Consider the following 144179-nt stretch of genomic DNA (forward strand, 5'->3'; position numbering starts at 1 on the left):
CAGTTTAGTGCAAATGGGAGTCAGGACTGGCCTTGAGGCCTTGCTGCACCACAATTTATTGAAAGTCTTTTTGCTCATAATGGACTGGCTCACACCCGTGTCCAGCTCCATTGACACCGAGAGTCCATACTTTGTGGTAAATGTGTGCACCCCATATACCTCTGCCTCCTTGGTCTGAGGCTCTGGTTCACCATGATGTGCCGTGGATCTGCCCTCCTCTGCAACATGGTGGTTTGCAGGATTAGCAGGGTTTGCAGCTCGCCTGCACATACGTTAGAGGTGTCCCATTGTTCCACAGCCCTTGCAAATGTATCCTTTGAAGTGGCATGAATGGAAACGATGATCACCCCCGCAGCGCCAACAAGGTGTTAATGGCCTAGCATTCATCACCCTTGATGGTGGAGTCTGAGACATCTGCGGACGTGCAGCTGCAGGTATGTGAGGCCTGCGCTGTACATTGCGATTCAAAAACAGCATTACTTTGTTCAAAGTACTTGTAGCAGCTGAGAGATTTGCTTAGTATTGTCACTGGTGGCAATGAACACCTGGGCTATCGCTATGGCTTTACTCAAGGCTGGGGTCTCTACAGTCAGAAGTTTGTGAAGTATCACTTCATGGCCAATGCTAATTACAAAGAAGTCCCTGAGCATGTGCTCCAAATGTCCTTCAAATTCGCAATATCCTGTAAGTATCTTAGCTCAGCGACATAGCTCACCACTTCCTGGCCTTCAGATCTTTTGTACATGTAGAACCAGTACCTTGCCATCAGAATGCTTTCCTTTGGGTTAAGATGCTCCTGGACCAGTGTGCACAAATCATCATACGATTTCTCTGTGGGTTTCGCTGGAGCGAGCAGATTTTTCATGAGGCCATACGTTGGTGCCCCGCACCAGTGAGGAGAATCGCCCTTCATTTGGCAGAGTTCGCTTCTCCTTCCAGCTCATTGGCCACGAAGTATTGATCGAGTCATTCCACGAAGGTTTCCCAATCATCTCCCTCCGAAAATTTCTCCAGGATGCCCACTGTTCTCTGCATCGTTGCGGTGGAGTTCGTCATCTGTATCTCGTCGCCAGTTGTTATGTATGAATAAAGAGTCTGATCAGATACTGTGAGCGCAAAGTAAAGTGTGACCGTAGTCTTTTATTACAGGTCTCCAGAATGCATCTCCAGCCTGTGAGGCCTCCTTAAGTACAGGTGCTCCCAAGGGATTGTGGGATCACTTGGGATTCCAGGGGTTGAGCCCTCTGGTGGTTAAACAAGGTATTTACAGGTTTACATATATAACAGTTTTGGTCTCCTAATCTGAGGAAGGACATTCTTGCTATTGAGGGAGTGCAGCGAAGTTTCACCAGACTGACTCCCGGGATGGCGGGACTGACATATGAAGAAAGATTGGATCGACTAAGCTTATACTCACTGGAATTTAGAAGAATGAGAGGGGATCTCATAGAAACATATAAAATTCTGATGGGATTGGACAGGTTAGATGCAGGAAGAATGTTTGCGATGTTGGGGAAGTCCAGAACCAGGGGTCACAGTCTAAGGATAAGTGGTAAGCCATTTAGGACTGAGATGAGAAGAAACTTTCTCACTCAGAGAATTGTGAACCTGTGGAATTCTCTACCGCAGAAAGTTGTTGAGGCCAGTTCGTTAGATATATTCAAAAAGGAGTTAGATGTGGCCCTTACGGCTAAAGGGATCAAGGGGTTTGGAGAGAAAGCAGGAATGGGGTACTGAAGTTGCATGATCAGCCATGATATTGAATGGTGGTGCAGGCTCGAAGGGCCGAATGGCCTACTCCTGCACCTTTTTTTAATGTTTCTATGTTTCTATAAGAAGACAAATTGAATCTGGGAAATAGCAAGTTTCTGCTAGAGGTGAGTAATTCTGAGTTTTTGTAGGAGATTATTTCTGTAGTACATGGCTGATTTACAGCAACTCCCAGAAAATAAAAAGTCACTTATAATGGTATGGATGAACAAAGAAACCTCGGGTTTCAAATCATTATAATTTCCTAAGTGTAGGTACTGACTCACCTCCTGACTCCTCGAAGCCTCTCCACCACTTACAGGGCACAAGTCAGGAGTGTGATGGGATACCCACCACTTGCCTGGATGAATGCAGCTCCAATAACACTCAAAAAGCTCAACACCATCAAACCTGCTTGATCAGCACTCCATCCACCAACTTAAACATTCACTCCCTCAACCATCGGCATACTATGGCAGGAGTGTGTACTATCTACAAGTTGCAATGCAGTAATTCACCAAAGCTTCTTTGACAACACCTCCCAAACCCGCAACCTCTACCACCTAGAAGGACAAGTGTTGGAGGTGCATGGGAGTTCCGCACCCTCCCCACATCCCCCACCTCCCAAGATCCCTTCCAAGTCACACACCGTCGTGACTTGAAAATATCCCTTCATCGTCGCTGGGTCAAAATCCTGGAACTCTCTACCTAACAGCACTGTGGAACTCTCTACCTAACAGCACTATGGGAATACCTTCACCACACGGACTGCAGCGGTTCAAGAAGGCGACTAACACACCATCTTTTCAAGGGCAATCCAGGATTGGCAATAAATCCTGGCCTTGCCAACAACACCAACATCCTGTGAAAGAGTAAAACATATTTTAAAAGGTAGATAAAGCCATAAGGCCAACAGCCTTTTGGGTTTTATAAATAGGGACATAGAATAAAGAGTAAATAAGTATTGATAGATTTGTACAAGGCACTAGTTAGGCTGCAGTTAGAGGACTGCATGCAGTTTTTTGCACCCCATTATAGAACGGACATTAAAGCCATAGAGAATGCACAGCACAGATTCATTAGGATGATGCTAGGGATTAACCTATAGTCATAAGGAGAGGTTTGAGATGCTAGGACTAATTCCATTGGAGCAGAGAAGATCTAATTGAGATGTTTCCATTTATGAAGAGTTTTGATAGAGGAAATAAAGAAACATTACTTCTTCTGGTTGAGGAGTCAGTGACGAGCGGTCATCAATTTAAAAATGTCACTAAGAGAGTGAGGAGCCAAGGATTGTTGAAGCATAGAATGATTCACCACAGGGAATGATTGAGGCAGAGACCATTGCAATTTTGGGGAAAATTGGATAAATATTTGAAATGGAGGAACATACAGAGCTATGAGGAGAGAGGGGGGCAGTTGTATTTGTTTTAGGAATGCACTAACGAACAGCCAGCACAGGCGTACTGGACCATATGTGCTGTACACCTCTATCGTTGTATGACTGGTTACTGCCCATCTGCAACACATTCTGTTTCATCTATAATTTTGTCATCACTCATGATAACCTTCAGAAGTCTATAAATATGTGCAGCAAAGGCGACATAAAGAAAATGAATCTGCAAAGTTACAGGACGATATAAAGAAAGAGCATAAAAAGGCATTGTTTTAACCAGCATACCATTAGAAGAATTTAAAATTAACAATGCCTTATCACAATGACAGATCTTTGCTCAAGACAAATTCTATTATGCACTTGTGTTAATTAGGAATTTGCCCTTAGTTTAAATGTATATTTCAACAGAACCTTCTTAAGTGCAACTTACTGTGCCCCAGTCCTTGCCCTAGGCATGTGTCAATGTAGCTCTTAAAGCAGTTTCATGGGGATGCACAAGAACAACATATTTCTATTCTTACACAAAGATTACAATCCTATAGAATTCATAGTGAAAATTCTATGTGAGTGGAAAAACTGTATGAATCAAAGGCATGTAAATAAAATTGAGGTACAGATCAGCCACAATCAGTGAAATCAGTTGAACTGACGAAAGCTTAAGCTCTTCTGATCTAATTATGCTGTTAAACACCCCATTTTGGAGTAGATGCAACTGGGGCTTTAACGGCGTATTGAATGTTGAACAACCATTCTGGCCCTGAAAAACAAAAATCATATTTCTGGAATGTCGAAAGATAAAAAATGACTAGATTTTTAAATTAACAAAAACATTTTTTAAAGTTTATTTATGATATTTCAGCTTCTACATTAACCCGTGTGTGTGTCCCAATCTTTATTTTGTTCTCTGTAAAAAAAAAATTTAAGTGAATTGAATCAGTGCTTTTTATTTCCTGGTTTGCTGACTGTGAGAATTCTTCAATGTGATTGCCTGCTTAGACAGTTTGATGGCATCACTGTTGCTCAGTGCTGGGGATCCCCTTTTGACAGCATTGCAATCAATTTAACATAGAGAAACCAAAATTTTTCTCCATAGAGATCTTTGTGGGCACTTTTCCTCGAGGTCAGCGCTGATCGCCGTCACTTCACCATTGACGGCAAATTCTGGGCCATTGTGATTAAGGGATGATCCAATTAAGATGTTTAAAATAGTAAAGGCAATTGAGAGGGTAGATGAGGAACACTCCTTCCATCTGGTTGAGGAATCTAGAACAAGCACAAAAATATAAGGGAAAAAAATCACACAAGGTCATGAGAATGTGAACTACACTGCCCTGAAATGTCACAGATGCAGAATATTGAAATGGAGCTAGATAGTTACTTGGGAAGGAAGAATATTGAGGGTATAAAGATAGGGCAGAAGATTGGTTAAATTTCAGGCGAAGGCAGGCAGATGAAATGACTGTTTGATCCCACCTGAGGTCCCTGGGTTTAGATATGGAGAAAGAGTGTGCACTGCTTATCAGGAAAAATCAATTATAGAATGTGAATCTCTCAACAGTTTGGTCTGCAGACTCTTAAGCATGGTAATGGGTTCCAATGGATGTCAGACATGAGGCAAACCAAAAGAAAAGTGATTTGATGGTTGAAGGAAGAAAATAGAGTCAGAGAAACATAGAAAATAGGTGCAGGAGTAAGCCATTCGGCACTTTGAGCCTGCACCACCATTCAATAAACACCGTTACTCTTTTATTAGTAATGGCTGTGAAGGTTACTGCTTCACAGGGGAAAGAAAATAAGACAAATGTATGGCCCATCAAGCCCAGTCCTTCCGCAAACTTTGTGTAATCTACATTAGCGGGAACTCTATCGCTAGCATAAAGGCTAAATCAGATTGAAACCCCAAAGAAGCTGGACCTCTTTGACCTATTTTAGGCAATTCAAATTCAAGAGAGCCTGGTCCTTCTAAAAAAAAACACTGAAAAGTGCTGAATCAGCATAGTGGCTTTGACACATTCTATTGCCAAGCAGTAAAAGGCAAGTTTGTGCCAGCCATTATCTGTGTTGTGAATCTATGATCTCAGGTATGCCATCAGTCACAATGGGTCACTCTTGCACAACTTCCAGCATTTGATTATAGAGAGTGCTTGGCCAAAGTTGCAAGCAGATCTCTTCAAAATCATGAGGGATCTGGACCGAGTACATAGAGAGAGAAACTGTTCCCATTGATGCAAGGGTCGAGAACCAAAGGACACAGGTTTAAGGTGATTGGCAAAAGAACCAAAGGTGACATAAGAAAAAACTGTTTTATGCAGCGAGTGGTTAGGATCTGGAATGTACTGCCTGAAAGGATGGTGGAGACAGATTCAATTGTGGCTTTCAAAAGAGAATTGGTTAAGTACCGTAAGGAAAAACATTTGCAAGGCTACTGGGAAAGGACGGGGGAGTGGGACTAGCTGAAGTGGTCTTGCAGAGAGCCGGCACGGGCTCAACGGGTCAAATGGCCTTCTTTCGTGCTGTAACCATCTATGATTCTATGACAAAAGCAAAATACTGCGAATGCTGGAATCTGAAATTAAAAACAGAAAATGCTGGAAATACTCAGCCGGTCAGGCAGCATCTGTGGAGAGAGAAACAGAGTTAATGTTTCAGGCCGATAACCCATATGAATCTATGACCTCTGTTCACTAGGCCTCGGCCCCTCAATGGAAACAGGGATAATTTTCCACCCTCTTTACAGCGACTGGAGGCCCTCACGTTCAGGTCCCAGGCCTCAGGCCTCACCCACCCTCTGACTGATCTTCAATGTACTTAAAGGTGATCCAACTGAAAAGGGTTGGAAAACAGCAATGGGTTGTCCAGCACCGTTCACTTGGTACCCTCACCGTGGCTCCTGCGGGGGAAATTGGTGTGGTTTTTTTTCCCCTCAGATCCACCCGCGCCAATTTAAAACAGGGACCGAGACCCCGGGCTGGCCTGGCAAAGTGTGACGGTCCCCAAGTCTTTTGTTTTCCCACAGTAGATCCGGCCCTCAGGCGGCACACGCCGCTACTGCCACCGAAGGCCCGCGGGATCCCAAGCCCGGCCGGTGACCTCCCCTCAGGGCGCCACCTGCAGGCGGCAGCAGTGAGGCAATTCCACCCAAAGTCATGTGCTAAAACTGGTTGACCTCTGGTGGAGTAGCCCCCTTTCAACCTTCTCGCAAATCCCAAGGGGGTCGTTGATCCCCAGTTGAGAACCCGTGTTCTAGCACCGCTGTTTGAGGTGTGTGAAATCATAGCAGAATAGCAAGTCATAGAATTTATAAATAACTCTGCCAGCTTTCCACAACATTTACATAGAACCACTAACGTAGAAACAGTGGTGTGTGATAAACAGACATTGAGCCAAAGAAACAGAGATTAGATGGGGTGATTAAAAGCTTGGTCAAAGAGGTAGATTTTAAAGGAGGGTCTTATAGGAGTAAAGGTTGTTGGAGACAATGGGGGGGGGGGGGGTTTGGGAGGAAGTTCGAGAGAGTGGGACCAAGACAACTGAAGGAATAGCTACCAGTGGTAAAGCGAAGGGAGGAGGGGCCTGAGTCAGAGAAATAGAGTACATGGTGATTTGTACGCCTGGAGGAGGTATTAGAGAGAAGGAGAGGTGAAACCATGGAAGGAGTTAAAAGTCAAGAACAAGGGGGAGAAATTGGGTTCCTTTGCACCTCCCGTAAGCACCTCCGGGAGGCGATAACGGAACGTTACCGGCTCTGCGACTGGCAAGAGTACCAACACCCGCGAACATGCCTTGCAGGTCAATGGTGGCGGTAAACCCTAATGCCACAATCTCCTGCGCCTCGAACATCGTGACATCATCCGGTGCGCAGCACCCCAGTACCACCCCGGATGCGAACTTCGGTTCCACCCCCTGCAACACCGCCGGGCGTTAACACCGGCAGCTGCAGGAAGCGTTGTAAGGTAGGCTGGCCGCTTGAGGAGTGGTAGTTAAAGGGATTGCCGGTGAGGTAGATGAAAAATCTTTTATGAACCCTCTGAACATTTATTTTACCTTTCCTTCCGTTTCGATTGATCAGCCCTGCACTCTGTTAGAGAGCTTGGGGCTGATCGTAGCGGATCGCGCCTGCCATCAGCGATCATGGGAGCCTGCAGCAACGGCCCTTCCCTTTGAGGGAGGGAAGGAGCCTCCGATCCCGGCAGTGCTGCACTGGACATGGTGCAGCGCTCTGCCGCTACCGTCCCTCCTGCCTGGTTTAGCGCTCCAAGAGAAGTGGTAGCACTTGATATAGCATTCCATTTCCCTCCTGGAGCTCTTAACCGGAAGTTTCCAACTGCTAGAATTGAGTAGCGCCCGGCAATACTTTTGCGCTCCCGCAAAACTTATTGTCCCAAATTTTAAACTTGAGGCATTGGGGGACTGGGAGCCAATGTAGGTTAGTGAAGGGAGAAAGGGTGATGGGCGAACAGGAATTGGTGCAGGATAGGATACAAGCAGCAGAGTTTTAGAAGAGCTGGAAGTTATGATGGATGTTGGATAGTAGCCTGGCAAGGAAAACATTGGGACCGTTGTCTGGGTTTCAGCAGTGGGTGGTCTCAGGTAGTGGAGGTGGGCAATGTTACACAGGTGGTCTTTGTGGTGGAGAGGATATGCTGTCAGAAACTCAGCTCAGGATTGAATAGCACACCAAGGTTATGAACCGTCTGGTTCAGGCTAGAGAGGAGGGTGGAAATTGGGGCAAGGGACCAGAGCTTGTGGTAAAAGAAAGAAAGACTTGGATTTATATAGCACCTTTCATGACAACCGGACGTCTCAAAGCACTTTACAGCCAATGAAGTACTTTTTGGAGTGTGGTCACTGTTGTAATGTAGGAAACGCGTACGTTAATTTGCACACAAGCAAGTTCCCACAAACAGCAATGTGATAGTGACCAGATAACCTGTTCTTTGTGATGTTGATTGAGGCATAAATATTGGCCAGGACATTGGGGATAACTCCCCTGCTCTTCTTCGAAATAGTGACGTGGGATCTTTTGCATCCACCTGAGAGAACAGGTTTAACATCTCATCCAAAAGACTGCATTTAAGTGTCAGCGTAGATTTTAGCAGCTCAGAGGCGAGAGTGCTACCCACTGAGCCACAGCTGACACTGGTACAGGCCAAAGACAATGGCTTCAGAGTTCCTAGTCTTTAGCTGGAGGAAATTGTGGATCATCGGTGAGCTCACGTGGGAATATGATGTGGTGGCTCAAAAAAAAGGGGAGGAGCGTATTGTGTCTGTAAGCACTCTAGTAATGACTCCACGAGGTAAGGTATTGTACTTGAACTGTGGTGACCTTAGTCCATTTATTGCAGCTCCTGAGTGAGGGTACAGCATGGTGAGCTCCCTTTTATACCTGGTTATCTATCATGTACAGGTGACCCCTAGGTCTCCACCAGTTGCACCCTCTGGTGGTACAGGCATAGTGTATATAGTATGAAGATACAACCAGTAACTGTACATTGAATGTACAGAGTATATACTTATGTTACATATACACAACATCACCCCCCCCCTAAGTCTTGTGCCACTGGCCTTTGCACTGTGCTCTAGCCCTAGATTTGAGTGCCCAAAGCCCTTGCAACTTGTCTATGCTTTGGCTTGGCTCTCTCCCTGTAGACCCCCAAGCCCTTATTGCCACAACATTGGGAAATGGTCAGCAGTGGACGGTTGGAGGTTGAAGTGGGGGTTGAATGGGTGTTCTGGGTGTGATCCATGCGTGTCCATGGCTACATACATCCATTTCTCCGCCCCCCCATACATAGACCATGTGTGTGGCTCAACACCTGCATGTGCATACATGTACAGAAGGAAAGAACAAAAAAAAACCATAGGATTAATTACATCACTGCTTGGGTTCTGCAGTGGTGGAACAAGTGCATTTTACAGGTAAGGTACATCCGTGGTATCACAGTCTTGCCCCTGGGGTGTAGGTGCAGGTGCATGAGGACGCTAGTTTCAGAGCATCCGGACTATGTCCAGGTTGTCTGATGGCGGCGATGCGCCCCCTGCCAGCTGGGTGGGCTCGGATCGCTCACCTGGCTGAGCCTCAGGGCCTTTGCCGTTGCCTAGTGGTGGGCAGAGTCACAGGAATGTGTGGCCTCCCTGTCCTCCTTTGAGGGCTGCAATGTTTCCCTGCTGCCCTTCAGCAGTAGTGGGTGCCTGGTCATCCCAGGTCCTGTTGGGAGGGCTGGAAGGTGCTAGCCTCTTGCTCCCAGTACTGGCCCTGGTGGCCAGAGAGGTAGAGCCGATCTGGGGCAGGGTGCCAGTAGTGGTGCCTTTGCCGTCCGCTGATCGCTGGCCCTGCAGTTGGTATGCGCCCTCTGTGTGTGGCCACACTCCCTGATGCATCACATTGGTCCCGGAGGTGCAGGCTACATGATCGGGTAGCCCGCTGGACCTGGGTGCTTCTGACAGGAGGTTACCCTTGGTTTTGTCAGCATACATGTAGAACCCAGCATCGCACATCATTACTTCATTTATTGTTATAATACATTGGCTCCGACCGCTATCGCCCATCTCAACACTGTTAGTTGCCTTTACATACTCGCATGTCAATTACATAATTTATATGTGTATTACGACATCGTTGTACAAAGAGTGGAACGGTCCCTTTAATTGTTCTGGGTTGCCTGTCTCCTTTAAGCGGGCCTTGCAATCTTTACTCCAATCCGGTTCATTGCTCGGCATCGTGTGTTGCTCCCTCACACTGCCCCTCGTGATCTGGCCGCCGCCATCTTTACTTCAGGCGCTTCACCTCGTGGTGCGGGCGCCATCTCCTTTCTCTCCACGAGGTAGGCTGCGGTGATCCTTTTCTCCCCAGGTTCTGCCACGGAACAGGGGAGTTACCTTCTGCACCAATTTTCTTCCTCGGAATCCTGCTACTGGAGCCCGGAAGGTGAGGTCGGATCGTTTGGGCTGGATCATCTCACTGTTGGGTTGAGCGGTCTGTGTCATCTCCACACAGTCGAGTTGGACGATTAGATTTTCAGGTGTTGTGCTGGATCCAAATTTGGGGCCGCGTAGGACGTCGAGGCCTGGAGGTTTTCCCAGCTCCAACAGATTTGGATTTGTTTCATCCATCTTCTTCCTAGCAGCGTTGGACCATCACCAGCAACAATCCACAAAGGTAACTTGTGCATCGCGCCGCCATGGGACACCTGGACATCCACGCTGCCAACGACTGGGATGGTGTCGTTTGTGTAGGTGAGCAGCTTCACTTGGATCGGGATCATTTTAGGTCGTTCGATTGGATTGTCCCAGAGTTTCTCAAAGGCCACCTGATTCATCAGCGATCAGCTCGCCCCTGTGTCCACCTCCATCGTGACTGGAACACCGTGATTTCAACTTCAATTTTCAATGGAGAACTCTCGGCGGAGCAGGTAAACACTCCATCCACTTCTTCGTGGGGCTGAGCTGCCTCATGGACTCTCTCTTCCTCTTCATCAGTGCTGGAGTCCGGATCATCAGCCAACTCTTCAACGACTCAGTGAGTAAAATTTCTCTTGTACATTCGCTGGAGATGGCCCTTCGTGTTACAGCCTTTGCAAGTATAGTCTTTGTAGCGGCTCTGGTGGGCCCTGTGATTTCCTCCACAGCGTCAGCATGGAGCTGGCCGGTTGGCTCCATGTGGCGGATTCAGGGTTGTGGGACTCGGGGATCTGTTCTCTCTACCCTGAGAGAGAGCACTTGCAGCAGCCTTGCCTCTAAAAGGCGACAGTCGGTTCACAGTACTTGTCGGGTTAGAGTCCTGGGAGTGAGTCATCATCCACTTGAAATCGCAGACTGAGGCCATGAACGCCTAGCTGACATTAATTGCCTTCTGCAGGGTGACCGTGGTGTCCGCTGAAAGCAGCCTGTGGAGAAGGCCCTCGTGGCCAATTGCGAAGATGTCCCTCAGTGCTTCGGTGAGGTGGTCGCCAAAATCACACGGTGCAGCCAATCGTCTGAGGTCTGCGGCATATTTTGCCATTTCTTGGCCTTCGGGCCGCCAGTGTGTGTAGAACCCGTGTCTGGTTGTGAGGATACTCTCTTTAGGTTTGAGCTGTTCCTGTATCATTGTTATGAGCTCCGCATAGGTTTTGTTTGTTGCCTTCTCTGGGGCTAGTAAGTCCCTGACGAGGCCATAGACGGTGGGTCCACAACTGCTGAGCAGGATATTTCCGCGCTCATCAGCGAGGTCGGTGTGTCTCCCGCCAGGTCATTCGTAATGAAAAAGTGTTTGAGCCCTTCCAAAAAGGCCTCCCAATCTTCCCCATTGGCGAATTGTTGAAAGTTGCCAAGGTTAGCCATTTTTCGCGTGGAAATTCATAATCTCATCGCCAGTTATTGTGTCTGTAAGCACTCTAGTAATGACTTCACGAGGTACTGTTGTCTTAGTCCATTTATTGCAGCTCTTGAGTGAGGGTACAGCATGGTGAGCTCCCTTTTATACCTGGATACCTGTAGTGTTCAGGTGACCCCCTAGGTCTCCGCCAGTTGTACCCTCTGGTGGTACAGGCATAGTGTTTACAGTGTGAAGATACATCCAGTAGTCTTATGTACATTGAGTGTACAGAGTATATACTTATGTTATTCATACACAACAGAGTGAATGCTTAATATTCCTGGATTCAAGGTATTGAGAAAAGTTAGGGAAGGAAAAAAAGGAGGTATGGTAGCAGTTTTGTTTAAGGAAAATTTTACAGTGCTAGAAAGAGAGAATGTCCTCGAGGGATCAGAGACAGAGTCTATTTGGTTAGAGTTAAGAAACAATAGGGAAGCCATTATGCTACTTGATGTGTTTTATAGCGGGAGGAGATAGAGGAGTAGATTTGCAAGGATATTTCTGAGAGGTGATGAACTATAGAGTAGTGATAATGGGAGAGTTTAACTACCCCAATATTGTATAGGGCAGTGATTGTTTTAAGGGCAGAGAAGGGGAGGAATTTCTCATGTGTTTTCAGGAGAACTTTCATGATCAGTATGTTTCCTGCCCAATGAGGAAGAAGGCATTGTTGGATCTGGTCCTGGAAAATGAAGTGGATCAAGTGGATAATATCATAGTGGGGGAGCATCTTGGGAATAGTGATCATAGTACCATAAGGTTTAGATTAGTTATAGGCAAGGAGCAATCTAGAATAAAAATACTTAACCGGAGGGAGGCTAATTTCAGGAAATCGAGGAGGGGTCTGGCCTGGGTAAATTGGAGTCAAAGACTGGCAGGCAGAAATGTACTGGAGCAATGGGCGGCCTTTAAAGAGATGGTTGTGGTACAGTCTAGGTACATTCCCACAAGAGGGAAAGGGAGGACAACCAAAGCCAGAGCTCCCTGGATGACAAAGGAGTTAGAGAGTAAGATGGAGCAGAAAAATGGAGTGCATGACAGATGTCAGCTTGATGATACAAGGGAGAATCAGGCTGAATATAAAAAGCACAGAGGATACATGAAAAAGTTAATAAGAGGGGCAAATGGACAGTGCTAGAATAGTTTGGACTTAGACTTGGGGGTAAATGGCACAATTTCAAAATTTGCAGATGACACAAGACTTGGAAGTGTATTAAAACAGTGAGGCAGTTAGTAATAAACTGCAAGAAGATATAGACAGGTTGGTGGAATGGGTGGACACATGGCAGATGAAATTCAATGCAGAAATGTGTGATGTGATACATTTTGGTAGGAAGAATGAGGAAAGAAAATTCAAGCTAAATAGTACAATTTTTATAGGAGGAACAGAGAGACCTGGGGGTATTTGTGCAGAAATATTCCAAAGTGGCAGGACAGGTTAACACGGCAGTTAATAAAGCATAAATAGAAGCAGAGAGTACAAAATGCAGGAAGTTATGCTAAATCTATATAAAACATTAGTTTGGCCCCAACTGGAGTATTGTGTCCAATTCTGGGCACTGCACTTTAGAACATAAGAACATAAGAAATAGGAGCAGGAGTAGGCCATTTGGCCCCTTGAGTCTGCTCCGCCATTCAATAAGATCATGGCTGATCTGACGACTTTGGGGAGGGCACAGAAGTCATTTACTCGAATGGTTTCAGGGATGAGGGAATACAGTTACGTGGATAGATTGGAGAAGCTGGGGTTGTTCTCCTTAGAGCAGAGAAGGCTAAGGGGCGATTTGATAGAGGAGTTTAAAATCATGAAGGTTTTCGACAGAGTAAATAAAGAGAAGTGTTTCCAAAGGCTGAAGGGTCGATAACCAGAGGGCACAGATTGAAGGTGATTGGCAAAAGAACCAGAGGCGACATGAGGAAAAACCTTTTTACCCAACGAGTGGTTAGGGTTTGGAATGCACTACCTGATGGGGTGGTGAATACGGATTGAATAGTAGCTTTCAAAAGGGAATTGGATAAATACTTGTAGGAGAAAGAATTGCAGGGATATGGGGAAAAAGCGGGAGGGTGTGACTACCTGGATTGCTCTTTGAAAGAGCCGATGCAGACTTGATGGGTCGAATGGCCTCCTTCTGCGCTATTCTATTCTATGATTTTATGATCCAAAACTAGATGTTGGATAAGCAGCATGACAGCAAGGAGATAGTGGTGGGATAGAGCCTGCATCATTGACCCTGCATCTGCAGGTCATAGCACCAAAGAATAGCATGAGGAGGAGAAGAGGGCCAAGGCTGAAACCTTGCAGGACTCCAGAGGCGATGGTGTGAGGATCAGAAGAGAAGCCATTGCTTTGGCTATAATTGAATAGCTAATACAGAACCAAATGAGGACAGTCCTATAGAGCTGGACTGCAGAGGAGGTGTGTTGGAGGTGAGGAGGATGGTGTGCTTGACCATGTCAAAGGTTGCAGGGAGGTTTAGGAGGATGAGGCTGGAAAATGCACCATGGTCACAGTTACAGAGAATGTCATTCATGATTTTGTTCAGAGTCATTTTAATGCTGTTGCAGGGGAAATAGCTGGAATTGAGGGATTCAAACAGGGCGTCGCACCAACAACAACAACTTTTATTTACATGGCGCCTTTAACGTAGTAAAACATCCCAAGGTGCTTCACAGCAGTGTTGTAAGTGTTGCAGGATAGCTGTACACAGGACTAAGAGACTATGACACGTTTAAGGACACAGTAACATATCTTGGGATTTCGAGGCTAGGAGACATTATCATTCACAGGCACAGTTCACGAGATCTTGTTCAGATTCCCTTGCCAAATAAATTGGAAAGCAGATCATCCTGGTTAGTCGACCATTGAAAGAACCATTTGGAATTTGAAACAAAGACACCGATACATCAACTGTTGTGACATTTTGCAGCTTTCAGACTATCTGCCAGATCTTTGTAGTACATCACACTCTGCATAGTGCTCAACTTCTCGGAGGATTTTTACTCCAACATCTGAGGCCTAAAATGAGGCAATCTCAAAGCCAAAAGGTAATCCCAACAATACAAACATTTGACGAAGGATCATCGACCTGAAACGTTAACTCTGTTTCTCTCTCCACAGATGCTGCCTGACCTGCTGAGTATTTCCAGCATTTTCTGTTTTTATTTCAGATTCCAGCATCCACAGTATTTTGCTTTTGTAACACAAATCATTTTATGAATATCCTGCACATATTGTTGGGAGAAGTCACAAGTGTAAATAAAACTGATGGCAGACATCGTTAGCAACTTAACTTTTACCTATAGTCCCGTTACATAAAGGTTTTACAGCTGGTGCATTTGTCACACCAAAAAGTGTCATGTCCAAAAGTGTAGCCCCAAGTCTGCATCTTAATTGCACTTGATTGTCTCCAATATCATCTCATAACGGAAACAAGTTACAGTGGATAATGTTAGAAAAACTTCCAGTCGTGTCTGCTGATCCTTTTCCTTCCAAGGGGGAGGATGCTGGGTATTATGAGCAACTGCTAAACTGGAGACAAGCTTCCCTCAGCAACAGCAATTAGCTGCCACTTGACCTCAGAATGTGCCCATTTGGATTCATTTGTGACTTGAAAAGGACGGTCTAGAGTAAACGCAGAAGCACATTAACAGCACACAGCTGTCCTCAAAGCAGGCTATTTATCAAGGCATATCCCTCCCCCACCCTACCCTCCGTGATATGATAAGATGTTGTGCACAAGAACAAGAGCAGCAGGTATATGGGAACACCAGCAATAGCAACAACTTGTATTTATATAGCACCTTTAACGTAGTGAGATGTCCCAAGGCGTTTCACAGGAGTATTATGAGACAAAACATTTTACACTGAGCCCCAGAAGGAGAAATTAGACAGGTGACCAAAAACTTCGTCAAAGAGGCAGGTTTTAAGGAATATCGTGAAGGAGGAAAGAGAGGTAGAGAGGCAGAGGGTTTTAGCCAGGGAGTTCCAGAGCTTGGGGGTCAAGGCAACAGAAGGCACGGCCAACAATGGTTGATCCACCAGGGGTGCTCAAGAGGGCAGAATTAGAGGAGCACAGACATCTCGGGGGATTGTAGGGCTTGAGGAGATTACAGAGATAGGGAGAGGCGAGGCCATGGAGGATTGGAAAACAAGGATGATAATTTTGAATTCGAGGCACCTCCAAGTTCCCCTCCATCCTGTTTTGGAAATATATTACCGTTTCTTCATCGTCGCGGAGTCAAAATCCTGGAACTTCCTAACAGCACTTTAGGAGTACATTCACCACATGGATTGCAGCGGTTCAAGGCGGCGGCTCACCAACACCTTCTCAATGGCACACAGGGATAGGCAATAAAGGCTGGCCTTGCCAGCGATGCCACACCCAGTGAATGAATAAATGAAAAAAATCACAGAAAATTGAGTTAAATACAATGAATTGTATGGAATGAATATCTGATTATAAAACATGTAGAATTGATTGACTGTCAACATTAAGAATGTATAATGAGCTATCAAACAAACTTTCCTATAGAAAACAAAAAAAGCGTATACATGCATGTTAGATAGGTTTGTTGTAAGTAGAGTCTTTCAGAATGTAATAACTTATAGCACAGGGTTATTTCATTACATATTAACACAGATTTATAATTAAAAACACATTCTCCAAAGCAGATTTCTCAGAGTGGAATGGTTTGTAAGATCACGTTAATTATTAACATGGAGATTTAACATTAACCACAATGTGCATAGTTGGGATAATTTTGTTTTTGTCTGAATGAAAAGATGGTGTCCGGTAATTTTGGTGGAAGGGTGAAAACAGGCACAGTGTATGCTGTGCTAATAACGCCTGTTTGAAAGTTTGGTTATAGCACGCTGGTTTTGGAGCTAATTGCTGATTACCATGATTTGAACCTGCCTGGAGGTATAGCACTCAAGTGCTAATTAGAACCAATTTGCGTGAAGCAGTATATGTGGCTTCTGAGTACCCACTTCCACTGAAGGTGTGACGTGTGCTGGTTGACACAAAACGGCACATTTCAGGATGGCTCAGGGACTGAGGGAGAGAGCACAGGTTTGTCGGGCAGATTCTGGTAGAGGAGGCCCAGAGGAGGAGGCCCTGCATCTGCAATTGGGGGGGATGAGGGGGGGGGTAAGGAGTCTACCTTGCACTCCTGTCCCTCTCTCCTGCAGCATCTGGTGCTATGCCATCTTCCCTTTCCTCTTCCAGATCAATTGGCATCCCTAGCACTCCCTTTCTCCTGATGACTCCCATTGGGCTCAATTTTCCTCTTTGCCGATTTTTGGCACCCAGGAGGATTAATGGCCGATTTGTTTTTGTGCCCGATTGTGCCGAAAAAAACGTTGGAACTTTCGCCAAAGTAAAATTTCATTTTGGTGCTGCGGAACCCGAAGTTAAATCTGGGGGGTGGAGCTTCAAGTCTGCAGCAAAAGCCGAGGTTGCCAGAGTAACGAGACACACACTGAGGGAGGTTGCCAGTGTAACAAGAGACACACTGAGGGCTGATGCTCCGCCTATCTGCGAGTTGAAGTTCCACACCAGGGCTTGCAGCGACGGGGGGGAGGGAGGATTTCCCGAGATTGAAACGGGGGGGGCCAATCAGCCCGGGATTGAAGTGGGACCGGGAGGGGGGGGCCCAATCGGCCCGGGATTGAAGGAGTACCGGAAGCGGGGTCCTTTCGGCGCGGGATTGCAGCGGGACCGGGAGCGGGGCCAAACGCCAGAACAAGTAATCTTTAATGTAAAGGGACGCAAGGAACTTAAACATGATCATTAGAAACGATCTTTATGAACTAAACTGCAAAGAAACAGCTCCGATACAGACCTGAGCACCGATTTCTTTAACTTAACATATGGTTTTTCTGATCAGTACTCTGTGCCATCCTTAAAAAAAAAATCGGTGTTGGGGAAAATCGCATAAATGGCCAAAAACGGTGCGGAAACCAGTTTTCACCCAGACTTGCGGCAAAAAAATCTGGCGTACTAAAAATCCAGCGCTGACATTTGCCTCCGGCGTACCAACTTTGAGGAAAGTTGCAAAATCGAAATTGCTCAAAAAAAAAATCAGTAGATGCCAAAAAAACGGCGCCCACTGGAGGCGAAAATTGAACCTATACTGTCTCCAATAAGATAGAAGAGCACAGCGCTCACTCTCTTTATATGAAGTGCACAGAGAATTTCTGGAATAAATATTGGTAGAGTGTTGGAAAAGACGTGACAAACTATCCCTGAAAGTCTCAAAAGTCCTCTTCAAACCTCAAGGAGCAAGTGAACAGTGAGAGCTGAGCATGCCTTTAAGTAGCGCTTGAAGTCCTCACCAACAACTTGTTTGCTCCTATTCAACTGGTCGTTGTTAGGAGTGGGCGTTAGTTAAATCGCTAGTCACTAAATTGCCATGCAGCCTTTTTAATGAGCACTAGCAGGCAATTTAATTGCCAATTAGACCCTTAATGATCCTTCACGTGGCTGTTCCTAGCGTGTGCTTCAATTCCTTTAGCAAGAAGGTGACTTGCGCTAATTGCGGGTTAAACCTACGTTGCAGCTCAAGACCCATCTTGGCCGACACAAAGGCTCTTTAACGCCTAATGTCTCTGGTGAAAATCGTCCACAGTATGATTATGTCAGCAACAATATGAAACTGAAACATCCTAATGTGGATATCATAGATTGGCGTATTTAGGAGAAAGCAAGTAAAACTTAATTATTCATTGCTGAGGAGTGACTATAAAATTAGTGGCTGCTGATGATATATTATTATTTATCTTCTGGAAGACCTCCTCCTAACACTCTGGGGCAGAATTTCCTGGAAACTTGTGCCTAAATCACAGCACAGGAACGGCGCAAAGGCCACTTTGAGGGTAAATGATCGAGTAAATTCAGGCAGATGTGATTTACACACATTTGAACGCTTTTCCAGAGTGTTATTGTACAAAATTCAGATTAATGTCCCTGATTTGGAAGTCTGCACACTGCACAAACATAAATATTCTTTTGTTTGTTACAGGGGGAGTGGAACTAAAGTGAGAAATTTCAGACTCTTCACAGGGTGTAGGAGATTTAACAAAATGCAGAAAACGTGGCGAAGTATTTTGGTCACAAGACACTCAGGTGTTAAAAGAATTCGACTGGGGCACGGCTCCCAACATTAAAGAGCTTGCACGGTGATTAACTCTAGGCCTCTATTGCCTATTGTATTTATCTGCCAAATGGCTCCAGTACAGGTTTTGCACTCAGCAGAGAAGCTGACATTGCAGTTTAAACATCTGGTGAGATAGGTACCGTGAATTGTGACCACAGAAAGTTGTTGAGGCCAGTTCGTTAGATATATTCAAAAGGGAGTTAGATGTGGCCCTTACGGCTAAAGGGATCAAGGGGTATGGAGAGAAAGCAGGAATGGGGTACTGAAATTGCATGATCAGCCATGATCATATTGAATGGTGGTGCAGGCTCGAAAGGCCGAATGGCACATTTTTCCTATGTTTCTTTGATACTTCGGACAGTTTGATCAGTGGGTAGTTGAGTCACATAAATGAGAAAAGTGTCAGCTGTGGCTCAGTGGGTAGCACTCTCGCCTCTGAGTCTGAAGGTTGTGGGTTCAAGTCCCTCTCCAGGCTGACACTCCAGTGCAGTGCTGAGGGAGTGCTGCACTGTTGGAGGTGCTGTATTTTGGATGAGACATTAAATCGAGGCCCCAACTGCTCTCTCAGGTGTATGTGAAAGATCCCGTAGTGCTATTTTAAAGAAGAGCAGGAGAGTTATCCCTAGTCAATATTTATCTCTCAATCAACAGCACAACAAAAAATTATCTAGTCATTATCACATTGCTGTTTGTGGGACTTTGCTGTGCATAAGTTGACTGCCGCATTTCCCACATTACACCAGTGACTACACGGCAAAAGTACTTCATTGGCTGTAAAGTGCTTTGAGATGTTCGGTGGTCATGAAAGGCGCTATAGAAATGCAAGTCTTTCTTTCATTATAATTCCTGATTACTGCTATGTTAACTGAGCCCAGCTCGGGTGTAGTGAACTGCTACAATTTTCCTCAGTTGCCCTGGGGTGGAGAGGAAAGAACTGTCTCCTGATTGCCGTTTAGTGACCCCTTGTTGCATGTCTGGCCATCAGGCTTAGCTAATAGCTTGTTTACACACAAATACAAACCATTTAGGCCAGGTCCAGAGGATGACTGGCACCCTTAGAACCAACAAGGATTCAACAGCTTCAGGAGAGATGAGGAAGAAATGGAATCAAATGACCAAGATTTTTTAAAATCATCCACTGGAGCATGTATGGACATTAATTTTCTTCTGTAGCGTAGTGACATAAGGTTGTCCTGTTTGATAAAAATGTTGCAGGCCATTGTAAAAAGTGGGGAAATTGGCCTTATCAGTAGTAATCTATGCAATTGACCCATACACCATCAGGAGGTGGATTAATCTTCAAGTCACTCCAATCTTCAGCAGTGGTGTATTCATTGCCTGGGAGGGCCAGGAAAGTCCCACTCAACTTCTCACAAACTCACTTTCCTTGCCTTCTCTTATTCCAAGTATTTTTTTTAATTGGTTTCTGGGATATGTTGGTTTTAAATGAAATGAAATCATTAAAAGTGTCAGCTGTGGCTCAGTGGGTAGCACTCTCGGCTTTGAGTCAGAAAGTTATGGGTTCAAGTCCCACTCCAGAGACTTGAGCATCAAATCTAGATTGAGACTTCAATGCAATACTGAGGGAGTGCTGTACTGTCGGAAGTGCCGTCTTTCAGATGAAATGTTAAAATGAGGCCCCATCGGTCCTCTCCGGTGGATGTAAAAGATCCCATGGCACTATTTCAAAGAAGAGCAGGGGAGAGCTCCCCAGTATCCTGGCCAATATTTATCCCACAACCAACATCACTAAAAACAGATTATCTGATCATTATCGCATTGCTGCTCGTGGGAACTTGCTGTGCACAAAAAATTGTCTGCCGCATTTCCGACGTGACGACAGTTCAAAAATGCTTCATTGGCCGTAGAGCTTTGGGATGTCGTAAAAAGCGCGATATAAATGCAATTTCTTTCTTGTATTTAACTTTTTTTTTTAATTCCAAAAGTAGAAGTTGGTGTATGTGTATTAAAAAAAATGAAAGCTCGACAGAAGTCTTGTTATAAAAGGTAAATTTATTTGTGTTTTGTTGACTAGCGTACAGGCCTGCAGGTACAGAGCACTTTCCACTTCTGAGCTGAAGTGTACAATAGCCGGTGCAAAAAAATGCTTTCATGTTTAAAAAAAAGTAACAATATTCATCTTTACTCAACGTTCTTGATCCAACCACCCTCCCCCCCGCTTTACCCTCCTCAATCCTGCCGAATTTATACATTATTGTGCATATTCACCCAATGACTGCTACAACAGTGAAAGAGACCCCAGGAGGTTAGTCAAAAACTTTATTAACAGTGGTAACCTCGCCCGCCATGAAGACAATGATATAATTCGCTACATTTACATTCGTACTAGTACAAAAACATTTTTTAAGGCACGTAAAATAATGCTGCAAAAATGATACAAAGCATTACACCAACTCAAAAAAAAAACACATACCCAGATTAAGAGAATACAAATACGACAACAAAGCTGGAAATTAGCCTGAAACTTCACTGCATTCAATTATTTCGATACAAAGGTCACACCCCAAAACTACGACAAAGCAGTATTCCAAAATGCAGTGTTAATGACAATACATGCTCACGGTTAAACTGAAAAGAAAAGAAATGAAGCAAATCCTGCAGGTTTCCTACAGACAATTTACCACAGAACTGCAGGTAATTTATTGCTATGTGGGGATTTGAAGCCTTACCTTCTTTCAATAGATCTCCATTTATCAAATCGCACGGGGTAGCCTGGAGGAGGAATGCATACGGGATTGCATAGAATGCATACGGGATTGTTTCTTAGAACAGTATGTTACAGAACCTACAAGGGAGCAAGCTATCTTAGATCTGGTCCTGTGTAATGAGACAGGTATAATAAACGATCTCCTAGTAAAAGATCCTCTCGGAATGAGTGATCACAGTATGGTTGAATTTGTAATACAGATTGAGGGTGAGGAAGTAGTGTCTCAAACGAGCATACTATGCTTAAACAAAGGGGACTACAGTGGGATGAGGGCAGAGTTGGCTAAAGCAGACTAGAAACACAGACTAAACGGTGGCACAATTGAGGAACAGTGGAGGACTTTTAAGGAGCTCTTTCATACTGCTCAACAAAAATATATTCCAGTGAAAAAGGAGAGCAGTAAGAGAAGGGATAACCAGCCATGGATAACCAAGGAAATAAAGGAAAGTATCAAATTAAAAACCAATGCGTATAAGGTGGCCAAAGTTAATGGGAAACTAGAAGATTGGGAAAATTTTAAACAACAGCAAAGAATGACGAAGAAAGCAATAAAGAAAGGAAAGATAGATTACGAAGGTAAACTTGCGCAAAACATAAAAACAGATAGTAAAAGCTTTTACAGATATATAAAACGGAAAAGAGTGACTAAAGTAAATGTTGGTCCCTTAGAAGATGAGAAGGGGGATTTAATAATGGGAAATGTGGAAATGGCTGAGACCTTAAACAATTATTTTGCTTCGGTCTTCACAGTGGAAGACACAAAAACCATGCCAAAAATTGCTGGTCAGAGGAATGTGGGGAGGACCTTGAGATAATCACTATCACTAGGGAGGTGGTGCTGGACAGGCTAATGGGACTGAAGGTAGATAAGTCCCCTGGTCCTGATGAAATGCATCCCAGGGTATTAAAAGAGATGACGGAAGTTATAGCAGATGCATTCGTTATAATCTACCAAAATTCTCTGGACTCTGGGGAGGTACCAGCGGATTGGAAAGCAGCTAATGTAAGCCTCTGTTTAAAAAAGGGGGCAGACAAATGGCAGGTAACTATAGGCCGGTTAGTTTAACATCTGTAGTGGGGAAAATGCTTGAAGCTATCATTAAGAAATAGCGGGACATCTAGATAGGAATAGTGCAATCAAGCAGACGCAACATGGATTCATGAAGGGGAAATCATGTTTAACTAATTTACTGGAATTCTTTGAGGCTATAACGAGCATGGTGGATAGAGGTGTACCGATGGATGTGGTGTATTTAGATTTCCAAAAGGCATTCGATAAGGTGCCACACAAAAGGTTACTGCAGAAGATAAAGGTACGCAGAGTCAAAGGAAATGTATTACCATGGATAGAGAATTGGCTGGTGAACAGAAAGCAGAGAGTCGGGATAAATGGGTCCTTTTCGGGTTGGAAATCGGTGGTTAGTGGTGTGCCACAGGGATCGGTGCTGGGACCACAATTGTTTACAATATACATAGATGACCTGGAAGAGGGGACAGAGTGTGGTGTAACAAAATTTGCAGATGACACAAAGATTAGTGGGAAAGCGGGTTGTGTAGAGGACACAGAGAGGCTGCAAAGAGATTTAGATAGGTTAAGCGAATGGGCTAAGGTTTGGCAGATGGAATACAATGTCGCAAAGTGTGAGGTCATCCACCTTGGGAAAAAAAACAGTAAAAGGGAATATTATTTGAATGGGGAGAAATTACAACATGCTGCGGTGCAGAGGGACCTGGGGGTCTTTGTGCATGAATCCCAAAAAGTTAGTTTGCAGGTGCAGCAGGTAATCAGGAAGGCAAATGGAATGTTGGCCTTCATTGCAAGAGGGATGGAGTACAAAAGCAGGGAGGTCCTGCTGCAACTGTATAGGGTATTGGTGAGGCTACACCTGGAGTACTGCGTGCAGTTTTGGTCACCTTACTTAAGGATATATTAGCTTTGGAGGGGGTACAGATACGATTCACTAGGCTGATTCCGGAGATGAGGGGGGTTTCCTTATGATGATAGATTGATTAGACTAGGTCTTTACTCGTTGGAGTTCAGAAAGATGAGGGGTGATCTTATAGAAACATTTAAAATAATGAAAGGGATAGACAAGATAGAGGCAGAGAGGTTGTTTCCACTGGTCTGGGAGACTAGAACTAGGGGGCACAGCCTTAAAATACGGGGGAGCCAATTTAAAACCGAGTTGAGAAGGAATTTCTTCTCCCAGAGGGTTGCGAATCTGTGGAATTCTCTGCCCAAGGAAGCAGTTGAGGCTAGCTCATTGAATGTATTCAAATCACAGATAGATAGATTTTTAACCAATAAGGGAATTAAGGGTTATGGGGAGCGGGCGGGTAAGTGGAGCTGAGTCCACAGCCAGATCAGCCATGATCTTGTTGAATGGTGGAGCAGGCTCGGGGGGCTAGATGGCCTACTCCTGTTCCTAATTCTTATGTTCTTATGTTCTTATTTTGGCTTTTCGGAATGATAATTTATAATATTTAAATTCTCATTTGTCAAACCTTCCATGCATGGGTAGACATTAGAATTTCCTCATCACCGCAGTCAGAGGTCAGTAGTCGCAGCTCCATCTTAATGGGTAAATACATTTTAAAAAGTAATCTACCATACCTGAGGCACGTTCAGTTGCTTAGACTACAGATTGTTTCTGTTCATCTTCAAACACAACCATCCACTTAATATCTGCCTAACCTAAGCCCTTTGATCAGCAAGCTTGAGTATTATACATTTTACAGCAATCTGTGATAACGGTGCTATGTAGTCACCGGGGATTAAGGGCGGTGAAGCTAAAATCTGATGAAACATCCTCTCCGGCCTTTAACTTCAGGGCTTTTGCTGCTTTTCATTGTCTTTTGAATAACATTCAGAACAACAGGGAAATTCAGATGATTTGAAGCCTAATTTATGGCCTCACTGAGCTTAACTGGTAGGCCAGACTGATCAGAAACTCCAGAAATTTAACCACCTATGCAGATGCTAGTAACAGCACTAATACAGGGAGGGCAAGGGTCAGGTAGTTTAAATAACCTCACTCAGGCTCAATTCGTCAGTTTTATTCCTATAGCAATGTGCCTTGGTATGGTAGGACAAAGTCTTATTCTTCCCTGCTCCATTTTCCTTAGCCTCCACTCTCAATTTTCCACACCTCAAGTCCCTTGTTTCAGCCATGATGTTAGGGCTTTTCCTGGCTTCTGGTAGGTGTTCTATGTGCAAATCACCCGAGTGCTTTCGCACCTTAGGAATGATGCACGGGAGCAAGAGGGAGAGATGATAGAAGCACGTTTAAAATGGAGGGTCAGAGCAAGGGTGATCCCTCTGTATGTTTTAATTTTTTTAAATAACTGTTTCTGCTGATTGCAATGCAGCAGAATTTCCAAAAAAGATAAAGGGCTCAATATGACGCAAGCTTATCAGAACTATTTGTTTGAATAAAAAAAATGCAAAAACAACTTGTCCCCTGGGTGACTTACAAATTGAACAGCATTCTGTGTAAACATTAACATTTTGGAGACAAACATGTTATAATAAGCGGTTATTAAAGTACACTTGATTTGTAGGACTTCATGAAAAAGTCACCCTCCCATTGAGCGAGAAAGTCTATGACATCTAACAAGCTCTATGTAGTCATTAATGCCCTTTTGCAGCCAATAGGCTGTTTGAATAATGAATAGCTTCACACATCAGTTTCTCTGTGCAATAAAATGGAACTGGCCTCAAACACAGCAGAAGATAGGTCTGCATTTTATGCACACATTAATCAGGTTAACCTACTCATATTTCTTCAGCATTTGCAATATCATCCCCTCCACCCCCAATCCTAAAATTAATAGTCTATGTGCAGTTTTACTCCTTTTCTTAGTGATTGCTTTTATCCAGTAGAAGACAAATTCTAGCAGTTCTCTTGAACATACATTCAGCAGATTCAGTAAGGAAAAATATATATTCTTCATCCATTCCGACAATTAATGTTGACAGAAGTTAATTACCTAGGTGTCTCTCCTACTCCGCCCCCCCCCCCACCCCCCCACCCACTGCAGCACCAAGTTAATAGAAACTGCATTGTAAATATTTAAACAGCGACCATTTGTTTCACGTTGGAAAATACTCGTGAAGACAGCAACTGGGCGCAGCGAATTCAGCGGCGCCCGCGAACTTCAGTGCCGGTTTAGCGTTAGTGCTAACTCATAGCACCTGGGTCTCTAGTGCCTCGCCGATCGCGATGTCATGAAGTGCGCAGCACCCCGTTCTCGCCCCAGAAGTAAAACTGACTCTCGCCCCTGCTGTATCACCTCGCGCCGACAACGCCAGCAAGAGGAGGCTGGCCGCTTGGGGAGCAGTAATTAAAGGGAATGGTTTTCAGCTAGCGCAACCTTTATTATTTGCACCAGTCTGGTGCTTGCGCAAAGTTTTCCATGTTTCACTGGTGCAAGATGTCAAAGCCTTCCACTTTGTGAGAGTGTGTTTGGGGCTGTAATGGCAGTCGCGCAGGTCGCCTTGCAAAACAGAACTGACGACAATTAGCTTGTGCAGCATTATTGGCCCTTTCCTTTAGGCGAGGGAAGCAGCCTCTCATGCCGTTACCAATGTGTGCTGCCGCTACCGCCCCGCTATCGGACTTTAAGCACCCTGAGAGAAGTGGTTAGCACTTGATTTAACACTCCCCATCCCTCTTGGAGCGCTAAAGCTGAATATTGCAGGAGCAGAGAATGGTTAGCACCTGGTGCTACTTTCTCAACTTTTCAAAATGAAACGCCTAAACCAGGGTGCGAGTGAATTTCTAGCCCCAGGGATCAGAGCTTTGTTACAAATCTCTTGATGAAAAGACTTAAAACATACAGATGTTGCCCAGCGTAAGAAAACAAAGGATAGCTAAAGCCTTTGCTCGACTCTCTAAACCAAGACAAAGTCTGGGTATTGTAGACTACAACACTTCAGGGTTAGATAGTGGCCATTAGTATCACAAGATACACAACTTCTTTACAATCACAATCCTTTTCAAATAGTCAGAGCTACAAATGCAAACAAGCATCTCATTATCAGGGCCACCGAATAAGTCAAATTCCATTTTGATTACATGGGATGCAGGAATGTTAGCAATTCATTTTGGGAATTACTTCTGTCAATTTTTATTTTGCTTGAAAACTGCAAACCTTGTTCATTATGACTGGGAATAATGGCAAGTAAAAGGAGGAAATGGTGATTTTTAAACATTTCCCACTCCCACTCAACGTTTAAAAAAAAGGCAAAAATCTAAAAATTTGTGTATTATATTTTGTGCAAGATAAAGCAAAACAGTTTGTCATGTTTGCCTTGTAGGGAGCACAGCATATCTTACTGGGGAACCGGACTAAAACATGGTTAAGGCTTAAGTATTCTACCACCCAACCCCCTCTCCCCCCCCGTCACCACCCACCCCCCCAAAAAAAAAACATTCACATTGATCAAGAAAAAGGTTTTGTTCTCTTGAGGACCTTAGGTAAAGTCAATTTTAACAGTGCGACCAATTAATTATTCGCCTGGTTTTCAGGTGATTGTCCATGTTTAATGTGAGGATGTCCAAACAAAACGTGAACACTCAATCTTCCTCCTGGTGGTCAAGGAATCATGTCCAACTTTGTTCATTTTAAGATGAGGTGGTACCCATCATTTCTCTCAGCTGTGAAGAACATACAATGATTTTAAGTTCCGTTAGCATTAAAGCAGGAGACCCTAGAATGTGGGGAAGAAACACATTCAGCAATTCATCAATATCAGAGTGCATCTTATGACATCAATTCCTCAAGGAAATGTACAATATGCACCGCTTTCTCAATCATTGCTGCGAACATATCCTCTTTTCCCACACTCTCCAATAAGAACCCTATTCTAATACATAACATCACCAACTTTATTTATATACAAGAACATAGGAACAAGAGTAGACCATTAAGCCTCTCAAGCCTGTTCCGCCATTCAATGAGGTCATGGCTGATCTGCAACCATATCTCTTAATATCTTTAGTCAACAAAAAGCTATCAATCTCCAATTTAAAATTAACAATTGACCTAGCATCATTTGTGTTTGCGGAAGAGAGTTTCAAACTTCTACCACTCTTTGTATATCAAAATGTTTCCTAATTTCACTCCTGAAGATCTGGCTCTAAATCTAAGACTATGCCCCCTAGTTCTAGACTCCCCAACCATCGGAAATAGTTTCTCTCCATCTACTAATATAGTGTCTTTAATGTAGTAAAACATCTCAAGGCGCTTCACAGGAGCATTATCCAACAAAATTTGACACCTAGCCACATGAGATATTACGGCAGATGACAAAAAGCTTGGTCAAGGAATATCTTAAAGGAGGAAAGAGAGGTAGAGAGGTTTAGGGAGGGAATTCCATAGCGTAGGGCCCAGGTAGCTAAAGGCATGTCCGGCAATGGCGGAGCGATTAAAGAGGCCAGAATACAGATCAAAAAGTGCCCAATTTGATTCCTAAGCTATTAGAGAGGTAGCAATTAAGACATCATGATTAGTCTCACAACTGTGGGCTGGCAAGAGAAAATCCGGGGTTCCCACTCCTGACCACTCTCCAGTAAACCTGTACAAGCATCAGGTGAAGATAGAATCAGACTTGGTTATGATGCTTTCCATGACCAACACTTCCTGCCTGTATGAGATACATGAAATGGGGGTGGATGGAGGAGGAAGATGAGGGGGTAAAACTGGTGGTAATCTCTCCATTGCCTCACCCCTCCCTATCTCTGTAATCTCTTTCAGCCTCACAACCCCACGAGATGTCTGCGCTCCTCAAAGTCTGCCCTCCTGGGCATCCCTAATTATAACTGCTCAACCATCAATGGTCATGCCTTCAGCTGCTTGAGCCCCAAGCTCTGGAACTCCTTCCCGCCTCTCTACCTCTCTTTCTTCCTTTAAGAAGCTCCTTAAAACCTACCTCTTTAACCAAGCCATTATGGCCATCTGCTGTAATTTCTTATGTGGCTCAGTGTCAAATTTATCTGTTCTGTTGTGAAGCGCCTTGGGATGTTTTACTACGTTAAAGGCGCTATATAAATAAAAGTTGTTGTTATTTGAAAATTTTTTGAATATAAATCTACAATAGGATGGGACAAAGGTTTGATTTTCACTGGAACACTGTGACTCCAATCACTTTTTGTTTAAAGTGACAACTCGGGTTATATTTCATGAAGACTTAGGTGGAAAGACTTCCTCTATGCACTAATTGCAGCAAAACCAAATACATACTTTATAACATGTTTACAATTTTACGTCACTGGCACACAGAGGAAATCTTCCCCCTTCATTTGTTTTTATAAAAAGAGAACAGAAAGTTAGAAAGGTACATCGTCAAGCCAAGAGAACACATCAGGATTTGATCGCATCCCTCAGCACAGGAAAGTCAGTCTGCAGAGTTGTCGGATACATTTGTTACAGGTGCATTGCTCCAAGTTAGCAAATAGAAAATAATGAACCGGTTATAACCAGTGGAGAAATGGGAAGTTATCCACTTTGGTCGGAAAAATGGAAAAGCAGAGTATTTTTTAAAGTGGTGAGAGATTGGGAAATGTTGGTGTCCAGAGGGACCTGGGTGTCCTTGTACACAAATCACTGAAAGTTAACATGCAGGTACAGCAAGCAATTAAGAAAGAAAATGGAATGGTGGCCTTTATTACAAGAGGATTTGAGTATGAGTAAAGGGGGTAGAAATTGCTCCCCGTCCGAAAAGGGATGAAGCCGTTTCAATGGTTTTTACCATAGCTGTGGTTGAGGTCGCCTCAAGCGAAATTCCGCACTTTGTTGTTTTATTTTAATTTGGATCCGGAAGGCGCTCTTAATGGGGGCGGCGACTACACGTAAGGGGCGGATACGCAGCGGTGGCAGCACCTAAGGGGCGCAGGTTGAGGGCAGTGCAGAGTGACCACCGTTCACTTAAAGGGGAGAGCCTTCGCGATTTTAAAACTTCGGCCCACTGGGTCACCAGGGAGGTTTTCGGCTAATACAGACCCAGGGGCATAATTGTCGGGCCGACATGGCAGTCGGCAGACAAAAAAAAAAAACATGGCAGCAGCGGCAGTGCATCCTCCCCTTTAAGGGAAGCCGCACCGCCATTGCAGAAGGTCACAGCCTCACTGGACCACCGGGAAAAAACAGGTTTTGGCACGGCGGGCGGGCCAAAGATTTTCAGAGGGGAAAGTCACCGTCACGGGGGATAGATCGGTGGTGCGTATGGTGATAACTCATTTAACACGGATCTGCAGCAACGGAGCAGTCGTGGGGGTTTGGGGCACCGCTGGGAAACCTCGGAAGGCCAATTGGCCTATCAGGGCCATTCCACGAAAAGTTGGCAGCCACTCCATTCCGTAGTGTGGCTGCCAATTTGCGGTGGTAACAGGCCTTAAGGAGAATGGCCCCAAGATGTCATACTGCAATTATATAGGGCCCTGCTGAGACTGCACCTGGAGTATTGTGTACCGTTTTGGTCTCCATACCTAAGGATATACTTGCCACAGATGGAGTGCAATGAAGGTTTACCAGACTGATTCCTGGGATGGGGGGATTGTCTTATGAGGAGAGATTGAGTAGACTAGGCCTGTATTCTCTAGAGTTTAGAAGAATAAGAGGTGATCTCATTGAAACATACAAGATTCTTACAGGACTTGACAGGCTAGATGCAGGGAGGATGTTTCCCTGGCTGGGGAGTCCAGAACCAGGGGTCACAGTCTCAGAATAAGGGGTTGGCCATTTAGGAACGAGCCGAGGAGAAATGTCTTCATTCAGAGGGTGGTGAATCTTTGGAATTCCCCGAGGGCTGTAGAGGCTCAGTCGTTAATTATATTAAATAGACTTTTGGATATTAAGGGAATCAAGGGATATGGGGACAGTGGAGTTGAGGTAGATGATCAGCCATGATCTTATTGAATGGCGGAGCTGGCTCGAAGGGCCGAATGGCCTACTCCTATTTCTTATGTTCTTATGGCAATCTAAACACTCCTTGCTGACCACAGACCGAGAGCTTTGTGCAGAGCTCGTGTTTAACAGATGGAAAACATCAGAAAAACCAATGTGACAGCAAGAGAAACTTGCCACAGGGTTCAATGTGGTGGTCCAAAAGCCAAGCTTTCCAAGCAACATGCTGAAGTACTCGTTAAAGGGGCAATAATGTTCAATGCAAGGATCAATTATAGATACACAAAGCTGTGAGGAAGTAAATTGTACCTTTTAAGGTGCAGATGAGAAAGCAAACCTCATCACAGAAATTCTTAACCATCTAGAAATAAAAATAAGTACATTAGTCTGTGCTATAAAGGGCAACTCTTCCATCAGCCCTACAATGGTGCACTAATAGCTATTGACATTACGATGTTGGCCAACAGTTGCCATTGTAGTGGTTCTTGTTCAAGCTGCACTCCCGAGCCTGACCTGACAGTGGGCTTGGTCTACATCCAGTAACAGTGGCAAAACTACAGCTTGGATTTGACACAACCATTCTTGGCCTGAATGTGCAGGTTAGAACTTGCCAGATCTTGATGCACTTCCTGTCATATTAAGGTGTTCCAGAATAGGGTGCCAGATAAAATATCAAATATCCTTCTGTGATGTATTTGTTTCATGGGTTCTTGATTTAAGAATTCATAGCAACACATCGCTATTAAGAACTAGTTGGTTTATTATCAATGCTTTAACAATCACACTACACATTACCAGTTCATCCACCAGGCTCACAACCAGCTGCCTCATCAGGGATCCCCTAAACCCAACTGGCTGGGGTTTTATTGAGTCTTGCGAACATCACGTGACTGGCTAAGCCACTCACAACTATTTTAGTTGTGCACTTTAATCAAGTGCCCCCTGGTTAAAGTGGGGGGGGGGGTGGCACACTCCAAATACTTTCAAACAAGTGTCCCCTTGTTCAAATGCTCTACAAACCTATGAGCATACTTATAGGTGCATACATTAAACCATTAGTACAAGTTATGCTGTCCAGTCACAAATGACATGCTTGAAAATTGAAAGCATTTCTTGGAGGTGGAAATGTAAAATAGGATTTTTGGGGAGCAATAATAAGCTAGCCCCATGATAATTATACGAGAGTTGTATGTAGCAGCAGATCCCCAATGGCCGAGTGAGTAAAGGCCTGGCACAGTGTTGAGCTATACAGACCAGAAGTTCCAGAGTCAAGCCGTATCTTATGCAGAGTTAGCTGATCTTAGCTTGGCAGCAATAGGGTCCTGGTGCTCTTTGGCCTTGAGAGGGAGGAAGAGAAGAGAGAGAAAAAAAGAACATCATGCAGCATTCCCACCTCTGATCATTAACTCCCAAGTCCTTCTGGAATGTAGGTTTACGGGTATCACAAAAGTAAAGAATCACCAAATGGATTGTATTCAGATTCAAATGCACCAGCCCTGCCGATTCAAAATACTATTTCCCCGCCAGTAACTTCCCAAGAGTTAAAGTTATAAAATCCTGGCTGATGAGCAGCAACTTCTCTTTTATGATTTGCTTTTATTCCTAGAATCACCATAGAAATTTACAGCACAGAAGGAGGCCATTTCAACCCATCATGTCCACACCAGCCAACAAAGAGCTATCCAGCCTAAACCCACTTTCCAGCTCTTGGTCCGTAGCCCTGTAGGTTACGGCACTTCAAGTGCACATCCAAGTACTTTTTAAATGTGGTGAGGGTTTTTGCCTCTATCATCCTTTCAGGTAACGTGTTCCTGATGCTCTAAGGCATTTCAACATTGATGACGAGGTTCGACATCGCCTCTAGTGCGCTAGTGCAGCCTTCAGTCGCCTGAGGATGAGTGTTTGAAGATCAGGCCGTCATATCTGGCACCACCTTATGGTTAACAGGGCTGTAGTGATACCCGCCCTCTTGTATGGCTCAGAGACATGGACCATATATAATAGACACCTCAAATCGCTGGAGAAATACCACCAACGATGTCTCCGCAAGATCCTGCAAATCCCCTGGGAGGACAGACGCACCAACATCGGTGTTCTCGATCAGGCCAACACCCCCAGCATCGAAGCACTGACCACACTCGACCAGCTCCGTTGGGCAGGCCATATTGTTCGCATGCCCGACACAAGACTCCAAAAGCAAGCACTCTACTCGGCACTCCTACACGGCAAGCAAGACCCAGGTGGGCAAAGGAAATGTTTCAAGGATACCCTCAAAGCCTCCTTGATAAAATGCAACATCCCCACCGACACCTGGGAGTCCCTTGCCAAAGACTGCTCTAAGTGGAGGAAGAGCATCCGGGAGGGCACTGAGCACCTCGAGTCTCGTCGCCGAGAGCATGCAGAAACCGAGCGCAAGCAGTGGAAGGAGCGTGCGGCAAACCAGTCCCATTCACCCTTTCCTTCAACGACTGTCTGTCCCACCTGCGAGAGAGACTATAATTCCCATACTGGACTGTTCACTCACCTGAGAACTCACTTTTGGAGTGGAAGCAAGTCTTCATCTATCATAGGAAGTCCCTCGAAATCGAGGATGAAGACATTTCAACAAGGTACGTGACTATTTAATTTTATAATTTTTCTCCTTTATATAAAAAAAAACAGTTGAAGCTAAGAATGAGAAACTCACAGTCGGAAATTTATATGGATTAATACAAATAATGCATGCAATTGCAAATTTAAATCGTTAGGCCTAAAAATATCGGGCCCAAAATTCCACATGGACTTTTTTTGGCGCAGTTGTAGAGGTACATCTGATTTTTTTAGTGGCCAACTGCGCCAAAAAAAAAAGTTCTGAGTTTCGCGGGCATAACTTTTCATTTTGGAGTGGCGCAGATTATCCTTAAGCTCTTTGGGTGGAACTTAAGGTCTGCACCAAAATACTGAGGTTGCCAGGGTAACGAGGGACTGTGCCTTGACTGTATCAGAACATAACATTTGTTATTGCCTATTTGACAGATATATGCTCCCAGGGCGTACACATTTTTCGGAGATTTCTTACTCAGATGGTTCTTAAGTCAGTCATTGAGATTCTGTGATATCTTCCTGCTCCAAGCTAATTCGGGATTCACTGTACTATCTTTAAAAAAAAAACCTTTCTGGATACATTTCAAAATGCTGATGAATAAAATCTACTTCTAAAGTTGAGTTCTATGCTGTACCCTTTTGTGTTGTTTTAAATAGTTTCTGGGATTCAACGAATCCCAATTATCCCGGGTGCCGTTTCTGTCCTGGGCCGAAAGGCCCCACGCCCCCAGTGCCGTGTCTTCAGCTCGGCTAAAACAATGGTGTCTTATCTGCACCAACTTTCTCTTCTCGACACCAATTTTCTCAAGTGTAGGTAGGGTTTTTCAGAATGGTGCATTATGCCGTTTTTGAAAAAATCCTACTTGGTCAAACTCACTTAAATGGCCCAAAAAAGGCGCAGCCAGCAGCCGTCACCCCCAGTGACGGCAAAAAATTGGGAACTAAAAAAATCAGCCATAAGTAGTTTAAAACGGCGCAGAAACTTTGGCGAAACTTGCAGCTTTTAGTCTGCTCCAAAACAAACAGCGTAGGCCAAAAAAACAGCGCAGAATGGTGGCGATAATTCAGCCCACGGACCACAAAAATGGGTTGTACCCCAATCCACTGTTGCAACAACAGGACTTCCGGCCAAGCTCGAACATTGACTCGGTCTGAATTCCCAGGATCAGCTCACTGCAATACTGGTGGGTGAGCTAGTGAAACTCCCACTACTGACTTGTAAGTTGCACTCGGGAGGTCAGGGTGGGTGGGGTGCGGGGGGGGGGGGGGGCCCCGGTGAGACGTGGGGAGAAGCAAAGTGTCTGTCTTCTACTGCAGGGATTTAAATGCTTATAGCAGCTTAATGGGACAGCAACATTGTGGGCCAGAAGCAGTTAATTTTGAGGGGTTGAAGGTAAGATTCTGGAATGTCCACTGTGGGAAAGATGATGATGATTGCATGCTGAGTGCATACATTTCCGAAGGCCAAAAGCAGCAGCAGCCCTTCGTGGCAAAGTGCAAGGCAGGTTACACGTTAAATCGCCATCCTTCGGACCCACAGCATGGGCAGCAAGTGGACTGGCATCAACTCCTCTGCCCTCAGCCATTCAGTCAATTGTTCTGATGGAGACGTGGAGGTGCTTATGAAACACGAGGGAAAAGAGGAACAGAACATTCAGGATTTTGCAGCAAGGCGTTGAACAAGACGGTAACTCGAGCTGCATTGAGAGACGTTGGCAGTAAGTGCCACCTTTCTGACTTCAGGCAGGGCAGTGCAATTCTAGGAGAAATTTAATGCATTACATCACCGTGTTTACAATCTCAGTCTCCCAATTTTCACCTGCTCATGGGTCTCTCCTCACAAACTTTAACTTCTCCTCACATTGCCATTGACAGTAAGGATGCACAATGTCCTGAGGAGCACAGCCCTTTCATACTGTCAGCCTTTTTCTTGCAGAGGGTGGCTTAAGGCCACCAGTGAGGGACCTACTCATCTTATGACACCTGATTCCCTGGGATGAGCAGGAGCTGGATTTAGTGGGACAGCACAGCACAGTAACTAGCACAGAGGAGAAGTCATGGGCTTGTGCGAGCTGTAGGTGTTGCTTCTCTACGTTTTGCTGTTGCAGCTCCTGCTACTGGAGCACAGGTTAATTTCAAGCAAAGTCTTCTTGTTATTTCTTCTGTAACTCGTTTTTTTCTCCAAGTGTCCAAAACCCATTCTAACTTCCCTCTAGTTTAAGGCATGGGTCTGCTGCACCACATATGTCATCATTCACCATCATCCCAAAGGTTTTCGTTCGAGGATGATGATATTGCACTGGAGTGACAGAGGGCAGGGTGCTCGAGGAATAGGCAGTGGAAGAGGAGCCTGTCAATCCTGAGCAAAAAGCTCATGAAAGGTCAGCCCTTGAACTCCGATCTCCAACGACATGCAACAGATGCTGGGTATAAATGAAGACCAACTCCATCCTCTGAGCCAACATTACAGCGGACCCTTTGTTCCAGCACTCTGTAGAGCATGTGGTTACATTAAGCACATCTGCAGCCATCACCACCAGCACAAGGAGCAGTCAGTGCTTTCTCAATGGATGCACAGACTGCAGGCATGAAGCTTTTGAGGGATAGACTAGAGCCTGCTGCCTTCTGGTCTCCAAATCCTTCTGGGCCAAGTATGGACAAAAAAGCTGCCATGTTGTACCGCTGCAGCTAAAGGCATCATGGCAGCTGGCATTACACCAAACATTCACATGCCAGACTCCATACCAGGTGGACATTCAGTGAAAGGAATCCATTCCCATTAGGGGTTTATAGACAGAGCCCAAATGGCGATTACAGCTAGCATCTGCAACCCTCTGTATCTTGGGGAAATGAGCCACTTTGCTGCTGCGAATACTGCTGAAATTAACGTTCGGTACAATTGAAGCAGAATGATTGGAATTTTGATGCATCACATCTTCACCACGTCATTTCACTACTTCCTATACCCGCCGGTACATCTGGCAGAAACTCTGACAGATGTAAATGAGGGCTTCCCGCACCCACCTGTCAGTGCCACAGAAGTGCTAAAAGTGGCACATGGAATTTACAGCATTGGTTAACTACAGAATTCTCAATAAACCTGCTTTAATGAACAGATCCTCCGTGTCCTACCAGATGTAGGAATGGATTGCACCCTGGCTAATACTGCAAAGGTCCCCAGTGACACCTTGGAAGCAGCCAACGGCAAAGATAGTCCGAGCTGTCGTTGCAAGGCAAGTATCACTCTCGGCTCCAAGTCAGAATATCATGGGTTAAAGCCCTACCCCAGAGACATTGACACAGAATCTAGGCTGACATTCAGTGCAGTACAGAGAAAGTGTTGCACTGTCAGAGGGTCGTCTTTTGAATGAGGCAGTAAGTCAAGGCATCTTCTGCCTTCTTAGGCAGACGCAAAAGATCCCATTGCACTATTTAAAGAAGAGCAGGTGAGTTTCCCAGTGTCCTGGCCAACATTTATCCCTCAACCAACATCACTAATAACAGATTTGGTCATTTATCTAGTTGTGGAAGCTTGCTGTGCGCAAATTTACTGCTGTGTTTGTCAACATTACAACAGTCACTACACACCAAAAGTACTTCATTGGCTGTGAAGCACTTTGAAATGTCCTGAGATCATGAAAGATGTGGAATCAATGCACATTCGATTTATGATTGTCATTTGCAGAGGTGGTGACTAGAATGGTTCCAGGGATGATGGAATAACGCTGCCAGTTTGCTATTATCCCAACTGCAAATTCTGGGCCAGCAGGTCATCACCACATATTTGGTCTACTTCCTGCGCCCACCCCCACATCTGGCAGAAGCTCCGATAGACACAGATCGCTGCAGAACCGGTTCCTGCCCGAAATACACAGCCAGCTGCCAGAGCCACAGAGGTCCTGAAAAAGGCACATGGATTCATCATTGGTTAACTCCAGAGTTCTCAATAAGTCTGCAGCAAGGACATCACAACCAGTATATCGGCTGTCTGAATGCCAACATACTCAAGGGCATGAATCACACTACAAGCCACCACCACAACCTTGGCACAAAATAAATCCAGAATCAAATTTTAACTTCTGGTAATCAATACCATGTAATAACCTCAAAGCTACAATCTCTGCATTGCAGATTTTAGTACAACTAAGGGTGTAGAATTTTGTTTCAGGGGTTTGGGTAAGTTTTTAAACTAGGTTTGTTTTAAAATTGAAAATACAGGCATTTAAGGTTAAAGAAAACTTCAAAATGTAAACATTTTGGGTTCTGCTTTTAAATTGTCAACCTTTCCTAACAACGTTGTTCACAAGAATTCTGCAAGTTATTCAATCAACTTGACAACCTAACACAATGTACTTCAAATTTATTATAATACGTCATCGCATACATTTTAAGAGTTTTGCTCCACATTATGAAGGGATTGTGTAGCAACTGTTTTATCCGTTTTAAATAGGTGCAATTGGTTAGTATTCATGCAGTCTCCCTGAAAGTTAAACATAAAAAGCCATTTAGTTGTATAAGTAGCTCAGGGCTGAGGAGGGGGTGGGGGCGGGGGGTCCTAGTTTAAAATGGTTAAAACTGTGTCCTGCAAGTGAAGCTGACTCCCGGCTCTTACTCAGCGGGTTGGAATCAGACAACGGGGAGCGGCTAAGGTTGGCAGCCAGGAAGATTAACCAGGTCTTCCCGGGCTAGTAAATCCCAGCAAGTTTACAACCATGTGTTGGGAGCTGGCATCAAAATGCAGTTCTTTCACCTCCGTACAATTCCTTTGCCTCTTTCCGGAATGGTAGCATAGTGGTAATATTATTAGACTAGTAATCCAGAGGCCTGGATTAATGATCTGGAGTCAAAAGTTCCATGGCAGCTGGGGAGTTAACTAAATCTGGAATAAAAAGCTAGTATCAGTAATAATGACCATGAAACTATCGGATTGTCGTAAAAATGTCCTTTAGGGAAGGAAATCTGCCGTCCTTACCCGGTCTGGCCTATATGTGACTCCAGACCCACAGCAATGTGGTTGAATCTTAACTGCCCTCTGAAATGGCTTAGCAAGTCACTCAGTTGTCAAAGTCACCACCACCTTCTCAAGGGTATGGGCAATAAATGCTGGCCTTGCCAGTGACGCCTACATCATGTGAATGAATTTAAATAAGATTGCATCTTTGGCTAATGATGAATGAGCTGGACTAAATGGCGAAAAATATAAACTTAATCCAATCAGTGTGAATATGATCCATTTTCCATATACAGCGCACAATTCCTGCCCAAAAGCTCATATTTTTCTATTTTGTACCATGCCAAATGAGGCATGAAATACATTAATTCTCCAACACCCATTTTTGTATACCCCACAACGCTTTCTATTGCTGCACCAGAGGCGGTGTAAGCTAGGAGCCAAGAACAGAGCAGTAAATTGTTAATATGTAACTGTCGTATTTAATTTAGCAGCAGTCTAAAAGCCCACTTTAGAGAATTCTTTGCAAATACAAATCTACTCAACGGAATTTGCTATGAGGAACACTGGAGAGGGTTTTTAATCCAAACTGAAAGAGCAAGAGCCAATGGCCATTAAGATAAGCATTCAATGCTTGGTTCAATAAATGTACTGCTTTCTGTCCCATGTAGTTTACCACCACAATGCAGTTTTAGAACACTATAATAAATGTCTACATATCAGGAATAGATAGCTATTGTATAATAATGAGGTCCAGAAGAGCCAAGGGCCCAAGGGCAGCACGGGCCAGCCCACACTGCGATATGTGTGCACACTAGGTCCGTGCAGCAGAGCGGGTCTCCAGTCATCCTGGTTAACCCTCGCTCCGTCAAGTCCACGTGGTGGCTGATGTACAATGGTCACCACACGTTAAAAAAATCCACGCACAGGCATCTTCCACCCCTTCAATTATAGTTCAGGACTGGAATATCGGGTCATTCATTGAATCATCTGTGAACTCATGTGGAAGCAAGTCATCCTCGTTCGAGGGACCGCCTATGATGATGATGATAATGTTATAACTTGGTTTTCCTTCCCCAATGTGTTCAAGTGCCAAACAATGTATTGACCTCAAAATCATGCCATTCGCTGAAGCATATTTTAGTCAATGTCTCGATCATGCGACTTATAAGATATTGCGAAAAGCAATGTTTATATTGAGATTTTGGTAACTCCAGTATGATAATCTTCTAATAAACCTCTGTTTAAACTCCACTATTAGGCAAGATTGCTGGGTAGGAGGAGATTTTTTTTTAATTTGAGAAATGTATGTGGAAGCTCAAGTCACCTTGTACAGGACATCACCGTGATTACAAAAGGAGAGTAGACACGATTAATGAAGTAATGATTTGGTGATGCGAAGTTTGATTTTTAAAAACCTGCCAAGTGGAGAAGGAAAGAAAGAATTAGGAAGGCAATAGTAATTCCACAGGGTTTGGCCCATGAGTGGGAGGAGAAGGGAAAGCAGGAGGGGAGGAAAGGAAGTAGGAAGGCAGGTGGGGAGGGAGAGAGGGAGGGAGGGAGGGAGGGAGGGAGGGAGGGAGGTGGGGAGGGAAGGAGGGAGGTGGGAAGGTGGGGTGGGAGGGAGGGAAGGAAGGAAAAAGAGAAAGGAAGTAAAAGAAAAGCTTTCCCAGTTTCCTGTTCAGAAGTGCAAGCTAGAAGAAACAGCCAGGTAATGGAGCAGCTAAAGCATGGAATTCCCAATCTAGGTCCAAATTGATGCCATTCAGGAGTATTCAAACCTCAACAGAAGATTCCAGAGAAAGAAAAACATTTTAAGGTCAAAAGGTCGAGTGTCATCTCAGCTACCATTCTGTTCATGGACCTCTCTTGGATCTCACCTCATCACTGACAAGCACGTGGATCCCACTGGGTCCCTGTCTGTAGATCTGGTTAATCTGCTGCGGAGAAATGCTGTACAGATTTGCTATTTTCTCAGTTAATTCTATCGCTGTCAGCTCTTCCAAAAAGATTGCATGGTATACTGGAGGAAACCGGGAAAAAGAATTTCATCACATAAAAAACAGTTCAAATAAGAAATACAATAAATACTTGGATTTTTTTTCTTCCACTTTGGTTCCCATTTCTCCCGATGGTGCTGACTCATGCTGATGCATGATACTGTGGGAGCTGATAGACCTCCAGTACCTCAACGTGTTGATTCTCCATGGTTCCTTTAGCGAATGAACCATCCTGCTCCATACACTATTATCTGCACCTCTCAGAATCATGTAGCACAGACGGAGGCCATTCAGCCCATCGTGCCTGTACTAGCTCATTGAAAGATCTATCCAATTAGTACGATTCCTCTGCTGTTTTTCCACAGCGTTGCAATTTTTTACTTTTCAAGTATATATCCAATTCCCTTTTGAAAGTTATTATTGAATCTGCTTCCACTACCCAGTGGATTCCAGATCATAACAACTCGTTGCATGAAAAAATGTCTCCTCAGTTCCCCCCTGGAAATAGTTTCGCCTATCTGCTCTATCAAAACTCCTCATAATTTTGAGCACCTCTATTAAATTTCCCTTAACCTTCTCTGTCTAAGGAGAACAACCCTAGCTTCTGTAGTCTCGCCACATAACTGAAGTCACTCATTCCTGGTATCATTGCAGTAAATCTCCTCTCCAGACATTGACATTCTTCCTAAAGTGTGGTACCCAGAATTGGACACAATACTCCAGCTAAGGCCGAACCACTGATTTATAAAGGCTCAGCATAACTTCCTTGCTTTTGTACTCTATGCCGCTGTTTATAAAGCCCAGATCCTCTAATGCTTTTTTAACAGCTTTATCAACTTAGCCTGCCACCTTCAAATAAGTGTGTATGTGAACCCCCTGATCTCTCTGTTCCTCCGTCCAGCTTAAAATTGTACTCCCTTTAAAATTTATACCATTTATGCCTCGCCTTATTCTTCTTTCCAAAATGCATCACTTCACATTTCTCTGCATTAAATTGTATCTGCCACGTGTCTGTCCATTTCACCTTTCCTGCTATGATACTCCACACTGTTCACTACATTTCATAGTTTTCTGCCATCTGCAAATTTTTAAGTTGTGTCCCTTATACTCAGGTCATTAATATACATCAGATAGAACAGTGGTCCCTGGGAGACACCACTGTATACTTCCCTCTCGTCTGAAAAACAACCATTAACTACTCTCAGCTTTCTGTCTCCCAGCCAATTTTGTATCCATGCTGCCACTGTCTCTTTAATCCTATGAGCTTCAATTTTGCCAACAAGTCCATTATGTGGCACTTTATCTAACGCCTTCTGAAAGTCCATATATACAACATAAACCACACTACCCTCATCAACCCTCTCCGTTACTTCATCAAAGTACTCAATCAAGTTTGTCAGACACAATTTGCTTTAAAAAATCCGTGCTGACATTCATTTATTAACCCATGCTTTTCTAAGTGACAATTAATTTTGTCCCGGTTTATGGACTCTTCATTTCCCCACCATTGACGTTTTCGGGGGTTTATCATTCTCCCCCATTTTTGGACATGTGCAACCCTCCAGTTCTCTGGCACTATTCCCATATCCAAGGAGGATTGAAAGATTGGTGTCAGACCTTTCCTTCCCTCAACATCTGAGGATACACCCATCCAGAACAAGTGACTTTTCTACTTTGAGCCCTGCTAACCTTTTAAGTACCGTCTCTTCATCTATTTTTATCTTATCTAATTTCTCTACCCCTCTTTACTGTGATATTGGCAGCATCCTCTGCGTTTTTGAAGACAGATGCAAGGTATTTATTTAGTACCTCAGCCATGCCCTCTGCCTCCACAAGAAGATCTCCTTTTTGGTCCCTAATTGGCCCCACCCATCCTTTGACTATCCTTTTACTCTCATACGTTTATAAAATACTCACTAGTCTTTTCTCAAACACGCTCTTTGCCCTCTTATTTCCTATTTCAGTTCTCTGCACTTTCTGTATTCTGCTTGATTCTCTACTGTACTACGAACCTGACATTTATCATAAGCCCCCCTTTATTGTTTCATTTTAACCTCAATATCTTGAGTCATCCAAGGAGCTCCCGCTTTGGATGCCCTTCCTTTCCCCACATAGGAATGTATTTAGTCTGTACCCAAACTATCTCCTCTAGTCTAGGGTCTAGTAAGAAGGAGGAACTGAGGGAAATCCTTATTATTCAGGAAATTGTGTTGGGGAAATTGATGGGATTGAAGGCCGATAAATCCCCAGGGCCTGATGGACTGCATCCCAGAGTACTTAAGGAGGTGGCCTTGGAAATAGCGGATGCATTGCCAGTCATTTTCCAACATTCCATAGACTCTGGATCAGTTCCTATGGAGTGGAGGGTAGCCAATGTAACCCCACTTTTTAAAAAAGGAGGGAAAGAGAAAACAGGGAATTATAGACCGGTCAGCCTGACATCGGTAGTGGGTAAAAGATGGAATCAATTATTAAGGATGTCATAGCAGCGCATTTGGAAAGAGGAACCATGATAGGTCCAAGTCAGCATGGATTTGTGAAAGGGAAATCATGCTTGACAAATCTTCTGGAATTTTTTGAGGATGTTTCCAGTAGAGTGGACAAGGGAGAACCAGTTGATGTGGTATATTTGGACTTTCAGAAGGCTTTCGACAAGGTTCCACACAAGAGATTAATGTGCAAAGTTAAAGCACATGGGATTGGGGGTATTGTGTTGACGTGGATTGAGAACTGGTTGGCAGACAGGAAGCAAAGAGTAGGAGTAAATGGGTACTTTTCAGAATGACAGGCAGTGACTAGTGGAGTACCGCAAGGTTCTGTGCTGGGGCCCCAGCTGTTTACATTGTACATTAATGATTTAGATTAAATGTAGTATCTCCAAATTTGCAGATGACACTAAGTTGGGTGGCAGTGTGAGCTGCGAGGAGGATGCTATGAGGCTGCAGAGTGACTTGGATAGGTTAGACGAGTGGGCAAATGCATGGCAGATGAAGTATAATGTGGATAAATGTGAGGTTATCCACTTTAGTGGCAAAAACAGAGAGACAGACTATTATCTGAATGGTGACAGATTAGGAAAAGGGGAGGTGCAACGAGACCTGGGTGTCATGGTACATCAGTCATTGAAGATTGGCTTGCAGGTACAGCAGTCGGTTAAGAAAGCAAATGGCATGTTGGCCTTCATAGCGAGGGGATTTGAGTACAGGGGCAGGGAGATGTTACTACAGTTGTACAGGGCCTTGGTGAGGCCACACCTGGAGTATTGTGTACAGTTTTGGTCTCCTAACTTGAGGAAGGACATTCTTGCTATTGAAGGAGTGCAGCGAAGGTTCACCAGACTGAATCCCGGGATGGCGGGACTGACATATCAAGAAAGATTGGATCAACTGGGCTTGTATTCACTGGAGTTCAGAAGAATGAGAGAGGATCTCATAGAAATGTTTAAAATTCTGATGGGTTTAGACAGGTTAGATGCAGGAAGAATGTGCCCAATGTTGGGGAAGTCCAGAACCAGGGGTCACAGTCTAAGGATAAGGGGTAAGCCATTTAGGACCGAGCTGAGGAGAAACTTCTACACCCAGAGAATGGTGAACCTGTGGAATTCTCTACCATAGAAAGTTGTTGAGGTAAATTCACTAAATATCTTCAAAAAGGAGTTAGATGTAGTCCTTACTACTAGGGGGATCAAGGGGTATGGCGAGAAAGCTGGAATGGGGTACTGAAGTTGCATGTTCAGCCATGAACTCATTGAATGGCCTACTCCTGCACCTATTTTCTATGTTTCTATGTTTCCTCCTTGAAGCTTCAATTGCTCATTTACATATTAATCTTTGTTTCCAATCCACCTCGGCCAGATCCCTTTTCAACTCCTCTTCCAGTTGAGTATCTTCGCCTTTGATTGTTCCTTGTCCCATTGCATAACGACTCTAAGCCTCATGAGATTTTGATCACCGTTTCTCAAATGCTTTCCCACTGAAACATGCTCCACTTGCCCCAAAACTAGTTCCAGCACTGCTTCCTTCTTCATTGGGCTGGAAACATAATGATCAAGAAATTTCTCCTGTGCATGTTTCAGGAATTCCTCCCCCTCCTTTGCTTTACACTGATTTCTTCCCAATCTATAATAGGATAATTGGAGGGAGATTTAAACATCAGCATCTCACCCCAACCCCCGCTTCCTTCCTTATTCCTCCTGAATAGATTGTAATCAGAAAAAATTCCCATCCAGCATGATTGAGCCAGGTTTTCATTATTGCTATTATAGCGTAACTCCATGGCAACTTGTGCCTGCAGTTCACCAACCTTATTTGTCACGTTCCAGGCATTTACACACATGCACTCCAACCCCGCCTTGGTCTGCATTTCATTTCTCCTCTGGCTGATCCCTCCTCTTTCTGGACAACTCTAATCTGAATGCTGCTTGTCTCTCCCAGTCCTCTATGCGTCTTGCTTCTTCTCATACCTCATACTGGTTCCCCTCCCACTGCCAAATTAGTTTAAACCCTCCCCCATAGCACTAGTTAACCTCCCCCTGAGGACATTGGTCCCAGCTCTCGTCAGACACAACCCTTGTACAGGTCCTCCTGTCCCACAATTGCTCCCAATGCCGCGGGAATCTGAAGTCCTGCCTCCTGCACCATTTCTCCATTAATCTTGCTGTTCCTGTACCCACTACCGCTTTGTACTGTGAGTAATCCAGAGATCAACACCTTTGAGGTCCTGCTCTTTAGTCACCTCCCTTGCTCCTGAAACTCGGTCTATAGGATCTCAAACCTTTTCTTTCCTATGTCATTGGTCCCAACATGTATCACGACTTCTGGCTGCCCCCACCCCCATAATCCCGTACAATGGTCTGCAGCTATTCCGTGACGTCCTGTTCTTAACCTTATAACTGCTGGTTCCTTTTATAAAATGGATATTTACCCAGTTCTTACTTAAAAGCAGATTATTAATTCAGCACTAATTACTTCTGCTGGAAGTCCATTCGACAAATTGAGAGAGGAAAACAAAATTCTTCTAAATCTCTCTTCTTGTTTAAGGATTGTTAATCTGGTACTTGTCCTCAAACTGCAGTTAAAGCCAAGTTAAATATTCTGCTCACATCCACATTGTCCACCCTCAAAACCTAGATCATGTCCCCTTTAAATTATTTCCCTTTACAGTTGTTTTTAAAAAGATTCTTTAAGCCTCTCTTCACAACTCAGAAGCCAAGCCCCAGAATCATCTCACTCTTTTCGGACTTGCCAACCCAAAGTTGTTGTTGGAACATTAGTGCCCGAAATAAAAACTTTGGAAATATTCTATGACCTTACTAAGGTGTTGTACAGCGTGTAAATAATTCATTTCAACTTACAACTAAATGTCCTTGAGACACATTTCAGTTAAACATGTTGTTAACTGCTTCTTGTTGACGGGATATCTTCGGTATGCTTAGTAATCACATCCAAATCCTGCGTGTTGATTGGATATGGTCAATAAACACACCCTTTCACCTTTGCTAAAAGGTCGCCCATTCATTCTGCATGTATGACTCCCATTGTTGTGAATTATCTTCAGTTCACCTATCTATGCTAAAATTCTTCTGCCATTCCTTAGCTGGTAAAGATCTCTCTGAATGTCTTATATGCTATCAATGTCCTTTTTAGTGGTAATACAGCTTTGTGTTATGAGCAGATTTATGAATCTTGCAATCCCAGTGAAGGGATCCATTGCTAGAGTGGGAAGGGTGTCCCTCTATGTCCAGCAATACGGTCCTTCCACACTACTGAGCCTCTTAGCATGTGACATACAGCAGTCACTAGGCCACTGCCTTAGTAGAAATAAACTAACCTCTGCAAAGATGCACTTCTGGGAACATTCTCTTCGTCTTCTAGTTCACCTGCTTTGGCATATTTTGGAAACTGAGCCAAATCCACAAATCCGAGATGCCGTTCGGGGCAGGGAATAGAGTTTATTTTTCTGTCAAATATCTAAACTTCTGCAGGATTTGTCAGGCTCCCACAAAGGCTAAAACATACCAGTAACAGAACTCACCACAAGAAGTGCCAACTCCTCCCGTCCTCTCTCGTTTCTGTTGATGATTCTCCCGGTTCTGCTCAAGCTCCTGACACACATAGATGGTCAGTTTTGGACGGACATTTCTGTAGATATGAGTACCAGAAGTATAGTAATTAATTTCACTACTCTTTTTAAAAAAAAAAGTTCATTTCACATCGCAGTATTAAGGATGGATAATAATAATGGACATATCTGGACAACACAAGAACATAAGAATTAGGAGCACGAGTGGGCCATTTGGCCCCTCAAGCTGCTCCGCCATTCATTGGCTGAACTTCAAGCTCGACTCTACTTTCCCACCTTATCTCCATATTGTTTGACTTCCCTAGAGTCCAAAAATCTAGCTATCTCAACCTTGAATATACTCAACAATTCAGTATCCACAGCCCTTTGAGGTAGAGAATTTCGAAGATTCACAACCCTCTGAGTGGAGAAATTCCTCCTCAACTCTGTCTTAAAAGGCTGACCCCTTATCCTGAGACGATGCCCCCTAGTTCTAGATTCTCCAGCCAGGGGAAATAACCTCTCAGCATCTATCCTGTCAATCCCCCTCAGAATCTTGTATGTTTTAATGAGATCGCCTCTCATTCTTCTAAACTCCAAAGAGTATAGGCCCAATCTACCCAATCTCTCCTCATAGGGCAATCCTCTCATCCCAGGAATCAATGTAGTGAACTTCTGTTGTACCGCCTCTAAGGCAAATATGTCCTTCCTCAGATAAGGAGACCAAAACTGTGCACAGTACTCCAGGTCTCACCAAAGCCCATAACAATTGTAGTAAAACTTCCTTACTCTTGTACTCCAACCCCCTTGCAATAAAGGCCAATATGCCATTTGCGTTTCTAATTCCTTGCTGTACCTGCATGCGAACTCTCTGTGTTTCTTCTACGAGGACACCCAAATCTTTCTAAACATATTTCAATAAGGGAAGCACGTTTCACATTTTATTTCCTACAAAGATATCAATTGCAAAGTATTTTTTGTTAAAGCAGCACTGTACTTAGTTTTCTAAGTAATGTGATCGATCTCAGCCTTGCTTCAACTACACAGGGACAAAAAAAACGATTATATGAAGCCAGATCAATTTCCAGGTACGGGATGTCACTACAACTAGATAATCCTCATCCCTTCCCCATCCACTGAAAAAAACTGTCTTTATAGACATACGTAAAGCAGAACTGCATACACCATAAAATGGAAAAATGTATTCACAAATTGGCAAATGGATTTTAGTCCACATTTATTATTAAACGCTTGGGGGTGGGAGGGGGGGATTCATTAGGTCTAATATATTACATGCCATTTCTTGTGTCCTGGTACAGCACTGACATTCAGCAGTAGTATACAGACAAGGAGAGGGAAAAAAAATTATGGAAGCCTGAATAGGAAAGGGGAAGGTGCAACGAGACCTGGGTGTCATGGTTCATCAGTCATTGAAAGTTGGCATGCAGGTACAGCAGGCAGTGAAGAAGGCAAATGATATGATGGCCTTCATAGCTAGGGGATTTGAGTATAGGAGCAGGGAGGTCTTACTGCAGTGGTACAGGGCCTTGGTGAGGCCTCACCTGGAACATTGTGTTCAGTTTTGGTCTCCTAATCTGAGGAAAGACATTCTTGCTATTGAGGGAGTGCAGCAAAGGTTCACCAGACTGATTCCAGGGATGGCGGGACTGACATATGAGGAGAGACTGGCTCAACTGGGCCTTTATACACTGAAGTTTAGAAGGATGAGAGGGGATCTCATAGAAACATAAGATTCTGACGGGACTGGACAGGTTAGATGTGGGAAGAATGTTCCCGATGATGGGGACGTCCAGAACCAGGGGACACAGTCTTAGGACAAGGGTAGGCCATTTAGGACTGAGATGAGGAGAAACTTCTTCACTCAGAGAGTTGTTAACCTGTGGAATTCCCTGCCGCAGAGAGTTGTTGATGCCAGTTCATTGGATATATTCAAGAGGGAGTTAGATATGGCCCTTTCGGCTATAGGGATCAAGGGGTATGGAGACAAAGCAGGAAAGGGGTACTGAGGGAATGATCAGCCATGATCTTATTGAATGGTGGTGCAGGCTCGAAGGGCCGAATGGCCTACTTCTGCATTTATTTTCTATGTTTTTATGAATGTTGTGATAGCATTTGCAAATGGTGGAAAGTGAGTAGGTCTCGATAAATTAGGTTTACGAAAAGCTAGCCTTCCAAGAAACTGTGTTCACACAAATTGGGACAGAAGAAAAAAGGCAATTGTGACAGGACAATGAGATGAGAACCAATACAATCAAGGACTCCAATTCTATGCTTCAGCATAGTTTGTTTAAAGAAATGGGTTTTACAATAGAGAGAAGGTTATGGTACAAAGTTGTAGGTGACTCACCTTCCCTTGATTGCATTAAAAAGTCTGATTCCATCTGCAGGACCACAGATCTGGATCAGGTCTTCTTTAGACATTTTCAACAAGTCTGCACCTAAGGAATTCATTAAAACGTGCGTGTAAGCATGCAAACTGCGGAGAAGCTAATGGCATGTTATGTGTGACGGAAGTCAGTCCCTGGAATTAAATGCAAGTTTATGCAAGGTTAATTGAAAGGAGCATACAAATAATGGATTAATTACGATCTTGCATGAAAGAGTTTAACTTTCAGCAAGGTGAACAACAACTTTGAGAAGTTATAAGTATTACGCATTGTGACATCTAATCCATAAAGTTGCTGTATCCACATAATAGACGTTTCACAAACTTTCATCGAAGTCACGCAAGAATTCCAGTACAGAGCACAGAACAGCACAAAACAGAGTGTGGCATTTCAAAGGACATTTGAAGGACTCAACATCGTACGTCACAAGAAACTTCATAAAACCAGAACATTTTCTAGAATAAAAAAAACCTCCCAAATTACAGAGGACCTTTTTAACGCCTGTTGTGGCTGTGCAGCATGTTGACATTTCCAATCCTTGTGCTGACAGAAGACAGAAAGCAGAGCCTAGGCATTTCTCCCTTAACCAGATGCAAATCAAAACTAGTTGTAGAATTAATTATTGTCATTATGTTGCACAGCGGTGGGGCAGTGAGGCTGCGATTTCAATGAGGTGCATGCTTACTGTGACGAAGAGAAGGAAATTTAGAAAAGAGAGAGAGATGGTCCCCTCACCCTCACTTTCAAGCATTCAGCAATATAAAGGAGATACAATGGGCTAGAAATTCAGCATTGCCCGCTTTGAGACGATGATGGTGTCAGGGCGGTACCTTTAGCGCTGGCAATGCCGACCGCCTCAAAGTGCAATATTCAGTTGTATCGCACCAAGAGGAGGGTGGAGCACTAAGAGAAACGTTCCACACTTCTCTTAGGGCGCTAACGGAGCGATAGCGTACGAGGCCGACTCCATTTTTGCCAGCATTCTAGCACCAGAAGCTGAAAAAAGAATCCTTGTGAGAATTTCAATAAACTTCACCCACACTTCCCCACTACTGCAACAAGTAAATTGGAGTTTAAACACTGAAATTTCAGCACTGACCTTGCACTCCGGACGATATTGCCCCAGGATCAACGCTGTGTCGACTGCTTTCCCCTGCTGGTCTCAGCGCCAGGCGCTAGCGCAGGCGAAAGAGTAATCTTTCCAAACGCGCGACTATGGAGGCGTTGCACACTCGGTGATGTCACCAAGTGGGCGGTGCTAGCGAGCGCAGCGCAAACTGTCAGCGCCACCACTAAACCTTCACTGAAGGTCGCGGCAGGAACTCACGGCACAGCGCTTGGGCGGTAAGTGTTTAGCGGCCCCTTAGCGCCCCTCTCTGGCGCTAATGGTGGCACTAAACAACCGGATTTCTAGCCCCAAGAGCTTTTAGTGACACCAATCAGTTATAACGTTCTGTTGATTAATAATTAAACAACAACTTGTATTTATACAGCACCTTTAACGTAGTAAAATCTCCCAAGGTGCTTCAGAGGAGCGCCATCACTGTTGGCACCGAGCCATATAAGAAGATAGTAGAACAGATGAGTTTGGCCAAAGAGGTAGGTTTTAAGGAGCATCTTAAAAGGAGGAGAGGTAGAGAGACAGGTAGGTTTAGGAAGGGAATCCCAGAGCTGAGGGGCGAGGCAGCTGAAACCACAGCTGCCAATGGTGGTCAATAAATCTTCAAGCAGTTTCTATTCAAGTTTAATTTTAGGATACCAGGGATACACTATTGCTGCGGGTCTCGAGAGTTTCGCGAGCTTCAAACAATTCTAGATTTTTTTTTTTTTTTTAAAAGTAGCTCACCTGAGAAATTGACAAATAGCTGGCAGAATGCCGAGAAGCGGTTTCTGTGCAGCCAGTGTAGTGCATCCTGGTTAGAAGCCATGGGCAACAGGTACTGCATTGCAAAAAGAATAAGAGGTCTTCACTTAAAAAGTAAATGAATAGTGCAGCAGAGTGTCCTAAAAAAAAGAAAAGCACCACATTAACATGATCTTACAACTACTTACATCCATGCTTGGAGGCAGTGGCTCCTCTTGGCTTGATGGTGAACAGTTTCTGAAGTTACGCAACCAGAAAGAAAAGGAGGTTTGTGAGTGACAATACAGCCATGTTAACACATCGTAGGCAAAGCAAATAATACAAACTCATCAACAGAGGGTGGGACTGAGGAGATTGGAGTAAGATCCAGTATCCAAAATTTTATCCCAAATTTAAACAAAATTTGAGTGGAAATTCATTACCGCCCATTTTGAGGCGTTAATCCAGGCGGAGCGGTAAGTATAGCGCCTCGAAAAGGTTTACATTAGAACATAAGAACAGAACATAAGAATTAGGAACAGGAGGAGGCCATCTAGCCCCTCGAGGCTGCTCCACCATTCAACAAGATCATGGCTGATCTGGCCGTGGACTCAGCTCCACTTACCCGCCCGCTCCCCGTAACCCTTAATTCCCTTATTGGTTAAAAATCTATCTATCTGTGATTTGAACACATTCAATGAACTAGCCTCAACTGCTTCCTTGGGCAGAGAATTCCACAGATTCACAACCTTTGGGAGAAGAAATTCCTTCTCAACTCGGTTTTAAATTGGCTCCCCCGTATTTTGAGGCTGTGCCCCGACCAGTGGAAATAACCTCTCCACCTCTATCTTGTCTATCCCTTTCATTATTTTAAATGTTTCTATAAGATCACCCCTCATCCTTCTGAACTCCAACGAGTAAAGACCCAGTTTATTCAATCTATCATCATAAGGTAACCCCCTCATCTCCGGAATCAGCCTAGTAAATCGTCTCTGTACCCCTTCCAAAGCCAGTATATCCTTCCTTAAGTAAGGTGACCAAAATTGCACGCAGAACTCCAGGTGTGGCCTTACCAATACCCTATACGGTTGCAGCAGGACCTCCCTGCTTTTGTACTCCATCCCTCTCGCAATGAAGGCCAACATTCCATTCGCCTTCCTGATTACCTGCTGCACCTGCAAACTAACTTTTTTTTAGGATTCATGCACAAGGACCACCCCGACCAGTCCTACACGGTCCCGGGCCGGACAATCCACGATAACATCCATCTGGTCCGGGACCTCATCCATTGTTCCCAGGAGGCTGGTCTGTCGGTCGCCTTCCTATCCCTCGACCAAGAGAAGGCGTTCGACAGGATGGATCACGACTATCTGCTCGGAACTCTGCGCGCTTTCGGGTTCGGGACGCATTTCGTCGCCCGGATCCGACTTTTGTACGCCGCCGCGGAGTGTCTGATTAAGGTTAACGGGTCCTTGACGGCGCCCCTTCGCTTTAGGAGAGGGGTGCGCCAGAGATGCCCCATGTCCGGCCAGTTATACGCCGTTTGCGTGGAGCCTTTCCTGCGCCTCTTGCGGACGAGGTTGACGGGACTGGCTCTGCAAGGGCCGGGCGTGGAGGTCGTCCTCTCGGCTTACGCCGATGACGTGATCCTCGCGGTAGAGGATCCCGCTGACCTGCGGAGGATGCGTGAGTGCCAGGAGATTTACTCGGCCGCGTCCTCCGCCAGGATCAACTGGGAGAAATGTTCCGGACTCCTGGTGGGTCAGTGGCGGGTGGACTCCCTGCCGGAGGAGCTCAGGCCTTTTGCCTGGAGCACGACCCATCTCCTCTATCTGGGAGTCTACCTTAGCCCCGACGAGGGAGCCTGGCCGGCGAACTGGCAGGAGCTGGAGGCCAAGGTCGCCGCTCACCTAGGGCGCTGGACAGGACTGCTCCGAGTGCTGTCCTACAGGGGTCGAGCGCTAGTCATAAACCAGCTGGTGGCCGCAATGCTGTGGTACCGGCTGGTCACTTTGACCCCTCCCCCTGCGTTTGTCGCCAAGATACAGAAGAAGCTGGTGGACTTCTTCTGGAACAACAGGAAGCACTGGGTCTCTGCTGCGGTCTTGAGTCTCCCGCTTGAGGAGGGCGGTCAGTCGTTGGTGTGCGTCAGCGCCCAGCTCGCGACTTTCCGTCTTCAGACCCTGCAGAGATACCTTTACGTCGAGCCCCCTCCTAGGTGGTGTGCTCTGGCGAGGTATTTCTTCCGCCAGCAGCGCGACCTCAATTATGACACGCAGCTCCTGTTTGTGAACTTGGGGGGTGCCAGGACCGCCCTCCAGGAGCTGCCTGTCTTTTACAGGGAACTCATCAGGGTCTGGAACAAAGTCTCCACCAAGCGCAGCTCTCCGCCGGCTGGAGTGGCGGCCGTCCTGCAGGAACCGCTGCTCGGGAATCCGTACCTCCACGGCCGAGGTTTTATGTGGCGGTCGGAAGAGAGGGCTGTGGCTGGTGAGGTGACCAGTGTCAGGAACCTGCTCGATGGAGGAGGAGCGGGCTGGATGGCGCCAGACACGCTGGCGCGGCGCCTAAATTCTGCCAACGTCCGCCACGCGGCCGATGCCATCGAATCGCTAAAAACAGCTCTGGGCCCTGACTCCGTTAGGTGCATCGAGGAGGCTCAAGCACGTGGGGAGATCCCGTCCGAACTGACCCCCGTCCGGACGGAATTCCTCATCGGCGCCAAACCCCGGAACCTCCCTCGGGGGCCGGCGCCTCACAACTTGAGCCGCCTCGGGGAAATCCCCTCCGTGCCTTTCAGTTCCGCGCGGAGGGGTTTCCTGTACGGGCTGCTCCGGCACACCCTCAACTTTGCCATCCTCGCCGGCCGTCCGGACACGCCATGGCGTACCATCTTGCCGTCCGGAGGAGGCGGGGGTCCCCGATGGAGGGCACTCTACGCAGGGGTCCTCCCACTATTCATCGGGGACTTGGCCTGGAGGGTGGTGCACGGAGCAGTGCCTTGCAACAAATTTTTAAGTCGGTTCACGGACTCCCAGGCCGCCTGCAATTTCTGCGGTCTGGAGAAGTCCGTGTTCCATGTTTTTATGCAATGCACAAGGTTGCAGCCCCTGTTTTATTATTTGAAGGGGCTGCTCCTGAAATTCTGGCTGCACTTCAGTCCCACTCTCCTGATCTTTGGGCACCCTGTGCGGAGGGGAGCGGGTAGGTCCGAAGGCCTCCTCGTAGGACTGCTCCTGGGCACGGCCAAGGGTGCCATCAGCCGGTCCAGGCAGCGGGCGGTCGAGGGGGTCGTTCAACCTGACTGCCTGCCTCTCTTCCGCTCTTACATCCGGTCCAGGGTGTCCTTGGAGATGGAGCACGCGGTGTCCACCGGTACGCTCGCGGCCTTCCGCGAGAGGTGGGCACCGGAGGGACTGGAGTGCATCATCACGCCCGGCAACCAAATTTTAATTTGATTTTACGTTTTAAAGTTTAATTTGTTTTAATTGCCGGTGTTTTTAGTGTCCCCTTCCCTTTTATAGGGGGCACCGGAAAAATTGTGATTTTAGTGCCCCAAAAAAAAAAACACAAAAAACACCAAAAAAAGGAAAAAAGGGCCTTGTAAATGTCTGGTGTGTCACCCAGGTCGGGTGGCACAGTTTAATGTTTATGTTTTGCAGGTAGACTCTAAAAGAGTTTCATGCACAAGGACTCACAGGTTCCTCTGCACCTCAGCATGTTGTAATTTCTCCCCATTCAAATAATATTCCCTTTTACTGTTTTTTTTTCCCCCAAGGTGGATGACCTCACACTTTCCGACATTGTATTCCATCTGCCATTCGCTTAACCTATCTAAATCTCTTTGCAGCCTCTCTGTGTCCTCTACACAACACTCTTTCCCACTAATCTTTGTGTCATCTGCAAATGTTGTTACACTACACTCTGTCCCCTCTTCCAGGTTATCTATGTATATTGTAAACAGTTGTGGTCCCAGCACCGATCCCTATGGCACACCACCAACCACCGAGTTCCAACCCGAAAAGGACCCATTTATCCCGACTCTCTGCTTTCTGTTCGCCAGCCAATTCTCTATCCATGCTAATACATTTCCTCTGACTCCGCGTACCTCTATCTTCTGCAGTAACCTTTTGTGTGGCACCTTATCAAATGCCTTTTGGAAATCTAAATACACCACATCCATCGGTACATCTCTATCCACCATGGTCGTTATATCCTCAAAGAATTCCAGTAAATTAGTTAAACATGATTTCCCCTTCATGAATCCATGTTGCATCTGCTTGATTGCACTATTCAAAAACCGTTAGTGGGAGTTGTGTACAGACCTCCAAACAGTAGTAGTGATGTTGGGGAGGGCATCAAACAGGAAATTAGGGGTGCATGCAATAAAGGTGCAGCAGTTATAATGGGTGACTTTAATATGCACATAGATTGGCTAGCCAAACTGGAAGCAATACGGTGGAAGAGGATTTCCTGGAGTGCATAAGGGATGGTTTTCTAGACCAATATGTCGAGGAACCAACTAGGGGGGAGGCCATCTTAGACTGGGTGTTGTGTAATGAGAGAGGATTAATTAGCAATCTCATTGTGCGAGGCCCCTTGGGGAAGAGAGTGACCATAATATGGTGGAATTCTGCATTAGGATGGAGAATGAAACAGTTAATTCAGAGACCATGGTCCAGAACTTAAAGAAGGGTAACTTTGAAGGTATGAGGCGTGAATTGGCTAGGATAGATTGGCGAATGATACTTAAGGGGTTGACTGTGGATGGGCAATGGCAGACATTTAGAGACCGCATGGATGAATTACAACAATTGTACATTCCTGTCTGGCGTAAAAATAAAAAAGGGAACGTGGGTCAACCGTGGCTATCAAGGGAAATCAGGGATAGTATTAAAGCCAAGGAAGTGGCATACAAATTGGCCAGAAATAGCAGCGAAGCCAGGGACTGGGAGAAATTTATAACTCAGCAGAGGAGGACAAAGGGTTTGATTAGGGCAGGGAAAATGGAGTACAAGAAGAAGCTTGCAGGGAACATTAAGGCGGATTGCAAAAGTTTCTATAGGTATGTAAAGAGAAAAAGGTTAGTAAAGACAAACGTAGGTCCCCTGCAGTCAGAATCAGGGGAAGTCATAACGGGGAACAAAGAAATGGCAGATCAATTGAACAAGTACTTTGGTTCGGTATTCACTAAGGAGGACACAAACAACCTTCCGGATATAAAAGGGGTCAGAGGCTCTAGTAAGGAGGAGGAACTGAGGGAAATCTTTATTAGTCGGGAAATTGTGTTGGGGAAATTGATGTGATTGAAGGCCGATAAATCCCCAGGGCCTGATGGACTGCATCCCAGAGTACTTAAGGAAGTGGCCTTGGAAATAGTGGAGGCATTGACAGTCATTTTCCAACATTCCATTGACTCTGGATCAGTTCCTATCGAGTGGAGGGTAGCCAATGTAACCCCACTTTTTAAAAAAGGAGAAAGAGAGAAAACAGGGAATTATAGACCGGTCAGCCTGACCTCAGTAGTGGGTAAAATGATGGAATCAATTATTAAGGATGTCATAGCAGCGCATTTGGAAAATGGTGACATGATAGGTCCAAGTCAGCATGGATTTGTGAAAGGGAAATCATGCTTGACAAATCTTCTGGAATTTTTTGAGGATGTTTCCAGTAAAGTGGACAAAGGAGAACCAGTTGATGTGGTATACAAAGTTAAAGCACATGGGATTGGGGGTAGTGTGCTGACGTGGATTGAGAACTGGTTGTCAGACAGGAAGCAAAGAGTAGGAGTAAATGGGTACTTTTCAGAATGGTAGGCAGTGACTAGTGGGGTACCGCAAGGTTCTGTGCTGGGGCCCCAGCTGATTACATTGTACATTAATGATTTGGACGAGGGGATTAAATGTAGTATCTCCAAATTTGCGGATGACACTAAGTTGGGTGGCAGTGTGAGCTGTGAGGAGGATGCTATGAGGCTGCAGACCGACTTGGATAGGTTAGGTGAGTGGGAAAATGCATGGCAGATGAAGTATAATGTGGATAAATGTGAGGTTATCCACTTTGGTGGTAAAAACAGAGAGACAGACTATTATCTGAAAGGTGACAGATTAGGAAAAGGGGAGGTGCAACAAGACCTGGGTGTCATGGTACATCAGTCATTGAAGGTTGGCATGCAGGTACAGCAGGCGGTTAAGAAAGCAAATGGCATGTTGGCCTTCATAGCGAGGGGATTTGAGTACAGGGGTAGGGAGGTGTTGCTACAGTTGTACAGGGCCTTGGTGAGGCCACACCTGGAGTATTGTGTACAGTTTTCGTCTCCTAACTTGAGGAAGGACATTCTTGCTATTGAGGGAGTGCAGCGAAGATTCACCAGACTGATTCCCGGGATGGTGGGACTGACCTATCAAGAAAGACTGGATCAACTGGGCTTGTATTCACTGGAGTTCAGAAGAATGAGAGGGGACCTCATAGAAACGTTTAAAATTTGTCGGGTTTAGACAGGTTAGATGCAGGAAGAATGTTCCCAATGTTGGGGAAGTCCAGAACCAAGGGTCACAGTCTGAGGATAAGGGGTAAGCCATTTAGGACCGAGATGAGGAGAAACTTCTTCACCCAGAGAGTGGTGAACCTGTGGAATTCTCTACCACAGAAAGTCGTTGAGGCCAATTCACTAAATATATTCAAAAGGGAGTTAGATGAAGTCCTTACTACTCGGGGGATCAAGGGGTATGGCGAGAAAGCAGGAAGGGGGTACTGAAGTTTCATGTTCAGCCATGAACTCATTGAATGGCGGTGCAGGCTAGAAGGGCTGATTGGCCTGCTCCTGCACCTATTTTCTATGTTTCTATGTTTCCTATCTAGATGTCCCGCTATTTCTTCCTTAATGATAGTTTCAAGCATTTTCCCCACTACAGATGTTAAACTAACTGGTCTATTGTTACCTGCCTTTTGTCTGCCCCCTTTTTTAAACAGAGGCGTTACATTAGCTGCTTTCTATTCCGCTGGTACCTCCCCAGAGTCCAGAGAATTTTGGTAGATTATAACGAATGCATCTGCTATAACTTCCGCCATCTCTTTTAATATCCTGAGATGCATTTCATCCGGACCAGGGGACTTGTCTACCTTGAGTCCCATTAGCCTACCCAGCACTACCCCCTAGTGATAGTGATTATCTCAAGGCCCACCCTTCCCACATTCCTGTGACCAGCAATTTTTGGCATGTTTTTGTGTCTTCCACTGTGAAGACCGAAGCAAAATAATTGTTTAAGGTCTCAGCCATTTCCACATTTCCCATTATTAAATCCCCCTTCTCATCTTCTAAGGGACCAACATTTACTTTAGTCACTCTTTTCCGTTTTATATATCTGTAAAAGCTTTTACTATCTGTTTTTATGTTTTGCGCAAATTTACTTTCCTCATCTATCTTTCCTTTCTTTATTGCTTTCTTAGTCATTCTTTGCTGTCTTTTAAAATTTTCCCAATCTTCTAGTTTCCCACTAACCTTGGCCACCTTGTGTGCATTGGTTTTTAATTTGATACTCTCCTTTATTTCCTTGGTTATCTACAGCTGGTTATCCTTTCTCTTAACCGCCCTTCTTTTTCACTGGAATATATTTTTGTTGAGCACTATGAAAGAGCTCCTTAAAAGTCCTCCACTGTTCCTCAATTGTGCCACTGTTTAGTCTGTGTTTCTAGTCTCCTTTAGCCAACTCTGCCCTAATCCCACTGTAGTCCCCTTTGTTTAAGCATAGTACGCTCATTTGAGACACGACTTCCTCATCCTCAATCGGTATTATAAATTCAACCATACTGTGATCATTCATTCTGAGAGGATCTTTTACTAGGAGATCGTTTATTATTCCTGTCTCATTACACATGACCAGATCTAAGATAGCTTGCTCCCTTGTCGGTTCTGTAACATACTGTTCTAAGAAACAAACCCGTATGCATTCTATGAATTCCTCCTCAAGGCTACCCCGTGCGATTTGATTTGACCAATCAATATGTAGGTTAAAATCCCCCATGATTACTGCCGTTCCTTTTTCACATGCCTCCATTATTCCCTTGATTATTGCCCGCCCCACCGTGAAGTTATTATTTGGGGGCCTATAAACTGCACCCACCAGTGACTTTTTCCCCTTACTATCTCTAATCTCCACCCACAATGATTCAACATTTTGTTCATTAGAGCCAATATCGTCTCTCACAACTGCCCTGATATCATCCTTTATTAACAGAGCTACCCCACCTCCTTTCCCTTCTTGTCTATCTTTCCGAATTGTCAGATACCCCTGTATGTTTAATTCCCAGTCTTGGCCACCCTGCAACCACGTTTCTGTAATGGCCACCAAATCATACCCATTTGTAATGATTTGAGGGGTCAACTCATTTACTTTATTTCGAATGCTGCGTGCGTTTAGGTAGAGTGTTTTAATACTAGTTTTTAAACCATGATTTTTAGTTTTGACCCCTCCTGCAGCCCTTTTATATTCATACATATTGTCCCCTCCTATCACCTTGTGGTTTACACTTACCCCAGTGCTACTCTGCTCTGTTGCCTCCTGCCTTTTGCATTCTTTCTTGGGGTCCTGTTCATCTGAGCTCTCACCCATTCTAACTAGCTCAGAGCCCTCTCCTGGGTTCCGAATACTCCTTGCATTGAGGCACCGAGCTTTCATGCTTGCCTTTTTATTATACTTTGACCCTTTAGAATTTTGCTGTACTGTGGCCCTTTTTGCTTTTTGCCTTGGGTTTCTCTGCCCTCCACTTTTACTCATCTCCTTTCTGTCTTTTGCTTTTGTCTCCATTTTGTTTCCCTCTGTCTCCCTGCATTGGTTCCCATCCCCCTGCCATATTAGTTTAACTCCTCCCCAACAGCACTAGCAAACACTTCCCCTCGGACATTGGTTCCGGTCCTGCCCAGGTGCAGACCGTCCAGTTTGTACTAGTCCCACCTCTCCAGAACCGGTTCCAATGCCCCAGAATTTGAATCCCTCCCTGCTGCACCACTGCTCAAACCACGTATTTATCGGAGCTATCCTGCGATTCCTACTCTGACCAGCTCGTGGCACTGGTAGCAATCCAGAGATTACTACTTTTGAGGTCCTACCTTTTAATTTAGCTCCTAGCTCCTTAAATTCGTATCGTAGGACCTCATCCCTTTTTTTACCTATATCGTTGGTACCAATGTGCACCACGACAACTGGCTGTTCACCCTCCCTTTTGAGAATGTCCTGCACCCGCTCCGAGACATCCTTGACCCGCACCAGGGAGGCAACATACCACCCTGGAGTCTCGGTTGCGGCCGCAGAAACACCTATCTATTCCCCTTACCATTGAATCCCCTATCACTATCGCTCTCCCACTCTTTTTCCTGCCCTCCTGTGCAGCAGAGCCAGCCACGGTGCCATGAACTTGGCTGCTGCTGCCCTCCCCTGACAAGTCACCCCCCATCAACAGTACTCAAAGTGGTGTATCTGTTTTGCAGGGGGATGACCACAGGGGACCCCTGCACTACCTTCCTTGCACTGCTCTTCCATTCCCTATCTGGCTGTGGACCCTTCACCTGCACTAAGACCAACTCGCTACACGTGCTACTCACTTCATTCTCAGCATCGTGGATGCTCCAGAGTAAATCCACCCTCAGCTCCAATTCCGCAACGCGGACCGTCAGGAGCTGGAGGCGGATACACTTCCCGCACATGTAGTCGGCCGGGACACCGGAAGTGTCCGAGTTCCCACATGGTATAGGAGGAGCATAACACGTGACCGAGCTCTCCTGCCATGACTTATCCCTTAGATACACTTAAATTGGGCAACAACAATGCTAAAGTTTACTCACTGTTTTCGAAGAGAAAAAAGAAAAACTACTCACCAAATCACCAGCCGATCACTTACCCCCTTGGCTGTGACGTCACCTTTCTGTTTCTTTCTACTTCTTTTTTGCCTTCTCCCTGTAGCTGCACAGGCCTCTCGCCGACCCCGGACTCACGCCTCAGCGACGCACCTCCCGACTGCTGATCTCGCGCCCTTTCTGGGCCTCTCGCCGACCCCGGACTCACACCTCAGCGACGCACCTCCCAACTGCTGATCTCGCGGCCTTTATAGGCCTCTCGCTGACCCCGGACTCGCACCTCAGCGACGCACCTCCCGACTGCTGATCACGCGCCCTTTCTGGGCCTCTCGCCGATCCCGGACTCACACTTCAGCGACACACCTCCCGACTGCTGATCTCACGGCCTTTATAGGCCTCTCGCCGACCCCGGACTCGCACCTCAGCGACGCACCTCCCGACTGCTGATCTCACGGCCTTTATAGGCCTCTCGCCGACCCCGGACTCACACTTCAGCGACGCACCTCCCGACTGCTGATCTCGCGCCCTTTCTGGGCCTCTCGCCGACCCCGGACTCGCACCTCAGCGACGCACCTCCCGACTGCTGATCTCGCGCCCTTTCTGGGCCTCTCGCCGACCCCGGACTCACACCTCAGCGACGCACCTCCCAACTGCTGATCTCGCGGCCTTTATAGGCCTCTCGCCGACCCCGGACTCACACCTCAGCGACGCACCTCCCAACTGCTGATCTCGCGGCCTTTATAGGCCTCTCGCCGACCCCGGACTCGCACCTCAGCGACGCACCTCCCGACTGCTGATCTCGCGCCCTTTCTGGGCCTCTCGCCGACCCCGGACTCACGCCTCAGCGACGCACCTCCCGACTGCTGATCTCGCGGCCTTTATAGGCCTCTCGCCGACCCCGGACTCACACCTCAGCGACGCACCTCCCGACTGCTGATCTCGCGGCCTTTATAGGCCTCTCGCCGACCCCGGACTCGCACCTCAGCGACGCACCTCCCGACTGCTGATCTCGCGGCCTTTCTAGGCCTCTCGCCGACCCCGGACTCACGCCTCAGCGATGCCCGCCGAGAAATTTACTGGAATTGAGCCAAAAGCTGACAGGGGTGCTAAATCAGCCATTACACACTTGACCTTGGGGGGCGGGGGGGAGGGGGTGGTGGTGGTGCAGTGCACTAACAAAAATAGTCATGTTAGCCAACTCTGCCTTCATGCCTTTGTAGTCTCCTTTATTTAGGTTTAGGACACTGGTTTGAGATCCAACTTTCTCACCCACCAACTGAATTTGAAATTCAACCATGCTATGATCACTCTTTCCTAGAGGATCCTTTACTAGATGATCATTTATTAATCCCATCTCATTACACAGTACCAGATCTAAGATAGCTTGCTGCTTGGTTGGTTCTGCAACGTACTGATCAAGGAAACTATCACAATACACTCTATGAACTCCTCCTTAAGGTTACCCTGGCCAATTTGCTTTGCCCAATCAATATTAAGATTAAAAATCACCTATGATTATTGCTGTTTCTTTTTTACAAGCCTCCATCATTTCTTGATTTATACTCCATCCAACAGTGTAGCTACTGTTAGGGGGCATATAGACTATGCCCACCAGTGACTTTTTCCCCTTATTATTCCTTATCGCCATTCAAACTGATTCAACATCTTGATCTTCTGAGCCAATATAATTTCTCACTACTGTACTGATCTCATCCTTTATTAACAGAGCTACCCCATCTCCTTTTCCTTTCTGTCTGTTCTTCCGAATTGTCAAATACCCCTGAATATTTAGTTCCCAGTCCCGGTCACCTTGCAAGCACATCTCTGTAATGGCTATCAGATCATACCCATTTGTATCTATTTGTGCCATCAACTCATCTATTTTGTTACGAATGTTGCGTGCATTCAGATAAAGAGCTTTTAAATCTGTTTTTTTTTCCTGTTTTGACTCCATTTTCTGAATTTCCCAATTTAAAAATTCTCATCCTTGTTTCCAAATCCCTCCATAACCTCATTCCTACCTATCTCTGTAATCTCCTCCAGCCCCACAACCACACCCCCCACGATTGATAAATTTTTGTTAACCAATGTTATTAATGGATATGAGCCAAAGGTGGGTATATAGAGTTAGGTCACAGATCAGACATGATCTCATTGAATGGCAGAACAGGCTCAAGGGCTGAACGGCTTCTTCCTGTTCCTATGTTTCTATGTTCCTGACCACAGTTGAAAAGGCAAAGATTAAAATGTCTTGAGGGGCTCAAATAATGCCTAATTTATATTATAGTTTTCCTGCGACTTTATCCCTGTAGCTGCACACCTGCAGCAACTCATTCATTGGAGCCAGATTATTGAAATAAGGACATTGCTTGTTCAAACAAAAGAAGGACTGGCGTTAGATTCTGGCACTCCAAATCTATAATTGCTTATGGCCAAGGCAGTGACAAATGTGGATTTTGTAGAGAGTGCAGTACATACCCTTCACTGACACTGAAGCTGACAGGCAAGCTGTCGTAGCCTATGGAGGGACTACTAATGCATGGGGCATCAGGCCATGGCGAGCACTGCAAAGAAGAAGAAGGAGCATAGTTCAGTCAGCATCTCTCAACAAACGTTATCACATTAATATTCTTTCATTATAGTGTAAAAGTGACAGAAAACAAGACAGCTTTTCCTCTCATGGGCCACGCATAGAAAGTGATGATTAACTCTGAAACCGCTGCAATAGTTTTGGGGTACAAGAAAACATTATAAGATGTAAAACTTTAAGAAGAGTAGAGGAGCTGAGAAAATTAAGGGTTTGTGCAAATCTTTAAACTCGGAGGACAAGTTGACAAAGCTGCAAAACAAACAGATGCTAAGGGATCCTAGATTTTATAAATAGATTCAGAATAGAAAATCAAACAGGTAATGCTAAACCTGTAAACAAATATTGGTTAGGCTGAAGTTAAGAATAGCGTATAGTTTTGGGTGCTCTACTTTAGGAAGGATATTAAGGTCATGGAGAGGGTGCGGAAGAGATTGAAAGAGGTGAGAGGTTTTAGTTATGAGAAGAGAGAAACTGTGGCTCTTTTCAGTAAAAGAGAGAAGATTAAGAAGAGGTGCTGAAAATCATGAAGAGTTTTGATGAGGTAAATATTAAGAGTAAGGGGATAACTAAAGAAAGGGTAGGACATAGGCGGGAAACATCGGTAGTGATGAATACATTGCAACTATTTTCAGTTTTCACAAAAGAGAGGGGCGAAACAGACATTGCTATCAGGGAGGAAGAGTGTGAAATATTAGATGAAATAAACATAGCGAACGAGGAAGTATTAAGGGGTTTAGTAGCTTTGAAAGTGGATAAATCCCTAGACCCTGATGAAATGTATCCCAGGCTGCTAAGCGAAGCAAAAGAGGAAATAGCACTGGAGATGACCATTATTTTCTAATCATCTCTGGCTTCAGGCGCGGTGCCGGAGGACTGGAGGACTGCAAATGTGGTACTTTTGTTTAAGAAGGGAGAAAGGGATCGACTGAATAATTACAAGTTTGTCAGCCTAATCTCGGCGATGGGAAAATTATTGGAAAGAATTCTGAGGGACAGGATAAATTTTCATTTAGAAAGACATGGATTAATCAAGGATAGTCAGCACAGATTTGTTAAGGGAAGGTCGTGTCTAACAAACTTGATTGAATGTTTTGAGGAGGTAACAAGGAGGGCAGATGCATTTGATCTAGTGTATATGGATTTTAGCAAGGCTTTTGATAAGGTTCCACATGGCAGAATGGTCATGAAAGTAAAAGCTGGATCTGGACAAAGTGGCAAGTTGGATCCAAAATTGGCCCAGAGGCAGGAAGCAGAGGGTATGGTTGATGGGTGTTTCTGTGACTGGAAGGCTGTTCCCAGTGGGGTTCCGCAGGGCTCAGTACTAGGTCCCTTGCTTTTTGTGGTGTGCATCAATGATCTAGACTTGAATATGGGAGTATGATTAAGAAGTTTGCAGATGATACTAAATCGGCTGCGTGGTTGATAATGAAGAAGAAAGCTGTAGACTGCAGGAAGCTAATCAATAAACTGGTCAGGTGGGCAGAACAGTGGCAAATGGAAAAGTGTGAGGTAATGCATTTGGGGAGGGCTAACAAGGAAAGGGAATACACAGTAAATGGTAGGACACTGAGAAGTGTAGAGAAACAAAGGGACCTTGGAGTGCAGGTCCACAGATCCCTGAAGGTAGCAGGCCAGGTAGATAAGGTGGTTAAGAAGGCATACGGAATACTTGCCTTTATTAGCTGAGACATAGAATACAAGAGCAGGGGGGTTATGCTTGAACTGTATAAAACACTAGTTAGGCCACTGCGTGCAGTCCTGGTCACCACATTACAGGAAAGATTGCACTAAAGAGGGTACAGATCAGGTTAAGAGAATGTTGCCGGGAGAAGAGAATCTTAGCTATGAGGAAAGATTGGATAGGCTGGGTTTGTTTTCCTTGGCACAGAGGAGGATAAGGGGAGACCTTATTGAGGTGTATAAAATTATGAGGGGCCTAGATAGAGTGGATAGAAAGGACATATATTGCTCAGCAGAGGGGGCAAAAACCAGGGGGCATAGATTTAAAGTAATTGGTAGAAGGTTTAAAGGGGATTTGAGGGGAAATTTCTTCATGCAGAGGAATGTGGGGATCTGGAACTCGCTGCCTGAAAGGGTGGTAGAGGTAGAAACCCTCACCACATTTAAAAACTACTTGGCTGTGCACTTGAAGTGCCATAACCTGCAGGGTTACAGACCTAGAGCTGGAAAGTGGGATTAGGCTGGATAACCTCTTGTTGGCCGGCATGGACACGATGGGCCGAAATGGCCTCCTTCCATGCTGTAACATTCTATGATTCTATGATCACTAATGGTGACCATGGAACTACCGGATTGTAGTAAAAACTCATCTGGTTCATTAATGTTCTTTCGGGAAGGAAATCTGCTGCCCTCACCCAATCTGGCCTATATGTGACTCCAGACCCACAGCGACGTGATTGACTCTTAACTGCCCTCTGAAATGGCCCAGCAATCCACTCAGTTATACTTGAAGTGCCGTAACCTACAGGGCTACAGACCAAGAGCTTGAAAGAGGGTTAGGCTGGATAGCTCTTTGTTGGCCGGCACGAATACGATGGTCCGAAATGGCCTCCTTCCATGTTGTAACTTTCTACAATTCTATGATTCTAAAGGAGAAACTATTTATGTGGTCGGTAAGGCACTAACTAGAGGGTATAAATTTCAAAGCATCACCAAAAAAAATGGAGTGTTCAGGAGAAAAAAATATATTTTTTAATAGATATTGTTCTTGAAATGTGAAATGCCCTAGTGGAAACAGTAGTTGAAGCACAAATGATAGTAGCTTTCAAAAGAGCAGTGGATAAATATCTGAAAAAGAAAGTCTTAAAGGGTATGGGACTAAGTATATTTCTCTTTCAGACGGTACAGACATGATGGACCAAATGGCTACCTTCTGTGTAAAATTATACAACTCTAAAATGATCAAGTTTTAATTTTATTCTAAGATCACTAGCAATAAAGGAAGATTCGGACTCTCGAAATTTTATTTTAAAAGTTAAAATATTTGAATTTTAGAAAAAAGATAGACCATTTTTTCCAGATAATTTAAAATTAACGAATGTCTCGTTTTCAGTAACAGTCTAACAAAGCACCTGTTACATCTTAGGATAAAGAGAAGCTTCTGAAAGTATTTCAATGTAATCGTTCTCCCCCTCAGTTAATATAATACTTTTGACATTGAAACAAGATCAGATCATTAATTTGTGGAATGTTCGCAGGGATGAATGGATCCAGGAAGCAACCAGGTGGATTTCTGGAGAGAAAAGGATCAGAGGATACAAGAGACAGCAAGAGTGACACTAAATACTCATTGGGCCTGCACTCCGAAAAATTGTAATGTAAACTCCAACCGCAAGTACAGCAATATCTCCTTCTCAGGACACAGGATCCCATAAAATGCAATGATTCTTTATTTAAACTCGTATGCGTGAATGCAACAGTGATCAAAACAAGAGTTACATTTACACAGTTCCTTATGATGTCTCTCAAACATCCCATAGTACTTTACATGAATTACTTTGAATCGCTTATGTAGGCAAATGCAGTAACTGTTTTACACACAGCAATATCCGACAAATAATCATCATCATAGGCAGTCCCTCGGAATCGAGGAAGACTTGCTTCCACTCGAAAAATTAGTCCCTTAGGTGGCTGAACAGTCCAATACGAGAACCACAGTCCCTGTCACAGCTGGGACAGATGGTTGTTGAGGGAAAGGGGGGATAGGACGGGTTTGCCGCACGCTCTTTCCGCTACCTGGGCTTGTTTTCTGTATGCTCTCGGCGATGAGACTCAAGGTGCTCGGCCCTCCCGGATGCACTTCTTCCACTTAGGGCGGTCTATGGCCAAGAATTCCCAGGTGTCAGTGGGGATGTTGCACTTTATCAGGGAGGCTTTGAGGGTGTCCTTGTAACGTTTCCTCTGCCCACCTTTGGCTCGTTTGCCATGAAGGAGTTCAGAGTACAGTGCTTGCTTTGGGAGTCTCGTGTCTGGCATGTGAACAGTGTGGCCTGCCCAGCGGAGCTGATCAAGTGTGGTCAGTGCTTCAATGCTGGGGATGTTGGCCTGGTTGAGGACACCAACGTTGGTGCGTCAGTCCTTCCAGAGGATTTGCAAGATCTTGCGGAGACATCGTTGGTGGTATTTCTCCAGTGACTTGAGGTGTCTACTGTACATGGCCCATGTCTCTGAGCCATACAGGAGAGCGAGTATTACTACGGCCCTGTATACTATGAGCTTGGTGGCAGATTTGAGGAGTGAGATGAATGATCACTTCATTTTGTTTTGGTGGTATTAGGTTGAGAAACAGACATTGGTTTGGCCACAGGGTGCATTGTCTGCACTTCTACAATTAGTGCCATGGGATTTTCCCAACATCTACCTGAACAGTCAGATTAACATCTCATTTGAAGCTGACACCTGTGCAACACTCCCTCAGCACTCCATGAGAGCACAAGTCTAGATGATTGCAGGGTTTACCTGCTTCTGTGCTCGCCAGCCGCAATCTTTCTCCCATTGGCTATAGTTGTGTATCTGTAAAGCATGCACGCCCACGTTCCACCACCAGGGAGCGCATCCCCTGAAGTCCCAAGGGATCCCAGCACCCCTGGGGAGCACTGTATATAAGCCGGCCCCGAAGACCTGTTCCTCACTCTGGAATGTCTTAATAAAGACTGAGGTCACTGTTACTTTAACCTCCCTGTATGCAGTCTCATCTGTGTTAGGAACACAATAACTCGCGACAAGGATACGAATCCAACGCAAAGATGCAGCAAACTGTGGGCATACTGGAGAAGTTCTCGGAGGGTGAGGACTGGGAAGCCTATGTCGAACGGCTAGACAACGAGCTGGATGGAGAAGGAAGCACTACAAAAAGGAGAGCGGTCCTCCGCACAGTCTGCGGGGCACCAACCTACAGCCTCATGAAGAATCTTCTGGCTCCAGTGAAACCCACAGATAAATCGTATGAGGAGCTGTGTATACTGGTTCAGGAGCATTTAACCTGAGGGAGAGTGTGCTGATGGCGAGGTATCGGTTCTACATGTGCCAGCGATCTGAAGGTCAGGAAGTGGTGAGCTACGTCGCCGGGCTAAGGCAACTTGCAGGACAATGTGAGTTTGATGGCTACCTGGAGCAGATGCTCAGAGACTTTTTTATACTGGGCATTGACCACAAGACCATCCTACGAAAGCTTTTGACTGTAGAGATACCGACCCTTAGTAAAGCCATTGCGATAGCACAAGCGTTTATATCCACCAGTGATAACACCAAACAAATCTCTCAGCACACAAGTGCTAGCAATGTTCATAAATTAACTGGAACTGTGTTTGCGAGCAGAAATGTACAGGGCAGAAACCACGAGTCTGAACTGTCAGCAGGCCTCAGATGACCCAGATGACTCAGAGTCCCCAACAAAGGATGAATGCAAGGCAATTCACACCTTGTTGGCGTTGTAGAGGCTTCCATTCAGCCTATTCATGCCGCTTCAAAGGGTATGTTTGCAAGAGCTGTGGAACAATGGGGCACCTCCAACGAGCTTGCAAACAAGCTGCAAGCTCTGCAAGACCTGCTAACCACCACGTGGCAGAGGAAGATCGGTCCATGGTGGATCAAAGCAATTTCAAGTCTCAGAGAGAGGAGGCAATGCGGAAGTACATGAGGTGCACATATTTTCAACGAAATGTCCACCAATAATGCTAAATGTAAAACTGAATGGCTTACCCGTAGCCATGGAAGTAGACACTGGCACTAGCCAATCCATCATGAGTAAAAAGATGCTTGAGAGACTGCGGTGCAACAAGGCACTCAGACCAGCCCTGAGCCCCATCCACACGAAACTGAGAATGTACACCAAAGAGCTCATCACTGTCCTGGGCAGCGCCATGGTCAAGGTCACCTCAGAGGGCACGGTGCATGAACTGCCACTCTGGATTGTCCCGGGCGATGGCCCCGCACTGCTTGGAAGGAGCTGGCTGGGCAAAATCCGCTGGAACTGGGATGACATCTGAGCGTTATCACATGTCGATGAGGCCTCATGTACCCAGGTTCTTAACAAATTTCCTTCCCTTTTTGAATTGGAAACTTTTCCGGGGCGAAGGTGCAGATCCACTTGGTCCCAGAGGCACGACCCATTCACCACAAGGCGCAAGAGGTACCTCACACGATGAGGGAGGGAGTGGAAATCGAGCTGGACAGGCTGCAACGTGAGGGCATCATCTCCCCAGTGGAATTCAGCGATTGTTCCAGTACTCAAAAGTGATGGCACGGTCAGGATTTGCGGTGATTATAAAGTAATTATTAATCGTTTCTCGCTACAGGACCAATATCCGCTACCTAAGGCAGACGACCTATTTGCGACACTGGCAGGAGGGCAAGACGTTCACCAAGCTTGACCTGACTTCGGCCTACATGACGCAGCAGCTGGAGGAGCCTTCGAAGGGCCTCACCTGCATCAACACGCACAAGGGACTGTTCATCTACAACAGATGCCCGTTTGGAATTCCGTCAGCTGCAGCAATCTTCCAGAGAAACATGGAGAGCCTACTCAAGTCGGTACCACGCACGGTGGTTTTTCAGGACGACATATTGGTCATGGGTCGGGACACCATCGAGCACCTACAAAACCTGGAGGAGGTCTTCCAGCGACTGGATCGCGTAGGGCTGCGGCTGAAGAGGTCGAAATGCGTCTTCATGGCAACAGAAGTGGAGTTTTTGGGGAGAAAGATCGCGGCGGACGGCATTCGGCCCACAGACGCCAAGACAAAGGCTATCAGGAACGTGCCCAGTCCACAGAATGTTCCGGAGCTGCGGTCGTTCCTGGGACTCCTCAACTATTTTGGTAACTTCCTACCGGGGTTAAGCACCCCCTTCGAGCCCCTACATGTGTTATTGCATAAAGGTGAGAACTGGGTATGGGGAAAAAAAAACAAGTAATTGCTTTTGAGAAAGCCAGAAACATTTTATGCTCCAACAAGCTGCTTGCGTTGTATAACCCGTGTAAAAGACTTGTGCTAGCATGTTATGCGTCGTCATACGGAGTCGGGTGTGTATTACAACAAGCTAACGTTGCGGGCAAGTTGCAACCTGTCGCCTATGCTTCCAGGAGCTTGTCTAAGGCCGATAGGGCCTACAACATGATTGAGAAAGAGGCATTAGCGTGTGTGTTCGGGGTAAAGAAAATGCATCAGTACCTGTTTGGCCTCAAATTTGAGCTGGAAACCGATCACAAGCCCCTCATATCACCGTTCGCTGTAAACAAGGGGATAAATACTAATGCCTCAGCCCACATACAAAGGTGGGCACTCACGCTATCAGCGTATAACTATACCACCCGCCACAGGCCAGGCATCGAGAACTGTGCGGATGCTCTCAGTCGGCTACCATTGCCCACCACGGGGGTGGAAATGGCGCAGCCTGCAAACTTGTTGATGATGGCGCAGCCCGCAGACTTGTTGATGGTCATGGAAGCATTTGAAAATGATAAATCACCTGTCACGGCTCGCCAGATTAGGACTTGGACCAGCCAAGATCCTCTGCTGTTCCTAATAAAAAAAACTGTGTACTGCCAGTATCCCCGTTGAAATGCAAGAGCTAATCAAGCCGTTCCAGCGGTGAAAAGACGAGCTGTCCATTCAGGCAGACTGCCTGTTGTGCGGTAACCGCGTAGTGCTACCCAAAAAGGGCAGGGAGACGTTCATCTCGGATCTCCACAGCACACACCTGGGTATAGTAATGATGAAAGCGATAGCCAGATTCCACGTGTGGTGGCCCGGTATCAACTCTGACTTAGAATCCTGTGTGCGGCAATGCAGCGTGTGCTCAGTTGAGCAACGCGCCCAGAGAGGCACCACTAAGTTTGTGGTCCTGGCCCTCCAGACGATGGTCGAGGATCCATGTCGACTATGCAGGCCCGTTTCTTGGTAAAATGTTCCTGGTGCTGGAGGATGCTTTTTCAAAATGGATTGAATGTGAAATAATGTTGGGAAGCACCGCCACCGCCACCATTGAAAGCCTGAGGGCCATGTTTGCCACCCACGGCCTGCCTGACATACTGGTCAGTGACAACGGGCCATGTTTCACCAGTGCCGAATTTAAAGAATTCATGACCCGCAATGGGATCAAACATGTCAACTTGACCCCGTTTAAACCAGCCTCCAATGGGCAGGCAGAGCGGGCAGTACAAACAATCAAACAGAGCCTTAAACGAGTCACAGAAGACTCACTCCAAACCCGCCTGTCTCAAGTACTGCTCAGCTACCGCACAAGACCCCATTCACTCACAGGGGTGCCCCCGGCTGGGCTACTCATGAAAAGGACACTTAAAACCAGACTCTCGCTGGTTCACCCCAACCTGTATGATCAGGTAGAGAGCAGGCGGCAGCAACAAAATGTAAACGATGGTCGCGCCACTGTGTCACGGGAAATTGATCTAAATGACCCTGTGCTAAACTATGGACATGGTCCCAAGTGGATCACGGTGATAGCTAAAGGGAGTAGGGTGTTTGTAGTCAAACTAGACAATGGACAAATTTGCAGAAAGCACCTGGACCAAACGAGGCTGTGGTTCACAGACTGCCCCGAACAACCCACAGCAGACACCACCTTTTTCAAGCCCACAACACACACCCAAAGGATCAACGACACCGCCCAGGACCAGGAAATCGAACCCACCACACCCAACAAGGCCAGGCTCACCCAGCATCCCTGCAGGGCCAACAACACGCCAGCCCAGCAAGGGCACAGCCAACAGACCAGAACAGACATTTGTACTGAGGTGATCCACCAGGGAAAGAAAGGCTCCCGACAGCCTCAACTTGTAAATAGTTTTCACTTTGACTTGGGGTGGGGGCGGGGGGAGTGATGTTGTGTATCTGTAAAGCATGCACTCCCATGTTCCGCCACCAGGGAGCGCATCCCCTGAAGTCCCAAGGTATCCCAGCATCCCTTGGGAGCACTGTATATAAGCCAGCCCCTAAGGCCTGTTCCTCACTCTGGAGTGTCTTAATAAAGACTGAGGTCACTATTACTTTAACCTCCCTGTGTGCAGTCTCATGTGTTAGGAACACATTAACTATAAGGAACAAAAGATTGAGGGCTGGAATGTTCAGTGTGTCCAGACCCTGGAGTCGATCTAGAACCCAATCCTGCTGATCCAGAGGCCAGACTGCCCACAATTGAGCCAAATTGACATTTAAATCTTTTCATTAAATTGATTTGTTGCATCAGTATTGAATTACCAAGAACCTCTCAGTTATGACACAAAATTGGTTTTGAATAAATTACACTTTTAAATATAAAAAAAAATGTAAAACAAGTAAAGAATTAACTTTAATAATACGAAAGCAAAACACTGCGGAAGTGGAAAATCTGAATAAAAACAGAAAATGCGAGAAACACTCAGCAGGTCAGGCAGCATCGGTGGAGAGAGAAACAGAGTTACATTTCAGGTTGATGATCTTTCATCAGACCTGCTGCATAAACTTTAATAGTTTCTTCCTTCCACCCCACCCCGAGGGAAAGTAACCAAATTACAAACTTCATCCCAGCAGCGTGCTTCCCGATATGTATCGCAATAATATATGCGTGCAGTTCTGGTCACATTACAGGAAAAGTGTGGTTGCATTGAAGAGGGTACAGAGGAGATGTACGAGGATGTTTCCTGGACTGGAGAATTCTGGCTATGAGGAAAGATTGGAGATGCTGGGTCTGTTTTCTTTGGAACAGAGGAGGTTGATGAGAGACCTGATTGAGGTGCATAGAATCATGAAGGACCTGGATTGAGTGGATAGGAAGGACCGGTTTCCCTTGGCAGGAGGGATCAACAACCAGGGGGCGTGGATTTAAAGGAATTGGGGAGAGGTTTAGAGGGGATTTGAGGGAAAATTTCTTCACCCAGAGGATGTTGGGGGTCTGGAACTCACTGCCTGAAAAGGGTGGTAGAGGCAGAAACTCTCACCACATTTAAAAAGTACTTGGATATGCACTTGAAAGCAGTAACCCACAGGGCTACAGACCAGGAGCTGGAAAGTGGGATTAGACTGGATAACTTTGTCAGCTGGCACGGACACGATGGGCCGAAATTGTCTCCTTCTGTGCTGTAAATTTCTATGATTCTATGATTGCAATATGAACACCCCACTCAGTTTATCAATTATACAAAATTAACTTTCCATTTAAAGGAACCAATATCAAATTATTATTGGATTATCTTTTATTCTTCCAAAATAAGGCTGTATATCAATGTTATCCAGGCTGCGTATGGGCTGGAAGATTTTAGGATGAGGAGAGATTGAGTGGACTAAAGTTATACTCCCTAGAATTTAGAAGAATGAGAGATGATTTCATTGAAATTTTTAAATATAAAATTCTTAAGGGGCTTGACAGGGTAGATACTGGGAGGGTGTTTCCCTTAGCTGGAAAGTCTAGAACTAAGGGTCTCATTCTCAGAGTAAGGGATCAGCCATTTAAGACTGCGATGAGAAGAAATTTCTTCACTCAAAGCGTTGCGAATATTTGGAATTTTTTACCCCAGAGACCTGTGGATGCTCAGTCGTTGAGAATATTCAAGACGGAGATCGATAGATTTTTGGATAAAAGGAATCAAGGGATATAGGTAGAGTGCAGGAAGAGGGAGTTGATTAGCCATGATCTTATTGAATGGCGGAGCAGGCCTGAAATGCTGGCCTACTCCTGCTCCTAATTCTATTTGTTCTTGGAGAAAGAAAGGATCAGTCCCACCAGAAATTAGCCACTTGTAACACGGCACTATGATGCCAAAGGTGTTTATTTAGATCTGAGCATGGGAGATGTAGTTCAATTTGATTCAAGTCTCTCATTGCCATTAATCAAATTTTTTTTAAAATGCAGCTTGTAAATTGATGTTGATGGGATGGCTTTTCACACACCAATGTTCTAGTTAGAAGAAAAAATTACCTGGAAAAGTTGCCATACAGCAAAAAAAATGCACACATTCAAGAAATGTACTTGCCTTTCTGCCACAGTTATAAACATAAGATGCATCAGAAAGGTCTTGATTGGGTTTGCAAGTTAGTGGAATATAAGCGTGTGTGTGTCCGTGTCCCAATTTAAGAACTTCCACAATCCAATCCCAACAAGAGAGATCTCACCTCTGTGAGGATTGTTGTATCATACGAATGTTGGTACTTTTCTCTCTCTTGGACCGTTCGTTTTTCTATCTTCTCCCGATCGGTTTTCTGTTTTCGATCAGCTCCCTTAGGCTTTAAAAACACACGCCCATTATAACCGTTTGAGTTTTGCGGGAATCCAGGAGCTGGTCAAACTCACATCATTTCAAGTCACGGAACAAACTTCAAACCAAACAAGAGCTCTCCGCTCAGCTGAATTATAAATAAAACAAAAACTATTCAACCATCTCAGTAACGTTTCTGTAAAAAAATACTTTAAAATGGATTCAAGATGCAATCAAACCGGTTTCTGGAATGAGAGAAAGGAATGAGTGATATGGTGCAAAGGCAGGCGGGTGAGGTTGATCGTTTTTTTATGTTTATAGCACAGGAGGCCGCCATTCGGCCCGTCGAGTCCATGCCGGCTCTCTGCAAGAGCACTTCAGCTAGTCCCACTCCCTCACTCTTTCCCCGTAGCCCTGCAGCATTTTTTCCTCGAGGTACTTATCCAGTTCCCTTTTGAAAGCCACAATTGAATCTGCCTCCACCACCCTCTCAGGCAGTGAATTCCAGATCCTAACCACTTGCTGCGTAAAAAAAAATTTCCTCATGTTGCCTTTGGTTCTTTTGCCAATCACCTTAAATCTGTGTCCTCTGGTTCTCAACCCTTCTGCCAATGGGAACAATCTCTCCCTATCTACTCTGTCTAGATCCCTCATGATGTTGAACATCACTATTAAACCTGCTCTCAACCTTCTCTGCTCTATGGAAAATAACCCCAGCTTCTCCAGACTATCGACATAACTGAAGTCCCTCATCCCTGGAATCATTTTTGTAAATCTTTTCTGCACCCTCTCTAAGGCCTTCACATCCTTCCTAAAGTGTAGTGCCCAGAATTGGACACAATACTCCAGTTGGGGCCAAATCAGTGTTTTATACTGGTTCATCATAACTTCCTTGCTTTTGTACTCTGTGCCTCTATTTATGAAACCCAGGATACCGTAAGCTTTTTTAACCGCTTTCACAACCTGTCCCGCTACCTTCAACGATTTGTGTACATGTATCCCCAGGTCTCTCTGTTCCTGCACCCCCTTTAGAATTGTACCCTTCTGTCTATCAAAAGGATGAGCCAGGTTGGCCGAATGGCTTTTTCCATAAACAAACTCTTATGATCTTAAATAACACATATAGTGTGTTTGGGCTTTTCAAAAGGAGTGATATTCCCAATTGCTCCCGTTCTGAAATTCTCGGCACAGTTCATCAGCCAATACTGCCTCTGCACGAGCTGTTGAGAGGTGTGCAATATTTTGGGAGGGGTTGTACCTCATCTCTACCATACACAGCAGAGAGTGGGAGCTCACCACCCAAAGGAATTGTGGCTACATGCCATATATACAGGCGCGTTAATATCACTGCCTAAAATACGGAAAAGGAGCAAGATTTGAAAAGTTGATTTAAAAATAGGCTTGTTGTCTGCTGATCATCAACAATATTCACAATTAGCCCTTGACAAGCAGTCAGCTACTTAGCCCATACCTTGAACACTTTGACCTGGCAACTGGCAGAGTACAGGTGTTCTGTATATTCGCCATTCTCGTTTTGTTTGAACGTATCAATCTGAATCCTGAATGGAACTCCCTTCTCCCCACCGTGCTTCCTGGGGGTGAACTCAGTGCTGATGCAATGGACCTAAAATAAATATTTTAAACATTTTTTAAAACGTTCCCCGATCTTATATTAATCGTGGGTGAGGTCGCATCTTGGATACTGCATTCAGTTCTGGGCGCCTACTTTCAGACACTGATACACTGGCCGGGTTCAGAGGAAAGAGATGAGGATGACTCTGGAATTTGTGGCCAAGTCACGAGGAGAGGCTCCGAGCAGATCTTGTTTTCAAAGCAACAATGGACAGAAGACATGATCCAGGGTTTTAAAGCAAGCAACGAAAGGTACAGACATCAATTGTGTTAACAAGATAGATGAGTGGGACTGTGAGTTCAGAACTAGATGCCACAGGCTTCAAACGAACCTTCAAACAAGACTAGAGATTGGGTGCTAGAAATTCATCTCAGGAGATGGCGCAGAATGGGTGGTATTGGATCAGAAGAGCATAAATAAGAAAGTAAAAAAAAATAGGAACAGGAGTAGGCTCTTTGAGCCTGCTCCGCTATTCAATAAGATCTTTTACCTCAACTCCACCTTCCCGCACTATCCCCATATCCCTTGGTTCTCTTAATATCCACAAATCTATCTATCTCTGTCTTGAATATATTCAATGACTGAGCATCCACAGCCCTCTGGGGTAGAGAATTCTACAGATTCACCACCTTCTGGGTGAAGAAATTTCTCCTCATCTCAGTCCTAATTGGTCTACCCCTTATCCCCAGCCAGGGGAAACATCCTCCCTGCATCTACCCTGTCAATCCCTGTAAGAATTTTATATGTTTCAATAAGATCACTTCTTATTCTTCTAAACTCTAAAGAATATAGACCTTGTCTATCAGCCGACATTCAGATACGAACATACGAACAATGATGGACAGGTGAAGACCATCTGGTCTATCGAGCCTGTCCCACACAATTGCTATACCTAGTTCCATTGCAGTCACTATTGAGCAAGTGATTCTCACGTATGGCGAAATATTTTGCACTGTGTCAGAGTGGCTTTTCAGCAGTTTTTATATCTGTTTTGCTGACCACCACAAAATCCTGTCCCAGTTGTCGATGCATCATTAACCGATCTTCAGGATTCGTTCATCAGACATTTGTACCACATGACCTGGCCATCGTAGCCATGAGTTCATGATCAGAACATCTCATCATCACAGGCGGTCCCTCAAACGAGGATGACTTGCTTCCACACCAAAAGGGATGAGTTCACAGATGTTTCAATGAAGGACCCGATATTCCAGTCCTGAACTCCAGGGGTGGAAGATGCCTGTGCGTGGTGACCGTTGCATATCCATACGCTTAGTATGTTTGCACCACCGCCCGAGGTGGATTTCTAGCCCTACAGCTCCTACCGTTCCCATCCCTTGCCACCTATGCATTGCATTAGAGATGGTGACACAGCACTGTAGATGTGAGATAGTCACTTTACCTGAACAAAAACAGAAGTTCTTTTGGCAGGATCCCAAAGAAATTCAATAGTATTCAGCTGCATCGGATTTGCTCGAGGCTCCAAGATACCAACTGACAGCGGAATGTCTGCAAAAAGTTACATTTTATAATCATTTTATGATTTATTTCGTGGCGTTAGGGCACAGGATGCATTCCTCTCTTTCCCTCACCGTGCCAAATAAGGAGTTTGCACAAAAAATGTTTACGCAGGGACCAGCGAGGATTTAGCGCGGCAAGTCCTCAACCTCAAGTAAGGCACCAAAGAGGCTTCGCAAATCCCCACCAAACTTCCACCAATCGTAGCATCTTTTTAAAATTGAACACACAGCTGTCTTTTTCAGATAAACATTCAAAACCAAGGTCACAGTAGGCCCTTGAAATAGCTAAATGTTAGGGTAGGTATTATCTTATTCTTCTGGTTAAGTTAAAGACTTGGATTTATATAGTGCCTTTCATGACCACTGAACATCTCAAAATTCTTTACAGCCAATGAAGTACTTTTGGACTGTAGTCACTGTTGTAATGTGGGAAATGCTGTAGCCAATTTGCCCACAAGCAAGCTCCCACAAACAGCAATGTGATCATTTGCTTTAGTGATATTGATTGAGGGATAAATATTGGCCAGGACACCAGGGATAACTCCCCTGCTCTTCTTTGAAATAGTGCCATGGGATCTTTTACGTCCACCTGAGGAGAGCAGACGGGGCCTCAATTTAACGTCTCATCCGAAAAGCGGCACCTCCGACAGTGCAGCACTGCCTAGATTTATGTGCTCAAGTTCCTGGAGTGGGACTCAAACCCACAACTTTCTGACTCAGAGGCGAGGGTGTTACCCAGTGAGCCACAGCTGACATTACAAAGTGAATCCCATCAATAAAGGATTAGTTTGCAAACCGTCACACCTGCCTTATGCATTCAGCTCCCTACAGTAGCCGTGGTGATGTCCCCAACTTCAGCCAGCAAACTCTTTTCGAAGCGATGTAACAAGTAATGCTGCTCACCTATGTCCAGAATACGATCGCCTGGCCGGCTCCATCTCCAGCCCTCCAGCTGCTGGTGCTCTGTGTACTGTAAACGCCGATCATGGAAAACCACACGGATAATGCTCTGCAAGGCAATCTACAATTAACTGGAAGTCATCGCAACAGATTGGGATTCCTGCAGCATTTTTGTGCCCTTAAACAGACAGCAATATGGAGAACACACAGAGACTATGATCTGGTATATGGAATTATACTCACTATGTTTTTACTCGGCAGATGTGCTACATAGTGCTGTCCTCGTCGCCATCCCCCACACCCAACACGCACTTTTGCTGGATATCTACTTGTAGGAAAGCACATTGTTTTATGAATTTTTGGGAGGTGCTGCTGAAGAAGCCTTGGTGAGTGGCTGCAATGCATCTTGTAGATGGTACACACTGCAGCCACAGTGCGCCGGGGGTGGAGGGAGTGAATGTTGAAGGTGGTGGATGAGGTGCCAATCAAGCGGGCTGCTTTGTCCTGGATGGTGTCGAGCTTTTTGAGTGTGTTGGAGCTGCACTCATCCAGGCAAGTGATGAGTATTCCATCACACTCCTGACTTGTGCCTTGTAGATGATGGAAAGGTTTTGGGGAGTCAGGAGGTGAGACACTCACCGCAGAATACCCAGCCTCTGACCTGCTCTTGTTGTCACAGTATTTATGTGGCTGGTTCAGTTAAGTATCTGGTCAATATTGACTGTAAAGTCGTTACTCTACAGTATGAAACCACACGAAGCACATTCTGGGGACAAGGTCACTCTGTGACCTTAACTCTTTATTTATAGGACTCCAAAGACGATGACCCTGCGTGGGACCTCCCTTTTTATATTTATGTGATCAGGTAAGGATCGTCTCCCATAAGTTCACCCCTTGTGGTCAAGGTGTGCATCTAGGTTGAGTGTATACAGTAATACAGTGGTGTTACATTATGGTTACATACATGACATCACCTCCCCCCCCCCCCCCAAAGTCTTATTGGGATCACAGGTTTAGTCTTTCAGGTGGCCTGCGCTCCCTCGTGGAGTGCCGCAGTTGGGGCTCTGGTTGTTGGACACTGATGTGAGTGTCTGTCACCTGTCCGGGCTGACCGCAGGGACTGTGCATTCTTCTGATTGCTCTTGTTGCTTGTTCACTGGCGGTGTTGTGTGCTCCATCTCATGGTCTTCTTCAGGTTCCTCCGTGTCCATGCTGAACCTTTTTTTTAAAAACTTAGTCCAGATGCTTACGGCATATCTGACCATTGTTGAGTTTTACCGCGATGACCCTATTCCCCTCTGTCAATTACAGTGCCCTCAAGCCATTTGGGCCCCATGGCACGATTGAGGACGAATACAGGATCATTTATTTCTATACATCTCCCCCTCGACTTACGGTCATGGTACTCGTTTTGTGACTTGCGCTTGCCCTCAACTATGTCAGTCAGGACTGGGTGAATGAGGGACAACCGAGTTTTGAGTATCCGTTTCATTAGTAGCTCTGTGGGCGGGACCTCTGTGAGCAAGTGCGGTCGGGATCTATAGACCAGCAGGAGACGTGATAGGCGGCATTGTAGGGAGGGTCCTTGAATCTTGAGCATACCTTGCTTAATGATTTGGACCGCACGTTCCGCCTGGCCATTGGAGGCCAGCTTAAACGGCGCAGTCCTGACGTGGTTGATGCCATTACCCGACATAAATTCTCGGAATTCGTAGCTTGTGAAACATGGGCCATTATCACTAACCAGGATGTCCGGCAAGCCATGGGTTGAAAAGATCGCACGTAGGCTTTCCACGGTGGTGGATGACGTGCATGAATTCAGAATGATGCACTCGATCCATTTCGAGTATGCATCTACCACAATAAGGAACATCTTTCCCATGAACGAGCCCGCGTAGTTAACATGAATGCGTGACCATGACCTGGTGGGCCAGGGCCATGGGCTGAGCGGGGCCTCCCTGGGGGCATTACCCAGCTGGGCACACGTCATGCACCTGCGAACACAGTGTTCTAAGTCTGAATCAATTCCAGGCTACCAAACGTGTGACCCCCCGGGCAATGGCCTTCATCAGCACAATGCCTGGGTGCTCGCTGTGGAGTTCCCTGATGAATGCCTCCCTGCCCTTCTGGGGCATAACTACCCAGCTGCCCCAAAGTAGGCAGTTGGCTTGGATGGAGAGCTCATCCATCCGTCTGTGGAACGGTCTGACCTCCTCAGGGCATGCTCCGTGTGCGGGTGCCCAATCCCCAGTCAGGACACATTTCTTAATCAGGGATAGGAGAGGATCTCTGTTTGTCCAGATTTTGATCTGGCGGGCTGTGATGGGGGAGCCTGTGGTGGTGGCCAGTGGAAGTCTGCTGAGCGCATCAGCGCAATTTTCAGTGCTGGGCCAGTGCCGGATGGAGTAGTCATAAGCAGCTAGTGTGAGAGCCCATTGCTATACGAGAGTAGATGCGTTGGCATTGATAGCCTTGCTGTCTGACAACAGGGATGTTAATGGCTTGTGGTCTGTCTCTAATTCAAACTTCCTACCAAAGAGGTACTGGTGCATTTTTTTTACACCATAGACACATTTCCTTCTCGACCATCCCATATCCCTGTTCTGCTTGAGTGCGCGACCTGGAGGCATAAGCCACAGGTTGTAGTTGATCCTCAGCATTACCCTGCTGCAACACGCACCCAACCCCATAGGACGATGCATCACATGTCAGAACCAATTTTTTTTTTTTTTTTTTTTTTTTTAAACAGGTCATGTAGGGTCAACAACTTGTTTGAACAAAGTAGGTTTTGCGCCCGATTAAAATCCCGTTCCTGACAGTCCCCCCAAAACCAATCGCAACCCTTACGCAGGAGCACATGTAGCAGCTCCAACAACGTGGTCAAGTTCGGCAGAAAGTTCCCGAAATAATTCAACAGTCCCAGGAATGAACGCAACTCCGATGTGTTGCAGGGCCTGGGTGCTCATCGAATCGCCTCTGTATTGGATTCGGTGGGCCGAATCCCATCTGCAGCAACCCTCCTGCCCAGAAAATCAACCTCGGGAGCTAAGAACATACATTTAGACTTCTTGAGACGCAGGCCTACCCGGTCCAGTCGGCGTAGCACCTCCTCCAGATTGTGGAGGTGTTCCTCGGTGTCTCGACCCGCGATGAGGATGTCGTCCTGGAATACGATCGTTCCAGGAATGGATTTAAGCAGGCTTTCCATGTTTCATTGAAAAATCGCGGCCGCTGATCGAATGCCAAAAGGGTACCTATTATAAACGAACAGTCCCTTGTGCGTGGTGATGGTGGTCAGTAGTTTAGATTCGTCGGCCAGTTCTTGGGTCATATAGGCTGAAGTGAGGTCCAACTTGGTGAACAGTTTGCCGCCTGCCAGTGTGGCGAAAAGGTCCTCCGCTCTCGGGAGCGGGTATTGATCTTGTAGGGACACCCGACTGATGGTGGCCTTGTAGTCGCCACAGATCCTGACAGAGCCATCCGCTTTTAGGACGGGAATGATGGGGCTCGCCCAGTCGCTGAATTCAGCAGGCGAGATCCTGCCCTCTCTCAACAGCTGGTCCAATTCACTGTCGATCTTTTCCCGCATAACATACGGTACCGTTCTGGCTTTGTGGTGCACTGGCCTGGCATCCGGGGTGATGTGAATCACTACTTTAGTGCCTTTGAAAATCCCGACGCCAGGTTGGAATAGTGAATCAAATTGTTGTAGTACTTGTGAGCACAAACTTCGTTCCGCAGATGACATGAATATGTCATCTGTGAACATCCCCCCATTTCCAGTTCATCTCGGCTAGCCAGCTCCTCCTCAACAGAGACGAAACCAATGTTCACGCGGGTGGTTTTGATAGTGCGTTTGGGAGGGAGTTAAACTAGCTTGGCAGGGGGAATGGAAACCCAGGAGAGGGCTCTGAGCTAGTTAGAGTGAGTGAGAGCTCAGATGAACAGAACCCCAAGAAAGGATGCAAAAGGCAGGAGGCAACAGAGCAGAGTAGCACTGGGGTAAGTGTAAACCACAAGGTGATAGGAAGGGACAATATGTATGAATATAAAGGGGCTGCAGGAGGCGTCAAAACTAAAAATCATGGTTTAAAAACTAGTATTAAAACACTTTACCTAAACGCACACAGCATTCGAAACAAAGTAAATGAGTTGACAGCACAAATCATTACAAATGGATATGATTTGGTGGCCATTACTGAAACGTGGTTGCAGGGTGGCCAAGACTGGGAATTAAACATACAGGGGTATCTGACAATTCGGAAAGATAGACAAGAAGGGAAAGGAGGTGGGGTAGCTCTGTTAATAAAGGATGATATCAGGGCAGTTGTGAGAGACGATATTGGCTCTAATGAACAAAATGTTGAATCATTGTGGGTGGAGATTAGAGATAGTAAGGGGAAAAAGTCACTGGTGGGCGTAGTTTATATGCACCCAAATAATAACTTCACGGTGGGGCGGACAATAATCAAGAGAATAATGGAGGCATGTGAAAAAGGAATGGTAGTAACAGGGGGGATTTTAACCAACATATCGATTGGTCAAATCAAATCGCACGGGGTAGCCTTGAGGAGGAATTCATAGAATGCATATGGGATTGTTTCTTAGAACAGTATGTTACAGAACCTACAAGGGAGCAAGCGATCTTAGATCTGGTTGTGTGTAATGAGACAGGAATAATAAACGATCTCCTAGCAAAAGATCCTTTCGGAATGAGTGATCACAGTATGGTTGAATTTGTAATACAGATTGAGGGTGAGGAAGTAGTGTCTCAAATGAGCGTACTATGCTTAAACAAAGGGGACTACAGTGAGATGAGGGCAAAGTTGGCTAAAGTAGACTGGGAACACAGACTAAACGGTGGCACAATTGAGGAAGAGTGAAGGACTTTTAAGGAGCTCTTTCATAGTGCTCAACAAAAATATATTCCAGTGAAAAAGAAGGGCAGTAAGAGAAGGGATAACCAGCCGTGGATAACCAAGGAAATAAAGGAGAGTATCAAATTAAAAACCAATGCGTATAAGGTGGCCAAGGTTAGTGGGAAACTAGAAGATTGGGAAAATTTTAAACGACAGCAAAGAATGACTAAGAAAGCAAGAAAGGAAAGGAAAGATAGATACGAAAGTAAACTTGCGCAAAACATAAAAAAAGATAGTAAAAGCATTTACCGATATATAAAACGGAAAAGAGTGACTAAAATAAATGTTGGTCCCTTAGAAGATGAGAAGGGGGATTTAATAATGGGAAATGTGGAAATGGCTCAGACCTTAAACAATTATTTTGCTTCGGTCTTCACAGTGGAAGACAAAAACCATGCCAAACATTGCTGGTCATGGGAATGTGGGAAGGGAGGACCTTGAGACAATCACTATCACTCGGGAGGTAGTGCTGGACAGGCTAATGGAGCTCAAGGTAGACAAGTCCCCTGGTCCTGATGAAATGCATCCTAGGGTATTAAAAGAGATGGCGGAAGTTATAGCAGATGCATTCGTTATAATCTACCAAAATTCTCTGGACTCTGGGGAGGTACCAGCGGATTGGAAAGCAGCTAATGTAACACCTCTGTTTAAAAAAGGGGGCAGACAAAAGGCAGGTAACTATAGGCTGGTTAGTTTAACATCTGTAGTGGGGAAAATGCTTGAAGCTATCATTAAGGAAGAAATAGCGGGACATCTAGATAGGAATAGTGCAATCAAGCAGACGCAACATGGATTCATGAAGGGGAAATCATGTTTAATGAATTTACTGGAATTCTTTGAGGATATAACGAGCATGGTGGATAGAAGTGTACCGATGGATGTGGTGTATTTAGATTTCCAAAAGGCATTCGATAAGGTGCCACACAAAAGGTTACTGCAGAAGATAAAGATACGCGGAGTCAGAGGAAATGTATTAGCATGGATCGAGAATTGGCTGGCTAACAGAAAGCAGAGAGTCGGGATAAATGGGTCCTTTTCGGGTTGGAAATCGGTGGTTAGTGGTGTGCCACAGGGATCGGTGCTGGGACCACAATTGTTTACAATAATAATAGATGACCTGGAAGAGGGGACAGAGTGTAGTGTAACAAAATTTGCAGATGACACAAAGATTAGTGGGAAAGCGGGTTGTGTAGAGGACACAGAAAGGCTGCAAAGAGATTTAGATAGGTTAAGCGAATGAGCTAAGGTTTGGCAGATGGAATACAATGTCAAAAAATGTGAGGTCATCCACCTTGGGAAAAAAAAACAGTAAAAGGGAATATTATTTGAATGGGGAGAAATTACAACATGCTGCAGTGCAGAGGGACCTGGGGGTCCTTGTGCATGAATCCCAAAAAATTAGTTTGCAGGTGCAGCAGGTAATCAGGAAGGCGAATGGAATGTTGGCCTTCATTGCAAGAGGGATGGAGTACAAAAGCAGGGAGGTCCTGCTGCAACTGTACAGGGTATTGGTGAGGCCGCACCTGGAGTACTGCGTGCAGTTTTGGTCACCTTACTTAAGGAAGGATATACTCGCTTTGGAGGGGGTACAGAGATGATTCACTCAGCTGATTCCGGAGATGAAGGGGTTACCTTATGATGATAGATTGAGTAGACTAGGTCTTTACTCGTTGGAGGGGTGATCTTATAGAAACATTTAAAATAATGAAAGGGATAGACAAGATAGAGGCAGAGAGGTTGTTTCCACTGGTCGGGGAGACTAGAACAAGGGGGCACAGCCTCAAAATATGGGGGAGCCAATTTAAAACCGAGTTGAGAAGGAATTTCTTCTCCCAGAGGGTTGTGAATCTGTGGAATTCTCTGCTCAGGGAAGCAGTTGAGGCTAGCTCATTGAATGTATTCAAATCACAGATAGATAGATTTTTAACCAATAAGGGAATTAAGGGTTATGGGGAGCGGGCGGGTCAGTGGAGCTGAGTCCACGGCCAGATCAGCCATGATCTTGTTGAGTGGCGGAGCAGGCTCGAGGGGCTAGATGGCCTACTCCTGTTCCTAATTCTTATGTTCTTATTATTGTGTGTGACAGTCAACATTGCACTGCCTAGCACCAGAATGATTTCTTTAGTGTAAGTCCGTAATTGCGTCTCAATACGTGCTAATTTGGGTCTACTGGCTTTAAGTGGCCATAGCTTCTCAAATTGCTGAACGCCCATGAGTGACTGGCTGGCCCAGTGTCCAGCTCCATGCGTACTGGGATACCATTTAATAAAACCCTCATCATCATTGGTGGCGTTTTGGTGTTTGAACTGTGAATGTTCGCCCATGGACCCGCTGAACCTCAGTGTCCATCGATTTGCCCCAAAAGTCATCCTGCCTCAAAGAACCCTCTTCTGGTCCATCCATCTCATATATTAGTCTGGTTGCAGGCTTCCTGCACATTCGAGCTATGTGGCCACTGAGATTGCAGTTCCTGCAGACAAACTGTTGAAATCTGCAAGATCTAGTTAAGTGTTTTCCCCCACACCTCCAGCATGAGTTAAAGTTTCCATTGTTGGGAACAATGCTATCTGTCCCTTTGACTGCTCTTAAATACCCTGTTGGTGGGTGTCAATGGCCCCATCCTGGGCCGCATTGTCCACTGTGATGGCGTGAATGTCCGTTTAGCCTGCTATTGTCTCTGTTGAAGTCCTACTCTGGGGTCTATTGCTGCCTGGCGGGTGTCGGACTGCCCCTGCCTGCCTGCGGGGCTCCGAGTCGCATTGATAATGTTGACTCCCTGATCCATCGCCGCGTTAGAGGCAGAATTGCGCGCGTATATTATTTTCGTCTTTTCCTCCCCCGCCATGAAAGTTTGAGCTATCAATGCCACTGCTTCCAATATCAAATCCTTGTTCTCAATTAATTTTCGGAAAATTCCTGCATGACCGATGCCCTCGATAAAGAGGTCCCTTTGCATCTCCCCCCTGCAGGCGTCTGTGAACTTAGAGGCTGTCCAAACGCCGGAGGTCCGCTACGAAGTCCGGTATGCTCTGTCCTTCACGACATCGGTGGGTGTAGAATCTGTGTTGGGCCATGTGTATGCTACTCGCCGGTTTGAGGTGCTCCCCGATCAATTTGCTAAGTTCTTCAAAGGTTTTGTCAGTCAGCTTTTCGGGTGCTAGTAAGTCCTTCATGAGCGTGTAAGTCTTTGGTCCGCAGCTGGTCAAAAGATGAGCCCGCCGCTTGTTGGCCGCTGCATCCCTCAGCCATTCTTTCATAATGAAGCTTTGCTGAAACCTCTCGACAAAATCATCCCAGTCTTCCCCAACACAGTACCGTTCCTCTGTGCTACCGGTGGCCATTCTCGCGGGTCGTGAATTCCCATTTCTCGTCACCAATGTAAAGTCTTACTCTACAATATGAAACCACACGAGGCACATTCTGGGGACAAGGTAACTCTGTGACCTTAACTCTTTAGTTACAGGACTCCAAAGATGATGACCCTGCGTGGGACCTTCCTTTTTATACCTGTGTGATCAGGTAAGGAGTGTCTCCCACAAGTTCACCCCTTGTGGTCAAGATGTTCATCTAGGTTGAGTATATACAATAATACGGTGGTGTTACATTGTGGTTACATACATGACAGTGACCCCCCAGGATGTTGATGGAGGGAGATTCGGTGATGGTAATGCCATTGAATGTCAAGGGGATATGGTCAGACTCTCGCTTGTTGGAGATAGTCATTGCCTGGCACTTGTGCGGCGCGAATGTTACTTGTCACTCGTCAGCCCAAGCCTGAATGTCGTCCAGGTCTTACTGCGGCCATGGACAGCTTCATTAGCTGAGGCATTGCAAATGGAATTGAACACCGTGCAATCATCAGCGAACATCCCCACTTCTGACCTTATGATGGATGGAAGGTCATTGATGAAGCAGCTAAAAATGGTTGGGCCTTGGTCACTGCCCTGAGGGACTCCTGCAATGATGTCCTGGGGCTGGCATGATTGGCCTCCTCCAACAACCACAACCATCTTCCTTTGTGCTCGCTGTAACTCCAGCCAGTGGAGAGATTTCCCTCTGATTCCCATTGACTTCAAATTTACTGGGGCTCCTTGATGCCACACTCAGTCAAACGCTGCCTTGATGTCACTCTTGCCTCACCTCTGGAATTCAGCTCTCTTGTCCATGTTTGGACCAAGGCTGTAATGAGAACTGGAGCCAAGTGGTCCTAGCGGAACCCATATCTGGAAAAATAAACCGCTCAAAGCAGACTGGGGATGATGGAGTGGGCAGAACGGTGATTTATCTTGTAGTATTATTTCGGAACATCTTTCGCAGATTCAGTACTAAAGTATGCCTGATAAATATCCAAAGAAACATTTGGCTATGGAAATAGTTGGTGCTTAATGCACAAACATACAGTCTAGCAGACTTATTTTCTTGGAGCGGGGTAACATTTTGGGGGAGGGGAAAAGAGGGCATGGCACAACATCTGAAAGGTAAACAGTAGCTGAATTGTGGCTCATATCAGCAGCAAATTGTTGATGAAACGAAACACAAATACATCCTTTGCACACCAACAAATATAGTGAATATTATTTTTAAAAATTACAGGCAAATGTAACCCCGCACAATCCAGTCACAGGAACACATGGACTGCACTTGCTGATCATCTGCACATTCCAGATGTGGATAGGTGCCTCCCATCCTGCAAATTATAGGAAAGATGTGATTGCACTAGAGGAGATTTACGCGGATATTGCCTGGACTGGAGAAGCTTAGCTTTGAGGAGAGATTGGATAGGCTGGGTTTGTTTTCTTTGGAACAGAGGAGGCGGAGGAGAGACCTGATTGAGGTGTATAAAAATATGAGGGGCCCAGATAGAGTGGATAGGAAGGGCCAACTTCCCTTAGCAGAGGGGTCAACAACCAGGGGGCATAGATTTAAAGTAATTTGCAGGAGTATTTGAGGGGATTTGAGGGGAAATATTTTCACCCAGAGGGTGGTGGGGGTCTGGAACTCACTGCCTGAAAGGGTGGTAAAGGCAGAAACTCTCACCGCATTTAAAAAGTACTTGGATGTGCACTTGAAGCGCCGTAACCTACAGAGTTACGGACCAAGAGCTGGAAAGTGGGATTAGGCGGGATAGTTCTTTGTCGGCCAGCACGGACACGATGGGCCGAAATGGCCTCCTTCTGTGCTGTAAATTTCTGTCATTTCTGTCAATTTCTAAATTCTTACCTTTATATATTTGCCAATTATTTCCTGACAATGTCCTGGTTTTCTGTTGTCAAGCATACGGATTTCATAAGGTTGCCCTAGTTGATAAGAAAACAAAATGTTGGTACACTCCACCCACATAATTAGAAATGACTTAATCCAAGTTATCCGATAATTCTATTTATTTAACCACTAAATTTCCCACTTTACTATGATACTCAATTCAAATTGCTGGACAATTCAATTTTATGAAGTGCAAAAACCAACTTTGAGTTATCAGGAGTAAATTATTTTGTTTGTTTACAGTTAGAGCACAGATCTTTAACAAAACAACACACTCCCGATAAATCCAGAACCAATTTCGATAGAATGTAATAGTGTAGGCCTCCCTCTCAACTGGAATAGATTCCATATTCAACCGTGCTGTGGCTTTTTTTTTTGAGGGGAATGGGGTTAGTTCGGTCTTTTCTCTCAAAGCAGTCTTTCAGCCATTTCCATAAACAAATATATTATCCAAAAGCTGTACCTCTTCCAGAGGTTAATATCCGGTGTTAACATATCGCCCTCCTGCAGTAGTCTCTGCTTCAACTTAGTTTCATGCTACACCCTATCCAACTCTCTTCAAGATGGCAGATATTGCCACACAGACTAGATGATTACAGAAGAAGAAGACACTTTTAACTTTATTTACAAATGGCCAGATCATTTTCGATCGACACATTATACAGTTTGCACACACGCACGCTCAAAAACAAGAAAGTCCATAATTGGTCAATTACCCTTTATCAGAACGTCTTTTGATAGTTGTTCGAACTGAGAGGGTCTCGAAATCAAAAGTTCTTATTACAGCTCGACAAATTCAGCTCCTTTTCATCCTCTCCTGCTTAATTCTTTGTTCACCTCAGGCAGGGCCTTGCTGCTCCCAGAATTCTTGTTTGGTTTTAAAAACAAAACACTTTCGAGAGTCCGCCATGCTGTTCCAAACCCCCCGTTTTTAAACCCAGTAGATATCAACATTCAACATTTCTGTTAATGCTTTGATCTGGAGGGATCCCAGACAAACTTAGCAATACTCCAATATGCATATATCCAATTGTCAATAGAAAACAGAGGTCATAAATACAATGGTCAACATGCAGGTCAAATAGAAACATTTCACTTGTCTGTTTCAAAACATTGTCATAATGGAACAAACCAGTTATTTTAAATTAAAAGAACAATGTTGCTAATTAAATCAACCAATTTGATCTTTTAAGTCAAAGACACTTCTGATTTCTCTATAAACAATTCGAAATTTGCTACAAGCAGATTATTCCGTTTATATTAAAAGCTGATTTAAAACTACAATAAACATAGAGGCACCTAACACTGGATGACTTTGTGCGCGGCGCTTTGCATTACTTTAACTGCTTCAAAATCTATCTCATTGCTAATATAACTAAAGCCAGTTTTGACCTGGGGTAAAAACATTGGCCCGGAATTTGCGGTCGGAGGCGTACCAGCAGAATACGCCTCTGAAACGGGGAAAAAAAACTCCAAACTTACCTGGTGTCTCCGGAGTTTCGGACTCTTCTGGTCCTGGACCTGCAGGCGTGCACCTGCGTAAAGGCCAATGGTTCGTAAGTGTCCCTGGGATCACACAGGCCAGGCCAACCAATCAAAAAGGGGAATCCTATGATGCTTATGGGGATTCCATTTAGGTATGGAATTCCCACAAACAAATTGGAAATCACCTAATAAATAAGATTTCACGCCACTTAAATAAAAATAAACGATCACATGTTCAAAATTAATTTAAAACCCCTTTGATTAAGCATTTAAAATTAAAATTTAATTTTTTGAACAATAAATTTAAACTTTTTAAAAACAGGCCAAAATTTACCTGAACTAATTTTAAATACATGTGTATGTTTAAATCATTTAAAAAATATGTTACTTTAAAATGATAAAAGCAGGCGTAAAGGTTTCATGGGCATTCTCTGGGCAGTAGTGGGGCAAATAGCCCAACTCTGCTCCAGCGAAAGTGATTTCATAGCGGATGCGGTGGATCTGTCCCAGCGAAACATGACAGATTACAAGTTCCGGGTTTTCGTGCATGCAGAAACGTGGAACTTGCGGGGCCATTCTGAAGACTTCCGACAGCGTACACTGTGCTTGCACTGCTGAAAGCATCGTAATTTCAGGCTCATGGACAGTCGAATCAAAGTCAAATTGCAGAATGTTATCCAAGTTCCTCATTAATGACTGAACAAACCATGGCCCTTGGAGGTAGAGGAATTCTCTCAGGGCCGCACTAACAACACCTCGCCTGTTACTCACACATACGTTTCCCTGGCTCGAGTTAACAAAGTGCGGAAAATATGGCCCATTGTGTTTAACACAAACTTTGTTGGGAATGTCGTGACTTGTTATTAATTGGGTCTATTATTATGTCGGATATTCTCGATATACTAAAGGGAGGCATTACATGTATTATTTTTAATAAAGATCAAAAGATCTTGTCTAATAGACGATACAATTATCAAGAGGAAGTGCTAACAGGCTATTCATCTGTTAGGGTAAATTTTCTATGTAATCTCACCTGTAACCTCTGCCGTCCTGTTACGCTGAATCGAAAAACTTTGAAGCTCCCTACCTTATGTAATCAGCTTGGATTTCATGCAGCTTTTGTTTGAGGCTGTGCACGAGAGCTCCAGCTCGTTATCGTTTAAAGAATTTACTGAGGTTACACTCTGAAGTAGTATCTTTTGTAGCATCTGTACTAAGGGCCATGTGGTTGTGCAAGGACAGGTCCAAATTCAGAAAAGCCCAACAGAAAGATTGGTTTGAATTTTCAGGTTACCATTGTTCACTGAGGAAGTAGTGATATTGGTGCTTCCAGCATGACTCAGGGTTCACTGGGTTTGGCATCAAAGGAAAATTAAACTAGGAATTTTTACCTGAAGTTTCAGGTGTACTTTTAGGCACAGAATGACATGCAGCAGTGAGTAGAAAGACACCCAGTGTACACCTACATACAGGACTGGAGAGCAATTCACCACCTCGGATTTGCCGCCCGTGTCCTCCCCTCCTCTCTTGACCATTATGCTGGGGTGGAATTTCCCAAATGCCAGAAGGCCTTTGATACCTTTGCCCAATTAGCCGTTCTTCATGTGTCAGTTTTGAGGCCGAGTGTTAGCGGGCTATTTGACTGTAAATGGCTTCACATCTGAGGCCAATTCTGACTTAAGCTGAAGTCTACACACAGAGACTTTCCAAACCGGGTCACTGGATAGTGGTCCAGATTGGAAACGTCAGCTTATTTTCCGTTCTGCCTAACCAAGAGTCACTGAGGCGAGCTTTGGCCTGACAACTGAAATCGGCCCCTTGTCCATAAGCTAAGCTGCGCGGCTGTGCAGTCATCTGCAAGGTCCGGCGTTGGCCGCTCACCAGCTTTTCATGGCAGATACCACACATGCGCAAAAATTTGAACGAGCTGCACGCTGGGGGGAGCAGAGCAGCTAACGGGGGCGTTGGACGAAACCCTTCCTGGATTTTTTGGCTCAATATCATACTTGACCGCTAAGCCGTCAAGGAGTCTGCAGCTTCCCCACTCCACCCCTCTGCCCCCAACTCTAAACATCGCTCACTGTGGCAAAATGGTCCAGTTGGAGATGTTTCATGAATTTGACTATGGTCATTGCTGGGAGAACAAGACTTGGAGAAATTGCACTCGATTATCCATGGACAAGTCGCACATTGCCCAACTGCATTCAACACGCTCCAGTAAATTCTCTTCGAGATGTCTGCATTGGAACAGGCTGAACATGGAGGGAGAATAGATCAGATGCTCTCCCATTCAAACACATAGCTTAGGGCTAGAACCAAGGAATACCATCACGGGGATATCCGCAAGCGAAGCATTCCTGCCCCCTGCAAGAAACACATAGCGAAAGAGTGCCAGCTTGAAAGGACAAGTTAGGGAATAATGAAGAAGGGGGGGTGGGGTGGACAAAGGCAAATGCTCAATTTTGATACCTTGGTTGAGATAAGTCAGTGCTTCTTCGTGGAGTTTGACAGCAGGAGATGTGGCTGCACAGAGCACATACTGGAATGGGAGCAGTTTGACATCATTTCCCGGAGAAAGGTTTGACTCCTCATGTTTAAAAACTGGCAACGTCAGGACATCACTGAAATGGAACAACAGGCGTTCATCAACTACAGAAAGCTTGATCGAAACTCACTATACATCAATTTTCAGAGTTGCAGTCAACAAAAAGACAAAAGAGAATCTTACTAGGACACCGTTGCACTGCGATTGAATGGCTCATAACAATTGGGCTAATTTTAATTCATTTCACGACCAATGCAAGGTTTAACCAAGAGCTGCATACACCCAAAGGTGGAATCCAGACACTCCTTCACTTATGTAATGTATGCACCCATGACTATGCTCACAGGCTTGTAGAGCTGTTGCATTGTGAGTGACTTAGCCAGCCACGTGAAGTTCACAAGACTCAATAAAATCTCAGTCAGTTGGATCTAGGTCATCCACGATGTGGCATGGTGGATGAACTGGTAATGTGTAGTGTGATTGTTAAACCTTTGTTAATAAACCAATTAGTTCTTAATAGCAATGTATTGCTATGGATTCTTAAGTAAAGAACCCATGAAGCAAATACATTACAACTTAGTAAAAAGATGGTAGTATTTAACTTACACATAAGATCAACGATAATTTAATATCAATGCTGAGGTGTTGTCTTTCCCCAGGGCAATGTTTCACAGCGTCTCACACAACCATAACTCATATTCTAAATACTTTTCAAACAAGAGCTGAAGAATACACAATATAGAAAACACATTCTTGTAGATTTGTTTGATTCTTAATATAGTGATAGGGTGAGATGAAGTAAGGCTCGTGTGGAGCACAAGTCCTGTTGGGCAAATGGCCGATTTCTGTGCAGTTCGATGTGATTCTATGTAATAAGTGACTCGTTGTTCAGATAATATGGAGGAAGCCTATAAGATCACTTTCGGTGTTTGCTTTTATTTTCCAAACAACAATGACACATTCCAAACACTAGATGATAAACATGCCAAAGTCCAAAAGATTAGCTGCATAGAAGCAAAGGCTTCACTGAATAGGAAATAACAGGAGAGTTAGGTAAATGAGATTCAGGAGGCATCATAGACGAGAAGGCCAATGCTTCCTCTGTTACCAGCCAACTGTTCCCTATATTATATGGCTGCGTCTATTTGCAACACCAGACTTCACCAGTGCCGGTGTGGAGTCCTTGTTCGTGGGTCTGGAACCACACTGCGCCACCATTCTGATTCCCGATTCCGCCAAAAAGGCTATTGGGAGTTCGGAGCTTATCGGCTGGAAGTGACTTCACTGTTGGCACGTTTCTAAATAAGATGTTCAGTATTGGCTGATCCTTCGGATGCACATGCGTGGTGCCAGAACGGTCTTCGGGCTCCGCAGGCGGACTCATGCGCAGAGGGACCAGAACACCGTAAAAATAATCACTCTCGTATTACAGTGCAGTGTTGAGCTTGGCCTTTAAAAAAATGACCTACCTCCTGCTTCTTGTGCTGGTGGCAGCCGAGACCAGCCTCCAAGCTCCAGGTACAGATCGTTACATTCACAAGGGGTATTAGCATCTTGTGACATAGAAAGGCTATAATGATTGACCTGCATTTACTAGGTTGTTGCGTGGTCAGTGTATTGTACATACTGATGAATCATTGTCAGATCTGCATTGTTGATACTTTACATGTCAGAACATAAAGCCCATATTCCAGCTTTCACGTGGTCACTTTATTTATTGTACAGAGGTGCAACTGGAGGAAGAACATCCGGGAATGCGCTGAGCACCTCGAGTCCCATCGCCGAGAACAAGCAGAAACTAAGCGTAAACAGCTGAAGGAGTGTGCGTCAACCCAGGCTCCCTACCCGCCCTTTCCTTCAACCACCGTCTGCCCCACCTGTGACAGTGTTTGTAGGTCCCGCATTGGACTCATTAGTCACCCGAGAACTCATTTTAAGAGTGGAAGCAAGTCATCCTCCGAGGGACTGCCTATGATGATGATAATGTACAGAGGAGTTATTTGGTTTACTGTCGAGCTTTTAATTAAAATAGCTCAATTGATTCAAAGTCTCTTAACTTTTAACAACACTTCTTTATAGCAGGAAAAATAAAAGTTATTAAAAGTATGAATTTAGTTGGTGTCCTCTGGCTCTGGAATATAGCACAGATGATCCAAAAATAACTCTGTATGTGAGTGAACCAGATGACACAAATAGAAACAAGCACAGAGGGGAATCAGAGAACAAATTGAATCTACCATGAATCAGATGGTTTTGAAAGCTTTGTGTACAAATATGCCAGCCGTGGCTCAGTGGGTATCACACTCGCCTCTGAGTCAGAAGGTTGGGGATTCAAGTCCCACTGTAGAGACTTGAACACATAAATCTAGGCTGACACTCCAATGCAGTACCGAGGGAGTGCTACACTGTCGGATGTTAAACCAAGGTCCCGTCTGCTCTCGTAGGTGGACGTAAAAGATCCCATGGAACTATTTCGAAGAAGAGCAGGGGAGTTATCGACTGTGTCCTGGCCAATATTTATCCCTCAATCTAAATCTAAAAAAAAGATTACAAAAACAAAATACTGTGGATGCTGGAATCTGAAATAAAAACAGAAACATAGAAACATAGAAAATAGATGCAGGGGTACGCCAGTCGGCCCTTCAAGCCTGCACCACCATTCAATAAGATCATGGCTGAACATTCACCTCAGTACCCCTTTCCTGCTTTCTCTCCATACCCCTTGATCACTTTAGCCGTAAGGGCCATATCTAACTCCCTCTTGAATACATCTAATGAACTGACATCAATTGACATCTGTGCGGTAGAGAATTCCACAGGTTAACAACTCTGACTGAAGAAATTTCTCCTCATCCCGTTCCTAAATGGCCTACCCCTTATCCTTAGATTGTAACCCCTGGTTCTGGACTTCCCCAACATCGGGAACATTCTTCCTGCATCTAACCTGTCCAATCCCGTCAGAATTTTATATTTTTCTATGAGATCCCCCCTCATTCTTCTAAACTCCAGTGAATACAGGCCCAGTCAATCCAGTCTCTCCTTATATGTCAGTCCTGCCATCCCGGGAATCAGGTTTGTCATGTATTCAACCAGCATTGTAACCCATGTATAATCTGACCTAAGTTGTACACTGTGAGAACAATGACCACTAGGTGGGAGACACTCCTAACCTGGACCTTCAGGTACAAAAGTGGAAGCTCCACCCACCGTCATCACTTGAGTGCGAAGGAATAAAGGACAGGTCACAGACTGACCACCTCTCAAGCATGGGCCTCGTGTGCATTTATACTGTATAGTAAGGACCTATCAATGGCGACGAGAAACTGGGATTTAAACCACGCGAGCATGGCCACTAGCAGAACAGACGAGAGGTACTGTGTTAAGGAATGGTTGGGACAGAGATTCAACATTGTTAAAGCAGCACACAGTTCTCCAGGCAGACAAGGGCAATCGGGCATGCCCCAACATGTAGTCGAACCCAGAGGGGGAGTTCGACAGAGACAATGGCAAGTTGAACGGCGATTCACACCATTGCGAGAGATAATGCGGCCAGTAATGGTGCCATCAACACCTGTTAATGGCGCACTCAAGGACAATAACAGGGGCAGTCAGGGACGATCGACTGGAAAGGGACCTTTTGTTTCCAACAACAGCTCATGTTGGAGGCGTGGAGTCACACACTCAGCCGGAGTTTGCAGAGATGAGCAAAATACCTGCAGAAATTGCAGAAAGGAATGCTGGGGGAAATCGCTGGAAGCTGAAGTTCAGCGAGTTCATGTGGAGCACGTATACAGTTCATACACCAGGACACCACCGATAATGATGAAAGTGCTCCTCAATGACATCCCAGTATCAATGGAGCTAGACATGGGGGCCAGCCAGTCCCTGATGGGTATCAAACAGTTCGAAAAGTTGTGGGCGTCCAAGGCCAGGAGGCCAAAATTATCGGCGATTGACACACAGCTACAGACTTATACAAAGCAGATCATTCCGGTGCTAGGCAGCGCCACTGTAGTTGTGACCCACAAAGATTCGGAAAACAGGTTGCCACTCTGTGTTGTCCCGGGGGACGGTCCCGCACTACTGGGGAGGAGTTGGCTTGCTGTCATGAACTGGAAATGGGGCGATGTCAATGCAATTTTCCTCTGTGGAGCAAGTATCATGCTCACAGATCCTGGACAAATTTGACTCATTATTTCAACCCGGCATCGGCACTTTCATGGGGGCCAAGATAGTGATTCACATAAACCCGGACGCCAGGCCAGTACACCACAAGGCCAGAGCGGTGCTGTACGTGAAGCGGGAAAAGATAGAAGGCGAATTGGACCGCTAGCTGAGGGAAGGCATCATTTCGCAAGTCGAATTCAGTGACTGGGCGAGCCCGATTGTGCCGGTGTTCAAGGCGGATGGGTCGGTCAGGATATGTGGTGATTATAAGGCCACCATCAATCGGGTGTCACTCCAAGACCAGTACCCGCTACCGAGACTACTTTGCGACGCTATCCGGCGGCAAACTTTTGTCAAAATTGGACCTGACCTCAGCTTACATGACCCAGGAGCTGGCGAGTGAGTCGAAGAAGCTGACCACCATCACGGCACACAAGGGGTTGTTTGATTACAACAGATGTCCGTTCGGGATTCGCTCGGCCGCCGCGATCTTCCAACGAAATATGGAAAGCCTCCTCAAGTTTATTCCAGGGACGGTGGTTTTTCAGGACGACATCCTCATCACGGGTTATGATACTGAAGAACACCTCCACAACCTGGAGGAGGTGCTACGCAGACTGGACCGGGTAGGGCTGCGACTGAAAAAGGCGAAGTGCTTCTTCCTAGCTCCAGAGATAGAATTCCTGGGGATGAGGGTAGCAGCAGACGGGATCAGCCCTACTTCGTCCAAGACGGAAGCGATCGAGAGAGCAACCAGACCCCGTAACACGACGGAGCTGCGTTCGTTCCTGGGGCTCCTGAACTATTTTGGTAACTTTCTTCCCAAATTGAGCATACTGCTAGAGCTGCTACACATGCTCCTACGCAAGGGTCGTGAATGGGTCTGGGGGGACAGCCAGGAAATGGCTTTTAATAGAGCATGCAATTTGTTATGTTCCAACACTCTTAACACTATACGACCCATGTAAGAAACTTGTGTTAACGTGCGATGCGTCATCCTATGGTGTCGGGTGTGTGTTGCAGCATGTCAATGTCAAGGGTCAGTTACAGCCGGTAGCTTATGCCTCCAGGAGTCTGTCCCAGGCAGAAAGGGGCTACGGGATGGTAGAAAAGGAGGCGCTCGCATGTGTATATGCTGTAAAGAAAATGCACCAGTACCTGTTTGGCAGGAAATTTGAGCTGGAGACAGATCACAAACCCCTAACGTCCCTTTTGGGCGACAACAAAGCCATAAATGCAAACGCATCGGCCCGCATACAGAGGTAGGCACTCACGTTAGCCGCCTATGACTATACAATTCGGCACAGACCAGGCACCGAAAACTGCGCCGATGCACTCAGCAGGCTCCCACTTGCCACCACTGAAGGGGCTACCGAGTATGCTGCTGAGATGGTCATGGCTGTTGAAGCTTTCGGAAGCGAAGGCTCACCCGTGACAGCCCATCAGATTAAAGTCTGGACAAATAGAGACCCGCTATTGTCTCTAGTCAAGAAATGTGTCCTGAATGGGGACTGGGCAGCCACGTACAGGGCATGCCCTGAGGAATTTAAACCATTTCACAGGCGCAGGGATGAACTCTCGATTCAGGCCGATTGCCTACTGTGGGGAAACCGAGTAGTCATGCCCCAGATGGGCAGAGAGGTGTTCATCAGAGAACTCCACAATGAGCACCCGGGCACTGTCATGATGAAGGCAATTGCCAGTTCACACGTTTGGTGGCCAGGGATAGACGCAGATCTGGAACTTTGTGTTCGCAGGTGCAACACGTGTGCCCAGCTGGGCAATACGCCCAGGGAAGCCCCCCTTAGCCCCTGGCCCGCCAAGCCATGGTCACGCATCCATGTGGACTACGCAGGTCCTTTCATGGGAAAAATGTTTTTGGTTGCAGTAGACACCTACTCCAAATGGATCGAGTGTGTGACATTTTAAATTCAAGCACATCCTCTGCCACAGTAGAAAGTCTACGGGCAATGTTCGCCGCCCACGGTCTACCGGACGTCTTGGTCAGCGACAATGGCCCGTGCTTCACAAGCACTGAATTCCAGGACTTCATGGCAGGCAATGGAATTAACCATGTCAGAACGGCACCGTTCAAGCCAGCCTCAAACGGCCAGGCAGAACGAGCAGTGCAGATAATCAAACAGGGGATGCTCAGAATCCAAGGGGGTTCCCTACAAAGACGCTTATCACGCCTCCGGTTGGCCTATAGATCCCGACCACACTCGCTCACAGGGGTTCCACCCGCAAAGCTGCTAATGAAAAGGACGCTCAAAACCCGGTTATCCCTTATACACCCCACCATGAAAGAAATTGTCAAGAGCAGGCGCCAGCCACAATATGACTACCATGACAGGAATGCGAGGGCGCGATGTATTGATGTAAATTATCCTGTTTTTGTCCTCAACTACGCTGCAGGGCCCAAATGGCTCGCAGACACTGTGATTGCCAAAGAGGGAAATAGGATTCTGGTAGTTAAACTTACCAATGGACAAATCTGCTGAAAACACGTGGATCAAACAAAAAGGAGGTTCAGCAACCCCATAGAAGAAGCAGAGGAAGAACACGATTTAGAGTTCACTCCACCACAGGTGACCGAACACCGGAACCAAGTGGAGGAGAGCTCAATCACTGTGGGCAGTCTGGATAGGCCTGAGGCACCGCAAACAGCAGACACTCAGGCCAGTGCCCAACAACCGGAGCCCCAACTCAGGCGCTCTACAAGAGAGCGTAAACCACCAGAGAGACTCAACCTGTGATCTCAAGAAGACTTTGGGGGAGATGATGTCATGTATTCAACCAGCATTGTAACCCATGTATAATCTGACCTAAGTTGTACACTGTGAGAACAATGACCACTAGGTGGGAGACACTCCTAATCTGGACCTTCAGGTACAAAAGGGGAAGCTCCAACCACCTTCATCACTTGAGTGCTAAGGAATAAAGGACAGGTCACAGACTGACCTTCTCTGAAGCATGGGCCTTGTGTGCATTTATACTGTATAGTAAGGACCTATCAAGGTTGGTGAACCTTCACTGCACTCTCTCAATAGCAAGAACGTCTTTCCTCAGATTAGGAGACCAAAACTGAACACAATATTTCAGGTGAGGCATCACCAAGGCCCTGTGCCAACTGCAGTAAGACCTCCCTGCTCCGATACTCAAATCCCCTAGCTATGAAGACCAACATGCCATTTGCCTTTTTCACTGCCTGCTGTTCCTGCATGCCAGCTTTCGATGACTGATGTACCATGACACTCAGGTCTCACTGCACCTCCCCCTCTCCTAATTTGTCGCCATTCAGAAAATATGCTGCCTTTCTGTTTTTTCCACCGAAGTGGATAACCTCACATTTATCCACATTATACTGCAGCTGCCATGCATTTGCCCACTCACCTAACCTATCCAAGTCACCCTGCAGCATCCTCCTCACAGCTCACACCACCACCCAGCTTCGTGTCATCTGCAAACCTGGAGATATTACACTCAATTCCTTCATCTGAATCATTAATGTATATTGTAAATAGCTGGGGTTCCAGCACTGAGCCCTGCAGCACCCCACTAATCACTGCCTGCCATTCTGAAAATGACCCATTTATCCTGACTCTCTGCTTCCTGTCTGTCAACCAGTTCTCTATCCACATCAGTACATTATCCCCAATACCATGTGCTTTAATTTTGCACACCAATCTCTTGTGTAGGACCTTGTCAAATGCCTTTTGAAAGTCCAAATACACCACATCCACTGGTTCTCCCTTGTGCACTCTACCTATTACATCGTCAAAAAATTCTAGAAGATTTGTCAAGCATGATTTCCCTTTCATAAATCCATGCTGACTTGGACCGATCCTGTCACTGCTTTCCAAATGCGCTGCTATTTAATCTTTAATAATTGATTCCAACATTTTCTCCACTACTGATGTCAGGTTAACCGGTCTATAATTCCCCATTTTCTCTCTCCCTCCTTTTTAAAAAGTGGTGTTACATTAGCTACACTCCAGTCCATGGGAACTGATCCAGAGTCGATAGACTGTTGGAAAATGATCACCAATGCATCCCCTATTTCTAGGGCCACTTCCTTAAGTACTCTGGGATGCAGACTATCAGGCCCCGGGGATTTATCGGCCTTCAATCCCATCAATTTCCCGAACATAATTTCCTGACTAATAAGGATCTCCTTCAATTCCTCCTTCTCGCTAGACTCTCGGTCCCCTAGTATTTCCAGAAGGTTATGTGTGAAGACAGAACCAAAGTATTTGTTCAATTGGTCTGCCATTTCTTTGTTCCCCATTATAAATTCACCAGATTCTGACTGCAAGTGCCCTACGTTTGTCTTCACTAATCTTTTTCTTTTCACATATCTACAGAAGCTTTTGCAGTCAGTTTTTATGTTCCTAGCAAGCCTCCTCTCATACTCTGATTTCCCCTCCTAATTAAACCCTTTGTCCTCCTCTGCACTATCACTAGGGGGGTAGTGCTGGACAGGCTAATGGGACTCAAGGAAGACAAGTGCCCTGGTCCTGATGAAATGCATCCCAGGGTATTAAAAGAGATGGCGGAAGTTATAGCAGATGCATTCGTTATAATCTACCAAAATTCTCTGGACTCTGGGGAGGTACCAGCGGATTGGAAAGCAGCTAATGTAAGCCTCTGTTTAAAAAAGGGGGCAGACAAAAGGCAGGTAACTATAGGCCGGTTAGTTTAACATCTGTAGTGGGGAAAATGCTTGAAACTATCATTAAGGAAGAAATAGCGGGACATCTAGATAGGAATAGTGCAATCAAGCAGACGCAACATGGATTCATGAAGGGGAAATCATGTTTAACGAATTTACTGGAATTCTTTGAGGATATAACGAGCATGGTGGATAGAGGTGTACCGATGGATGTGGTGTATTTAGATTTCCAAAAGGCATTCGATAAGGTGCCACACAAAAGGTTACTGCAGAAGATAAAGGTACGCGGAGTCAGAGGAAATGTATTAGCATGGATAGAGAATTGGCTGGCTAACAGAAAGCAGAGAGTCGGGATAAATGGGTCCTTTTCGGGTTGGAAATCGGTGGTTAGTGGTGTGCCACAGGGATCGGTGCTGGGACCACAACTGTTTACAATATACATAGATGACCTGGAAGAGGGGACAGAGTGTGGTGTAACAAAATTTACAGATGACACAAAGATTAGTGGGAAAGCGGGTTGTGTAGAGGACACAGAGAGGCTGCAAAGAGATTTAGATAGGTTAAGCGAATGGGCTAAGGTTTGGCAGATGGAATACAATGTCGGAAAGTGTGAGGTCATCCACCTTGGGAAAAAAAACAAAAAAAAAGGGAATACTATTTGAATGGGGAGAAATTACAACATGCTGCGGTGCAGAGGGACCTGGGGGTCCTTGTGCATGAATCCCAAAAAGTTAGTTTGCAGGTGCAGCAGGTAATCAGGAAGGCGAATGGAATGTTGGCCTTCATTGCGAGAGGGATGGAGTATAAAAGCAGGGAGGTCCTTCTGCAACTTTATAGGTTATTGGTGAGGCCGCACCTGGAGTACTGCGTGCAGTTTTGGTCGCTTTACTTAAGGAAGGATATACTCGCTTTGGAGGGGTACAGAGACGATTCACTAGGTTGATTCCGGAGATGAGGGGGTTACCTTATGATGATAGATTGAGTAGACTGGGTCTTTACTCGTTGGAGTTCAGAAGGATGAGGGGTGATCTTATAGAAACATTTAAAATAATGAAAGGGATAGACAAGATAGAGGCAGAGAGGTTGTTTCAACTAGTCGGGAAGACTAGAACTAGGGGGCACAGCCTCAAAATACGGGGGAGCCAATTTAAAACCGAGTTGAGAAGGAATTTCTTCTCCCAGAGGGTTGTGAATCTGTGGAATTATCTGCCCAAGGAAGCAGTTGAGGCTAGCTCATTGAATGTATTCAAGTCACAGATAAATAGATTTTTAACTAATAAGGGAATTAAGGGTTATGGGGAGCGGGTGGGTAAGTGGAGATGAGTCCACGGCCAGATCAGCCATGATCTTGTTGCATGCCGGTGCAGGCTCGAGGGGCTAGATGGCCTACTCTTGTTCCTAATTCGTATGTTCTTATGTTCTTATGCTGAATTCTAAATTTCTCCCAGTCCTCAGGTTTGCTGCTTTTTCTGGCCAATTTATATGCCTCTTCTTGGATTTAACACTATCCCTAATTTCCTTTGTTAGCCACGGTTGAGCCACCTTCCCCATTTTTTAAAATTCCAGACAGGGATGTTCAATTGTTGAAGTTCATCCATGTGATCTTAAATGTCTGTCATTGCCTATCCACCGTCAACCCTTTAAGTATCATTCGCCGGTCTATTCTAGCTAATTCACGTCTCATACCATCGAAGTTACCTTTCCTTAAGATCAGGACCCTAGTTTCTGAATTAACTGTGTCACTCTCCATCTAATAAAGAATTCTACCATATTATGGTCACTTTTCCCCAAGGGGCCTCACACAACAAGATTGCTAATTAGTCCTTTCTCATTACACATCACCCAGTCTAGGATGGCCAGCCCTCTAGTTGGTTCCTCGACATATTGGTGTAGAAAACCATTCCTGATACACTGCAGGAAATCCTCCTCCATTACATTGCTACCAGTTTGGTTAGCCCAATCTATATAAAGTCGCGCATGATAACTGCTGTACCTTTAATGCACGCATCCCTAATTTCTTGTTTGTTGCTGTCCCCAACCTCACTATACTGTTTGGTGGTCTGTACACAATTCCCAATAGCGTTTTCTGCTCTTTGGTATTCCACAGCTCTACCCATACAGATTCCACACCATCCAAGCTAATGTCCTTCCTTACTATTGTGTTAATTTTCTCTTTAACCAGCAACGCTACCCCACCTCCTTTTCCTTTGTCTATCTTTCCTGAATACGCCTGGATGTTGAGCTCCCGGCCTTGGTCACCCTGGAGCCATGTCTCCGTAATCCCAGTTATATCATATTCGTTAATAGCTGCCTGCGCAGTTAATTTGTCCACCTTATTATGAATACTCCTCGTATTGAGGCACAGAGCCTTCAGGCTTGTCTTTTTAACTAATTTTGTCCCTTTAGAATTTTGCTGTAATGTGGCCCTATTTGATTTTTGCCTTGGGTTTCTTGCCCTCCACTCTCACTTTTCCTCTTTCTATCTTTTGCTTCTGCTCCCATTTTACTTCCCTCCGTCTCCCTGTATAGGGTCCCATCCCCCTGGAAATACTCAGCAGGTCAGGCAGCATCTGTGGAGAAAGAAACAGAATTAACGTTTCAGGTCGATAACCCTTCATCATCTGGAAAAAGTTAGAGATGTAACAGGTTTTTAAGCAAGTGTGGAGGCAGGGACAGCGGGGAGGGGAGGAAAGAACAAAAGGGAAGGTCTGTGATAGGGTGGAAGGCAGGAGAGATTAAGAGACAAAAGGGATGATGGTGCAAGGCAAAAGAAGATGGTAATGGGACAAGTTGAGAATCACAAGATGAGTCTGGATAGGGTGTGAATGGAGAATGAATTAGAATCATCAACAGCTGCTGCAGGAAAGAGAAAAAAAACAGGAAAAACAGGAAAAAAAATAGGTGCAGAGGTTATGGTTTAAAATTGTTGAACTCGATGTTGAGTCCAGAAAGCTGTTAAGTAGCTAAACGAAAGATGGGGTGCTGTTCCTCAAGCTTGCGTTGAGCTTCATTGGAACAGTGTAAGAGGCCGAGGACGGAGAGATCAGAGTGGGAGTGGCGCGGAGAATTAAAGTGACAAGCGACCCTCCAATGCAGTACTGAGGGAGCTCCGCTGCACTTGCGGGTGAGATGTTAAATGTGCTCTCAGGTGGATTTAAAAGACAGTTTAAAAAAAAACAGATAATTGGTCATTATCACATTGCTGTTTGTGGGAGCTTACTGTGCACAAATTAGCCTCAGGTCCTGCTTCTCGGCACCACGTTCATGGAATGATTCGGGCGGAGGGGGCGGAGCTTGACAGAGCGCTGGACAGACACCGGTCTGTCAAAAAAAGTTCAGTACAAATAGTTACATCGCTATATAAATGCAAGTCTTTCTTCTTTCTTTTATCCGCCAAGAATCTCAAAGTAAATACTTTCCTACCACATCCAGTTCTAAAGGCATTCTGGCAGTGCCTGAATTCATTTCACTCAAGAAGCATTTGCACTTCTTTAGACTTTAGACAGCTCTCACTCTGGGTGATTTGACACATTAACAGGTAAAACCTGTAAATATGCTGTTTTACAGCAGAAGCTCAAGATGAAACTGTTTTCAAGATTTGTTACTCAATTGGTATTATGTCCGGGTCAAAGCCCGTGGACAAACCGGATTCCGAAAGGCCAGCCGAGTGTCTATGTAGGCCTCGAGCCTCTTCATCTCCAAGGCCAACACTTGACCCCTCATCCAGCCAGCCACGCTCACATCGTCTGCTCGGAGAGCCGCGACCACCAGCAGTTTAGGCTTATTGTAAACTGAAGCCGAACACAAACAAACCAACAATAACAAAGCAATGTTTTACTGATCTTACACGTGTTTGGAGTTGACATAATTCCTAGAGTGGCCTAAAATGGACAGGTGGCCAACAATAGGCAGTGGTATTTTCATATAAAGTCAGAACAAGAACAAATTCACCACGGAAAGCGGGTCCCAAAGGATGGTCAGTGAGAGGGCTGAGGGAAAATTCACCCCACCCTCACTGCCTGTACCAGCGGAGCAACTTCATTTAGTGACAGAAGTGGGCACAATGAGGGGCAGAGCCACACGGAGCCATCAGCATCACTCTGAGCACAAGGGAGGATGGGGGGGGCGGGTAGGTGCTCTATCCTGAGCAGGGGGAGATTCCCGAGCGGGGCAGAGGTCTCTATCCTGAGCAGCGGGGTGGTTCTAGCCTGAGCCGGGGCGGGGGAGCAGTGGGGGGCAGGGTGGCAGCTCTGTCGCGAACAGGGGAGGGGGGAAGGAGGGGGTGGGGGGAGGGGAGACACAGCACAGCCAGTGTCGGAGTAGTGAATGACTGACTGCAACTTCAGGATTTCCGCATGCGTTAAATTCTGAAGTTGCGGTAATAACAGTGAACACAGGCTGCCGTTATTACCCACTGCAAATTCCGGGCCATTATATCTGAGGGTGTCATGTATGTACTTTTGGGATCACTAGCCACTAGATGGCGTCACTGGTGCGTGCAACCCAAGTATAAAAGGCCAGCCATTTTGTAAATTACTCACTTTGGGCCTTAATAAAGCAGAGCCAAGGTTATACCTCTTGGAGTTAAACAGTACTCAGTCGAACAGTTATTGCATACACAACATTTGGCAATGAGGCAACAAGAACCTTTGCATGCAAAAATGAGCACAATTGGATTGTTGGAATGATTTGTGGAAGGAGTAAATTGGGTAGACTTCGTGAGCCATTTGAGCCAGCTCTTCATGGCCAACAAAATGGAGGTCAGCAATGCAGATCGGCGGCGGGCGGTGTTCCTCACGGTTTGCGGTCCAACAATGTATGATCTGATAAAGAATCTACTCCTGCCTGTGAGTCCAACAGAGAAGATGTATGAAGAATTGTGTACACTGGTACAGGACCACCTTAAGCCAGATGAAGGCATCATCATCTCGAGATACAGATTTTACATGCACGTTCGCTCAGAGGGCCAAAACACGGCGGAATTCATTGCCGATCTGAGACGTCTAGCGGGACCGTGTAAGTTTGGGACTGTATTGGCAGACATGCTGCAGGACTTCATTATAATCGTCATCAATCATGAGGTGATCCTACGTAAACTACTGGCGGTGGAGACGTTGGACTTGAACAGGGCCATCATGATCGCTCAGTCATGCATGATGACGGATAGAAGCCTAAAGCAGATATCAGTGAAAAGTCAAAACTCGACAAGTACTGTAAATGTGATTGATTAGGCTTTTGGCAGAGCAGCACATGACAGGGCCTACCCGACTGCCTACGAGAAACCTGCGGCTGTCCAAAGTCCACCAGTGGAAATGCATCCGGTTTCTCCGTATTGGCGATGTGGGAGAAATCACCGGCACCAGCAGTGCCGATTTAAGCAATATCGTTGCAAAGGCTGTCCGAGAGTGGGGCATCTCCAACGCAAGTCTCCGCAGATGAGCAAGCGTGCTGCGACACACCATGTGGAGGATGATGGTCAGACTAGCATGGATCTGGAAATGCAATCCGAAATACCAGAGGAGGAAGTGTATGGACTATACTCGTTCCTAGCTAAGAGCAAACCGATAATGATCAACGTGAAATTTAATAGGGCGCCGGTAACGATGGAACTGAACATGGGGGGGCGAGTCAATTGATAATGTGCCAGAGGTCATTCAACAAGCTGTGAGATACTAAGGCTGTGAGGCCCAGGCTGAGTTCAGTCAATGCCAAGTTGCACATATACACCAAAGAACTCATAACAGTGATTGGCAGTGTCGTATGACGGTGCAGTTCACGAGTTACAGCTCTGGATTTTCCCAGGCAATGGCCCAACGCTGTTCAGCAGGAACTGGCTTGAAAAAAAATCAGATGCGACTGGAATGACATCAAGGCATTGTCGTCGGAGGAAGATACATGTGCCCAAGTACTGAGCAAGTTCCCCTCGCTGTTCGAACCAGGCATCGGCAACTTCACGGGAGCCAAGGTGCAGATCCACGTGGACTCGGATGCAAGAACCTGTCCATCATAAAGCTCGGGCAGTTCCGTACATGATGAGGGAGGTCGATATCGAACTGAACAGACTCCAGCATGAAGGGATCATATCACGGGTTAAATTTAATGAATGGGCTAGCCACATTGTTCCTGTGCTGAAAAGTGATGGCACAGTCAGAATCTGTGGTGACTACAAGGCTACACAAAAACATAGAAACATAGAAAATAGGTGCAGGAGTAGGCCATTCGGCTCTTCGAGCCTGCACCACCATTCAATATGATCATGGCTGATCATGCAACTTCGGGTACCCCATTCCTGCTTTCTCTCCATACCCCTTGATCCCTTTGACCACAAGAAACTCCCTTTTGAATATATCTAATGAACTGGCCTCAACAACTTTGTGGTAGAGAATTCCACAGGTTCACAATTCTCTGAGTGAAGAAGTTTCTCCTCATCTCAGTCCTAAATGGCTTACTCCTTATCCTGAGACTGTGACCCCTGCTTCTGGACTTCCCCAACATCGGGAACATTCTTCCTGCATCTAACCTGTCCAATCCTGTCATAATTTTATAAGTTTCCATTAGATCCCCTCTCATTTTTCTAAATTCCAGTGAATATAAGCCGAGTCGATCCAGTCTTTCTTCATATGTCAGTCCTGCCATCCCGGGAATCAGTCTGGTGAACCTTCGCTGCACTCACTCAATAGCAAGAATGTCCTTCCTCAGATAAGGAGGCCAAAACTGTACACAATATTCAAGGTGTGGCCTCATCAAGGCCCTGTGCAACTGCAGTAAGACCGCCCTGCTCCTATTCTCAAATCCTTTCGCTATGAAGGCCAACATGCCATTTGCCTTCTTCACCGCCTGCTCAACAGGGTTTCGAAACAGGATCAGTACCCATTACCAAAGGCTGATGACTTGTTTGCAACGCTAGCTGGGGAGAAGTCGTTCACCAAACTGGACTTGACGTCGGCCTACATGACACAGGAGCTGGTCGAGACGTCGAAGAGACTTACATGCATTAACACGCATAAAGGACTGCTTATTTTTCACAGGTGCCCTTTTGGGATTCGCTCGGCTGCAGCAATATTTCAGAGGAACATGGAGAGTCGACTGAAGTCTGTTCCCAGAACCGTCGTGTTCCAAGATGACATCCTGATCACAGGCCGTGGAAGAGGTTCTACATCGTCTGGACAAAGTGGGACTTGGACTGAAATGCTTGAAGTGCGTCCTCAATGCACCAGAGGTCGAATTTCTAGGGTTGAAAATTGCTGCTGACGGCATCAGACCCACGGAAGCGAAAACCAAGGCCATCAAGAATGCACCCAAGCCGCAGAATGTGATGAAGCTGCGTTCATTCCTGGGTCTACTCAACTACTTCGGTAACTTCCTACCTAAATTGAGCACCTTATTAGAACTACTGCACATGCTGCTAAAAAAAGGCGACAAATAGGTGTGGGGTGCATCTCAAGACAGAGCTTTTGAGAAAGCCACTAATCTGCTTTGCTCTAACAAGCTGCTGGTACATTATGATCCATGTAATTGTTTAGTATTGGCCTGTGATGCTTCGTCATATGGAATTGGTTGCGTGCTCTAACAAGTTAATGAATCAAGTGAACTTCAACTAGTCGCATATGCTTCAAAAAGTTTGTCTAAAGCAGAAAGAGCCTATAGCATGGTAGAGAAAGAAGCATTAACCTGTGTGTATGGGGTTAAAAAGATGCATCAGTACCTGTTTGGTCTTCGGTTTGAACTGGAGACAGATCACAAGCCGTTCATTTCACTCTTCTCTGAAAACACAGGTATCAATAGCAATGCTTCATTATGATTATGTCATTCGCCACAGACCTGGCACCAAGAATTGTGTCGATGCCTTGAGCCGTCCGCCGTTGCCCACACCGGAGGTGGAAACGCCACAACCAGCAGACCTATTGTTAGCTATGGATGCTTTTGCGAGTGAAAGAACCCCTGTCACGGCTCAACAAGTTAAGACCTGGACAAGCCAGGACCCAATTTTAAATCGGTGGTGAAGAGTTGCATCCTCAAATGTGATTGGTCTACCATACCCAAGCAAATGTGCGAAGAGACCAAACTTTACATTTGTCGCAAAGACGAACTATTTATTCAGACAGATTGTATACTGTGGGGCAATCGTGTTGTTATACCCAAGAAAGGGAGAGAAATTTATGCGTGAGCTACATAGCACACATCCCGGCATTATAATGATGAAAGCCATCGCCAGGTTTCATGTATGGTGGCCGGGAATTGACTCTGAGCTGGAATCATGTGTGCATCAGTGCAACACTTACATGCAGCTCAGCAAAGCACCAGTGGAATCGCCGCTGAGTCTGTGGTCGTGGCCGTCAAAACCATGGTCCAAGATCCACATAGACTTGCAGGTCCCTTCCTTGGGAAGATGTTTTTAGTTGTGATGGATACATATTTGAAGTGGATAGAGTGTATAATCATGTCATCCAGCACATCCGCAGTTACCACTGAGAATCTCAATGTCATGTTCGTGACACATGGTCTGCCTGACATTGTTGGTAGCAACAACGGATCGTGCTTCACCAGTCAGGAGTTTCAAGAGTTCATGAAACTTAATGGTTTCAAACATGTAAGGTCAGCATCATTCAAACCTGCATCCAATGGACAAGCAGAACGTGTTGTCCTAATCATAAAGCAGAGTATGAAGCGAGTAACCCAAGGGTCACTGCAGACCCGCCTGTCATGCATACTGCTGAGTTACAGGACAAGACCACACATGCTTACCAGGGTCTCACCTGCTGAACTAACGATGAAGAGAAGTCTTAAGACCAAGCTATCTCTTGTACACCCCGACTTGAATAATCACGTTGAATATAGAAGACAAAATCAGCAAGGGTATCATGATCGCACAGCTGTGCCCGTGATATTTCTATAAATTATCCTGTATATGTTCTGAATTATGGTCAGGGTCCCAAGTGGATTGCTGGTACGCTCATGGCCAAGGAGGGCAACAGAGTACTTATTGTCAAGCTCAAAAATGGGCAAACATGCAGGAAACATATGGATCAGACAAAGCTGCAGCACACAGACAAACCGGAACAGTTGGAGGAAGAGACAATCGACAACCAACCAACCTACCCCAAGTCATCAGAGGACTCAGTGGTCATCAGTGAATTGGGACTTTCAATCACTGACATGGTCAATGAAAATGGACTTTCAATCCCTGACATGGCCATTGCCACTCCCACCAGGTCAGCCACCCAGCCACCAGTCGTAACAGACTCTGAACACTCACCCAAGGCTGGAGTTGAACTGAGACGGTCAACTTGGGAGCATAAAACACCGGACTGTCTCAATTTGTAAAAGACTGTGTTAATATCTCAGAGGGGGGTATTGTCATGTATGTACTTTTGGGATCACTAGCCACTAGATGGCGTCACTGTTGGAGGCCATTGGGCTGCACGCACGTGTGTGCAGCCCAATTATAAAAGGCCAGCCATTTTGTATATTAGTCACTTTGGTCCTTAATAAAGCAGAGCCAAGGTCATACCTCTTGGAGTTGAACAGTACTCAGTCTAACAGTTATTGCATACACAACAGAAGGCCTGTCAGTCACCCAGCCCACCTTCATGTGCTCAATGCATAATGGCTTTCACCGGGAATCTTTAAAAAGGCTCTTAACTTCTGCTCATCTTAACCCCTAAAACTAGATTCGTCCCGCGTTCTGTCGATCATAAACCTGGACACAAATTGAAAGGAAGGGTTTGGGAAATCCGGGGGCCTGCAATATTTATTGTTCAGCATGGCTGGATTTCTGCTCACCTCTCGCCACTGTAAAATATCAGGGATTAAAATGGTCAATGTTTGGAAGGCGATATCAGAAGCGCAGAAAAAGAATTCCAAGGAATGCAAAGAGGGAAAATTGTTAAATCCAGTGCGGACTGATTAGTAAAATGCTAGTCCTCCTCCTGACCCATGTTAAGATTCCCACTGAGTGTGACCAGAGGGGCTGTGAGCCACAGTGACAGGCTGTCTCTTCGGGAAACCGGTTTTACCAGCTATCCTGCTGCATTCGTTGATTCCAACCCTAAACTACATTTGGTTTATTTTCAGTTGGTCAGAAATCGGGCCACAAATTTGCAAGTCTGGGAAATCATTGGTGCTGCAAGGCTTATTAATCATAGAAATTTACAGCACGGAAGGAGGCCATTTCGGCCCATCATATCCTCACCGGCCGACAAAGAGCTATCCAGTCTTATCCCACTTTCCAGTTCTAGGTCCGGAGCTCTGTAGGTTACGGCACTTCAAGTGCACATCCAAGTACGTTTTAAATGTGGTGAGGGTTCCTGCCTCTACCTTTCAGGCAGTGAGTTCCAGACCCCCTCACCACCCTCCGGGTGAAAATATTTCCCCTCAAATCCCCTCTAAACTTCCTACCAATTACTTTAAATCTATGCCCCTGGTTGTTGACCCCTCTGCTGAGGGAAATAGGTCCTTCCTATCCACTCAATCTAGGCCCCTCATAATTTTATACACCTCAATAAGGTCTCCCCTCAGCCTCCTCTGTTCCAAAGAAAACCAAACCTAGCCTATCCAATCTTTCCTCATGGCTAAAATGAGTGTGGCTGGATTTCTGCTCCACTCTGTAATAATGTAAGGTATCAATGTTTAACATTTGAAATTCGATGTTCAATGACGCAAACTATGTCCTTTTTCCACAATTAAAAAACTCCAACAATCACTTATCATCACTGGAGGAAGTGGGAAATCAGGAGATGAGAAAGCAAAATTGGATATAACAGAAAGCCTTCCTCTGGGTCTTCCATTGGGCGAGCCACATCGTCCACATTGCCCGACACAAGACTCCCAAAGCAAGCGTTCTACTCGGAACTCCTGCACGCCATGCGAGCCCCAGGTGGGCAGAGGAAACACTTCAAAGAACCCCTCAAAGCCTCCTTGATAAAGTGTAACATCCCCACCGGCACCTGGGAATCCCTGGCCCAAGACCGCCCTAAATGGAGGAAGAGCATCCGGGAGGGCGCTGAGCACCTCGGGTCTCGTCACCGAGACATGCAGAAACCAAGCGCAGACAGTGGAAGGAGAGTGCAGCAAACCAGGCTCCAAACCCGTCCTTTCCTTCAACCACTAGTGACAGAGACTGTAATTCCCGCATTGGATTGTACAGCCACCCGAGAACTCACTTTGAGAGTGGAAGCAAGTGTTCCTTGATTTCGAGGGACTACCTATGATGATAAGCATACAGACAAATATTGCACAAAATCACAATATGGGTGAGGAAGGCCATTCAGCCCATCTTAATTCACCCATCCAGCAAAATCCTAATGTCACCCCTGGACACAGTATTCAAGATGCAGTCTGAGTACAGTGCTAGAAAGTTTGATCTGATTTATATTCTACTGTTCCTAACTCGCACCAAGCCCCATTCACCTATCACCTGTATTCGCTGACCTACATTGGCTTCTAGACCTTCAAAATTTTAAAATTCTCTTCCTTGTTTTCAAATCCTTCCATGGCCACGCCCCTCCCTATCTCTGTAATCTCCTCTCGCCCGACAACCCTCTGAGATCTCGGCATACCTCTAATTCTGGTCTCTTGCACACACCCGATTTTAATCGCTCCACTCTTGGCAACTATGTCTTCAACTGCCTAAGCCCTAAACTCTGGAATTCCCTCTCTAAACCTCTCCACCTCTCTCTCCTCCTTTTAGACACTCCTTAAAACCTACCTCTTCGACCAAGTTTTTGGTTATCTGACCCAATATTTTCTTATATGGCTCGGTGTAAAATTTTGTTTGATAACGCGCCTTGGGACGGTTTACTACATTAAAAGGTGCTATACAAATGTAAGTTATTGTGATAGATAATAGGCTTCACATCAAATGTTCTGTACTGGTAGCTATAAAGGACAAAACTAGGCTGCCTACTTGTGCAATGTACATTCCTTCCACTATTTCGCTCCCCACCCAGTCTTAAAAAATGTACCTGATGATACCAGATTAGAGACCGGGCGTTTATTGATAATGCAAATCAATTGTCTAAAAATGTACGATGACTCCTGAAATCTCGACTAGGAATTGAATACTTTCATTAGCCTACAGAAAGGACAGACTGAAACAACAAACTTCTCTTGTATTTACATGATCTCTTAGCCAGTAACTAACTTTAGTATGTTCAGAACCTTTATAGAAATTAGATTCATGACAACTTACAGCATTCGGCCCATCATGCCCGTGCTGGCTCTTTGACAGAGCAGTCATGCTTAGTCCCACATCCCGCTTTTTATCTGTATCCCTGTAAAGCTCCTCATCCTCAAGTACCTGTCCAACTCATTTTCAAAATGATTGATGGTATCAGCTTCCACCACCTTTTCAGGTAGAGCGTTCCAGACCTCGACAACCCTCTAAGAGGAGTTCTCCTCCTCTCCCCTGGAGATCTTTTGCCAGTGATTTTGAATCTATGACCTCTAATTATAGATTCAAAATCATTGGGAAAATATCTAGATCTTGTTCTCCAGAAACAGTTAGTGAAGTTTTGTTCATTAGCACTGATGGAAAACAGAATCTAACATGTCCCAATATACATTTGGACAATGCATTTTCGACAGCTGCTCAACACTATAATCCAAGTCATAGTTAAAGGAGCACTCCTTCATTGGCTGTAAAGCGCTTTGAGACGTCCGGTGGTCGTGAAAGGCGCTATATAAATCAAAGTATTTCTTTTCCTTTATCAGCTTCCAGTTTTTCACAGCATGATCGAACAGTCCTTATTTAATACCTCTACAATATAATTTACATTGCTCAACATCTTGAGATATTTTGTTTCGTGAGTCTGGCTATTTAATTTAACATTCAGTCGAGAATAGTAGCCCACAAGATGCAAGGGGCTGCAATAACTCCCGCACAGCACAGAAAGGGGCCATTCAGCCCGTCGTGCCTGTGCCGGCCGATCCAATTCGTCCCTTTCCCCATCGCCAGCAAATGTTTTCCATTTCAAGTATTAAATCTGGAGTCCAATTTATTTTTAAAATTTCTCCCCGAATCCACAGTCTACACGCACAATACTGCAAGTTACTTTCTCAATGGTAAGTTTGAGTCGTACCTTTGTGTGTGAACTTGTTACTGGCCCGTGGCCAGTCACTTACCGGAGGTAGCTGCAAGTGCTGTGCTGCTGCGGGTGGTGGTAATGTTCGGGCTGGGTGTGCCAAAACAACATGGTAAGGTTAAATCTCCACACAAGGGCACAAGAGAGAGTCCAACCTGACGCCTCCCCAAGTCCTGATCCAACTGGCGGCTCCCTCCCGGGCCGCTTTTATCCACCAGCTGCCCCAAGATCACGTCACTTACTGAAAGTGACAAGCAGCGCCTGCCCCGCCTCCAGTAGGTTAAAACACCTTCCAACACTTCCAGCATTGCCTCAAACATCGCCCAACTTCGGATTGTCCCTTCTTTTACGCAATAGCATTTTTTTAAAGCATGTTAGGCCCATGTCTTTAGAAGAAGCTGGGACTCGATATGATTAAGTGTTTTCCGGAACGCGAAAAAAGGGTGAATTGGGGAAAATACAGGACCTGGCAAATCCTCTATTGTCTCAAATGGGTTTTAAAATTCAAACTAGCAGTGACGTGGTGAAGTAGTGAAGAATCCAGAGGTTTGCCATCATTACCCTACTCGGGAGTGCATGCCTGTTAGTTTCTATATTTGGAAGGGAATTTTCTTCGCTTTCTATTTAGTTCGTGGTCCCAAAGCAAACGCTCTACTCGGAACTTGTCCACGGCAAACGAGCCAAAGGTGGGCAGAGGAAACGTTACAAGGACTCATTGATAAAATGCAACATCCCGAGAGACTGCCTATGATAATGATGATGGGCTAATTCTGGACATAAATCCGGCGTGCGAATCCAAGCAAACTTCCCCCTCTCTTGTGGCTCAGGTTGGCTTGCTACATGTTTCCACCCCGATGCTGCAACTTGTGGCTTGGGCTAACAGCACTTCCCAACGACCATCACCATTTCAGTAATTTCCTCATTAATTGTCATTACAATACCGGTGCTGCTCTCATTTTCTGTTTTGAATCCAATCAAGTTGTTTAAAAGCAATACAGGACATTGCGAAGAAACGTTAGTGCTCTGAGTGTGTTAGCTTGGCTCAGTTGGTAATACGAGTCAAAAATGGTCGGTTCAATCCCCATTCCAGAATTTAACCACATAATCTGGATGAGATTCTGATGCAGTACTGAGAGTGTTGCATTGTCTGATGTATTATCCTTCAACTAAATCTAGGCTGGCACTCCAGTGCAGTACTGAAAGAGTGCTGCATTGTCTAATGAACTGTCCTTCCGCTAAATCTAGGCTGACACTCCAGTGCAATACTGAAACATAGAAATTTACAGCGGAGAAGGAGGCCATTTTGGCCCATCGTGTCTGCGCCGGCCGACAAAGAGCCACACAGCCCTCAGTCAGCAGCCCTGAAGGTTACATATAAACCTATGAACAATGAACAATGATGGACAGGTAAAGAGCATCTGGCCCAACCAGTCCGCCCCACACAACTGTGATACCCAATGTATCGCAACATTCTACACTCCACCCCAGATGGAGCCATGCGATCTCCTGGGAGAGGCAAAAACCAGATAAAAACCCAGGCCAATTGAGGGGAAAAAATCTGGGAAAATTCCTCTCCGACCCATCCAGGTGATCAAAACTAATCCAGGAGATCACTCTGGCTGTATTAGATTCCCTAAAGTACTTACCATCGTGCCTGCCAACAAGAGGTTATTCAGTCTAATCCCACTTACCAACTGTAGGTCCATAACCCTGCAGGATACGGCACTTCAAGTGCCCATCCAAGCACTTTTTAAATGTGGTGAGAATCTCTGCCTCTACCACCCTTCCAGGCAGTGAATTCCAGACCCCCACAACCCTCTGCGTGAAGAAACTTCCCCTCAAATCCCCTCTAAATCTTCCACGAACCACCCTTAACCTATGCCCCCTCTTAATTGACCCTTTCTCCAAGGGAAATAGGCCCTTGCTATCCACTATATTCAGGCCCCTCAAAATTTTATACACCTCAATAAGGTCTCCCCTCAGCCTCCTCTGTTCCAAACCCAACCTATCCAATCTGTCCTCATATCTAAGATTCTCCATTCCAGGCAGCATTCTCGTAAATCTCCTCTGCACCCTCTCCAGTGCAATCACACCCTTCCTATAATATGGTGACTAGAACTGCAAGCAGTATTCCAGCTGTGGCCTAACCAGTGTATTATACAATTTAAGAATAACATCCCTGCTCTTATATTCTATGCCTCGGCCAATAAAGGCAAGCATTCTTTCTGCCTTCTTAACCACCTTATCCACCAGGCCGACTACTTTCAGGGATCTGTGGACAAGCACTCCAAAGTCCTTTTGTTCATCTACATATTAAGTGGCCTACTGTTTAATGTTTATACCCTTTCCTTATTAGCCCTCCCCAAGTGCATAACCTCACACTTCTCCGAATTAACTTCCATTTGCCACTGCTCTGCCCACCTGACCAGTAGATTGATATCCTCCTGCAGTCCATGACTTTCCTCTTCATTATTAACCACACGGCCAATTTTAGTGTCATCTGCAAACCTCTTAATCATAACCCCTGTATTGAAATCTAAATCATTGATTTATACCACAAAAATCAAGGGACTCAGTACTCAGTCCTGCGCAACCCCACTAGAAACATTCTTCCAGTCACAAAAACATCCATCAACCATTACCCTTTACTTCTTATCTCTAAGCCAATTTTGGATCAAACTTGCCACGTTGCCCTGGACCACATAAGCTTTTACCTTCGTGACCAGTCTGCCATATGGGACCTTATTAAAAGCTTTGCTAAAGTCGATATACACTATATCTTATGCACTGCCCTCATCGACCCTCCTCGAAAAATGCAGTCAGGTTAATCAAACACGAGCTTCTCTTAACAAATCCATGCTGACTGTCCCCGATTAATCCTTGACTTTCTAAATGTAGGTTTATCCTGTCCTTCAGGATTTTTTCCAATAATTTTCCCACCACTGAGGTTAGGCTGACAGGCCTATAATTACTCAGCCTATCCCTTTCACCCTTCTTAAACAAGGGTACCACATTAGCAGTCCTCCAGTCCTCTGGGGACTGGAAAATGATGGTCAAAGCCTCTGATATTTCATCTTTTGCTTCGCTCAACAGCCTGGGATACATTTCATCCGGGTCTCGGGATTTATCCACTTTCAAAACTGCTAAACCCCTTAATACCTCTTCTCTCACTATGTTTATTTCATCCAGAGTTTCACACTCCTCCTCGATAGCAGTGTCTACATTGCCCCTTTCATTTGTGAAAACAGATGCAAAGTATTCATTAAGAAGCATACCCATATCTTCTGCCTCCACACACAGATTACCCTCATGGTCTCTAATAGGCACTACCCTTTCGTTAGTTATCCTCTTGCTCTTAATATATTCATAGAACATCTTTGGGTTTTCCTTGATTTTACTTGCCAAGAATTTTTCATGCTCTCTCTTAACATTCCTAATATCCTTTTTAATTTCACCTCTGAACTTTCTATTTTCTTCCAGAGATTCTACAGTATTTAGCTGTCATTATATGACATAAGCTTCCTTTTTTTCCTTTATCCTCCCCTATAGGTCCTAGACATCCAGGGGGCTCTAGAATTGTTATTCCCACTCCTTTTCTTTAATAGCACATGTTTGGCCTGAGCCCTCCAGATCTCCTCCTTGAATACCTCCCACTGTTCCGACATTCAAGTAGCTGTTTCCAGTCAACTGTAGCCAAATCACTTCACAACTTAGCAAAGTTAGCTTTTCCCCAATTTGGGATTTTTATTCCTGGTCTATCCTTGTCCTTATCTGATTGAATTATTGTCACTGACACCCAAGTGCTCTCCCTCTGATAGCCCTTCCACCTGCCCAACTTCATTCCCCAAAACTAACTCCAGAACCGCCCCCTCCTGTGTTGGACTTGTTACATACTGACTAAGAAAAATTTGCTTGGATGCATTTTAGGAATTCCGCATCCTCCATATCCTTCACACTATATTTGTCTTAATCAATATTAGGATAGTTGAAATCCCCTACTATTATTGCCCTATGGTTTTTGGACTTCACAAAAATTTGCCTACATATTTGCTCTTCTATCTCACTGTCACTGTTTGGGGGTCTATAATGCACGCCCAGGAGTGTGATTGCCATTTTTTAATTTTTTAGTTCGACCTCTAACATATCATCCCTCCTCACAGCTGTAATAGTTTCTTTAGAGGCCCCGACCTGCTGATGGTCCTTGCCGGTCGGAGCCACCACGCCGTATACCGGGTCAGGCTCCACGCTGCGGGGACCATCGGCCCCTTCGGGGGAGCGGTGTGGTGCAGCGCGAGCTGGTTCAGGAGGGCGACAGCTATGAAGAGGCGATGGGATTGGACAACACCAAGGTCCAGGTCCCCGATTGGAGTGTGTGCAGGTACAGCAGGAGCGGCAAGCTTGGGGCGCAGGAGTGGCGCGAGATTGCAGAGTGACATGATCGGGGCCCAGGAGAGGCGTGATTACAGGGGCCAGAAGAGGCGAGGGCCCAGGGGCAGCACGGGCCAGCCCACACTGCGATATGTGTGCGTATTAGGTCCGTGCAGCAGAGCTGGACTCCAGTCATCCTGGTTAATCCTTGCCACTGGACCAAGACCTAGCTCTGTCAAGCCCGTGTGGTGGCTGGTTAAAAAAATCCACGCACAGGCATCTTCCACCCTTCAACATGTAGTTCGGGACTTGGAATATTAGGTCCTTCATTGAAACACCTGTGAACTCATCCCTTTTTGGCATGGAAGCAAGTCATTCTCGATACGAGGGACTGCCTATGATGATGATGAATAGTTTCTTTAATCAATACTGTGACCATCCCTTTATCCCCTTCTCTGTCCTGTCTAAAAATCCTGCAAACAGGAATATTAAGCTGCCAAACCTGCCCATCTCTGTAATGGCTATAATGTCATACCCTCAAGTGTCTACCTGTGCTCTCAGCTCATCCGCCTTATTCGCTATACTCCTTGTATTCAAGTATGGACCATTTAGCACAGGAAGACCTGCCTGATTACTACTTACTAATCCTTGTTTTATCTGTCTTACAAATTCACTTTCTACATTCTTGCTTTGCAATTTCAGCTTTACTTCCTTCCCTATTGACTTTGTTCGCAGGTTCCCATCCCTCTGCCAAGCTATTTTAAACTCTCCCCAACAGCACTAGCAAATCTCCCCGCGAAGATATTGCTCCCGGCGCTGTTGAGGTGCAATCTATCCGATTTGTACAGGTCCCATCTCCTCCAAAAGTGGTCCCAATGCCTCACAAATTTAAAGCTCTCCCTCCTGCACCAACTCTCCAGCCATATGTTCATCCTCTCTATCCTTCTATTCTTATACTGATTAGCACATGGCACCGGTAGTAACCCGGAGATTACGACCTTTGCCCTGTCAGGTGAATGTAAAAGATCCCAAGGCACTATTTCGAAGAAGAACAGGCGGTTATTCCCAGTGTCCTCTCCATTAGTTATCCCTCAATCAACACTGAAACAGATTATCTGTCCATTATCATATATTGCTGTTTGTGGGAGCTTGATGTGCGCAAATTGGCTGCCGCGTTTCTGACATTACAACAGTGACTACACTTCAGAAACGTTCTTCATTGGTGGTAAAGCGCTTTGGCATGCCTGGTGGTCGTGAAAGATGCTATATATAAATGCAAGTCTCTTTTTTTCTTTTAAGATGGAACCCTGCTCAGTAGTGTTAGGTACTGTGAACAATATGCTGGCACTATTTGAAGAGCAGGGAGCCCCTCCTGATGTTTTGACCAACACCATTAAAGGCAGATTAACTGGAGCATACTATTTGTATATACCCTGTCATGTATGTAACCTTCATTTAACTGTAACCTTCATAACAACACTGCATATTGTATACACCTAAGAAATGCACACCTTGACCACAGGGGGTGAACTTGTGGCAGACACTCCTCACCTGGTCATCCAGGTAAAGGGAGGTCCCATGCAGGGTCATCACTTCTTGGTCCTGTGAATAAAGGTTCAGGTCACAGGGTGACCTTGTCTGCAGAATGTGCCTCATGTGAATTTATAGTAGTGTGTAAGGACATTACATTTGGCGACAAGAAACGGGAATGGCCACCGGTAGCACAGAGGAACGGTACTGTGTTGGTGAGGACTGGGACGATTTCGTTGAGAGGCTCCAGCAGAGCTTTGTCACGAAGGACTGGCTGGGAGTTGCAGCGGCTGACAAGCGAAGGGCGCATCCACTGACCAGCTGTGGACCTAAGACGCATGCGCTGATGAAAGACCTGCTCGCACCCGAGAAGCCGGCGGACACCTCAAACCAGCGAGCAGTATACATATGGCCCGACACCGATTCTATACAGACAGACGTTGGGAAGGACAGAGCATACCAGACTTCGTTGTGGACCTTCGGTGGTTGGCCAGCCTCTAAGTTCACAGACGCATGTTAAGGGATTTCTTTATTGAGGGCATTGGTCATGCCAGGATTTTCAGAAAGCTAATTGAGACCAAGGACTTGACCTTGGAAGCGGCAGCGTTGATGGCTCAGACCTTCATGGCGGGGGAGGAGGAAACCAAGATAATATACGCACGCAACCTTCTTCCAACGTGGCGATGGATCAGGGAGTTAACATTGTAAACGCAGGCAGGCAAGGGCAATTCAACACCACCCAGGCAGCAACAGACACTAGAGTGGGTCCTCAACAGAGACAATGACAGGTTGAACGGACATTTACGCCATCACGGTGGATAATGCATCCTGGGATGGGGACATTGACACCCATTAACAGAGTGCTCAAGAGTAATCAAAGAGACAATCAGAGAGGAATGCCTGGTAACAGCCCTTTTGTTCACAACGATCTCAGCTTATGCTGGAGGTGCAGGGGCAGACATGCTGCAAAAACCTGTAGGTTTCAACAATTTATTTGCAGAAATTGTAACTTCAGTGGACATTTAGCCAGAATGTGCAGGAAGTCTGCAGTGAGGCTAATTTATGAGGCAGATGAACCAGAAGAGGGGTCTGCAAGGCAGGTTGATGCTTGGGACAAAGCAATGGACGCTGAAGTTCAGCGGGTTCATGTGGCAAACATCCACACTCATGTACCAAAACGCCACCCATTATGATGAAAGTCCTATTAAACAGCATTCCAGTACGCATGGAGCTGGACACGGGCCAGCCAGTCACTTATGAGTGTCCAACAATTCAAGAAACTATGGCCACTCAGAGCTAGCAGACCCAAACTAGAACGCATCGACACGCAATTACGGACGTACACCAAAGAGATCATCCCAGTGCTAGGCAGTGCAATGTTGGTGGTCACACATAATGGATCAGAGAACCGGCTGCCATGCTGGATTGTCCCGGGAAATGGTCTCGCGCTTTTGGGGAGGAGCTGGCTAGCCGAGATGAACTGGAAATGGGGGGATGTGCATGCCATTTCATCTATGGTGAAGCTCATGCTCACAGGTCCTACAGAAATTTGAGTCACTATTTCAACCTGGTGTCGGGACTTACAAAGGTACCAAAAAGTAGTGATACGCATCACCCCGGACGCCAGACCTGTGCACCACAAAGCCAGAGCTGTGCCATATGTGATGCGGGAGAAAATTGAGACTGAGTTGGACAGGTTGCTAAGAGAGGGCATAATTTCGCCCGTTGAATTCAGCGACTGGGCAAGCCCCATCGTCCCTGTCCTAAAAATGGATGGCTCTGTCAGGATCTGTGGCGACTACAAGGCCACTATCGACCGAGTGTCACTACAAGACCAATACCCACTTCCGAGAGCGGAGGATCTTTTTGCCATGCTGGCAGGCGGCAAGCTGTTCACCAAGTTGGACCTCACTTCAGCCTACGTGACCCAGGAACTGGCCGACGAATCCAAGCTACTGACCACCCTCACCACGCACAAGGGGCTGTTTGTCTACAACAGGTGTCTGTTTGGCCTTCGATCAGCGGCTGTTATCTTTCAAAGGAACATGGAAAGCCTGCTCAAATCCACCCCTGGAACAATCGTATTTCAGGACGACATCCTTATCATGGGTCGAGACACCGAGGAACACCTCCACAACCAGATGCTTGCGGCATATCTGTCCATTGTTAAGTCTGACCACTATGACCCTATTCCCCTCTTTGCCAATTACAGTACCCTCGAGCCACTTGGGCCCCAAAGCGTGATTAAGAACAAATACAGGGTCATCGATTTCTATACATCTTCCCTTTGAGTTACGGTCATGGCACTCATTTTGGTACTGGCACTTGCCCTCAACAATGTCTGACAGGACAGGATGAATGAGGGACAGCCGAGTTTTTAGTGTACATTTCATGAGTAGTTCCGCGGGCAGGACTCCCGTGAGCGAATGCGGTCGAGACCTATAGGCCAGCAGGAGACGCGATAGACGGCATTGAAGGGAGGGTCCTTGAATCCGGAACATGCCCTGTTTTATGATTTGGACCGTACGTTCTGCCTGGCCATTGAAAGCCGGTTTGAACGGTGCCGTCCTGACATGTTTGATGCCATTACCCGACATGAACTCTCGGAACTCATAGCGAGTGAAACACGGGCCATTGTCGCTAACCAGGATGTCCGGCAAGCCATGGGTTGCAAAGACTGCACGCAGACTCTCCACAGTGGTGGATGTCGTGCACGAATTCAATATGATGCACTCGATCCATTTCGAGTACGCATCAACAACAATGAGGAATATTTTTTCCATGAACGGGCCCGTGTAGTCTACGTGAATACGTGATCATGGCCTGGTGGGCCAGGGCCACGGGCTGAGTGGGGCCTCCCTGGAGGCATTGCCCAGCTGGGCACACGTCGTGCACCTGCGAACACAGTGTTCCAGGTCTGAGTCAATTCCTGGCCACCATACATGTGACCGGGCAATGCCTTCATTAGCACGATGCCTGGGTGCTCGCTGTGGAGTTCCCTGATGAATGCTTCCCTTCCCTTCTGGGGCATGACTACCTGGCTGCCCCATAGTAGGCAGTCGGCTTGGATGGAGAGTTCATCCATCCGTCTGACCTCCTCAGGGCATGTTCCGTGTGCGGGCGCCCAATCCCCAGTCAGGACACATTTCTTAATCAAGGATAGGAGGGGATCTCTGTTGGTCCAGATTTTGATATGGCGGGCTGTGATGGGGGAGCCTGCGCTGCCAAAGGCTTCAACGGCCATGACCATTGCTCCGCTGCCCCCTCAGTGGTGGCCAGTGGAAGCCTGCTGAGCGCGTCAGCACAATGTTTGGTGCCCAGCCGGTGCCGTATGGTGTAGTCATACGCAGCCAGCATGAGAGCCCATCGCTGCATGCGAGCTGACGCATTGGCACTGACAGCCTTGCTGTCTGACTACAGGGATGTTAACGGCTTGTGGTCCGTTTCTAACTCGAAACTTCTGCCAAAAAGGTACTGGTGCATCTTTTTCACCCCGTAGACACATGCGAGTGCTTCCTTTTCAACAATCCCATATCCCCGTTCAGGTCGCTCTCCCAAGCAGGAGGCATAAGCCACAGGTTGGAGTTGGCCCTCATCATTACTCTGCTGCAACACGCACCCAACCCCATGGGATGATGCATCACATGTCAAAACCAATTTCTTACAGGGGTTGTACAGAGTCAATAGCTTATTAGAACAAAGCAGGTTCCGCGCCCGATTGAAAGCCCGTTCCTGACAGGCCCCCAAAAACCCATCGCAACCCTTACACATGAGCACATGTAGCAGCTCCAACAATGTGCTTAAGTTCGGCAGAAAGTTCCTGAAATAGTTCAACAGTCCCAGAAATGAACGCAACTCCGATGTGTTGCCGGGCCTGGGCGCACGACGAATCGCCTCCGTTTTGGATTCCGTAGGCCGGATCCCGTCTGCGGCAACCCTCCTGCCCAAAAACGCGACCTCTGGGGCCAAAAACACACTTGGACTTCTTTAGTCACAGGCCTACCCGGTCCAGTCGGCGTAGCACCTCCTCCAGGTTGTGGAGGTGTTCCTCGGTGTCTCGACCCGTGATAAGGAAGTCGTCCTGAAATACGATTGTTCCAGGGGTGGATTTGAGCAGGCTTTCCATGTTCCTTTGAAAGATAGCGGCCGCTGATCGAAGGCCAAACTGACACTTCTTGTAGACAAACAACCCCTTGTGCGTGGTGATGGTGGTCAGTAGCTTGGATTCTTCGGCCAGTTCCTGGGTCACGTAGGCTGAAGTGAGGTCTAACTTGGTGAACAGCTTGCCACCTGCCAGCGTGGCAAAAAGATCCTCCACTCCCGGAAGCGGGTATTGGTCTTGTAGTGACCCTCGGTTGATAGTGGCCTTGTAGTCGCCACAGATCCTGACAGAGCCATCCGCTTTTAGGACAGGGACGATGGGGCTTGCCCAGTCACTGAATTCAACGGGCGAAATTATGCCCTCTCTTAGCAACCTGTCCAACTCACTCTCAATTTTCTCCCGCATCACATACGGCACAGCTCTGGCTTTGTGGTGCACAGGTCTGGCGTCCGGGGTGATGCGTATCACTACTTTGGTACCTTTGTAAGTCCCGACACCAGGTTGAAATAGTGACTCAAATTTCTGTAGGACCTGTGAATATGAACTTCGCTCCACAGATGAAATGGCGTGCACATCCCCCCATTTCCAGTTCATCTCGGCTAGCCAGCTCCTCCCCAAAAGTGCGGGACCATTTCCCAGGACAATCCAGAGTGGCAGCCGGTTCTCTGATCCATTATGTGTGACCACCAACATTGCACTGCCTAGCACTTTGGTGTACGTCCGTAATTGTGTCTCAATGTGTTCTAGTTTGGGTCTGCTAGCTCTGAGTGGCCATAGTTTCTCGAATTGTTGGACACTCATAAGTGACTGGCTGGCCCCTGTGTCCAGCTCCATGCGTACCGGGATGCCGTTTAATAGGACTTTCATCATCATAGGTGGCGTTTTGGTACATGAGCTGTGGATGTTTGTCACATGAACCCGCTGAGCTTCAGCGTCCATTGCTTTGTCCCAAGCATCAACCTGCCTTGCAGACCCCTTTTCTGGTTCATCTGCCTCATAAATTAGCCTCGCTACGGGCTTCCTGCACATTCTGGCTAAATGTCCACTGAAGTTACAATTTCTACAGGTAAATTGTTGAAACCTACAGGTTTTTGAAGCATGTCTGCCCCTGCACCTCCAGCATGAGCTGAGAACATTGTGAACAAAAGGGCTGTTACCAGGCATTGCTCTCTGATTGTCTCTTTGATTACTCTTGAACACTCTGTTAATGGGTGTCAATGGCCCCATCCCAGGACGCATTGTCCACCGTGATGGCGTAAATGTCTGTTCAACCTGCCATTGTCTCTGTTGAGGACCCACCCTAGAGTCTGTTGCTGCCTGGGTGGTGTCGAAGTGCCCTTGCCTGCCTGCGGAGTTCTGAGTCGCGTTTACAATGTTAACTCCCTGATCTATCGCCACGTTGGGAGCAGAGTTGCGCATGTATATTATCTTGGTTTCCTCCTCCCCCAGCATGAAGGTCTGAGCCATCAACGCCGCCGCTTCCAAGGCCAAGTCCTTGGTCTCAATTAGCTTTCTGAAAATCCTGGCATGACCAATGCCCTCAATAAAGAAATCCCTTAACATCTCCCTCCTGCAGGCATCTGTGACCTTACAGAGACTGGCCAAGCACCGAAGGGCCGTAACGAAGTCCAGTATGCTCTGTCCTTCCCGACGTCGGTGTGTATAGAATCAGTGTCAGGCCATGTGTCTACTGCTCACCAGTTTGAGGTGCTCACCGATCAGTTTGCTGAGCTCTTCAAAAGGTTTTGTCCGCCGGCTTCTCGGGTGCGAGGTCTTTCATCAGCGCGTATGTCTTAGGTCCACAGCTGGTCAGTAGATGCGCCCTTCACTTGTCAGCCACTGCATCGCCCAGCCAGTCCTTCGTGACAAAGCTCTGCTAGAGGTTCTCAACTAAATCATCCCAGTCCTCACCAACACAGTACCGTTCCTCTGTGCTACCGGTGGCCATTCTCATGAGTCGTTGATTCCCGTTTCTCGTCGCCAAATGTCATGAACATACATACATGAAGGTTACATACATGACATACCCCACCTAAACTCAGTTAAGATTGACCCAAGATTGGACCTGGGATCAGCATGAGTTGTAATCTGTCCATCTTAAATTTGCAGGTTCTTCACTTCATTCCCCAGAACCAAATCAAGCTATGATCCCAGGCTATATGGTTCAGCTACACCGTATGTAACCTCCCCCCGCCCTCCTCCCACAAAATAGTCGATTGAATAGCAGGTTTAACATCTTATAACTAATCTGATGACCTTTTACAATGAAGGCCAGTTTGCACGAGTAAAAGGGAAAGCCCCAATTGCCAGAAGGGGTGCTTAACACTTGCAATGAACGATGTAAACTTCCATTCGTTTTACCCCATCGTCCTTGAATATTGCACGCATAATAGTAGTGTGTAATTATGGCAAACAGTTATAGAAAACATTACAATTATCCGGACATTTTCATTACAGCTGGGCTGAGTACACAACCTGTATCCCGTACATGATATTTATTAAAGAGTCGGTATTTTTCAGATATTTCTTCGCATATTTTAAAAGCTAAGGCACAAACTCAATATTATAACAACGTGGAACCATAATTTAGAAAACAAACCAGACACTGCTACTCATCCATTGCCTAGGTTTCCAAGTAAAGATCACATTTACAGAAAACTGCTCGTTTCATCTTTTATGCCAACAGGATAATAAAACCGGCAGAAACTGGCGCAGGTCTGGTCTCTATTTCTAGTTTTTTTTTAAAAAAAGGACTTCTCTGTTGACAGAAATATAAATTTTGCGAGGCGATTATTTAAATTATATTTCGCGTTTGAGACATTTTATAAAAGTCATTTAAGGTTGAAGAAGACTTGAGATTAAAAAGCCAAGATATATTTACAGAAAAATGTGTTGAGAAGGGGTAGGATTACATCAGCGTTTGACTTTTGTTAAATGAAAAACATGTTCAATTAAAAATCCAAATAAATTGACGTTTTTTAAATATAAGCAAGATGGTTGGGTCGGCTGACCCACTATCGAATTAGTGCTTTAAGGAGAAATCCTTACAGCGGGGAATGAGAGGTGGGGCAATGGAAAAGACTACTCCAGGTGATGAAAAGCCTCGCACAATACACACTTTGGTAACACATTCCCGGGCTGGGAGAGGGCAGGCGGGTCCCTGGTTCACGCCCACCCCCAGGCTGCCTGTTGCTTCTCAATGTCTCCCCCACTCCCCATAAAACATGTCACTGTCCCCTGACGATTGGATGGGTTAAGGAGGTGCTGGGAGGGCAGGTTTTGAATGAAACCGGTATAATTACCTTTCGATTACAACACGTACACACACAAACAGCGAATTTCCAATGTCTTTAGGTTTAATTAAAACGTTTCGAAAGGCAGTTTTGTTGCTGAACATTTCAAAGTCAGGGTGAACCAGACAGTCCGGTTTTGAAGGCACTCCAGTTTCACTGTTAACACCAACAACGTTAAATCCAGAAACGCGTCCTGAAAACTGCCTTTAATCAAATGCAACTGGGCGAAATATAACAACTTTAACCGGAGAATATCAGCACCGAGATGGAGTTGCAGGTTTTTTTAATGCTCATGGTTGAAGAGCAGTTCAAACACTTTGCGTTTCTACCCGAAACGTGCTGGTTCAAGCCCCAAGCGCAGTCCCTTTCGACAGAACCTGCCGATCAGACTAAAGGAACCTCACTGTTTCACTTGCATTTAGGATTCCCTGTTCCCCATATTGTTATATATGCAGCCTTTGTGTAGTCACTGTATAGTTGCATAACATGGAGATTTGTTTACCTGATGTACTATCAATAAGGTTCACACCGTGTACATACATGGCGGCACCACTAGAGGGTGCAACTGGTGGAGACCGGGGTTTCCTGCCCTGGTGGCAGGGGCTGTATAAAAGGGTAGCCACCATGCGGCTGCCTCACTCTGGAGTTACGAATAAAGGACCAAGGTCACTACAGTTTGAATACAACACATTGCCTTGTGGAGTCTTTCATAAGTACATTACAGACATAACAATTGGCAACGAGAATACGGACTTTCACACGATTATGGCTACCTTTGGCCCAGGGCAGAAAGCACAGACCGCCGATGGGTGCTAATCGAGTAGCACCATGCTAACATTGCGGAGGAAACCACAGTGCTCACCAGTGTCAGTTTGCTGAGTACGTATGCAAAGCCTGTAACACGAAGGGCCACCTCCAGCGTATGTATAAAAGAAATATGACTCACCATCTAACAGAGGAGTCAGTAGATGACTTTGAATCCAGCGGGGAGTGTGATGATTTGGCCAGAGAGGCAGCTCAGCCCCAAGAATAAATGTATGGAGTATATATCTGCATCGATTGTCCTCCAGTGAAGATGGAAATCGAGATAAACGGCGTTCCAGTCTTCATGGAAGTGGACACAGGAGCGAGCCAGTCAGTGATGAGCCAGGATGCCTTTGAGAGGCTATGGAACAAAAAATGACCCGACTGGTTCCAGTACAGGGAAAGTTGCGCACCCACACCAAGGAGCTGATCCCAGTCCTTGATACTGCGGATGTAAGTGTAATCCATAATAGTGTGATGCACAAGTTTCCTCTGTAGATTGTTGCAGGTAATGGTGCTATGCTACTCAGAAGAAGGTGGATGGGGAAGATCTAGTGGAAATGGGAAGACCTCTTCACTCCAGCAATCGATGTCCTCTGTGCTCAGAGGCAGAGCAAAATCTTACCTTCGCTTGTGCCAGGCACCAGAGAACAGACCAGTGCAGCACCTGAGGCACAGACCGCCAATCATGACTGCGTGGCAATGATACGACTGGAATGACCTAAAAGTACCTTCCCGGCTCCAGTGGCAGGACTCGTGGGGAGGAAGATTGAATTCACAGGCACTCTTCCAGCTTTTGTGGCAGAATCACGGGAGAGAAGGATCAAGGCAGTCGACCTTGAGGACAGAGGCAAGATGGTGTCCCTGCTGCAGCGAGGTACAGCATTGCTGAAAAAAAAAGATAGCCGTAACAATACCACAAGGTGCAACGCTGAGGAACCAACACATGGTGTCTAACAAAGGATTTGATTGGGGTAAAGCCAACAGGGTTCTCTTAAAGGAGACCTGCAACCAACTGAACTTAAAGATACATTATATGCATGGCATCAATGTAACGAACTGATTAAGATTTTGAACAAAATGTTGTTGCGAGATGTCGGGAATAGAATGTCCCCAAAAGTAGCAAGCGAGTGAATTCGGGAGGGTAAAGGCGCTGATCCTGATACCCTGCCCCAGGTCGACCCACGCTGCAGGCACCCGATGGCACTATTCGCCACGGACCTGGAAACGAAAACGGCGCCAATACGTGCAGTCGGCCGCCGTTGCCCACCGCCCGGGTGGAGACGGCACAGCCCCCAGACCCAGTCGCTACCTCGGCCATGTCCGGGAGCGAAAGGTCAGAACCAACGAGTTCCCCAAACGGGACCTGGAACAGCCAGGTTCGCAACGCCGTTAGAGAGCAGGCAGAAGATTCTGCAGCCCTCAAAGGAGGACAGGGAGGCCACACACATCTGTGGCTCTGCCCACCACCAGGCAATGGCAAAGGCAGAGTCCTAGCAAGGTGAGCAAACCAAGCCCACCCCACTAGCAGGGGCGCAGTGCCGCCCAATTGCTCTGGAACCAGCATCCTCGCACACCTGTACTGCTACCTCAGTACTGACCATGACTGAACCATGAATGCAATCTACCCAATTCTGGCGCACGGCCGTAAAACATAACGAATGTAAGTCACTGAACCAAGGTGTCACGATACAAACTGTTTTTTTCCCCTTTCTTTGTACTTGCATTGTGTCTGATCCTGTATGTTAATGTAACGGGCCAGCTGCATGATCTCGCTGGGGTGAAAATGGATGTATGTAGCCATGGACACACATATGGATCACACCCAGAACCCAGTGGAACCTCCACTGCATCATCGAACCATCCAAACTGGTAACCACTATCCAATGTTGTGGCAAAAGGACTTGGAGGTTAACAGGGAGAGAGCCAAGCCAAAGCACAGCCAAGGTGCAAGGGCTATTGGCACTTAAGTCTGGGGAGAGCTAAGCCAGAGCACATAGTGCAAAGGTAATTGGCACAAAGGACTTGGGGGAGAGTGATGTTATATCTATAAACAGACTATAGATATACTCTCTGTGTAGTCACTGTATAGTTGCATAACATGGAGACTTGTTTACCTGATATACTATCAATAAGGTTTACACTGTGTATATACCGGTACATGCTGGCACCACTAGAGGGGCAACTGGTGGAGACTGGGGTTTCCTGCCCTGGTGGTAGGGGCTGTATAAAAGCGTAGCCACCATACGGCTGCCTCACTCTGGAGTTACAAATAAAGGACCAAGGTCACGACAGTTTGAATACAACACATTGACTCCACGAGTCATTCATAAGTACATTACAGACATAACACATATTCATAAGAACGTAAGAAATAGGAGCAGGACTAGGCCATTTGGCCCCTCAATCCTGCTCCCCTATTCAATAAGATCATGGCTGATCTGATCATGGACTCAACTCCACTTCCCTGCCTACTCTCCTTAACCCTTTATTCCCTTATTGCTCAAAAATCTATCTCCGCCTTAAATATATTCAATGACTCAGCCTCCACAGCTGTCTGGGGCAGAGAATTCCACAGGTTTACAACCCTCAGAGAAGAAATTTCTCATCTCAGTTTTAAATAGGCAGCCCCTTATTCTAAAACTATATCCCCTAGTTTTAGTTTCCCCGATGAATGGAAATATCCTCTCTGCATCCACCTGGTCAAGCCCCCTCATTATATTATATGTTTCAATTAGATCACTTCTCATACTTGTGAACGCCAATGAGTATAGGCCCAACCTATATTAGGGGTAGTGTGCTGACGTGGATTGAGAACTGGTTGGCAGACAGGAAGCAAAGAGTAGGTATAATTGGGTACTTTTCAGAATGGCAGGCAGTGACTAGTGGGGTACCACAAGGTTCTGTGCTGGGGCCCCAGCTGTTTACATTGTACATTAATGATTTAGACAAGGGGATTAAATGTAGTATCTCCAAATTTGCAGATGACACTAAGTTGGGTGGCAGTGTGAGCTGCGAGGAGGATGCTATGAGGCTGCAGAGTGACTTGGATAGGTTAGGTGAGTGGGCAAATACATGGCAGATGAAGTATAATGTGGATAAATATGAGGTTATCCACTTTGGTGGTAAAAACAGAGAGACAGACTATTATCTGAATGGTGACAGATTAGGAAAAGGGGAGGGGCAATGAGACCTGGATGTCATGGTACATCAGTCATTGAAGGTTGGCATGCAGGTACAGCAGGCGGTTAAGAAAGCAAATGGCATGTTGGCCTTCATAGCAAGAGGATTTGAGTAAAGGGGCAGGGAGGTGTTACTATAGTTGTACAGGGCCTTGGTGAGGCCACACCTGGAGTATTGTATACAGTTTTGGTCTCCTAACTTGAGGAAGGACATTCTTGCTATTGAGGGAGTGCAGCGAAGGTTCACCAGACTGATTCCCGGGATGGCGGGACTGACATATCAAGAAAGACTGGATCAACTGGGCTTGTATTCACTGGAGTTCAGAAGAATGAGAGGGGATCTCATAGAAACGTTTAAAATTCTGATGTGTTTAGACAGGCTAGATGCAGGAAGAATGTTCCCAATGTTGGGGAAGTCCAGAACCAGGGGTCAGAGTCTAAGGATAAGGGGTAAGCCATTTAGGACTGAGATGAGGAGAAAATTCTTCACCCAGATAGTGGTGAACCTGTGGAATTCTCTACCACAGAAAGTTGTTGAGGCCAATTCACTAAATATATTCAAAAAGGAGTTAGGTGTAGTCCTTACTACTCGGGGGATCAAGGGGTATGGCGAGAAAGCAAGAATGGGGTCCTGAAGTTGCATGTTCAACCATGAACTCATTGAATGGCGGTGCAGGCTCGAAGGGCCGAATGGCCTAGTCCTGCATCTATTTTCTATGTTTCTATGTAACCTACCTTTATTAGTCAACCCCCTCATCTCCGGAATCAACCCAGTGAACCTTCTCTGAACAGCCTCCAATGCAAGTATTTCCTTTTTTAAATACGGAGAACAAAACTGTATGCAATACTCCAGGTGTGGCCTTACCAATACCGTGTACAGTTGTAGCAGGACTTCTTTGCTTTGATACTCTATCCCTCTTGCAATAAAGGCCAACATTCCATTTGTCTTCCTGATTACTTGCTGTACATGCATGCTAACCTTGTGTTTCATGTACAAGGACCTCCAGGTCCCTCTGTACTGCAGAACTTTGCAATTTTTCTCCATTTAAATTATAATTTGCTTTTCTATTATTTCTGTCAAAGTGGATAACCTCACATTTTCCCACATTATACTCCATCTGCCAAATCTTTGCTCGCTCACTTAGCCTGTCTATATCCCTTTGCGGATTTTTTGTGTCCTCCTCACAATTTGCTTTCCCACCCATCTTTGTATCATCAGCAAACTTTGCTACATTACACTTGGTCCCTTCATCCAAGTCATTAATGTGGATTGGAAATAGTTGAGGCCCCAGCACCGATCCCTGCGGCACCCCACTAGTCACTGTTTGTGAACCGGAAAATGACCCATTTATTCCGACTCAATGTTTTCTGTTAGTTAGCCAATCCTCTATCCATGCTAATATATTACCCCCAACCCAGTGAGCTTTCATCTTGTGCAGCAAACTTTTATGTGGCACCTTATCGAATGCCTTCTGGAAATTCAAATACACCACATCCACTGGTTCCCCCTTATCCACCCTGATTATTGCATCCTCAAAGGACTCCAGCAAATATGTCAAACAGGATTTCCCTTTCATAAAACCATGCTGACTCTGCTTAATTGAATCATGCTTTTCCAAATGGCTACTGCTTCCTTAATAACGGACTCTAGCATTTTCCTAATGACAGATGTTAGGCTAAATGGTCTATAGTCCCCTGCTTTTTGTCTGTCTCCTTTTTTTAAATAGGGGCGTTACATTTGCGGTTTTCCAATCCGCTGGTGACCTTTTAAACTAACTGTTCATTTCTGAGCAGGGAGAGCGGGGTGTGTTTGTGGAATGGGACGGTCCGTTTGTATTAGTTTTGCGTCCAAACCCCAGAATTAGAACTCCTAACACACCATCTCAGTGATGATCTTGCTAACATCCTTAACAATTATAAGCACATTTGTTCACTTCGTCTGTGTTTGTGTGAAATCTTCTCACGCTCATTACTGAAAGATAGGGGAAATTCCTTTGATGGCCCAATGAGTTTATCCAATGACAAACCAGAAAGATTCCAGGTTTAAGCCCCAGGCTCTTACATTAGATGAGATGGCATCAAGGGCATTACACTTTACCTCAGCACCCTTGGAGCAGCGAGAGGAGGTCAGGCGCCAACCCGAGCTTCCATCTGACCTCAGTGTGAGAAGGTTATGTATTCAAGTCATACTCGAAACCTGAGCACAAAATCCAGACTGAAACTTTACTCCAGCACTCGCACAACACTGTCAAAGGTGCCGTCTTTTGGACAAGACGTTAAACCGAGGTCCTGACTGTCCTCGCAGGTGGACCTTAAAAAAAATCCCAAGACACTATTCAAGAGGAGCAGGGAAGTTTGCCAGGTGTCCCATCCACCAACACCTAAAAAAAACAGACAAGGTGCATTATTTCATTTGTTTGCAGGAGCTTGCGGTGTACAAATTGGGTGTTGCATTTGTTACATGACAGTCTCGACTGCACTTCAAAACTACAAGGCTGTAAAACACGATGGTGTATCCGTCTAGTGACAGCTGCTGGAAGTGGAATGGTTGAGGACAGGAATTGATGCTCCCTACCAAAGGAAGCTCGCCAACACTCAATCATGTTGGCTACTGGAGAGTGACAGACACCTCTTTGGCAGTGCCCAGCAAGAAACATCTCTACCAAAGGATAGAACCTCTGAATGCAGCACTCCCTCACTCCTGCACCCTAATGTCAATTTAGATTAAGTGTTCAAGTTCTAGAGTGGGTATTAGGCCACAAACTCCTGACTCAGATGAAAATCAATTGAGTGAAGTAGACAAGCATTTGCACACATGGGGCTCACACATTAATCTAACAGGCAATCTCACTGGAGCTACTACATGGCTAATATGAGAAATGTCCTACTGCTGCAGGGGATATGCTTGGGAGGTTGGCACAGAACAGAGTTTTACTCTGCTATAGCCGATCTGGGAGCACTCATTATCCCGATGTTCCATTCCCAAGCATCAATATCCCTTATCTGATAAGCATAAAATTAAAACGAAGTAGAAAAAAAAATTGAAGTAACTATGCAAAATGATTGTGTTTTCCTTCAATGGTCAAGACTACCCATACACAAAAAAGAAATAGCAAGTTAAATGGCAGGGTATATCCAGCAATAGATATGAATTAATCTTAACACGTAATGTTGTCTTTATACTGATGTAGACAACTGCCTTTGTATGTGGTGAGAGAAGAGAACAGTTGGATTTAGTAATAACGAAAGAATGGAATGGGTTAATCACTTTAGCTTTAAAAAAATCATTCACAGGATGGGGGCATTGCTGGCAAGACCAACATTTATTGCCCATCCCCAATTGCCCTCGAGAAGGTGGTGGTGAGCCATCTATTTGAACCACTGCCGTCCTTGTGGTGAAGGTACTCCCACAGTGCTGACTTTGTTGTAGGGGTTTGGTACAACTGGACGTCACAACCAAGGGGGTAAGTGATTGGTAAGTAGTTTTTCTTTTTTTTCTTTTCTATATCAGTAACATTCAGTATTATTGTTGCCAAATTAAGTTAATCTAAGGGTTAAGTCATGACAGGACAGCTTGGACACGTGTTATGCTCCTCCTGTACTATGTCGGAAGTCAGGGACGCTGCCGGTGTCCCTGACAACTACGTGTGCGAGAAGTGTATCCGCCTCCAGCTCCTGACAGACCGCATTGTGGCACTGGAGCTGCGGGTGGATTCACTCTGGAGCATCCACGATGCTGAGAATGATGTGAACAGCATGTTTAGCGAGTTGGTCTCACCGCAGGTAAAGGGTACTCAGCCCGATAGTGCAGGGGTCCCCTGCGGTCATCCCCCTGCAAAACAGATTCACCGCTTTGGGTACTGTTGAGGGGGATGACTCCTCAGGGGGGGAGCAGCAGCAGCCAAGTTCATGACATCGTGGGTGGCTCTGCTGCACAGGAGGGCAGGAAAAAGAGTGGGAGAGCTAGTGATAGGAGATTCAATTGTAAGAGGAATAGATAGGCATTTCTGCGGCCACAACCGAGACTCCAGGATGGTATGTTGCTTCTCTGGTGCAAGGGTCAAGGATGTCTCGGAGCGGGTGCAGGACATTCTGAAAAGGGAGGGTGAACAGCCAGTTGTCGTGGTGCACATAGGTACCAACGATATAGGTGAAAAACAGGATGAGGTCCTACAAGACGAATTTAGGGAGCTAGGAGCTAAATTAAAAAGTAGGACCTCAAAAGTAGTAATCTCAGGATTGCGACCATTGCCACGTGCTAGTGAGTCAGAGTAGGAATTGCAGGATAGCTCAGATGAATATGTGGCTTGAGGAGTGGTGCTAAAGGGAGGGATTCAAATTCCTGGGGCATTGGAACCAGTTCTGGTGGAGGTGGGACCAGTACAAACCGGATGGTCTGCACCTGGGCAGGACTGGAACCAATGTCAGAGGAGGAGTGTTTGCTAGTACTGTTGGGGAGGAGCTAAACTAACATGGCAGGGAGATGGGAACCTATGCAGGGAGAGAGGGAAATAAAATGGAGGCAGGAGCAAAAGATAGAAAGGAGAATAGTAAAAGTGGAGGGCAGAGAAACCCAAGGCAAAAAAACAAAAAGGGCCACATTACAGCAAAATTCTAAAGGGGCAAAGTGTGTTAAAAAGACAAGCCTGAAGGCTCTGTGCCTCAATGCGAGGAGTATTCAGAATAAGGTGGACGAATTAACTGTGCAGACAGCAGTTAATGGATATGATGTAACTGGCATCACGGAGACATGGCTCCAGGGTGACCAAGGCTGGGAACTCAACATCCAGGGGTATTCAACATTTAGGAAGGATAGGCAGAGAGGAAAAGGAGGAGAGGTGGCGTTGCTCGTTAAAGAGAAAATTAATGCAATAGTAAGGAGGGACATTAGCCTGGATCATGTGGAATCGGTATGGGTGGAGCTGCAGAATACCAAAGGGCAGAAAACGCTAGTGGGAGTTGTGTACAGACCACCAAACAGTCGTTATGAGGTTGGGGACAGCATCAAACAAGAAATAAGGGACGTGTGCAATAAAGGTACAGCAGTTATCATGGGCGACTTTAATCTACATATCGATTGGGCTAACCAAACTGGTAGTAATGGATTTCCTAGAGTGCATTAGGGATGGTTTTCGAGACCAATATGTCGAGGAACCAATTAGAGAGCTGGCCATCCTAGACTGGGTGATGTGTAACGAGAAGGGACTAATTAGCAATCTTGTTGTGCGAGGCCCCTTGGGGAAGAGTGACCATAATATGGTAGAATTCCTTATTAAGATGGAGAGATAGTTAATTCAGAAACTAGGGTCCTGAACTTAAGGAAATGTAACTTCAACGGTATGAGACATGAATTGGCTAGAATAGACTGGCAAAGGACACTTAAAAGGGTTAAAGGGTTAGGGTTAGGGTGGATAAGCAATGGCAAACATTTAAAGATCACATGGATGAACTTCAATAATTGTACATCCCTGTCTGGAGTAAAAATAAAACGGGGAAGGTGGCTCAACCGTGGCTAACAAGGGAAATTAAGGAGTGTTAAAACCAAGGAAGAGGCATATAAGTTGGCTAAAAAAAGCAACAAACATGAGGACTGGGAGAAATTTAGAATTCAACAGAGGAGGACTAAGGTTTTAATTAAGAGGGGGAAAATAGAGTAGGGGAGGAAATTTGCAGGGAACATAAAAACTGACTGCAAAAGCTTCTATAAATATGTGAAGAGAAAAAGATTAGTGAAGACAAACTTAGGTCTCTTGCAGTCAGATTCAGGTGACTTTATAATGGGGAACAAAGAAATGGCAGACCAATTGAACTAATACTTTGGTTCTGTCTTCACAAAGGAAGACACAAATAACCTTCCGAATGTACTAGTGGTCAATGGGTCTAGAGGAAGAACTGAAGGATATCATTATTAGGCAGGAAATGATGATAGGGAAATTGATGGGATTGAAGGCTGATAAATTCCTGGGACCTGATCGTCTGCATCCCAGAGTACTTAAGGAAGTGGCTCTAGAAATAGTGGATGCATTGGTTGCCATTTTCCAACAGTCTATCAACTCTGGATCACTTCCTATGGAATGGAGGGTAGCTAATGTAACCCCACTTTTTAAAAAAGGAGAGAAAACGGGTAATTATAGACCGGTTAGCCTGACATCAGTAGTGGGGAAAATGTTGGAATCAATCATTAAGGACGAAACAGCAGCGCATTTGGAAAGCAGTGACAGGATTGGTCCAAGTCAGCATGGATTTATGAAAGGGAAATCATGCTTGACGAATCTTCTAGAATTTTTTGAGGATGTAAATCGCAGAGTAGACAAGGGAGAATCAGTGGATGTGGTGTATTTGGACTTTCAAAAGGCTTTTGACAAGGTCCCGCACAAGAGATTGGAGTGCAAAATCAAAGCGCATGGTATTGGGGGTAATGTACTGATGTGGATAGAGAACTGGTTGGCAGACAGGTAGCAGAGTCAGAATAAACGGGTCCTTTTCAGAATGGCAGGCAGTGACTAGTGGAGTGCCAGAAGGCTCAGTGCTGGGACCCCAGCTCTTTACAATATTCATTAACGATTTAGATGAAGGAATTGAGTGTAATATCTCCAAGTTTGCAGATGACACTAAACTGGGTGGCTGTGTGAGCTGTTAGGAGGGCACCAAGAGGCTGCAGGGTGACTTGGACAGGTTAGGTGAGTGGGCAAATGCAGTATAATGTGGATAAATGAGAGGTTATCCACTTTGGGGGCAAAAACACGAAGGCAGAATATGATCTGAATGGCGGCAGATTCGGAAAAGGGGAGGTGCAACGAGACCTGGTTCATCAGTCATTGAAAGTTGGCATGTAGGTTACAGCAGGCGGTGAAGGCTGCAAATGGTATGTTGGCCTTCATAGCTAGGGGATTTGAGTATAGGAGCAGGGAGGTCTTGCTGCAGTTGTACAGGGCCTTGGTGAGACCTCACCTGGAATAGTGTGTTCAGTTTTGGTCTCCTAATCTGAGGAAGGATGTTCTTGCTCTTGAGGGAGTGCAGTGAAGGTTCACCAGACTGATTCCAGGGATGGCTGGGCTGTCATATGAGGAGAGACTGGATCAATTGGGCCGTTATTCACTGGAGTTTAGAAGGATGAGAGGGGATCTCATCAAAACATAAGATTCTGACGGGACTGGACAGGTTAGATGCGGGAAGAATGTTCCCGATGTTGGGGAAGTCCAGAACCAGGGGACATAGGATAAGGGGTAGGCCATTTAGGACTGAGATGAGGAGAAACTTCTTCACCCAGAGAGTTGTTAACCTGTGGAATTCCCTGCCGTAGAGAGTTGTTGATGCCAGTTCATTGGATATATTGAAGAGGGAGTTAGATATGGCCCTTACGGCTAAAGGGATCAAGGGGTATGGAGAGAAAGCAGGAAAGGGGTACTGAGGGAATGATCAGCCATGATCTTATTGAATGGCGGTGCAGGCTCGAAGGGCCGAATGGCCTACTCCAGCACCTATTTTCTATGTTTCTATGTTTTTTACAACTTGCTAGGCCATTTCAGAGGGCAGTTATGAGTCAACCGCATTGCTGTGGATCTGGAATCACATATCGGCCAGACCAGGTAAGGACAGCAGATTTCCTTCCCTGAAGGACATTAGTGAATCAGTTGAGTTTTTACGACAATCCAGTAGTATCATGGCCACCATTACTGACAGATTTATTTAATTAACTGAATTAAAATCCCCCAGCGATCAGGGTGGGATTTGAGCTCATGTAGATATCACATATTGAGCACTAATAGATATCTCACGTCATATAACTTCTCTCACCGCATACTGAGGCAGTTGTCTAGATCAATATAAAGACTAAACTAAGATTTGCAGAATAAATAAACCAACATCAACAATTTATTTTAAGTGAGGGAATTTTTTTTATATGAAAGGATTTCCTTGTGGCCAGAAAGTAATTCTAATATCAGCTGAGCTAAACTATTTACTGAAGAGGAACGCGGATTGCTTCTGGTGCAAGAATAATTTGTCTTGCTGTGAAAAAGATGAAGGAGCTGTGGTTCTTCCCAAGCACCCAAAGCTACATAGAAAGACATTTGGTAATGGAACCATTGGCACAGTCTTGGTTGCTGGTAGACGGCAGCCTTTTAATTACATTTTTGAATTTGCATTTTTGGAAAAGATTTGTTCTCTTAGTTGAGGGATTTCTATTATTAATGTAACACATTTCCATTTTAAGTATTTAATGTTGATATCCATTGGCAAATTGGGTGCAGCAAGGATCAGATGTAAGTGCTTTATTCCAATAAGCTGCCTTAACACCCAACCTTGGAAGAGTGTCGCTTCTGTGCATGTGTGGATTTTTTCATTTGCTGTACCAGTCTTTTTAAGATTAGAGGCAGAGAAACATCTCAACTATTTATTTGGAGGGGGTGGCGATTCTAACCAATGGCCTTTTCCTCTCCCTAAACTTTTTAAAATTATGGGTCGGTCTAATTTACTGCCCAGGTGCCTAAATTCTTCAATACGTGACTGGCCTAAAATCTCAGCCTGGTCTCTTCCACTCAATTTAGTGATTGCAGTCGAGCACCAAAATCGTAACCAAGATATGCAATTCCAGCATTATCAGATGACCGGACCAACCCTCCTTGGCCAGGTATTACCGTGTTCCAGTTACACTAGTTTGTTGAAGAACTGCACAGCGGGGCCAAGAGCAAAAATTGACAGGGCCGGTCCATTTGTAGAGTGCATTTTCGAATCGTCAATTACAGAGCAATATGATTACCAATGAAGAATTCCCTATCTTTGACTGCCCCCTTTCCTGGCTGAGGGGGAAAAACATTGTTTTAAAAGGATAAGGTTAAAAGCCTTTTTAATAGTGTGGCCAATGAGTCACACTTGTACAATCAGAGATGCTCTGCTCTGGTTGGGCTGAGGCACACAATGTGGCAGAAAAAAACAAAGATATTCTCTGCTTTAATCATACTATATATGATCTGGGAGTGCTTAATACCAAGAGTGGGTGCTCAAAATTAAACGTTTCATTTCCCAGCAGATATACTTGGTAAGCACAAAATTCGAAGTTTTCTTCTATATATAGATATATAAATAAAAAAGACATTGGTATCAATAAACCGCTTGAACCATTTCATCCTCACTATCTTATCACAGAAGCAAATTTTCTAATAATAATAAACCTTCTCCATGGATCCTTAAGATGGGCAACCAAACAGTTTTGAGTCCACTTCAATCTAACAATGTTAAATTACTAAGTATTTTCACCATGATAATCCAATGACCGAAATATTAACATTTTCCAGACAATGAAAGAACCGTTCCATTAAAGATCCTTAAAGCTGATGTGATGTACTTAGTTACATTTTCTGTTTGAACCACTTTGGTGTCAGCCCTTGCAAAAAGTGAAGGAACCTAGCACTCAGATTTCTGATTGCTCATTTGCTTTCATCCCATGATCTTTAGTCCACATCAAGGTCTGAAGTCAACAAAAATGTACTTCACTAAAATAAGCCTCATTGTTTGGTAGGATTCGGAAAAAAAAACTGTTCCCTACAACAGCAACCGAGGTCAAGATATTCCCAAAGAAAATGAGTTCTTCAAAATCTCCTTTTAATCTTTATTCTTTATTCCCTGTACAAGTGCCTAAATGAAATATCGATTTCAAGGTGCATTTTTCATGAACAAATAAAAAGGCTTAACAGATGTCAAACTCTTCATGTAGGGTTTTATTCTACAGCAAACTTCAGCTTTTTTTGTTGTTTTTTTTTAGCAAATTCTATCAACAGGTGAAAGTTAACAAAACCCATGTAGTTATCTGTACAGTTGCCATAATACACACAGATGAAACAAATAATATAAATACCGATATGGATATTACATGACGAAGCAAAAAAAGGTACATGCGCAGTGAACACTCTGCTAGGAACCATTCTGATGGTTGATGTGTCTCCGATGTTTTCGTTTTAACCTAGTTTAGCAAAGTTCTGCTATAGTCTATAAAATTTGGCTTCCATCCCTCATTAAACAGTAAGCTTGATTATATATCAAGGGAAGGGCATTCTTGTGACAGTAATGTACGTTACTTATCCACAGTCTCTGTAAGCTGTTAGTATGCTATCATAAAACAGATGTCAAAAAAAATCCTTGACATCAGTTTTGTTTCTGCAGTTAGTTTAAATTCAAGGCGAGCACACATAGTGTACCTTTAAAAAAGCCACATGCCTCAAAACAGAACACTACCATAGGACTAAACAAGTAAAAAGGATTGTATAATTTCGGTCGTCCATGCCTAGACCATTCGTGCAGCCGATGGATGGATGGATGGATGAAAGGCAATGGCGACACTGCTGCAACATGCAGGCTGACAGTTGAGGTGTGAAATTTCAGTCAGTTCCAGCAAAAGAGACCTTCTCGTTCATAACAGACATGGCAGATTAGATTGTAGTATTTCAGGAAACCAACCATTTTGAAAATGTTGGGATTATTTCCTTTACATCCAATAGTTCAAACAATTACAACAGCAGCAATCCTTTTCTCTTTACAGAAAGGAGTACAAATAAAAAAAGAAATCACACATCCAATCTTTTATCTGCCTATAGCACAAACAAAACTTTGAAGGAATAAAAGAAGGCCCATTATTGTCACCAGTTATTTCCAGCCCAATGAATCCAGGGGATTGGGTAGTAGGGAATTATGAGAGGGGGCGGGGGAAAAAGAGGGCAAAGAACAAAGCATGCACCAACCAAATGTCCTTAAAGTATACAGGTAGTTTCAGGTTACTTAATAAGTAACCTTTAATCACAGTATATACAGCTTAGAATGGCATTATGAACATTGCACTGATGTCTATATCTGAAACAGAGATTCTCAGTATTTTTAAAGTTAAGATGCCAAAACATATTCAACAAATAAGTATTGAAAAAGGCTGCCATTCTAAGTTACATTTGACAAATCTACGGGCTATAAATGGTAATTTACTTTCAAAATCAGAGTTTGCCAGTGTTGAGCATTGCATGTCTACCTGTCAGTCATCACATGAATGGACAATTTTTGCCTTCTTTAAAACCACATTTTAACAACATGATTCATTAAATGTACAGCTGTCCGCACTTGCAAATAAAAAGATGCTGGAGTGTATCAAAATTACTTCTCTTCCAATTGGGTTTTTGGTCCCAATAATGCAGGCATGAAGTTTCAAAAAGCAAAGAAAAAAATGTCACCTAAATATAGAAACAATAAATGTGTATTTGATACCAGAGTTTAGTTACAATTTCAATGTTTCATTCTCCATTTTGTATACTTACCTTACAATTAGCCAAAAGCAGTTCTGAAAAATGAATTGCATTGTAAAAATACAAAGCTCCATAATATGAAGACATAAAAGTTATGAAGTTGAGAATTGTATCATGGAAAGATTTTCTCTCTAGCTACACAGTTAGTGTGCTCTTTTTATGTTTTTTCAAATCTGATAAGATATCAGTTATAGTTCGAAGGTCAACTAAAGGTGAAAAGCACCCACACTCAAATTTCAGACTACTGTTTTATAAAAGAAAACTGAAAATATGAAGCAATCTGTTGTGTATTACAGTACAGCCAGGTCTTTAATTTCATGAAAAGCAACTGAAAAAGAACTAAAAACGTTTGGATTATTTCAATGTTGTAATGGTACAGAAACATAAAATACAGTACTAAAGAAATGAAAAGGATCATGATGAACACTTTACATAAAAATATCCAACAGTTTGCCAACAACGCCAATATTCCAGAGGATGAACCAGTCAATTTATGACATGACTTTGGTCAAATCTAATGGGGAAATAAAATATATAAAGACTAAGTTTACATAGTTGAGTTTCTGCTGTTGCGCTTTCTTTAGCTAATGTCGCTAATACTTTCGCCACATTAAACACATGAAAGGCAAATGGGAATATCTGGATCACCCACCTGTAAGTTGAGTCATCAAGATTTTTTAAAAATCAAAATTATCCTCTACATACTATAGAGTAAAATATATCAAGGAAAATCACAAGGACAACTATCCCATTAAGAACATTTGAACAAAGGCATATAACCTTTCTCATGTCCTACAACAGCTCCCCCAGGTGACCAACTTTAGTTCTTTTGCCTAGACAAACCACCCAGAACAGTTAAGATGAGATCGCCATTGGCTCCACTTGGAGAGGGAACAAAAACGCAATGTGCTACAAACTAGTAAAAGGTTTAAGAAATTATTTCTTGGGATTGGAGGAATCTGAAATTTCAAATAAAACAAATGCCAACAGAATTTCAATAACTCAATAATAAAAACTCAAGACAACATAAAAATGTTAAAAAAAAAATAGGACTGCACATTCAAGTACAACATCCATACCAAAAAATACTGAAGAAAAGTCCACATCAAAACTTCAGACATGTCTGAGATGTTGGGACACAAGGAATGGAGGAGGGTGACAATGTGAAGGTTAATGACAATTATTCCATTAAAGACAATTTATGGAGATAGAAGGACTCATGTGCTCAGGATCCAGATTTGAGTATTGCATTATTTCCTTTCAAGTCAGAAGTATTTTAGTCAATGTAATTCCTATGATTGGGATATATGGAAATATAGTCAGTCATAGGACCAGCAGCTTAATGTTGGCCCATCCTAACTGGTAGCAATTTAAAAGTCAACTAGCTAATGGATTAAATGCTACTTGGAGACAGGAATGCTGAGGAATTTATTCATACAGCACACAAAAGAGCAGGGACATTTTACATGGCCATTAATCAGGCTAAAACAAGAAATGACACCAGCACAGAGTATAGTCCTGGGGTAGTCGTAGCATCCGTGGGCAGCGTTTTTCTCCAGATTTTTTTTTAAAGAGTAAGAGTGTTTATCCAGTGCCAAACTGGAAAACAATGAGGCAACAGGCTTGGTCCCTGAGG

At 45.3% G+C, this 144179-nt stretch overlaps 1 protein-coding gene across 1 annotated transcript; it reads right to left on the reverse strand.

The window, feature by feature from the left end:
- Positions 1-5751: 5751 nt before the first annotated feature.
- Positions 5752-96649, reverse strand: tfcp2l1 (transcription factor CP2-like 1). The gene is made up of 17 exons (XM_070873553.1): positions 96606-96649; positions 91983-92134; positions 87987-88063; positions 77851-77956; positions 76830-76936; positions 75266-75418; positions 73712-73822; positions 62474-62559; positions 50352-50400; positions 50146-50239; positions 48260-48350; positions 45865-45971; positions 39712-39854; positions 30607-30658; positions 10025-10212; positions 6886-7048; positions 5752-5762 (listed from the first exon to the last, which is right to left on the reverse strand). Exons 1-17 carry the CDS (start codon positions 96647-96649, stop codon positions 5752-5754), a joined length of 1734 nt encoding a protein of 577 aa, XP_070729654.1.
- Positions 96650-144179: the final 47530 nt, after the last annotated feature.

This window comes from Pristiophorus japonicus, chromosome 3, assembly GCF_044704955.1.
Source record: "Pristiophorus japonicus isolate sPriJap1 chromosome 3, sPriJap1.hap1, whole genome shotgun sequence".
Taxonomy (NCBI): Eukaryota; Metazoa; Chordata; class Chondrichthyes; family Pristiophoridae; genus Pristiophorus; species Pristiophorus japonicus.

What these genes read in the sequence shown, in the direction of transcription:
- tfcp2l1 (XM_070873553.1), bottom strand. Translation starts at nt 96,649, where the DNA reads ATGGTGGTCAGCTTCTTCGACTCACTCGCCAGCTCCTGGGTCAT. An exon ending in TTTAATGCAATCAAGGGAAG is followed by an intron (nt 45,972 to 48,259) that starts GTGAGTCACCTA and finishes TCATATCTACAG; the next exon opens with AAATGTCCGTCCAAAACTGA. An exon ending in ACGTGCTTGTCAGTGATGAG is followed by an intron (nt 30,659 to 39,711) that starts GTGAGATCCAAG and finishes TTTTATTTCTAG; the next exon opens with ATGGTTAAGAATTTCTGTGA.